Source organism: Heloderma suspectum, chromosome 3 (assembly GCF_057233095.1).
Source record: "Heloderma suspectum isolate Gila_16-S chromosome 3, 16-S_ref, whole genome shotgun sequence".
Lineage (NCBI taxonomy): Eukaryota > Metazoa > Chordata > Lepidosauria > Squamata > Helodermatidae > Heloderma > Heloderma suspectum.
The window spans coordinates 270,988,492-271,111,216 of NC_139460.1; the positions used below are offsets into that span (position 1 = coordinate 270,988,492).

Consider the following 122,725-nt stretch of genomic DNA (forward strand, 5'->3'; position numbering starts at 1 on the left):
ACACTTCCAAACTCCTACTCTCAGCCATGCTAGAGGAAGAAGGGGAGCACAGGAGTCTGGGGACAGGCTAGACTCATTCCTGACACAATAAATCAGGGGAAGGCTAGGCTTGTTCACTTCACAATAAACCAAGGTTTATCATAGTATCCAGTGTTAATTATGTTAATTGTTAATATTCCAAGCTCTGGTGCAGCTCCCATTAATTTCAATAACGCTTGTATAGAAGGGCTGAATACCTGGTGATTTTTGCCCCATATTCAGAAATAAACTAAGACAAGCAAGCTAAACCACATTCTAGGATTAAGGTTGGTAAATTATTCCTCTTAAGACATATCTGTCTCAAATGCAATTGTACAAAAGGAAAATGGCCTAACCCTATGAATGTGAATGGAACCTCAAATTTACCAATTTGCACAGTCCATTTAGCCCAATATTGGTTACTTCTCTGATAGGAAGTGACCCTCTAGAGTCTTAGACAGAGACCTTTTCTAGCCCTAGTAGTAACTGGGATCCTTTAACTAAGGTCTTAATTATACAAGATGCCAACGAGGTGATTACCAACCACGTCTTAAAAAAAATTAAATACTAGGTGCATTGCAGTGGGGTGGGAAGATAATTATTGGCACTGCTGCATGCAGGGAAGAGAAGTTTATAGCCTCCCTCCCCTGTTGTGATTGGGGGGCATGGACAGGAGGACCAATGCAGCAATTAACGTTATGATCAAACCTTCCATTGATGCCAATGGGAGGTTTTTTTCCTAGTGCTAGTGCTAATTGCTGTATGTATGTGTGGGTTGTTTTTTTTAACTGAGTTTTTGGTGCAGGCTTGTAATGTAAAGGCTTACATTTCCCTTCCCTACATGCTGAGATTCCAATTACTAGGAAGAGGGCCTTTTCTGCTGTGGCACCCCACCTGCGGAATGAGCTCCCTAGAGAGGTTTGCCTGGCACCTAAGTTGTATTCCTTTTGGCACCCGGTGAAGACCTTTTTATTTTCCCAGCATTTTAGCACTCTAGTCTTTTAGCTCTGCTTTTTAAAATCTGTATTTTAAATCTCTGCATTGCTGTTATGTTTTATTCTGGTTGTACTTTTGTATTGTAGTTTTGAGCTGTCATATTTTATATTGTTTTATGTTGTACTTTGTGGTTTTAATTTTTGTGAACCACCCAGAGAGCTTTGGCTACTGGGCAGTATAGAAATAAATAAATAAATAAAGTAAGTAAGTAAGTAAGTCACCCCACATTATTTAAAACAACAACAACGTGATTGGTAATCATGTTGTTTGCATCATGTTGTTTGTGTAGGTAGGCCCTGTGGATTTTGGGTAATGAACCTGGGACTGTATACATGTAAAACATATGCCTTGCTCTCATGACCTACGGCCTCAAGTTAGAATTCTATACCTACTATCGCTAAACAGCTCTAAAAATTTCACCTGTCAAGAGCAATGACTATAACATCTTCAACATCTCTGTATGTGTATGTGTGTGCGTCTTTGGTTTCTGTTTGGCTGTAGTGTCTGAATGAGTCAGTGAGTCAGTCTGTCTCTTTCTTGAGTGTGTGCACGTGAGAGGATTTCTATATGTCTATGTGCTGTAAAAGGGGAAGCTTGCGTCTGTATTTTAGTTTTCTACCATGGACAATATATCCTTTTGCTTCCAGGAAACCATGGAAGATTATTTCCACTAAAATATATTTTTCTTTCAGTTCACCAGTTAACTGCCGCACTTTCCCTGCTCTAAAAAAATAGCTCACTGAAAGTGCTCTTTAGACACAGAAGTGAAAGACATTGTCTAAAGAACCCATAAACAACAGTGAGTAAAGAATGTTGTGTGCACACCACAGCTCTAGGTAAAGGCTCTTTTAAGCCCACAATTGGGTGTTATATGTTTATACATGGAAGGTACATGTTTGTGTGAATGAGGACATGCAGCAATACATGGGATAAAAAAGCATAATGCTTTTGGGAATCTTAGCCTAAGGAATCGTCTTCTTATGCTAAGACCAGATAATCAGTTTTAAAGCACAACAAATGTAAAGTTATTACTCATTTGTTGCAGGGTATTCAAGTGTCTTTTCTGAAAATAGCAAGTCTGTTGCTGGTATATCATATTTTTTTCTGGACTTAAATTGAAGTATTTTCATACTAGGAGAAAACAGTAATCTCAGGATGACCATATGTGCATATAAAACACATCTACTGCCTCTTTGGTGTAAGGCTACCACCGCCCATCCAACACAGACACACACACACAACACAATATTATCATTCAAAATGTTCAAGAGGTCCAACTCTTGAGGTTCAAGTGGTTCAGTGAAACATCTTAATAAAAAAGGATTGGGCAATGAGAAGCTGCATCAGAAGCGGGAGGAATATACATTAGAAATGGGAATTATGAACTGTGTTGCAATGTCCACTAACTTCCTATGGGACCTTGGAGAGATCAAACCAGCCCTTTGAAGGTGTCACTCTCCCACGCTTTGTCTTCTTTTAAATATTAACAATAATATTTGAGAACCGATGGAATGAACTATGAAAGTAGCATGCATGGGGGCAGAAATGTATCTAAGAATACAAAACAGGTGATGGAAATGGCCTACTGGTTAGCAGCAGTGCCAGAAAGGATTGGGAAACTACAGACCGCTCCATTTATAATAAGCCACCAATGTGATACTGTTGTAAAAATGGCAAATACCATTTTCATTTGTGTTCATTCTGAGGCTGGAGTACACACAGTCCACAGTAGCTCACTAAGCTCGTTCTGGTTGCCTGCTGATGGTACATACTGCACAGCTGAAAATGTACAGTATGTACAAGAACACAGGAAGGAACAGACAACAAGAATGCAAATGTGCATTAGGGAATGTTAAACAAAATTATACCAAATTCAACAAGGCTATCCTGCAATGCCGACTTAGACCAAGTAATGGGTAACAAATATTTAAAAATAAATGGATAATATGTGCCTGATTTCCAAGGGGTGTGTTGGACAGGTTGAGTAATTATTCATACTTGGCTCTGTAATGATGATAGGATACTATGTATGAGATAAAATAAATGTTAAAGACAGAGTTCTGACTGAAACCCGGGGTGGACTCACCAACCCGCTGACATCGGATCCACCAGCCTCCACTGCTATTATTAGTAAATGTTCATCTACACTTTTCATTAGCATAAGAACATTTCTTTGTCTTTTGCCCTCTTCTCTGGGAGAGGCATAAGTGGCCACCAAAGATCCCAGCCTCAAATCCTGAAGTTCCCCATGCAAGCCCTAAACTCCCCTAACAGTGAGGAATACTGTCGGGACAGCCTATGAAAGGGCCACTGTTCTGCTATACTCTAATCAGGCCTCCACCAGTAGAGTTTCCCCAGTTCAGGATGTTGCAGGCTTCACAAAATACACTGATGGACTAATGAAGGTTCAAAGGACAAAGATAAGAAGTGTTTGGTATGCAAGACCTATGACGAAATGCTGTAGCAACTAGGCATATTTACTTAACAAAAGAGTGAAGTGGGAAAGTGATCAATGTTCTTTGAGCCTTCGCAGTCAGAAAGAAAGCACAAGGTTGAGGCAGGCCACTGATTTTGCAAGCAAGGAGAGAGTTGTTCTCTAAGACTACTTTCTAATCATTTTAAAACCCCATATGATTTTTTTCAGTCGTCCTCAGATGATGTCCCTAATATGAAACACGTGTTGGAGTGTGCCCAGGCCTTGGCCCTGATGGATGCTGGTAGAGGCAAATCTGACTCAGGTTCTCTGTTCACACAACACAACAGCCGACTGTGGGTTTCTTAACTCATGGTGAGGCTGCAGTGCATGCCACTGCCATTTTGAATACGTAACCCCCGCTCAGAAGTTGTCATGTCATGCAAACCCAATCAGTGTGGGTTATGGGAGGGTTAAACAACCTGGCATAACTCATGGTCTGTTTTAGGGTAATGCAAGGGTTGTTTAACCCTCACATAACCCATGCACATCGAGTTCACACAACATAACCTCCAAGAAGGGGTTGCATATTCAAAATGGCACCCATGGGCACCACAGCTCATTATGGGTTAAATAACTTTTCATCCACATCAAAACTCCATTAAGAACCCTAGTCCCCATGGTGTGTCAGGCAAAGACCCATCCCATATATCAATGTATGCTTCCCTTTGCAAACCTCTTGCATTTTGCAAGTCAGTTTTCAAGGCAGAGCCCTCGACACACAGGCTGAACATTTCTGTAAGTAATGTGCACCATGGTCTAGAGTCAATGATACAGAAAAGATTAGGGATGTAGTGAATATTTTCACATGAACATGTTCAGCATGAAAATAATGGGACCTGAATGTTTCCCTGCTCCTTTCCTATAGCTGTGCATTTCCCCTAATCTCCCCCTCCTTGTTCCCCAATAATAAGATGCTCTTTAGACTGCCATATCACAGATGTTACCATTTCCGTGCAACCTATGGAATGATGTGCATATAATTGCCATAATTCAATTGCCACCTCTATGCAATTGCTACCTCTATGAGCAGATGAACCAGATCCAAATATTTATTTTGAAAACTCAAAGACTGCAACTATGTGCTTTGGAAAACCTCCTGTCACAGTGCATCCAAGTCCCATCGCCTGTCATGAGACTTGTTGTGACTCCTTATCTGTCACATAAGATCTGCTGTAGTTTGCTTCCTCTGCTAGAGATAAACACAAGACACAATCTGCTGGGAAGATGTGCTGTGCGATCCCCATGAAATGAATGGGCATAGTGGTATCATGCAAATCTCCCATTCACTTCAGTGGGGCATGAGCAAGAAAACCTTCAGTAAATGATTTGGACCTAATGTCTTCTGGCTTCTTAATTTGTAAGCTGATTGACTCTAAATGATCCATGACATCACTTCCATGATTCTGCACACATCTGTATTGTGAGGAAATACAGCGTGACGCACAGAGAAGCATGCTGGAACTCAGTTCTGCTTTTTATTGTTCCTCAGAAGAGTGCTGGTTGTGTAACACGAGCCCCAGCAAACTCAAAGTAATTGTATCAACATCAGAGGAGCCCTGCTGGATCAAACCGAATGCTTATCTGGTCCACTATCCTGTTGCTCAGTGTGGCCAACCGGATACTTCTAAGAAGCTCACAAGTAAGACAATAGCTAGTGTGGCCACTTAGGAATTGCCAAAAAAAGAGGACAGAAAAGGTCAGTGATTTGCGTATGCTGATTTATAAGCAAATTTAGAAATAAATATTATAATTTAAATAGAAATACAGTAAATCTTACCATAATGTGGAAGATTCTGTGACCTGGTGACCTGTATGCTGTCCAGGTGCTAACTGTGGATGGACAACAGTTCTTACAGTTCTGTATCTTTAAGCCAGAGTTGGATAGGACAGCTCTTCAAACAGAGGACTGTCCACTGTAAGAGAGGACACATGGCCACCCTACATTTGCCTGCTCTTGTTCCCAGCAACTGATATTCAGTGCCATGTTGTCTTCGATACTGGGGGTAGCATATGGCCATTGTGACTAGTAGCCATTTATTTTAGCATGTGTGGGAAAAGGATAGATGCTATCATAATGATACAGTTTTCTTTAACTCCTTTAAATAAACTGAGCAGACATCCTTTATTCCTGTGCAGGGCTGGCCCAAGGTATTTTGCTGCCTGAAAGCCAGTGTGGTGTAGTGGCTAGAGTGTTGGACTGGGAGCCGGGAGATCCGGGTTCTAGTCCCTACTTGGCCATGGAAGCTTACTGGGTGACTTTGGGCCAGTCACAGACTCTCAGCGCAGCCTACCTCACAGGGTTGTTGTTGTGAGGCTAAAATGGAGAGGAGGAGGATTATGTATGCCGCCTTAGGTTCCTTAAAGAGGGGGGAAAGGTGGGATATAAACGTAATTTAAAAAAAAAAATGGCCCCACCTTCCATTCCCAGTACAGAAACCAGCTGGACTGGCACTTGAACCTTACTTCAACACTGGCAACAGGATATGGTCCTACATCACACCTGAGGGAAGCAGGTTAGTTTAGGGGGTGCTTTGTCCTCCAAGAGAGTAGAATGGCTGGGGGGCTGCCCATGCTGCCCCCCAGCATCTGCTGCCTGAGGCATTTGGCTCACCCTGCCTAATGATAGGGCCAGCCCTGTTCCTATGGCTTACCCAATGCTAAGCTAATTTTCCCACTGCACCTTCGTTAACCTTCCCCTTTTCTCAACTCCATGCTTGCTTCCTACATCCCTTTCCTATGGTTAGGAGACTCTCCTGTAATCTTCTTCAGATTTGCCTCTCAGCTGGTCAAGAGAGTCAAGCTACATATGGTGTGGCTGCAAAAGAGATCATGGATTTGTAGAAAGAAAAAGAAAAAAAATATGCTCATTCATATGCATAGATGAGAATTTAGAAATAATTACTATCTTTTAAATAGAAATACATTTCATCTTAGTGGGGAAGACAGTGATCAGGTGATCTGTGTGCCTCCTCAGTCTGCTTTCCGGGTCCAATTGTTGATGGGAAATTTCAAGGCTCCAGCTGTCCCTTCTTAGCTCTCCCATCTTTATCTTTAAACTGGACTTGGATGAATAGCCCAACAAATAGAGAATGCTTTCAAATAGAGGACTGTCCTCTAATAACCATTCAAATTAATAGAGGGGCATCTTCTGTAAAGTAGAAGCCACCCTAACCATGTACAATTTCTAATATGCACTCAGCACTTATTTAATGTTTATCTATCTATTTAAGATAATTTTTACCCCATCCTTTGATCCATAAGGGTTCACAAGGTAGTTTATAAACTAGCTTGAAAACAATAACAGTGCCAACAATATCAATAAATAAGCACAAAATGGAAGAACACAGCAAGGGCCAACAAAAGTCCAACAAGCATTGGGAAAATCAACAAAATAAACCAACAAAAACCCACCTGTCATTGCACCATATGTCTATTTATTCCCAAATCCCTCTGAAACTGTTTTCAGGCAGAGTTAGTATAAGACAAACCTTTCTATGGTGAAAGTGTTACAGTTGTAGTGCTATCACTGAAAAGGCCCTGTTCTATGTAATCATCTTTCTAGGGGTGGGGAATAGAAGGGCCTTTGAGATTAAGCATAATTCCAATTAATTTAAAATAGAATCAGATAGTCTAATTTAATACTTTGCAGCCTCATTAAACAAAGTGGGACTTCCAAGTAAACCTGCATAGGATTGCACTGTAAAGTGATGTTACCTCCATGACTGATGTTTATTTTGGCTGTAATCCGATTTTCCCCATAACTACTGAATTAGAACTTAACAAGAAACTCAATTCTATTCATATGAGTCTGAACAGAGACAATGTTTCCTGACTAACCAAAGGTGTTAATTTATTCAGCAATGCCCAAGTCACTTTTTCAAACTTCCCAATGCGCTCATGGGCTCAAAAAGTTTTCATTGAATTGTCACAGGCTGTACATTTCACATTACCTTGCCTTTTAACACCAACTTCAACATTGCCACTGCTACCATCTTTATTACCCTTCATGCATCTGATGATGTAGGCATCAGTCCATGAGAACTTATGGAATAATGAATTTGTTATCTTTAAAGTGCCACAAGACTCTTTGTTGTTTAATCTAGTTTTGGGGTGATTTTTATATTGGATGTTTTTATTTATTGTATGATGTTTGTTTTCTTCTGTAAAGCTGCTTTGAATTCACTTCGTGGGGGAAAAGGCAGGATTTAATCATTTAAAATAAAATAAAATCCAGCAGGGCTATTGCCTTCTTATGGCTCTGTGAATGGCCCCATCTGGCTTTCTCTCAAACCTGAAAACCATTTCAGGCTCGCTTTATTCAGAGTTGTGATCATAACCAGAAAAGCCCATACCATTACTGAGTAGAGTGTGGTCTGGAAGGATGCCCTGAACAAAACTGTATGAATTTTTATTTATTTTTTTAAAAGAATTGTTAATGAAAACAGCATTTGCAATACTTGTTGCCACAACCTAGTTGATGGCCTGCCAAGATAGCACGTACCGAATGGTGTGAAAATGATGCTGCTGCTGTAGCCAGGGTTTCCTCCCAGAGAATAAACATCAGTATCTTTTCTCACTTCAGGAACAAGAAATATTATTCTTTCCTGGGGCAGCGCTGACTTGCGCAGCTAACACCTTGTAACCTGTGTCTGTGTGCGCACACATGGTGTACTCATGTTCAAATCAGAAGGCCAAGAATCCTTCAGAGAGAGGGTCAGGTCAGGAGAAAGGAGTGAAATGAGGACAAAATTTAGCTGTTGTCCAGTGAAGTTTTAAAAGCTGATGGAGCAGCCAATAACAGCCTCAGTCTTTAAATGCCTGCAGGCGCAGATACGCAGACGCCACAGCTTTGGGAGTGGGGGAAAGCTGAGATCTGGTTATCATTAAAGCTTCCTGAGGAGCACTGTCAAAGAGCTCTTCCCGCCCCATGCCCTTTAACCTACCTCAGAGAAAAATAACCTACTCCAGAGAAAACAAGCCGTCGAGAAGTTCCTACTTCACTTTATCACCATTCCCTCTATTTCCGATGTTCAAGCTGTGAGTGCTGTGGCTTATGGAGCCAAAAACAGCGCCATGCGTGCACAGGAGAGAGGTATCAGCAGGCTTGGGAGAATCTGCTGACTGTCATGGAATGCTGACTGACTCGGGTGGGAGCGGGGGGAAGAAGACAATGGAATGGCTGGAATCCTGCACAAGCAACACTCCACATTGCAACGTTTTCTAGCTGGTCCCCCTCGTTCCTTCTATTTCCAGTGTCCAGGCTGCGAGTGTCCTTGCTTATGTAGCCAAAATGGCACCACCCATGCACAACAGAAAGTTATCAGCAAGCTTCAGAGAAACCCAAGGTTTGCAGAAGTGCAAACAAACCAGTGGAAAGAAACCCTGCGGGGAGGGGTCTCCCAAAACAGCCTGATGAGGACTGAGCATGCTCAGTGGCCACAGACTGCTGACAAAGGGCAGGATGGGAAACTGGGTGGCTGGGAGGGATGAAATAGAGTGGCTGAAATCATGAAGAACAGCACTGCACTCTGCAACATTTTGTTTCAGGTCCCCCTTTCGTGCTCCCATTTACCAGAACCTCTTCCGTCTCTTGGAATCCTCAGCACCGCTTCTCTACCTTTGATGCTTTGCTAAGGCCTTCTCCGCCGCCCACCTCCCATCACACCCTGCCCAAGTCTCTGCCTCCTGCTCCAATGCTAAAATCAAACCACTCACTCTGGGGTCAAAGCTCAGTGGCAGAGCCCCTGCTTTGCATGCAGAAGGTCCCGTGTTGAATACCTGGAATTGCCAGGTAGGGCTGGAAAAACTCCTGCCTGAAACCCTGGAGAATCGCTGCTAGACAGTGCCAACAATTCTGGGCTAGATGGACCCATGATCTGACTCAGTATAAGGCAGCTTCTATGCTCCTATGCTCTCTTTCTCTCCCTCTCCCCTCCACCACCTACTCTTTCATCTTCCATCATGCTTGATGAGTTAACTGCTTTCCTGTCCTCATCTAACCCCTCCACATCCCCCCCCCCGTTTCCTGGTTGCCATCTCCCCTGCAGTTCTCCCTCTTCTCCTCCACATTGGGCTTTTCCACATGAGGGATTTATCATGTGCTCATCATGGTTGTTTATGGGTTCTTTACATGATGTTGTGACTCTCCAGTTTCGCTTCTGTGTCTAACCAGCACTTACAGCGAGGTTTTTTTTAGAGCAGGGAAAATGCGGCATTTAATTGTGAAAGTGAAAGGAAGTGTGATTTCCTCTTGTGTATTTGTGTTATTCCACTACACCACAATGCCACCTAGAAGTTATGTGGCAGAAAGGCAGGAAATAAAATGCTCCTCATGCAGTGCTCGGATCTCAATTCTGTGACGAAACCAAAAGTAAATACAGCAGATTAACAGCCTCATGTAGAAAAGCTCATAGTCAGCCTCTCCCATCCACCCTTTGGCTCCATCCTTACTGTGTTCAAACATGCTACTGTCCCCCCTATTCTCCAAAATACAACCTAATCAATTTTTCCTCTCTAAGTACCACCCCACTTCCCTTCTACCATTAGCCTCCACACTTCTGGATCATGCTGCTTACTCTTGTAGTCTCAACTTTCTGTTCTCCAACTCCACTCTCAACCCCATCCAAAATGGTTCCTGCTTCTTGCATGCTACTGAAACTGCCCTGGCAAGAATCACTGACCACTGTAAAACCTAAAGGCGTCTATTCAGTCCTCATTCTTCTTGACCTTTCTGCCATCTTTCATGCAGTTGATCACTCTCTCCTACTTGATTCTCTTCTCTCTTTCTAGGTTAGGTTTCTCAGGGATCTATTCTTGACCCTTTGCTCTTCTCTAGAACTCAGACCACAAGCTGTTCTTGGGTGACTTCATCAAATCCCACAAGTTTCAGTACCACCAGTACAAAGATGACACCTAGAACTCTCTCTTTAACCCTGGACTGTCTCCCTGGCTCCAGTCTCACTTCTTCAACTGCCTTTCTGATATATCTGCTTGGATGCTTGGTCGCCCTTTCAGACTCAGTATATCCACAACCAAACATTTCATCTTTCCTCCCAAGCTCTCCTCTCCCTCCACGCTTTCCTTATCCATTGACAACGTTATCATTCACACTATTGAACAGGCACACAGCCTTTATTTATTACATTTCAGCCTTATTACAGCCTTGGCTTTATCTTCCACTCCTCTCTCTCTTTTGTTCCCCATATTCAGCCAAGTCTTGTTGCATCTCCCTTTACAACATGGCAAAAATGTGGTCCTTCCTCTCTGTTCCCTTGGCAAAAACACTGTTCCATGCCCTAGACCAGGGGTGGGCATAAAGTTGATCACCAGATGTTTTGTATTTGAACTCCCACCTTCCCTCACCATTGGCCATGCTGGCAGGGGCTTCTGGGAGTTAAAGTCCCAAACATCTGGAGATGTACTGTACATTCTGCTCACCTAGACTATTGCAGTCTTCTCTCCAGCCTTCTCTTGTCTCAGTTTGGTCCTCTCATGTCTGTTCAGCACACTGCTGCCAAAATCATTCACCTCTTTTGTTGCTCTGATCATGTGACATTCCTTCTTAAATCCCTACTCTGGCTTCCTTAGTCCATTCCAAGGGCCAGCCCATGCTCTTTGTCCTTACTGACTTCAAAGCCCTCCATGGCCCTGCTCCCTGTTATCTCTCTGCTTTTTTACCCCATACTCCTATGTCCATGACCGTCACTCCTCCAGTTCCACTGTCCTCAGACATCCAAATGTCTCCTGCTCCCTCAAAAGACCCTGCCCTTTCTCCCCTGTTGCCCCATACACCTAAAACTGCCTCTCCCAGAACATCTGCATCATGCCAGCTGTTCCTTTTTTGAAATCCCTCCATAAAACCCACCTTTTTCGTGAAGCCTTTGGCGTAATGCTCTAGTTCCCACACTGTACTGTAACTTTGGCTTAGCACTGAATCAACGTCCTCTTGCTTCCTTGTACACCACAGATCTTCTTTTCCTCTGCTGTTTCCCCTGTGTTGAATTTTAGATAGTAAACTCCTTGGGGCAGGGACTTCTTGTACTCTGTAAAGTGCTATGCATACTGATGGCACTATAAGAATTACTTGGGACATCAAAACACTTGCGCATACGAAAGCCAAAATGAACACATGAGTTCAGTCATTGTTTGTGCTTTTACATCCTGACCACAAGTCTGGCTTTTAAACCCTTAACACCCAGGTATTGTGGTACTATTATACTTTCCTACACCTGGGGAAACATCCTGGATAGATCCTTTTCACAAATGACTCAGGACGGAGGTGAGAGATAATGGAGTAAAGGATAGTCATAAGTCTGATTCCAAGTTCGACTGTGGGTGCTTGACACTGGTTTTTCTTGCTAATGGTTGACTCACACCAGGTAACATAATCCTCTGGTAAAGAATCATAGTGCAGCATAGAGGGCACAGAGTGTCACCAGACTTCAGTTATTCCTCAGGGACCCTGGAAGTGTTTCTACAGTGAGGTGAGGAGCTCAAGGCTGTCCGGACATGATTCATGCTAGCTGCCTTTGGGGCGGATTTTTGCATCTGCTTATTTACCAGTCAAATAATAAAGTTACGTGCTACCACATCTGATCTTGTCGAGATCAGTTTCACAATTCATATGTACATTTTAATTTTTAAAAAGAGAGAGAAATCTAAGAACCAGCAACTGACTGACATTACAGAACAGCAATCAGCCTTCACTGCAACAGCAGCCAAGACCTTCTTTAGGGGGAAGAGGCTCAGCTCCCTTCATCAATCTTAGTGAGGGGCTCTACCAACCCCTTTCTCCCTCCCCGCTGCCTCCAGGGTCCATGTCTCTAGAAGAATGTCAGTTTGAACATACCTTTCAGCAAGCATACTGCCAGCCAAAAACAGCAATGGTTGTGTTTTCTGCACCAGTGCTTCTTGTCACATTCCATTTCACCTCTGTTTTTCCCACATTGTGCTAGTATTAACTTTGACTTTACCCATGACTATATTTCCCCCCCGTTTGGAATTGTGGGTTTCATCCTCCCCCCCTCCCCCCCATAATAATACTGAGTTTGTGCAATTGCACCCATGCAATGTGCCAGAAAGGTGATGCTGGCAAGCTCAGAGGCCCAAACTACATATGACATGAGAGACGATCTCCTGACTTAAAAAAACAGCAACAATTAAAATAGCTGCTGTGCTCCTCTCTATTGGATTGTAGCAGCAGTGCTGGGGCAGGGGGGATTAACTCTTTCCCCCTTTGCTGTTTCCTCAATCTAAATCAACCTTCTCCAACCTGATGCCCTCTAGATATGTTGGATGGCATGGGCATGCTGACTGGGGATGATGGAATTGTAGTCCAACACATCTGGGGCAGGGGGACCAGGTTGGGAAAGTTTATCTAAATCTGATATATACCTTATCTATGCAAGTACTTTTGTATTCTAGTTTGGTATTATTCTGGCTTGTGGACAAATAAAATGTTCTTCGTTTGAAATGGCCCTCCTGAAACTGGTATAAACTCCACTGTGGATAAAATATAGGGACAATATGGGATGGGATCATGAGGTAATTGGGGTTATGCAAGTTCAAAATCAGCCCCCTACATCCCTTTCTTTTTTTTTTTTTTTAAAAAAAAGGACAATAATTGGCCACAGACACACACAAAGTAGTGTGGTGAGTGTATTTACACAAAATCAGTATTATTTTTTTAAAATAGGGAAATGGCTGTAATAATAAAAGAGGAGTGTAATAATGGCAAGGAAGAAGGACAGCACAATACATTTGTTCAGTCTAATTTTGGAAAGGATGGTTTGTACATCTTTAATAAAGTACTAGCATTCACATTAAAACACACTAACTCCAGGAACTGGAGACCTAACCAGGATAAGATACAGACGGCAACAATTCCTACAGCTGTTTTCAGTGACAGTGATGTACTTTAAATGAAAGAATAGCTCCTCATAGTGGAGCAAACTGCTTCTAAGTGACCCTTCAGAATTCTGAAAATCTTGATTTGAGAATGTCCTTCAGGTGAAGTGGTCTGGAATGATACATTCCAGCAACAAATTCCAGCGGACCATGCCCCCACCTCACCCCACCCCACCCTGGTATGAAAAAGGCAGGTTTGATCCCTTCAATATACTGGGCAGGTATAGCACGTTATGTCAGTACTCGGTAACTTTGCTGGCTCCCAGTCAGTTTCATATCTCAGTTCAGACTGCTGAATTGACCTTTAAGAGACTTCATGGCTTGGGACATCAGTACCTGAAGGATCGCCTCTTCCCACATGGACTTACCCGGGCCCTGAGACCTTCATCTGAGGCCCTTCTCTGAGTGCCCCCCACCAAATGAGGTGACTGTGACTGAAAGGGCTTTTCGGTGGGGACAGAATGCCCTTCTCAGACAGGTCCACCTGGAGCCTACTTTAATGTATTTTCTGGTGCCAGGCTCAGATTCCCCCCCCCCTTCCCAAACCTTTTAAATCATGTTGCAACCTTTAAACATTGTTTTAGCATCTTAATTGGTGCTTTAATGCTGTGTTTTCTCTTATTGTATTGTTGTATCTTTAACCGGTTGTTTTTATGCTCTGAACCATCTAAAGAAATTTTTGTGACAGGGCAGTCTATAAAAAACACAGAAATAAATGATAAATCTCTAGACTGCCTTTATACTCTCTACATTTTTATCTGAGAGCTTTTTACTGATGTCCAAGTAAAATCAATGATGTGTGTTACAGGGGAGCATCAAGCAGAGAGATCTTTTCTTTCTATCTTGTCCTTTGTTTATTGCTGCAAGACCAAAGTAGTGATGCCTTTGCCCCATTGCCAGAGACAGCACATCCTCTTAGGGGGAATTCAGTCAAACAGCAGTCTCTGGAGCACTTTAAAATGTAGATGAACCAAATCCTACACATTTTCTGTTCTGCTGCCAGGTATGCTGCCTGTATAACTTAACAAAAGGTAATAAAGAGGACTTGAAACATTATCCTGCTCCACCTCTGGAGGCTATAAATCAGCATATAATTTTCTAAAGCTACAGGACATATGGCTTAACCTGGCAAGGCTCAAACTCCAAAGGAGGAATAAAAAAAAGTAGCTCGGGTCTCTCAAAAGAGGGCAGGGATAGAAATACGACATTTGTGAAGAATGAAGGGAACGCTGTCCCCTCCCTCCCCATCTTGGAGATTTCTTTGGACAAGACCAGAATGGTGTGAGCCCACTTTCCTAAGTGCAGAATACCACCCAGGATGGTGTCTACCATTGTGGAGGTACTTCCTTGCTTCTTTGCTGAGGTGGCCTTGCACCAGAGTCGCTAACAGCAGGTCCAAATGTCCATGGAGATATTTGGCCATTATTCTCGAAGTCTGTGTTGAGCAAGGCCAGTATTTACATTTAAAGACAGCAAGATAATTTGTTCTTGGTTAAATTATGTGGTATATTATAGCTAGGTCTGTATGCACTATTTTTTAAATTAACATTTTGCACCAAGCTAACCAAGGCTGGTCATTATGACCATATTACCCCAATACTGTATCATCTTCATTAGCTCCCAGTTCATTTCTGGTCCCAATTCAAGGTGTTGTTGTTAACCTACAAAGCCCTTCACGGCTCGGGACACAGTATCTAAAAGACTGCCTCTTCCCATATATTCCTGCCTGTGCCTGGAGATTGTTATCTGAGGCCCTGCTCCAAGTGCCCCCGCACATTGAGATTTGGGGGATGGCCAGATTCTACTAAGGTGGGGGAAAGGGTCCCAATCTACCACTCTATAGTGACAAAGGAAAGGCACATGTGGCATGGCCATTGCCTTTATTGATCAGCATCTGCAGATCTTGAAAGGGAAGATCACATGCGTGGGGTGCCCGATGGTCATCCCAGCAGGGCTCCTGTGCCTTGGACACTGGCTCGATACACAGCGGACTAGCAGGTATTGTGTCCCTTATGGCACCAGCTCCATGGTAGGCACACTTTCTCCTGTTGCTTACCAGGTCTTGTCATGGAGGTTGCAAGAGTAAATAAGTCTGCCTGGAGCAGAGAGGTTCAGAACCCCATGGAGGAACAGCCAGGAGCACCCTGGTCCCTGATTCTGGTTGTGAAGTGGGTCTCTCTCCTGGCCTTCAAGGAACAGGGTGTGGGAGGGATCCTGTACCTGTGGGAGAGAGGCCTGTGGAGAGCAAGGCAAGTCACAGAGGATGAACGCGCAATCACCACTTGCTGCCTGAAGCACATCATCCCTGAACCTGGATTCACAGCAGGCGTTTCGGAGGGAGGGAGGGAGATGAGGGAGTGGTGCCCCCTGAACACTCTGCCAACATTCGTGTCTCAGCTTCTCCCATGCCATGGGGGAGGAGACTGCAGTGACTGAGCGTACGTACCCTTGAGTTTTGCAGTTGAACTCTCTCTGAGCATGTGGTGACTGCTTGTTCTGCTAAATGAAAATCCGAGCAGTGATCTCGCAAGGCAAATGTGCTCATGAATGTATGGCTGACAGCATGTGTTGCTGGTGTATCTGTCATGGTGACGACGTAATGGAGCTTCCACTGAATCCTATAGCCCCTGAGCCAGAAGATCTTCAGCAGGGCTGGCCCTACCATCAGGCAAAGCGAGGCAACTGCCTCAGGCAGCAGATGCTGGGGGCAGCAGCAGGGGCCCTCTGGCTGCTCGTCCTGAGCCCCCTGGCCATTCCCCATTGTTGGGGGACAGAGCTGTGTGTGCCATGCAGCCTGCCCTGTGCCCTTAAGCTAGTCTGCTGTCCCTGTGTCTGTATTAAATATTCAGCTGCCAGTCCACAGTTGGCTTCTGTACCTGGAATGGAAAGGTGCCACCTTGTCCCTTGCCTCAAGTAGCAAAAAGTCTTGAGTTCTGATCTTCAGTATAGGATTGTGCCCTAAGTCTCTCTTCCATTTATCTGTAGAGATACAACGAAAGGCATGGGGCAGGATTCTACCCAGTTGTTCACCAAGAATCAAACCTGTGCCCACGTTCTAGTTTTCTGGCTAATGAGTGCAAAGGTAGCCGGATAAGTAACAATAATGCCATGTGTCTTGCTGTGGATTTGTGTCATGCTGGCTTTTATCTTGTTTTTATTCTGTCAACATTTTTGTAAGTTGCCTTGTGTTACTCCTTTTTAAAAAGACAGGGTATGAATGAATGAGTGAATGAATGAATAAACCCTGATAAGTACTAAGCAATTTTTAATCATATAATATTTAATACAATTAAATATTAAATAATTTTTGACATATTAAGTTACTCTGTGTTTATGTTTTGGCAGCACAGCATTGATTTCTCCTCCCCTGCCTGTATTTCCTTCAGCCTCCAAACCACAACATTTCTGGCTATGGATCTAAAGATAATGCAGATTCTGTACAATTCGAAGAAAAACTAGATTTTGTCATCTATTGCAATTAACCTCAGTTTTCATTCATTTTCCATCATTTATTTTGCTTTACCTAGTCATGGAGATGGGCTAGGAAGTACACAAGCTATGGAAGCCTTGGAATCTTTTTAGTACCATCATTCATTTATATAGAACCATAACAGGTTTGACATGGTCCTACCCCAAGGGCTTTATTATCTATTCACATTTAATGCCAAGGCATTCCACATCATATCTATCTTCACAGTCATGAGGGCTTGCTCTTTAAAATCATCATCATCATCATGAAGAAGAAGAAATGCTGAGATTCTCAAAAAGCTGAATTCTGTCTCCACCAACACTCCATTCTCTGCTTTTCTTGCATGGAATATACACAGCTCTAGTTCTGTCACTGAAAGGTCCTGTGGTCAAGCCAAACCATTTATATTGAAACATTTATGTTCTCATTTCAAGTACTCTGGTGCTGTAAGCCACTTTTCAGCAGTTTCCCTGGCTGTGAAGGATACTCTCCTTGAATGTTCTCTCTCTGCACTCAAGCTGCAATCGTCATAGGCATACTGACACTTGAGTGAATGCTGCTGAACCCAATGGGATTTACCTCCAAGCAGATGAGCGTACGATTGGGGTCTGCATGCCAGCTGTATTTCTGGAGAAGCGGGTGTAGCTCAGGAAATAGGCTAGGGCCTATTATTGCACTGAGGTATTTATAGTGTGTTTCGCTTCCCCTGCGGGCAATAAAAAATTCTTTATCAAGTTGCATGTGCTGACCAGCACAAACTGAAAGGTGAACTCAGTTCATTAGAAGATGGATGGATTTATGAATGAGATGGGAGGTGATTGATCAAGACAGACAGAACTCTTGAAATGCAGTGGTTGCCCTTTGCTGTTTCAGTGCTGCTTCTGATACTCAGTTTTTATAGTTTAAGACCTGTCTCTTAGGGCTCATCCCTTTAACTGGCTTTCATCACATTTTTTTTGCTTATTATTATTTCTTATTATTAGGTTTCTTAAACCCCTTTCTCAAAGAAGACTCAAGGCACCTTACAACAAAATTAAAACATGCAAAATATAAGGCAGATAAAAACAATTATCCCCTAAAATACCACCCACTCACTTTTCAACCAAAGCTTACAATTAAAACAACATAATGATTTAACTTATTGATAGATACGTGTGTGTTTTTTACCCCACCTTATCACATTTAGCCTCAGGATGGTTTATAATACAAATTTAAAACAAAACAAGGAACAGCAACAATCAAAACTTTGCCTGATGTACCTAAAAGATAATAAAGAAGGCCCTCTCTCCAGTAGCCACTTGCCTAACCTCTGAAGGCAAGGTCACCCAAAGAAGGGCCTTTGGACGGGGTCTCAACTGGAGCAGAGTTGAGGGAGCAGATGGCCATTTAGTGTTTGTAATGTTAGCACTAGCATGTTGAATGGAGTCTGAAAACCAGGGCCAGTTTCAGGGGCCCTGGGCAAAGTGCCCTCTCATGCCTGCCCTCTCCACTGGTGAGCTCACCTCCCAGTGGCAGGCAGCCATAGTGCTCTCAGCAGGACCAGGTGGCTAAGTCTATCTGCCATTTTAATTTCCCACAATGGCACAGACTGACATTATGTAGAGGCATTGTGGGAAATTAACATGGCAGTTAGATACAGCCACCTGGTGCAGCTTGGAGCTCCAGGCTGGAAAGAAAAGGGTTCAAAACGCCAGGGCCTGTATCAGTATGGGGCCCTGGGAGTTACCCAAGCATGCCAGGTGCTAAGGCCAGCCCTCTTGAAAATACACTCATAACCAGTGTGTAGCTGTTTTAACATGGGCACAGTTGTTGTTGTTGTTCAGCCGTTCAGTCATGTCCGACTCTTCGTGACCCCATGGACCATAGCATGTCAGGCCTTCCTGTCCTCCGCTCTCTCCCAGAGTGTGCTCAAGTTCAATGGGCACAGTACACTCTCTGAAATCAGCTTCAGTTATCAATCCCACCACTGCATCCTTCCCCAGGTACAGTTTCCGGAGGCTTTTCAAAGGCAGCCCCACATTCACCACATTACAGAAATCTGGCTTGGTCATTACTAAAGCTTGGATAACTGTGGCCAAGCTATCTCTCTCCAAGAAGGAATGCAGCTGGCACATCAGCCAAAATGGACTTTCTATGAACGCCCCGTGGGCATCCGGCAGCCAAATTGAATTTACAAGTAATCCAAAGCTGCAGAACAGGTTGAATATCTCTTCCCAAGGTTGATATGCCATTAACTAACACCACCTCTTTCTTGTCTGGATTGAGTTTCAGTTTATTAGCCTTCATTCAGCTCATAATGGACTCTGGGCATCTGATAAAACAATTCAAGGTTCAGGCACGTTAGCCTGCACAGCTTCTAACCATTGTACTGTCCAAACATCTTTCTAGCCAGGGCGTATGTGTGGGGGCGAGGGGGTAGAATTGTACCCAACTTTCCCTGGGATATATCCTTTACTCCCAATCATGCATTACGGTACTAAGCCAGGAAAACAAGCAGGCCCAGTCTTGAAGAGTCCTAAAAAATAAGTGCGTTAAGAATGGTTTCAGATCTGTGTCTATTTCGCTGCTAAGTCATACATTCAGAAAAATTCCAGAAGCTGGCATGATGAGCACTTTTTGGTTGTGAAATCTATAGCCATCAGTCTATTTGTGTGCATGCATCTTAGGTTATCACTAAAGGGATTACCAAAAGCACTGTGGCCGTCACAGAAATTCTAGCACTCTATTTTCGGGGGGGGGGGAGAGACAATTCACTGCTCTCCTTAGTGACACCCAATAGTTTGTCCTCTGTGCTAAAAACAGATACCCATGCCACCCTGCGGTGCATGGCAAAACTCTGCAGATTGATTTTTATTACATTTCCATCCCACCCATCCCACAAGAGGCTCAAGGCAATGTATGGAGTTCTCCTCCCTCCCCATTTTATCCTCACCACAACCCTGTGAGGTAAGTCAAGTTGAGAGGTAGCAAGTGACTGGCCAAAGGCCATCCAATGAGCTTCATGAATGAGTGGCAATTTGAAACCAGAGACTTCCCAGTGTCCTAGTTTAACACTCTCATCATTACACCACATTGGCTCTCAATTCGGAATTTTGGATGATGCTAAATAGTAAATTCATATACACACTAAGGCTGCCATTCTATAAACACACTTACCAGAGAGTAAGTCCAATTGAAATCTGTAGGATTTACTTCTTAGTAAATATGGCACCCGATTGTGCTGTAAGGCTGCAATTTAATTTCCTTTTGAATGAGCCCATTGAATTCGATGAGACTTACATCTGAATAAACATGCGTATGATTGAACTGATAAATTTCATAACCTCTGGTCATAGCTACTCGGGGTGGGTGGGTGTCAGATGCAAAAGACGACAGGGCTTCTGCACCTTTAATAGTTGCCATGGAAGCTATACCCATTGAAATGTCCTCTTCTAGAGAACTTTCACCTTCTGTCACTCTAGCTACTGCAATCTGTTGGGCTGGATGCTGTTTATCAGAAAATGAAAACTCATCAAAGATGCCAAGAACCATTTGCCAACCCACTTCCTGCAGCATGCCAGAACATTTTAGTATTATGCTGTGTCCCCATGATGAAATAACACCAGGCAACTTGTTTAGCCTTCAAAGCTAAACAGTAACTCCAAAGAAAAATGCTATGTTATTGTCCAGGCATTACTTTGGTGAAGACAGGCACTTCATAAACAAAATTTTTCTTTATCAATTGAATACACACACACTATCTAACTATTATGTGTGTGTATGGGACACATTTATTTATTTATTTATTTATTTATTATTTCTATACCACCCAATAGCCGAAGCTCTCTGGGCGGTTCACAAAAATTAAAACCAAAGAGCACACAATAAAACAATACAAAATATATAAAACATTAAAACCACAGTAAACAATACAACCAAAATAAAACCTAGCAGCAATGCAGGAATTTAAAATACAGATTTAAAACAGCAAAGCTAAAAGTCTAAAAAGCTAAAATGTTAAAATGCCTGGGAAAATAAAAAGGTCTTCACCTGGCACCGGAAAGAATACAATGTAGGTGCCGGGTGAACCTCACTAGGGAGCTCATTCCACAGCCAGGGTGCCACAGCAGAGAAAGCCCTCCTCCTAGTAGCCACCCGCCTCACTTCCTTAGGCAGGGGCTCATGGAGAAGGGCCTTTGAAGGTGATCTTAAGGTCCGGGTAGGCACATATGGGAGGAGGTGATCCTTCAGATAACCTGGCCCCAAGCCGTTAAGGGCTTTGAATGTTAACACCAGCACTTTGAATCGGGCCCGGAAATGGACTGGCAGCCAGTGCAGCTGGAAACGTACCGGCATAATATGAGCTCATTGGCCAGTCCCTGTTAACAGTCTTGCTGCTCTATTTTGGACCAGCTGAAGTTTCCGGGCCGTTTTCAAAGGCAGCCCCACGTATAAAGCATTGCAGTAATCCAAACGAGAAGTTACCAGGGCATGGATAACTGTAGCTAGGCTATCTCTGTCCAGATAAAGTATACGTAGTTGGTATACCAGCCTAAGCTGATAAAAAGTGCTCCATGCCACTGAGTTCACCTGTGCCTCAAGTGACAGTTCTGGATCCAGGAGCACCCCCAAACTATGAACGTGATCCTTTAGGGGGAGTGCAACCCCCTCCAGAACAGGTTGAATATCACCTAGTTGGGCAGACGAACCACCTGCTAACAGTACCTCCATCTTGTCTGGATTGAGCTTCAGCTTATTGGCCCTCATCCAGTCCATTACCATGCAGAGGCCCTGATTCAGAACAGCCACTGCCTCACCTGGGTTTGATGAGAAAGAGAGGTAGAGCTGGGTGTCATCCGCATATTGATGGCACCTCAGCCCACACCTCCGGATAACCTCCCCAGCGGTTTCATGTAGATGTTGAAAAGCATGGGGGATAAAATAGAGCCCTGTGGAACCCCATGGCACAACTGCCATGGCACAGAGCAGTAATCCCCCAGCACCACCTTCTGGGGTCGGCCGTCCAAGTAGGAGCAGAACCATTGCAGTGCAGTGCCTCCAACTCCCAACCCAGACAACCTATCCAGAAAGATACCATGGTCGATGGTATCGAAAGCCGCTGAGAGGTCCAGGAGAATCAACAGGGTTGCACTCCCCCTGTCCCTCTCCAAGCAAAGGTCATCCCACAGGGCGACCAAGGCAGTTTCCATTCCAAAACCAGGCCTGAAGCCTGATTGAAATGGATCTAGATAATCCGTTTCATTCAAAAGTGCCTGGAGCTGTCCTGCAACCACCTGTTCAAGCACCTTGCCCAAGAAGGGGATGTTGGCCACTGGCCTATAATTGTTAACATCCGCTGGGTCCAGGTTAGGCTTTTTCAGAAGTGGTCTGATTACTGCCTCTTTTAAATTGGCAGGCATCACTCCCCCTCTCAAGGAGGAATTTACAACCTCCTGGACCCAGCCGGACATCCCCTCTTTGTTTGATTTAATAAGCCATGAAGGGGAAGGGTCAAGCACACAAGTGGTCGATCGGACTTGGCCAAGCACCTTGTCCACATCCTCAGGCCTCAATAACTGAAACACATGCACAGACATGCTGCTCTTTACATATCTCTCTTCTCTCTCCCACAACCACCAACTGACTAAGGGTCAAACTATACAATATGTAATATGCAGTTGACCCTCGGTTTATCTTTCAGTCATAAGTAAGTGTGTGGAGTCTTGATCCTGATCAGGAACACTGCACATGGGGAGGGGAGGTTTAAACCTTCCACCCCCAGGTACCTCTGTTCCAAAATTCATCCCTCCAGATTTTTTCCTTTTTTTCTTTTGCCCCTGCCCAGGGTGAGGGGGGGATTTAAAAAAATAACAGTGGGGGATGGGGAAGAAGAATCATAGAATCATAGAATAGTAGGGCTGGAAGGGGCCTACAAGGCCATCGAGTCCAACCCCCTGCTCAATGCAGGAATCCAAGTCAGAGCATCCTTGACAAATGGCTGTCCAGCCTCGTCTTGAAGGCCTCCAGTGTGGGAGAGCCCACCACCTCCCCAGGTAATTGGTTCCATTGTCGTATTGCTCTTACAGTCAGGAATTTTTTCCTGATGTTCAGCCGGAATCTGGCTTCCTGTAACTTGAGCCCATTATTCCGTGTCCTGCACTCTGGGATGATCAAGAAGAGATCCTGGCCTTCTTCTCTGTGACAACCTTTCAAGTACTTGAAGAGTGCTATCATATCTCTCCTCAGTCTTCTCTTCTCAAGGCTAAACATGCCCAGTTCTTTCAGTCTCTCTTCATAGGGCTTTGTTTCCAGTCCCCTGATCATCTTTGTTCCCCTCCTCTGAACCCTCTCCAGTTTGTCTGCATCCTTCTTAAAGTGTGGTGCCCAGAACTGGACACAGTACTCCAGATGAGGCCTAACCAGTGCTGAGTAGAGGGGAACTAGTACTTCCAGGGGTTTGGAAGCGATGCTTCTATGAATGCAGCCCAAAAGAGCATTTGCCTTTTTTGCAGCCACATCACATTGTTGGCTCATATTCAGCTTGTGATCAACAACAATTCCAAGATCCTTCTCGCTTGTAGTGTGTTTGAGCCACGTATCCCCCATCTTGTAACTGTGCATTTGGTTTCTTTTTCCTAGGTGCAGAACTTGGCATTTATCCCTATTAAATGTCATTCTGTTGTTTTCTGCCCAGCGCTCCAGTCTATCCAGATCACTTTGTATTTTGTTTCTGTCTTCCAAAGTATTAGCTATCCCTCCCAATTTTGTGTCATCTGCAAATTTGATCATCATTCCCTGCACCTCCTCCTCCAAGTCATTAATAAAAACGTTGAAGAGCACTGGGCCCAGGACTGAGCCCTGCGGTACCCCACTCGTTACCTCTCCCCAGTTTGAGAAGGTCCCATTGATAAGCACTCTTTGAGTCCGATTCTGTAGCCAACTGTGGATCCACCGGATCGTTGTTTCATCTAGCCTACTTTGAGCTAGTTTGCTCATCAGGATATCATGGGGCACTTTGTCGAAAGCTTTGCTGAAGTCGAGGTATATGATGTCTACAGCATTCCCACGGTCTACAAGGGAGGTTACTTGATCTAAAAATGAGATCAGATTTGTCTGGCAGGACTTGTTTTTGACAAATCCATGTTGGCTTCGAGTAATCACGGCATTGTTGTCAAGGTGCTTCCAGATGGATTGCTTTATGATCTGCTCCAGAATTTTCCCAGGGATTGATGTCAGACTGACTGGTCTGTAGTTCCCAGGTTCCTCCTTTTTACCCTTTTTGAAGATAGGGACAACGTTAGCCCTCCTCCAGTCATCTGGTTGAAACCTTCCTAACCAAGTGCAGTTTTCCCACCTGTGGAGGAAAAAACCTCGGAGGGGATCCTTGGGTGGGAAAGCAGCACTCCGCTGTTCCTGATTACAGCCCCCCCCCAACTGTTTTTCATTTAAAAAAACCCTAGAGCACAGCTGCCATTAGAATGTTACACCTCTCTGCCATGTAGCATCTAGTCTGACCCATATTTGCTTCATCCAGAGGGTTACGTGCAGCTGGAAGGTTATAGAAATCCAAATTTTCAAGGGCAGAGGGTAAGATAAATTGGAGAGGTTCCCCAGGACAGTGACAAAGATAAGAAAGGGTTTAAGAATGTAGAATGTATACGCAAATTCTGAGAGGACAAGGTCGTTTTTTGTGAGAAGGAAAGAGAGAGAAGGGAACACAAGTATATCAAGGACCAATATTGAGATGAGGAAGTATTATTATGACATTATAATTCATAACCAGCCTTTGTAGTCCCCATTACTACAGGTAGAACAAAAGGGTATTGATTTATGGGGCAGACTGGTAGTTTTATTACACAGGAAAGCCTGGATGGGAGGTGGAGGGTTAGAGAAGACATGGGTGGATTTGAATAGGAGACAATAAGAGAGCTGTGAACTAGTGGGAAGGTCAGGCTGGGAGAACTCCCTTGTGTAAAAGGCAAAGGAACTGGTCAGAATGGGATATTTCCTCAGCCACTTTTGGGTCCAGGGATGCTGAGCTTAGATAATTTAATTACTACAATAAACTATGGGTGACCAAGCCACCCATAGTTATGGTTGACACCCAACCATTTTCTCATAGGGGCAACATGTCAGGAGGTGATGCCTGTGGAGGGGGCTCAGGAGTGGGGGGTTGTGCAGGGTGGGAGTCTTAAGTGTGGTGGTGGGGGTTCGTATCAGGTGTGGGTGTCTGGAAGTCAGTGTCTGGGGTGGGGGATCAGAGATGGATCCTCATGCTGGGGTTGAGTGTCTACAGAGTGGGGCTCAGATTGGGGTGGGGTTGGAGAGCAGTAGAGGGAGCTTGTGCCTGAGACTGCATGGTGAGTGCTCAGCGGGGTGATACCTGGGGGCAGGGGCGGGGGCAGGGGGTCAGAAGCCAGGCATACCCTACCCCCAAATCATATCAACTATCACCCCTATATTGGAGCACCCACCCCATGCCTCTGAACCCCTACCCAATATATCACCCCCAGAGCCCCACCCCAGACAGCACCCCCCGAGCCCCCACTGTGCAGACCCATAAGCTCCCAATCCAGAGACCTAGGTACGAGCCACCCCAAGCCACCCCTCCAACTGCCCCCAGCCTGGAGCCCCCAACCAAGTGCCCCCCCAGACCCCCACCCCTGGCATGAGCCCCAACCCCAGACACCTGTCCCTGGCATGAGTCCCCACCCAACAGATCCAGGCACAAGCTCCTCCCCAAATCACTATCCCTAGCCTGGAGCCCCCACTTCCAGACCCCCCGCCCCCAGGCACACACACACCCAGCATAAACTAGGCCTTGGAGGGTGAATATATTGTGATTACGGTATTTTTCTGAGTAAACCCATTTTGTGTGGGGTGGGCTGGTGTATCCCCATTTAATTTGCCCCCTTTAACAGAAATCTCAGGTGATGCTGTTCCTTTTTAAAGAAGCCACTGAGGTTAAAGTTCAAATAGTGCTGGGTAACAGCAATCAATAATACTCAGTGGAGCCCTTCCAAAGATGGTGTTTTGGTGGGGTTGTAGAATCATAGAATCATAGAATAGTAGGGTTGGAAGGGGCCTACAAGGCCATCGAGTCCAACCCCCTGCTCATTGCAGGAATCCAAGTCAGAGCATCCCTGACAAATGGCTGTCCAGCCTCGTCTTGAAGGCCTCCAGTGTGGGAGGGCCCACCACCTCCCCAGGTAATTGGTTCCACTGTCGTATTGCTCTGACACTCAGGAAGTTTTTCCTGATGTTCAGCCGGAATCTGGCTTCCTGTAACTTGAGCCCATTATTCCATGTCCTGCACTCTGGGATGATCAAGAAGAGATCCTGGCCTTCTTCTCTGTGACAACCTTTCAAGTACTTGAAGAGCGCTATCCTATCTCCCCTCAGTCTTCTCTTCTCAAGGCTAAACATGCCCAGTTCTGTCAGTCTCTCTTCATAGGGCTTTGTTTCCAGTCCCCTGATCATCTTTGTTGCCCTCCTCTGAACCCTTTTAATCTCCTGTGTGAGCTTAAAAGTCAGATGGCTCACTTGGTGCTTGTTTATTAGGTTCACCTGTTTTCCCACAGTAGCTACAATGGTATTCAGCCACTTATATCAGGCAGCATTATTTGGGGGTAGATGCACACAATGTGGCAGGGATGTTGTCTCTACATTGCTGCTAGCTGATGTGTCTCCATGTTTAGTTGTGTTGCTATGTCACTTCAGTGCTGCAGGCCGGAAAGAATGCGTCCCCATAAGCAACTTCAACAGCAGCAAGCTGTGCAGTGGAGAAGTATTTCATCTTGGGCAAACAGCCACACCTGGTCACTAGGTCACCCAGTGCAAACAAGCAGATGGGCTAGGGTGTAATGACACTCACCTATCTGTACCCAAGCGACTATGACACATTTAAAAGATGCATACATTCTGTTTCTGGCTAAGAAATAATAGACTGCTGTTGGATGGTGCTTTGCATGAAGAGGTGATGGGAGAAGCGACCCGGCAGGTTTTAATCAGTATGATGATTTGATGATACTGGAAAACATATTAGTCACAGACAAGGCTTCTGAAAGGTCTTCGGTTGTCAGTGACAGACATTCTTCTTTGACCACCACTTGTGCCCAACTTCCCTGCCCCCAGCCTTTTAGCCTGCCAGTTTTCATAGCCTCTGTACATTCCAGATGACATGGAAAATGCAGAAACGCTCTAAATGTGGGGAAACCTTCTCTTACATCTCCAGTGTTGATAAGCACCAGGGTCTTCACACCCCTTTGTGCTCTTACTTCCGTGGTGCAATACTTGTGGAGAGGCAGGAGTGAAGCAGAAGAGGGGCACCAAGGACATGCCTTAAAAACTTCCCTAACAAAAACTGTGATATCAGTGGCAAAACATACAGTGTTCCCAATGGGCTCCTGCCCTTCATCAGTTGCCATACATGTGCTGGTCATTTCTCATGATGTACTCTGCATATAAGTTAAATAAGCAGGGTGACAATATGCAGCCTTGTCGTACTCCTTTCCCAATTTTGAACCAATCGGTTGTTCCATCTCTGGTTCTTACTGTTGCTTCTTGACCCTCGTACAGGTTTCTCGGGAGACAGGTCAGGTGGTCTGGTACTCCCATCACTTTAAGAATTTGCCACAGTTTGTTGTGATCCACACAATCAAAGGCTTTAGCATAGTCAATGAAGCAGAAATAGACGTTTTTCTGGAATTCTCTTGCTTTCTCCATGATCCAGCGAATGTTGGCGATTTGATCTCTAGTTCCTCTGCCTCTTCTAAACCCAGCTTGTACTTCTGGTAGTTCTCAGTTCGCATACTGCTGAAGCCTAGGTTGTAGGATTTTGAGCATCACCTTGCTGGCATGTGAAATGAGCGCAATTGTGCGGTAGTTTGAACACTCTTTGGCGTTGCCCTTCTTTGGAATTGGAATGTAAACTGACCTTTTCCAGTCTTGTGGCCACTGTTGAGTGTTCCAGATTTGTTGGCATATTGAATGCAGCACTTTAACAGCATCATCTTTGAGGATTTTAAATAGCTCAGCTGGAATACAGTCATCTCCTCTAGCTTTGTTGTTACTAATGCTTCCTAAGGCCCACTTGACTTCACTCTCTAGGATGTCCGGCTCATGTTCAGTGACCGCACTATCATGGCTATCAGGGACATTCAGATCTTTCCTGTATAGTTCTTCTGTGTATTCTTGCCACCTCTTCTTAATCTCATCTGCTTCTGTTAGGTCCCTGCCTTCTTTGTCCTTTATCATGCCCGTCTTTGCACAAAACGTTCCCTTGAGATCTCCAGTTTTCTTGAAGAGATCTCTAGTCTTTCTCATTCTGTTGTTTTCCTCAATTTCTTTGCATTGTTCGTTTAAGAAGGCCTTCTTGTCTCTCCTTGCTATTCTCTGGAACTCTGCATTCAGTTGGATATATCTTCCCCTTTCTCCCTTGCTTTTCGCTTCCCTTCTTTCTTCAGCTACTTGTAAAGCCTCATCAGACAGCCACTTGGCTTTCTTGCATTTCTTTTTCTTTGGGATGGATTTCATTGCTGCCTCCTGAACAATGTTACGGACCTCCGTCCATAGCTCCTCAGGCACTCTGTCTATCAGGTCTAATCCCTGAAATCTATTCCTCACCTCCACTGTATATTCATAAGGGATATGATTTAGGTCATACCTGAACGGTTTAGGGATTTTCCCGACGTTCTTCAATTTAAGCCGAAATTTTGCAAGAAGCAGCTCATGATCTGAGCCACAGTCAGCTCCAGGTCTTGTTTTTACTGACTGTATGGAGCTTCTCCATCTTTGGCTGCAAAGGACATAATCAATCTGATTTCGATATTGACCATCTGGTGATGTCCATGTGTAGAGTCGCCTCTTGTGCTGTTGGAAAAGAGTGTTTGCTATGATCAGCATGTTCTCTTGGCAAAACTCTATTAGCTTTCGTCCTGCTTCATTTTGTACACCAAGGCCATGCCTGCCTGTTGTCCCGGTGATTTCTTGACTTCCTACTTTAGCATTCCAATCCCCTATGATGAAGAGGACATCCTTTTTTGGTGTTAGTTCTAGAAGGTGTTGTAGGTCTTCATAGAACCGATCAACCTCAGCTTCTTCGGCATCAGTGGTTGGGGCATAGACTTGAATTACTGTGATGTTGAATGGTTTGCCTTGGATTCGTACTGAGATCATTCTATCATTTTTAAGATTGTACCCCAGTACTGCTTTTCCCACCCTTTTGTTGACTATGAGTGCTACTCCATTTCTTCTAAGGGATTCTTGCCCACAATAGTAGATATGATGGTCACCTGAATTAAATTCGCCCATGCCTGTCCATTTTAGTTCGCTGATTCCCAAGATGTCGATGTTCAATCTTGCTATCTCATGTTTGACCACCTCCAGCTTACCTTGATTCATTGATCTGACATTCCAGGTTCCTAAACAATATTGTTCTTTACAGCATCGGATTTTCTTTTCACCACCAGACACATCCACAGCTGAGTGTCCTTTCGGCTTTGGCCCAGCCGCTTCACTCTTTCTGGCGCTACTTGGAAATACCCTCTGCTCTTCCCCAGTAGCATATTGGACACCTTCCGACCTGAGGGGCTCATCTTCCGGCGTCATATCTTTTAGCCTTGTGATACGTTCCATGGGGTTTTCTTGGCAAGAATACTGGAGTGGGTTGCCATTTCCTTCTCCAGTGGACCACATTTTGTCAGAACTCTCTGCCATGACCTGTCCGTCTTGGGTGGCCCTGCACGGCATTGCTTATGGCTTCACTGAGTTACGCAAGCCCCTTCGCCACAACAAGGCAGTGATCCATGAAGGGGTATTTCTTTCTAGGAACAGTTTAATACTAAAATTGAGAGGATAAGATCCTGGGGACAATGATAAAGGTAAGAACAGCTTTCAATATTTTTGAAAGGATAGGATAGGCTTTTTTTAGAAGAAGAAAGAGAGAAAGATGCAGGACTCCATATAGTTCAAAGGCTGCCATGGAGATGATGAAGAATAACTAACTGTTCCCCATTACTGCAGGCAGGATCCGAGGGAATTGATTTAAATGGAAGGCTGGTATTTTTATTACAAGGGGGAAGGGTAGGGTTGAGAGGTGAAGGAATGTGAGCGCGAAAGATGTTATCTTCTCCTACTGTCCATGGCCTGGACCCAAATTACATTAGTTGCACTTTGTTCCCATTGAAGTCAATGGGACTGCAGTTAAACCATGCCTAGTTTGTCCCATTGATTTGAGTGAAACCTAAGTTCAACTAACTTGGTCTGGATCCAACCCTAGGTTTCCAGGGGTGAAATTCAAACTCAAGAAGATTATATGAGTTCCCCATTATCAATCTATCATAATAATCCAGACTAGTACAATGTGCCACAAGGCCAAAGCAAGAACTAGAAATATTGGTAGAGCCAATAACTCAAGCACATGATTTCATTTACAGACTACACATCAAGTCATAAAACATTTAACATGCATACATGTAGCACATTATCAAGGAATCTAGCCTGTCTTTAGAAAATAGGCTAGAAAAAAATTATAAAATCAAAAAAGGAACAGCTGCACCAGTTGAATTCCCAATGCATTTTGACATGGATCTTTATCGAGGGAATTACAAACTCTTAGAGATGTTTCTGGAGAATTCCTTGTCCCTTACTTCTTCCAAAGAACAGAGAAGGAATCCACCAGAAAAGTCTTGGAGGGAGCAATCCTATGGCCGCTAGACAGCGGCTAGACGGCCATAGGATATCTTGTTTTCTGGGAACTGACCTCCCCCCACTTCTGTGCTGCCTCTGAAGCAGCACGAAACAGCCCTGTCCTCCACGCTCTCAAGAGGAGTGTGGAGCAGCCGGAAAGCGGCATGTCTGGGGGGGGGGGGTTCCGGGGCGGGGAGGGCGGAAATGCCTGTACGACACATCCAATGTGTCGTACAGCAGCCTCCTCCCCCGCTCCATCCTCCTGTGGCTACACAGCCACAATCGGCTGTCTAGCCGAAAATGCAGGACAGGAGAAGCGTGGAGGGAACTATCCCCTCCATGCTTCTCCTGCTCTGCATTGGATAGACGGTAGCCTCCGAGTTCGGAGGCAGCCGCCTATCTGGATAGGATTGCACCCTAAGAGTTTGTAATTCTCTTGATAAAAACCCATGTTGAAACACATGGGAAATTCAACAGCTGGTGCAGCTGTTCTTTTTTATTTTTGTTTCCAGCCTTACAGCTGCTTTTTTTTTTTAAAGAAAAAAAAACCTATTTCATAGATGGAGTACACTAGTGAAATTTAATTTTAATATTTGTTTTGTGTTAACACAACTAACACAAGTTCTGTCAGCACAAATAAAATGTTAAATACTAAGACCCCAAAATAGTAATAATTAAGCTGTGCCTACCCTTTAAAATAACAAGCTAATCTGAGCCTGTCCCCCCCCCCCGCCGCCGAATTTCACCCCTGCAAATCTCCAAAGTATTGTAGAGCAGGGGTGGGCGGAAGGTGGCTATCCAGCTGCTTTGGACTTCAACTCCCAGAAGCCCTTGCCAGCATGGCCTAAGGTCAGGAATAGTCCAGAACATATGGAGACCTACTGTCTGCCCACCCCTGTTGTAGAGTTCTTGATAATGGATGGGCTTGAAGAACAGGTGGTACTTACAGAAACTACCAAAGAAAGAGTGAACCTACACCAGAAATTGGCAACTTGTGGCCCTCCAGATGTTTTGGCCTACAACTCCCATCAACTCTAGCCAGCATAGCCAATGGTGAGTATGATGGGAGTTGTAAGCCAAAACATCTACAGGTTACCCACCCCTGACCTAGACCTTACTGAGACTATAGTGGGCAGAGGAAACAGGACAACATGGCACCTGAGTTACAGCGAAGTCCATCACAGAGGAAAATTGATGAACTCATAAGAGCAAAAGAAAAGCCCTGCTGGATCAGACCAAAGGTCCATCTAGTCCAGCATTCTGTTCACACAGTGGCCAACCAGCTGTTGACCAGGAACCCACAAGCAGGACACAAGTGCAACAGCACCCTCCTGCCCACGTTCCCCAGCAACTGGTGTCCATAGGCACACTGGCTCTGGTACTGGAGGTAGCACATAGCCATCAGGTCTAGTAGCCATTGATAGCCTTCTCCAGGAATTTGTCTAACCCCCTTTTAAAGCCATCCAAATTGGTGGCCATCACGACATGTTGTAGTAGCGAATCCCATAGTTGAATTCTTCACATGCGCTGTGTGAAGTACTTCCTTTTATCTGTCCTGAACCTCCCACCAATCAACTCTTCCCCCATTCCCACTTAACCTCACCATGGATGTACAGAAGTTAAGATTAACTACTGGAAAGCAGTCGTTTTAGTCTGTTGCTGCAACAATGACAGAGCTCTGTGACACTTGACGACTGGTTTACGGTGCGCGAGCTTTCATAGTTTGTAACTCACGCTTCTTGGAAATGCAGATGCGTTAGCCTTTATGATGCCAAATGACCCGCTCACTTCCATTTAACAAGTACTCAATATTTCAGTGGAAATGGGTGGGGTGGTGGCACAGGAAGGGGAGCCCATGCCAGTTGGCTAACTAGCCAGTGGTTTCCCAACTTTCATCGCTTCCAGATTGCAGATAGGCTGAATACAACTGGAGTTTCTTGGTCCAGATCTACACATGGGGCAGAATAAGGAGGCAGAGCCCTGAGGAATTACTGTGAAAGGTGCCACTTCAGGTGGGAGGAGGGAATACAACTTGTGCCTGCTTCTTGCGGTACATCACACACCAACTTCCTGAAAAGGCGCAAAGAGAAGTTCTACTCCCTCCCCAGGTAAGTCTCCTACTGGCAGGTGTGCGCTTGTTTTTAAGGTAGCAGGATCTGTCCACCTGAAGAGGGCCAGCCCGTTCTACCGCCGCGCCCCGCCGCGCCCCGCCGCATCGGTAAACCTGGCTCAAGACGCCTAGCTCGCAGCCGCCTTGTGGAGATTAATATTTAACCGGGCAGCTGCGTTCCCGGTGGCCACTCATAGCCCAGAGACAGGCACGCCCATCTGCTGCCCGGCCGCTCCCGGAGGCCTAGAAGTTGGCTCGCGGCAAGGGCCGCATTTTCAAGGCAAGGGGCTTCCACCGCGCGGTTTGCAGCGGCAGCGGCTCGTCTTTCCCTTCTAGCAGAAAGCAGCGGGGGTCGTGGTGCTGGTGGGAGACACTTCTTCTTTGAACCTGGTTGCTCACGGGCCGACCCGCCGGCCGTGCGTAAAATGGCTGCATCAGCTCCTTTGCGCAAGGGGGCCGCGACCGGGGGCTTTGCAAGAAGTGGGGCGGGAGTAAAACTGACCGCAGGTCGAGGCCTGGAGTGGCCCACGTGGAGGCGGCGTGCTCCGAAGGTGCAGCGGCTGCTTCGCAGGCAGCGAAGCCGGCTGGGGGATGCTGGGTTGTGGGACCTTTCTTCCGCCCAAGCGTGCATCGGAACGCGCCCTAACAGCGCGATCCTAGCCATGTGCGCTCAGCAGTAAGTCGCGGTGCGTTCAATGGGGGTTGCTTCCGGCAAAGTGGATATAGGATTGCAGCCTAAAGGCAGGTTCAGCCGGGAATTCGCGGACAAGGGTGCGCTCAGGCCGATCGCGCCTCTCTGGGACTGGGAAAGAAACCACCAGGCTTCTGCCTTCTTCCCGAAGAACGAAGCACCCTGCGGCTCCCGAGTTCTCCGCCTAGCAGCGAGCTCTCAGGTCCGCACGCGGAGCGCGCCGCTCTGGGGCCTCGGACGTCAGAGGGGAAGGATTTGGCGGCGCTCTCCAGCGGGGTTCGACGGGTGATCCCCGACCCCCTCCCACTCCAGGCGCGCGAAGGGGGTCGAGAAGGGCCGTGTCCGACCCTAGAGAGAGCAGCGGCGGCAGGGCAGAACTTCCCACACCTGCTTGGCGGCGGGAGCTGTTGCGCGGCGGGCGCGTTTTCCAGCAGCAGCGCCTGCTTTTACGCAGGGAAGGAAAGAGGGAGGAGAAAGAGTTTCATCATCGCTTCGGAGAGCGGAGCAGACTTATAAAAACGGCACACTCCCGCTCTTTCCAGAGTGGCTCATGGGACGGTCGAGGAGACGAAGGAAAAGGCAAAGCGCAGCACCTGATCGCGGCACTCCTTCGGGCAAGCAGCGCGGGAGCGAACTTGCGCTTCCACTGCCGAGGCTTCGCCTGATTGTGCGGACCAAACAATGGGGATCCAGAGCGACAGCGGCAAAACGCCGAGAATCGGGAACGACCCCGCCGCTATCAACACCTGCTCTGGGAGCGTCTTCTGCAACATTAAGGTAAGCGGCTTCCCAGTGCGGCTGAAAGGGTTCTCCCGACGGCTGCGTGTAGTAATAGGCGCGTTTACGCTTTTATTTATTTAATCCAACAGGGTCGAAATGTTTTGCCTTAAACATGCTCAGGAGGAGGTTCGGCGCTCTCCTATTTCTGCACCTCATAAGTCCGGTGTCAACGAACCGCGTGTTCCGTTTGTGTTTTGATCAGAGCGATCGCCAAACGCATGGAGGTGGCCTAGTGAAGGTTACGATGGTTTAATCTCTTGGGATAAAATCCAACGGAAGGGCTACTTAGAGTAGCCCCATTGGAATAAATGAATTGGTCTTTTCTAGGATTTATGTTGGATTTGACCCTTGACATTTCAGTGAGACCAAACCTACCTAGATTCAAGTCAGCCACCAAGTTTAAAGGGTTTGTGGCTTGGCAGTGTATCACTCCCTGAGCTGGGTGTTTTAATGCTGCAGATCTGTGTGCTTTACCTGGGAGTAAGCCTCACTGAACCCAGTAGGGCTTATTTATGACTAAACATGCATAGGATAAGGCTGTAAAGCTGTAAACAAATGGCACTTACTTCTTAACACGCATTGAATGTTACTCTATCGCGCACTCTGGTTAGGGTTAGCTAGAGGTTATAATGTGACATATTGTCCATTAAATCTTGCATAGTTAAGATCCAAAATGTATAGTGTTGATTGCTAAAGTATTCTCTCCTCATCAACAAACCTGTGGCTTTATTTACTTACACCTGAACACTTTAACCGTGATTCAGTATGGTTAAACTGGAATACCTGAATATAAATAAATGGGAACTGGTTTAAGTCCAAGGGCCATGTCTTAATTAGGTGGTGATCCTTCTGCCAATGAGCCAACTATTGTGCTAGCATTAATAATTGTCTTACCGCTGGAGCTGTTCTGACCTTTGCCGTCTGGAAATCTGGTTTTGCATTTTCTTGGTGTGACTGTTTATCCTCGTAGAGGACATCTGAATGTCTCCCTTACCCTCCCCTGTCAGGGATGCCTCCCTGTTTCTGGTTGAAAGTTGCCTGAGGCACTTCGGGAACAGCTGTGCCGCTTGAACATGTGTGCTTTCTGCTCTTTCGGTGCAAGTAACAATGGCACTCAAAGAAAGTAGCAGTCTTTGCTGGCAGAGAATGGCAGAAGTGCTCAAGGATGCTGCCTTCACAGAGTCCAGGCTGGCTTTGCAATAGATTTCTCTAGCCAGGAGAAACAGAGGGCAGCTGCTAAGCAGCTGGGTGAAGAAGCCTAGAGTCTGAGCTCCTCGCTTAGCAATGAATGGCCACCAAGGAAGTTCAGAACAAAGAAAAGAAACAGCGATGAAATAGAATGAAAGAATAATGGTTGTCCTGATCAGAGGAGAGGGCCATTGATCAAGCTTCATGTTACATTAAATGAATAGTGTGTATGAGCAGTGGGAGTCACTCCAGACTAGGCTCATGGCAGGAGTGGAGGAGTGCTGGGGGGGGGAGTTAATCCTCCCCCCCCCGCATTGGGGCACAAGTAACAGCTTCCCTCCCAGGCTAAGGGCACAATCTTATGCATGTTTAGAGAAACGTGTAAGATTGTACCCTGTCTAAACATGGATAGGATTTAACCTTAAAAGCTGCTGGTGGGGATTTTCATCAGGATTTAAATCCCTCCACCCCACCATAGTTCCAGTTTGCCCCCACCCCACCCCACTGTGACACTTTTTTAAAAAGAAAAATGCAAACCATGCATTTAATATACCATGCAGTTTGGTGTGGCTTCAGTCCAGTGCATACATAATTGGGAGCACGCTCAATTGAGATCCATATCAGTATCAAGTTTATTCATAGTCTGCAGACCTTAACATTCCAAAAGCAAAAATTTGATTCCATACAATAAAGGGAAAGGCAACTCAGAAATACAAGGCAACCCACTAAGAATACCTTTTAGTTATTAAACAAAATTAAGTTAGATTAAGACAAAGTTAAAACAACCAGTACCTCTTCACAGTTCTGCAGAAGCTGCTTATGAATAGCTTGAAATGCAAACTTTGCAACTGAAGTGGTATCCTGGGGCCATGCTCTGAGTGTTGAGAGCATTGCAGCATTAAATCTGGTGGCATGCCTTTTGCGTCCCTACTGGTCAAATCTGAGAGGGCGAGCTCTGGAGAAAAGTAACTGTAACTGGGCAAAGAGGGAAACTGGTACAAGAGAAGGGGGGGGATAAATAAAATGAGTGAGTTTCTTGTTTGTACGAATCAAGAAAGCACTCAGTTTCAAATGTGGAGAGAGAGAAAAGCCTGTTGGAAGGCAAAGCAGCTGCAAGGCAAACCTATTTATGTAGATGTTGGGATGAATACTTGTCCTGATGGCTACTAGTCCTGATGTCTGTGTGCTACCTCCAGTATCAGAGGCTGGATGCCTATGTACACCAGTTGCTGGGGAACATGGGAGGGAGTGTGGTGTTGCACTCATGCCCTGCTTGTGGGCTTCCTACAGAGAGCTGGTTGGCCACTGTGTGAACAGAATGGAGGGCTAGATGGACCAGTGGTTTGATCCAGCAAGGCTCTTCTGATGTTCTTAATAGCTCCATCCAGAAGAATAGAGGGACACAACTCACGTAGGGTGCAATCCTATGCATGTTGAGACAGAAAAGTCCTGGAATGCTGGGAGTTGTAGGACATTTTTCTTTTTACACATGCATAGGATTGCACCCTTAGATAGTGATACCACCGGAGATGGATAGAGGTGAAATTGCTGTAAGCTGCCCTAAGTACCAAGGACAGAGTGGTGTATAAATAAATAAAACTCATCATAGAGAACTGCTCTTGGGAAATTTTGACTGATTGTGAACAATACATTACAAATGCCCAGAGAGAGGCGTGATCCCACATTTCCTTCTTTGAATGGCACAGTAATGAGGTCAGTATCCCCCTGCACTCCCCCCCCCCTCGATTCTCACTTGCACATTCCAGAGCAGATGAAGAGGTGGAAGCCATATGTTTTTACCAGTTGATATGTAACAGCGCTGTTTACAGTCTGGACAGTAGGACCGCAGGGAAGGGTTCATCAGTGTTCCCATAGTAAGCCTGGGTTTTCACAAGGCAGGTCTGGTGATTCTAAGTGCTTTCTCTAACCCTGGGCTTGTAGGAAGGAAAGCCTCAAGATACATTCTTGAGAACAAACGTCCCTCGTCTTGGATTCTTCTAGGTCAAAAGCAAACACGTATGGCTTGTACCTTCCCTTGTAGTCTCAGGGCTGGCTCTACAGCAAGCATTCCTATGTGGCTGCTGAGGATGGCTCTTTGCAGGGAGAAGTGCCAGTCAACAAGTATGGCTTGGGGAGCTATCTTTGACTGAAAGCTGCTCACACAGTCTTCTTATTGCAACAGATAAAGCATGTTTGTTTTGCCCCAATGTTTTTCCAGTGCAGTGTTCTACACAGGATCACTTGTGTTAGTGATGTACACGGTGATCGATCTCTACTGAAGTCTTCACAAAACATTGTTGAACCTGAGCAAAGCATGTTGCACCAGTCTGGCATTAAACCCAAACAAGAAATTATGTAAATAAGCATGTGTCCTGTATTTTTCGGTGCCGGTCTCTTAGGGCACAATCCTATGCATGTTTAGACAGAAAAAAGTCCAACCACTCCCAGCATGCCCTAACCAGCATGGCTAGCTGGGGCATGCTGAGAGTGGTATGACTTTTTTTCTGTCTAAACACACATAGGATTGGGCTTTTACTCAGTCATTCTTCTGCCCACTGACTCACCATATCCTCTGCTGTAACTAGTTTATCTCTTATCTTGGCATTTATTATGATGAGTTTGCTATCATGCCCTTCTGCCAGGAAGCTCATAGTTCTTCTCTCATGCCCCACATGCCCCTATTTTGACCTCACAACAATCTTAATGAGGGAGGTTGGACTGAGAGAAGACTGACCCAAGTTCTCCCTTGTCTTCTCTCATAATACTAGAACTCGGGGTCATCTGATGAAGCTGAATGGTGGGAGATTCAAGACAGATAAAAGCACCGTGCATAGTTAAACTATGACATTCACTACCACAAGATGTAGTGGTGGCCACCAATTTGGATGGCTTTAAAAGAGGATTAAATACATGGAGGATAAGGTAATCAATGGCTACTAGGCATTGTGACTATCGATGTTACCCCTAGTATCGGAGGCAGTATGCCTCTGTATATCAGTTGCTAGGGAACAGGAGCAGCACGGTGTTATTGCACTCATGTACTACCTGTGGCCTGCCCTCAGGAAGTTGCTTGGCCAGTGTGAACAGAATGCTGGACTAGGACAGCCGTCGTTCAAGTCTCAAGTAGTGTCATGGCGATTCTCAGCAGAAATGTTTTGCAACCATGCCCTTTATAATCTGACAGTAGCACCACAGAGGAAGTGCTAGAAATGTGTTCATATATTGGAGGTTATGCGCACATTTGTTAGCACTGCATGTCTATTTGCTTTGTGTTTCCAGTGGGTTTTTCCCATCTTAAGGACAATCTCTGCGGAATGATTGTTTTGTTGTGTCTTGTACATTGAATGGGTTCTAATGGGGGCCTACCTATTCTGATGACTCCTCTGAAATCCATTGCGTGCAAACCAAGGAAATTATGGCTTCAGCCCTGAGCCTGGATGCCCAGGTTTCAGTGGTGGCCAGGAGCGCATTTGCACAGTTAAAGCTTGTGTGCCAGCTGCACCCGTTCCTTGAGATGTCTGACTTAGCCACAGTAACACATGCCTTAGTTACATCCCGTTTGGATTTCTGTAATGCAGTGTACATGAGGCTGCCTCAGAAGAGTGTTGGAAAACTTCAGCTAGTTCAAAGAGCTGCTGCCAGATTGCTGACTGGGGCTGGTTACAGGGAGCATACAACTCCCCTGGTAAAACAGCTTCACTGGCTCCCAGTCTGTTTCCAGGCACAATTCAAAGTGCTGGTCATGTCCTATAAAGCCCTATACGGCTCGGGTACAGGTTATCTGAAAGACCATATTCTTCCCTATGAGGCTACTTGTGCCCTGAGATCTTCAGGGGAAGCCCTTCTCGCCATCCTGCCACCATCACAGGCATGCCTGCTGGGAACACGGGAGGGGGCCTTCTTGGTGGCTGCCCCAAGGCTCTGGAACTCCCTTCCCAGGGAGGCGAGAGTGGCACCCTCCTTGATATGCTTTTGTAGGCATGTAAAAACTTTTTGTTCCAGCAGGCCTTTGGGGATAACTAGTCTGGACCTGTGAAAATATGACGGATGGATACTATTTTTCTTGTCTTTTGATGTTTTGATATTTTTACAATTTTAATATTGATTATATAATTATATTTTTAACTTTTGTACACTTGTATTTATATTTCTATTTATAGGTTTTAATAGTATAAGTTTTATGTTGCCTCCATGCAAGGGCCCAGAACATACCTGTACAGATCTTGCTGGCTGTCTCAGAAACTAAACAAACAGCATCGCTCTTATAAGCACCGTTGGCAGCTTCTAAACATTGCTCTGTTTCCAGTACAAGATATTCCTCCATTAAATGCCCCCCCTCCCCTAAAGCTCTGGTCTGTTGGCTCAAGATAATGGAGCTCCTATTTGCTTTATGGTGTAGTGTTTACAGAGAGCCTTTCTCAAAAGCTACTCCAGGAATAATAAACATAGTCTTTTCAGATAGAGCCCTCTGTGCTGAATATTTCTCTTCTTCCCCCTCCTGGCGCCTTCTCTTTAATCTGTTGTGGGGGAGCTGCACGTATGGCTGAATCACTTCCACATGACTCTTGAGGTGTCAGCTCCGTGGGTTTGCTTAGCTGCAACTGTTGGAGGAGGAGGAGGAGGAGGAGGAGGAAGTTAGTGCCTCTGATATCTTTGTGCTCAGATAACCTCTACCTAGAGTGTGGGAAGCTCACTGTGGAGAATAGGTGGAGAATCGTGGAGAATAGGTGGCACAGAGGAATTTGGGGGCTGCCGGGGAACTGGCAACTGAATACGTCCAAGTTCTGAATTTAGTAGCCAGGTTTGCAGAGGAAATACTCGTCCCAGTGCCCTTGTAGCATGGAAAAAAGGAGAGACATGCTAAACCAAATAGCATGCCTAGAGGAGTAGGTATGCTAGTCTATTGCAGCAAAAACATCCGGGTGAAGCACCTTAAAGATTAACAAATTTGTTAGGGTGTTGGCTTTCATTGACTAGTCCAGCCGTCTGCAACTAGTGCCCTCTAGGTGTTTTGGACTACAGCTCCCAGAATTCCTCATCATTGGCCATGCTGGGTTGGGCTGATAGGAGTTGAAATCCAATACATCTGGGGGGCACCAGGTTGGGAAACACTGGACTAGCCACTGGAGTCCACTCCATCAGGTGCTTGGAGCATTCGCCTCAGTTGACAGGTCTATGCCTGTATGGGTGTAAAGGGGAAGAAAATGGCAAGGAATGGTAATAAAATGCAAAAAGTCCTGTCTGTGACTGTTCAATAAAGCAACCATTGACAGAGGCAGTCATAGGTGAAAACACTATTCTCCTAGCATTGCACATCCTACTTCAGTGCTAATAAATTTTGGAGCATGTAAAGGTGACTTATATAAATCAGAATCTGTTTTGTGTAAATATATTATGCTTTTACTAGGCTTGGGGAGTGCCATGGAGCTGAGCAGGTGCTGAAGGCCTGACCTAGAAATCCTGTTCAGATGCTTTGCTTCCCAGATGTCCTTAGCACCTTGGATTTCATCAGGCAATTCCCCTCCACTTTCAAGTCTGTCTTCATATCCACAAGGAACAGAAACTTGATTTTAAAAGCAGAAAGAAAGGTGACATTGCAGCGAATAGCAGTTTGGGGTGAGTGGGCAGGGGAAAATATGTGACTTCTGTGGCAAGGAGCGACTATGATCTCGGAAGTTAAGCAGGGCCAGCCCTGGTTAGTACTTGGATGGGAGACCGCCTGGGAATCAGGCTTCCTGCACTGAGCAGGGGGTTGGACTCGATGGTCTTGTAGGCCCCTTCCAACCCTATGAGTCTATGATTATCAGTAGGAAAATGGCATAGGGTGAAAAAATCTCTTCCTGGTATCTTTGTCCTGATCTGGACTGGAGCGTCTGCAGCTGCTTGAGTTTCCAAAAAGAGAAGAATTCAAGTTACAAGGCTAGTTTCTCATGTTGCTGGACCCTAAGGATACGGAGTCCTGCAGTGTTGGTATCAAATCCCATGCTGCCTGTACAATGTTGCTTGATTTTGAAATGTTTATTGAGAAGCTACAGAGATGGTGTTGACTTGCACTAGTGTTGTGTAACAGCAGATAGAGATTTGGAAATGGAGACCTAGGGGTAAAAACCTCCTTGGTCCACTGGGCTTTATGAGTGACCTTGGGCTAGTCATTCTCTCCCAACCTAACCTATCTCACAGGGCTGTTGGGAGGGTCAAATGGTAGAAAATCTCATGTACACTACCATGAGCTCCTTGGTGGGGGAAGGCGCAATGTAAATATGACTAATTAAATGCTTCTTTTCACATTTGAAGGGCAGTGTGAGCATGCTGGAGCTTCAAGAATGGAGGAAACAAAAATATTTGAAGTCAAAGACAGCCACACTGGTCCATGAGTAAATAATTCAAAATCCGGGGGAGGGGGGGATCTAAAATCCAAAGTTAGGCGATACCTTTATTAGGACTAAACAAAATACCAAACAGTATTGTTCATGTTTTTGAGTTGTCCAGAACTTTTCATCAGGCTAGATGGTAGAAGAGGCCAGAGCTGGCTGAAGAAACAGAAAAGTTCAAAAATTAGGCTAGATCTTGTGGCCTTGAGTTCTGCAGTATAGGCTCAGTTCCAAAATGGTGATAAAATGGTGATTGCAGACTGATGATGAGTTCTACAGAACTCAAAAGCTTGCACAATGCACGTTGGGGCAAAAAATCCCAACTTCAAGTATAGCCTGATGGGATCTGAGGTAGCAGTGAGCAACCAGGAAAAAGATCTTGGGGTTGCGGTGGACAGCTGAGTGAAGATGTCAACCCAGTGTGCGGCCTCTGTAAAAGAAAAAAGAAAAAAAAAGGGCGAACTCCATGCAACCACACTTGGAATACTGTGTACAGTTCTGGTCACCTCACCTAAAAATTATATTGTAGAGCTGGAAAAAGTACAGAAATGATCAAGGGGCTAGAGCATCTCCCCTATGAGAGACGGTGACAACAGCTGGGATTGTTTAGCTTGGGAAAAAGGAGGGTAAGGGGAGACATGATAGAGGTGTACAAAATGATGCATGGTGTGGAGAATGTGGATAGGGAGACATTTTAAGAGAGGGAGAAAAATACTAGAACCTGGAGTTATCCTATGAAGCTGATAGGTGGTAGATTCAGGACAGATAAAAGGAAGTACTTCACACAGCGCATAGTTAAACTATGGAACTCGATACCATAGAATGTAGTGATGGCCACCAATTTGGATGGCTTTAAAAGGGGGCTGGACAAATCCATGGAGGAAAAGGCTATCAGTGGCTACTAGTCTTGATGCTGTGTGCTACCTCCAGCACCAGAAGCAGTGAGCCTATGTACACCAGTTGCTAGGGAACATGGGTGGGAGGGTGCTGTTGTGCTCATGCCGTGCTTGTGGGTTCCCAGTCAACAGCCGGGTGGCCACTGTGTGAACAGAATGCTGAACTAGATGAACCCTTGGTCTGATCCAGCATGGCTTTTCTTATGTTCTTAATATCTTGTGGCATTTTGTTTGGTTCTAGTAAAAAATATTTGAAGTGTCCACAATAGGGAGGTGAAGAAAGCTAGAAAAGGGCAGCAGTGTTCTCCGGTCTAAGTGACATTATCATGAGCAGTTTCGCCGGCATTGAAATTGGGCAGGACACTCAAAGTCATGTCTCATTCTGTATTTTGATAGCTCAGAAAAAGAAACTTATGGAAGGAAGGCATTGTGTGAGGGGAAGGATCTTCTTTTCAGTTCCTAGAATTTGATTGTACTGAAAGAGGTCATTTAATCCTTGCCGGAAGGTGGGATCAGCCCTGTCCACCCCAGATCAGGCTATGCCACCTTGACCACTAGTATCACAAACAGGAGGGCGTGGGGTCAGGCACCAGAGTAAGGTGTTCGCAGAGCAACAGCGCGAGTTGACTCGAACCAGGGAGCTGCAACTATTGTGGTGCATGTGTGTGAGAGATTAGTTCGGTTCACATTTCAGTTTGAATTTACTAAATTGACACTTCCCAAACCCAAACATGGACCAGCATGGACCAGTATGGATTTTGACCTCAAAATCCATACTTTTCCAAAGTTTGCAGTTCACCCCCCAAAAGCATACAAAAATGCGTGCATTTGAAACAGTCCACACAAAAAATGTGTATAAACAATGCACACAAAATACGTATGAATTTTTGTGTGGACTAAAACAAGAGCTTCGCAGTCCAATGTGGAAACAGGATGAAACAAACATAACACTGTCAAAATGAGAATCTGTGTGAACTGAAGCTTGACAGATTTGCCCACCTCTAACTACAACATATGCTGCAAGGGAGTGCCAACTCACCACCAACCCCACATCAGGAAGTGTCATTAATCCATCTGGCCTTGGGGCAAAATCCTTTTAAAATTCGAAATCTATTTTTTAATGCAATTATATCAGAAACAAAAAGAAAAAAAGGAGGAGCGCAACAGGAAAAAGGGGGGGGGAAACGATAAAAAGCCTATCTATTCACAATAACCTAGAAAAAGTCTAGGAAAAAAACCTCTGGAAAATTGGGGTGGGGGGACTCTTTCCTGTTTCCCACCCCAATTGCTTTTTTATTTCATTTTTTGGGTGGAAATTTGGGAGAGCATTGGGGGAAAATCCTATGAAATATTTTCTCTTTTGGAATGAGTGAAATGCTTTAGGTTTTACTTACTCAAAATGTGTAGTATGTAGAGGTTTTTAATGTAAAATAATCTACAGTATTAGCGAATATAGGTCCTGTGTATGTGGTAGAATTCAACACTCAAATATTTCCATTCTTGTTAAAGTTTTAACTCAATGTCCAATTATGTTGCTAGTCCTTAATATTGTGACTACATGAAACTGTTTCTGTCCAAATATTGCACTTTCTTTTATTTACTGCAACATTTGTGGATTCTGTTTTCGGCTTTTTATTGCCTCCTTCCAGATGGCAAATGTATTTTAGGTAGCGTAGGATGCAGCAGTTTGCTGCGTTCTCTCTCTCTCTCTCTCTCTCTCTCTCTCCCTGCCCCCTCTCTCTAGTATTGGGTATCTTTGCTATTTTGTTTGTATAAAACTAAGGCTGCAATCATATACACCCTTACCTGGAAGAAAGTGCCATTGAACTCAACTGAGCTTACTTCTGAGTAGATACATATAGGATTTCAGATTTAGGCATTTGTCTTTTCAGGCTGCAATCCTATGCATGCTTACTTGGGAGTAAGCTTCACTCAATAGAGTAGTTCATATTTCTAAATAAATATGCATAGGATTGCACTGTAAGTTTCATAAATATGCCAAATGGTACGATTTTATATGCTTAGTTGTAAATGGTCCATTTTATGTTAAAGCAGTAAAATAAGTTTTGGTTTGATAAGTAAGTATTGTACATATTTTAATTTTCCCTTTTTTTTCTGCGGAGGGGTGGTGACATATTTTGTTCATAGCTTCCAAATTTCCAGAAAGTTTACATCGCTCTTTGGAAACAGTGTGCTGGCCTAGGTGGACCTTGGATCATCCAGCAAGGCTGGCCCTAATGCTTCAGTTTTGTTGACCTTTAGATGAGGAAAGCTAGGCTAAAGGCCATGACACTGCAAGTGGGGGAGAATGTTCCTTCAATGGAATATTCTTAGAGAGAGCTGAGGAAACCAGGCTCATGGTAGATCATGGGGGGTGGGGCTGGGTGATGGCAAAAGGTAGTACAAAAAATGAGTTAGAAATGGCTGTCATGGGACTCTGCCTAATGACTCTTTAAGATGACTCCTTAAGCAAGAGGTGTACTAGAACCACTGATAAGCATTGAAAGATGTTAGCATTAGGCATGCAGGAAATCTAGGAAATGGCTGAGGTTGCTAAAGGCTCAAATAGGGGTGGAATATTTTCTCCATTGGGTGGAACTGGTATTCTTGTATTCTAGTTGGGAGGTTTGCAGGAGCAAAAGATTTGGATTGGGATCACAATCGGGACAGGATTGTCAGGGAGCAAAGTGCCGCAGGATGGAATCAGAGAGGAAGATGCACGTCTGCAAGGTTGCCAAATGTTGGACCTCTTGGAGAGGAAAAGGGAAGGCAGATTCACTGGTCAAGAAGAGTTCTGGGGACGGGGTTGGTCACTCACTGCATCTCCAGAACAATAGAAAAACTTGCTTATAACGTCAAAAAAGTGCAAACTGTAATTGGAGTGCCAGCACTGAATGGTGGTTGCTTCTCATTTGGGACTGGCTTGTAAGCAGCCACTTGTTTGGTCACCAATGGCAAGCAAGAATAATCTCCAGACAACCTGGCAGTCACACTTCTGGAAATGGGAAGAAAGACCAAGTGTGCAGTTTGGGAGTCCTCCTGGACTCTGAACTAACTGGGGAAACCCAGTTGTCTGTGGTGTCCAGGAGTGCGTTTTACCGGGTTAGGCTGATATGCCAGCTGCGGCGCTATCTGGAGAGGATAGAGCTTGCCTCAGTTATCCACGCAATAGCCACGTCCAGACTGGACTACTGTAATGCGCTATATGTCAGGCTGCCTTTGAAGACAGTTCAGAAACTCCAGCTTGTGCAGAATGCGGCCACCCGAGTATTGGTGGGGGTGAGGCGATTCAATCATATAACGCCTATATTGCGCCAGCTGCACTGGTTACCAGTGCGTTTCTGAGCCCAATTCAAAGTGCTGGTTTTGACCTTTAAAGCCTTAAACGGTTTGGGACCAAGTTACTTGAAGGACTGCCTACACCCATATCAGCCTGCCCACACTTTTAAGATCAGAAAGAGAGACCCTTCTCATTTACCCACCCAGGAGAGCAGTCAGGTGGGTGAACACACATGAGAGGGCCTTCTCTGCAGTGGCCCCACACCTTTGGAACAAGCTGCCATTGGAGGTCCGCCCTGCTCCGTCATTGCAGACTTTTAAGAAGGCCTTGAAACATATTATTTTACCTTGGCCTTCTATTGATATGACTGCTACTGTTGCTGCTGTTAACATCATTGTTGGTTTTAATTTTTTAAAATGTTTTTAGCATTTTTAATATTTTAACTGTTTTTATGTATTGTTGTAAGCTGCCTTGGGAGGGCTTCTGCCCTGAAAGGCGGCCAAGAAATATTTGAAAGAAAGAACGTTGGTTGTTTTTGAGTTGTTTGATGTGCCTAACATGGGTAGGGGACAGATGCACTTTTATAAAACCTTTCAAGGCTAGTACGTTCTGTGGATTTACTTGCAAGGGTGGAATGTCAAGAAAGGAAGCAGAATCTCCCTTGCCACCGTTAAGTGTCTGCAACTAGGCATGTGCCCGACCGGTGAAGCTGCTTCTGATGTCATTCCTTGGATTATTGTACACATTCTAGTGAGGCTTGGAAGCCAAATCCCTTCAAGGTCTAAAGATGTCAGCCTTTGCTTAGAGCAAATGCCCTGCCATTAAAAGAATGCCGCAAACCACTGTTGCTGCCTTTTTTTACCTGGTTGGTGAAATGCTAGTAGGAAAACAGGGGCGTTGATAACTGGTGACTGACTCAGGATGTGGCATGTGTTTGGTTTGGCAGCAGTGCTAAGAACGAGGGGTAGTTTGGAGGAGAAAAGATCCCTGCAAATGAAACAGATCTGATTACTGAGAACTTCCTACCTTTCCTTTGCCAAGAGGAGCTGGGTACAAAGAAGGAGCAGGAGAGCTACAGGGAGAATGAACGGAAAGTGTGTGGGGGTGTGGCGGAGGGCAGGGGGTTACAGCTTTGAATGAGTGATTTATTTTGTGCTTCTGGAACACCGCCCCTTTAATGTGCAAGTGCACCACAAGCTGTCTGATTTCGGTGTGGGATACCTGTGTTAACAGCTCAATCCTATGTATGTTTGTTTGAAAGTTAGTCACTCTGAGTTCCGTGGCCTTGGGACTGCAGCCTCGTTACAGCCCTATGCATGCTTGGTAAGGGAGTAAGGCTGTTGAACTCGGAGGAGCTTGCTTCTGAGTAAGCATGCATAAGACTCCAGTGTTGAGCTGCAGTCCTAGGTATATTTACCTGAGAGTAAGCTTCCTTAAACTCAGCAGGACTTACTTCTGAGTAAATGTGCATAGATGGCACTGCATGTCTGTTACAGCACACATGAGGCGTGTGGCACCTTAAAGACTAACAGATTTATTGTGGCATAAGCTTTTGTGGACTTGAGTCCATTTCACCAGGTGCAGGTTGACTTTAGACCAGCCTTCCCCAGCCCACCTGGTGCCCTCCAGATGTTTTGGACTACAAATCCCAGCATTCCTGACTATCAACTATGCTGGCTAGGGCTGATGGTGGCTGCAGTCCAAAACATCTGGAGGGCACCAGGTTGGGGAAGGCTACTCCAGACCATGAGAACCTATGCTGCAGTCAACCTGTTAAGCCCTTAAGGTGCCGCAAATGGTCCTGTTCTGTTTAATGGAATTTTGTTTTTTTTGCTGGTGCCTTTCTCAAGCGAGATGTCAAGTGGCATGGACAATTGATCAAAAGGCAGGAAAGTCCCATAGGTAGCTACAGCAAGCAGGTAAGCCTAGCCACTGGACCACTTAGGGGAAACAAGAGCAAATATACCCATTTTATGGAGAATGAGGGCGAGGTAGCTAGATACCTAGATCTCACCAAGGAGCGGTCACTGTAAATAAGATTAGCGTGAACAGAATAGGAGGTGAGAGTTGCTGAGATTGGGAGTGAGGACATGGCGGACTCATGTTGGTATGAGAAAAAAGGTTGCATAAGCACATAAGTCAAGAAAAGTGAAAGGGAACCAAATTCTCAGAAGGAACTGATATCGGGCTCTGGTACTTATCTTCAAGGTGAGCAAACACACAGAAAAACACAAAGTACAAAAGTTCCAGCCGTGGGAATGAAAACATACACATGATGAGGAATCTCAAGTTTGCAAACAAATTGATGGATTGTTGGACAACTAAACCAGCAGGGCCGTTATTAGCCACTGCAGTGATGAAGAAGCAGAAACAGCACTTTCCAAGAGCGCAAGCCCTAACTGAGAGGTAACGAATCTGAGGGAGAGACTTCCATTCCAGCGTTCAAGTAGGTGCTTTCGACTGTGCTTTGGCCTCTCTGGTGTCTCTGCAAGAATTAGGGGAGCAAACCTGAGTCAAATAATCAGCATGATTGCTATTCATCATTCATTTAAAGATATTTATTTATTGATTACCTTTGATCCCATTCCCCCAAGGAGTTCAGGGTGATGTACATAGGTTTCTTTCTTGTAAGAAAAAATCCTCAGAATGACTGTGTGAAGTAGGTCAGCACAGAAGACAGTGACCTGCCCAAAGTGAGTTTCATGGCTGAGTTGAGATTTGAGCTCAATCTGAAGCTCCCCAGTCTGACGTTCTGTCCAGTGGTAAGAATTAAACACACATGTTCATTGGAAACATTTCAAGCCTTAAACATTTCAAGGAACAGAATCAGCTTGTGCACCAATGCTTTGTCAAAGGTTGTTCAGCTCTGCTGCATGAGCAATTTAACCACGTCTTTTGGCTTGGCATGAGCTAGGGCATATGAAATGATGGTTAGAGAACATGGGCTAATTGGGAAAGCAGAACTACAGCACTGTGTCCATTTCTGTTTAACACATTTACAAACTCCCAAACCTGGGAGCATTGGAGCATTGCTGGCTTCACAGACTCAGTGAAAAGAATAAAGGTGGCTTTCTTTCCTCTAGACCAGCCTTCGCAACCTGGTGCTTTCCAGATGTGCTGTAGTCTAACACATCAGGAGGATGCCAGGTTGGAGAAGAGTGCCCTAGTCAGTTACAGTTGCCAGGTTGCACCAGGTTGTCACCAGGAGATTGTTGGCTGTACCATCTTAAACTGAGAGATGAGGCAGCTGTGACTTCTCTTGCCCAGTTTCCCTCATTCTTGTTGCCCCCTTCCCAAGTATTACTAGAACTATTTATTTATTTGATTTATACCCCACCTTTTCACCAAGGAAATGGCACTCAGGGTGGCTAAAGATAATAAGAACCAAAATTTAAAATAAAAAATTAGTTAAAACAACCATAAAACAAATATATTAAAAGTCCAGTTGTAAAAACAAGCAAACAGAATGATTAAAAGAATAAAAACAGCACCCTATCCAACAGACCAGCTTATATGCCAGAGGCCTGCTTGAATAAAAATGTTTTTGCCTGCCGGTGGAAGGACAGCAGAGAGCGGGTCAACCTAGCCTCCCTTGGTTCCAAAGCCTGGGAGCAGCCACTGAAAAGGCCCTATTTCAGTGGAGCAGAAGATGGAGTATTGCAGTTTCACCCAAGGAGATCTGGGTACAAATAGCAGCAAAGCGATGAGACTTCTCGGATGGCCTTGGGGCAGTCAGGGTTGTTTTGGGGAGAAAACAGGAGAGAGAAACTGTACCTGCTTCTGCAGCAGACTTAAAAGAAAAGGTTGTTTAATCCTGTAGCAATCCTATAGAGCAGAGATGGGGAAGCTAGGGCCCTCCCAATGTTGCTGGGCTCCAGCTCCCATCAACCCCAGCCAGCATGGCTAATAGGCAGGAATTATGGGAGCTGTATTCCAACAACATCTGGAAGGTTTTGTTGTTGCCTTTATTGATGTGCTTTGAATCATTGATGATAGATGCATATATTTAAAAGGGTCAGTTTAAATGGATGGTATGGAGGCATGGAAAATGAGAAGAGGAGGATGGGGGCAGCAGAAACTCCAGTCAAGCAGAACTATTCCTGCACCAAGTTTGTGCAGTGATAGCATGTAAGGAACTATTCTCAGTTGTCAGGGTGTGTGTGTGTGTGTGTGTGTGTGTGTGTGTTAGGGAAAGTCTGTAGCTCAGTGGTAGAGCACATGCTTTGCATACAGAAGGTGCTGGGTTCGATCCCTGGCATCTCCAGGTAGGACTGGAAAAACTGCCTGATACCCTGGAGAGCTGCTGCCAGTCAGTGTCGACAATACTGGGCTAGATGGACCAATGGTCTGACTCTGCATAAGGCAGCTTCCTGCGTTCCTATGTGTCATGCTTTAAAAACAAAAACCCCTTCCTTTGACAGCTCACCAAAGCCTACGTATTTCTTTGGAGCATTTGGCATCCCCAGAATGCCACCAGGGCTGGATTGTATAGTTTGTACCATTAACAGTCCAGTTGTACATACATCTTATTAGTATCTCTAGGAATAATCCAGAGAAACAAAAACAAAACTAAACGGTGCACAGATGTCTTTGGTGCATTCTTTCGCAATGGCCCTGTTGCAGACCAGATCCAGCAGAACAGCTTCCTTAAAAATGAGGGCTCTGGAGACTTTCTCTTTTTTCTTACTTTATATCACATAAGCAAGCAAACAAACAAAGCTTAAATTTCTGCGTATATAACTGACTGAGAGAGAAGGCCTAACTTCTACTACCAAAAGCATTGTATGACTTTCAGTTCACATTCCTAAGAAAATATTAACCCTTTAGAGTTTCAACAGGCCCAGTTCATGCTGTCTACCTCAAATAATTTAGGTCGGATCTCTTCAGAACACTGCTAAATCTGAATGGGGAAAAGGATGTGGAGAAGCACTTAACAAAAATGTCCTTAAAAGGCGGGTGTTTTTTCCAGACATTGACTTCATTCAAATTCCTCTCTGTTTGCAAGTGGCTCTCTTTGTATAATAACCATAGCCAGTCAGGCCATAAATCAGTGTGTTCAATTAGGTGCAAACAGTTTGAAGAGCTCTCCAAGCATCTTGGCATCCCCCTTTGATCCCAAGACAGCAGTCTGATATATGAACCAGTCAGCTGTTCATTAGTTACATATGAGGGGGAAAACCCAACCTGTATGCCTTTACTGGCCCTTACATGCTTGAGAATACTGGACATTATATAGTGGTTGAACATCATATAATTTAGTTTTAGTTAACAAATCCTTGTTTGCTGCCCACACCTATCTCTCAATGCATCTTGTTCATTCCTATTCTCCACTTGCTCTGCTTTAAAATCTGGATGATGGGAACTGGACAGGACTAGATATTTGGTGTGAATATATATTAATGTGTGGCAAAGTCTGCCCTTGACTGGGCTTTGAAGTAAGTAATCTTTGTATCACATCAAGCCCTCTGATTCTCCGATTTCAAAGATGACTTCATAGGTAGTGTGTAAAGGATCAAGTCCTGTCTGGTGCCAAATGCCCTTGTTTTGGTTAGCAGAGCTGCATTCATTTTAAATTTTCTGAGTTTCTATAGCCAGAGTGTCTGTAATCAACATTTCTGACTTGGATGTTAAAGTTCCCGCTCTTGCGCTCCTGCTGTGTCACTGCACACTGCAATCGTGTTCCCTTTTGCAGTTCTCCTTCTGCTGTAGTTGTCTCTTCTGGTGATTTAAAACAGGTTTTAAAGTTCTACACAAACTGCTTTTATTAACAGGATATAATTAAAGCAGTATGGTCCAGCAGGTATAAATTAGGAACTCATTGATTCATGGTGCTCATGCAGCCTTTCCTCTGCCTCCTAGAATATATTTTTATGGTTGTGTAGTCACTAAGGCTCTTTTTCTATCCAATCTCTTCCCTGACACAGGAGAGTCCAGAAGGCAGAGCAATGTGGAATGATCTCAAGAGGCCTAGACTCTGCTCCTGTCTTTGTCACCATGATCTGTCTGCTACCTCTACTTGTTCATCTTACCCTTGCCCCTTGCCTGTTCTACCATACGGAACAAAAGTATGTTTTGACTCCCCTGCCCCCTGTCTCTCTCTATATACACAGAGCTGTCAGGCTTTATATTTTGTGACACTTTGGTTGGCCTAATAAAGGTACTGCCCTACTATGGATTCTGGAATCTTTATGGGAAGTTCTGGTGAAAACAGTGGCCACATTAGCACAAAATGCTAAGCCAGAATTCCTCGGAATTGTGGCTTATTGTTCAGAAACAAGAGTGCTGGTGCACGCTGCCCGATTGCTCCCATTTGGCTCCTCCTGCAAGCAGGAGCAGCTAAACTAACCAGGAATTGACAAGGACAGAAAAGCCAAGTGTTCTGTCTGAACCTGGACGCTGGCTCATTGCACCACTAAGAAGCCTGGATCTAGAAACCCTGGTTTCAAACTGTGGCTTATTGGAGGAGTGACAAACAAGGTTTGGATGCAATGCTGAGCTTTCCCACACCGGTAAGTTCCTGTTTAGTTTAGCTGCTCCGGCTTGCAAGAAGAGCCAAGTGGGAGAGGAAATAATTGTGCATATGGCTCAGTGGATGATCCTGGTAATGTACACTATGATGTCTACTGGATTCTAACACCTGCGATGATCTGCCAGTCTCTGGGCCCTGTAGGCAGCCCCCAATCATAAAATAGGCGTTAACGTTTAATACATTCAGATTTCCTTAAAAAAAAAAAAAAGTTATTTCTTTTTTTAAAAACCACTTGTAATTGGAGTTCTTTTAAAAAAAAAAAAAAGTAAAATAAGTTGTATGTATCCTTAATCTTTATCCACCCGCTAAAAGTCATGTTATTCAATGTGAAGAGCAAGTTCTCTTTAACAGAATTTATTTATTTATATAGCACTTCACAGAGTATAAGAACCATTTCCTGCCCTGAAGAGGTCACAGTCTAAACTTCAACACAGGGGAGACAAGTGAGGAAGGTGGGGAGGTGGTGGCAGGGGTCAACCAGGGAAGTACTGTATATGCAATAGTTTTAGTAACATGTGCTTGGCAGAAGCATTTCAATGGGCAGTTGTTTTTCACAAAGTTGTGTTTCAGACACTGCCACTGCCACTGACAAAGACCTTTGCTACTATCTTCTTTTTGGTACTAGATTAAGATATGTTTATTCTCCAAGACTTTTAACTTAGTTTCTGTTTCTGTTTGTCTTTGCTAGTTGCTGTTTCAGTGACCATTTTGATTGCCTGCTGGTGCTACTTATTTGTTACTTACTTACAGTATTTATATACCGCTCCACATCCAAAGACTTCAAAGCGGTGAACAGCAGACAGGATAAAGACTAAAAACACTTGTGTTGTTCTATTGTTTTGTTGTGTTAATTTTTAAGTAGTTTTTGTCATCTTTTAGGTTTTATGCTCTTATTTTGTCCCCTGCATTATAGATTTGTGTGAGCGCGCACATGTGTGTGTAGAAAAGCAACATCTCAATATTTGAAAGGCATCAACATTTGAAATCGACAGTATGTAGTGTAGGGATGTACGAAAGTCACTTACCTTTTAGCGAAATTGATTCGAGGTGGGGGGGGAGGCGCTCCATCCCTCCCCCTGAAATTCTGGCTGGGGGGGGAGGCGCTCCCCCCCTCCCCCCCTGAAATTCTGGCTGGCCAGCTCCGCTCCGCAGGGATTCTGCGGAGCTGCCGGCCAGCTCCGCCAGCGGCCGGACATCCGGCCTCTGGCTAGCAGGGACGCAAATGGCGGCGGCCGTAGCTGCCGCCATTTGCGTCCCTGCAGTCAGCCGTGTTAGGCTACTTAAATGTTTACGTAGCCTATCATGGCTGATTTAAAAGAAAAAAAAACGTGCGTATGCAAATGGCGGCACCCATGAGCGCCGCCATTTCCATTCCTTATTTTGGAACGTCTTAGTCTACGTAAACATTTACGTAGACTAAGACGGCGAAATTAAGGGGAACACAAATAGTGTAGACGCTACGCTATTTGCGTTCCCCTTATTTTCGCCGTCTTAGTCTATGTAAATGTTTATGTAGACTAAGACGTGCCAAAATAAGGAACGCAAATGGCAGCACCCATGGGCGCCGCCATTTGCGTACGCACATTTTTTTCTTTTTCTTTTAAATCAGATGTGATAGGCTACGTAAGCATTTATGTAGCCTATCATGGTGTTTTTTAAAAATCTAGCCGTGATAGGCTACGTAAATCTTTACGTAGCCTATCACGTGTTGTTTTTTTTTTAACTGGAAATGGCGGCAGTGGCAGCCGGTCGGAAGACCGGCTGCCGCAGCCACCGCCGCCAAACCGCCGCCGCCAGGAAGATCCACCCAAGGTAAGTCCTGTCCCGGAGGGTGGTGGGGGGGTGGCAGACCATTCCGCCACCGATTTCAGGGGGCCGAATGCGCTGGCATTCGGCCTCCCCGAGATTCGTGGCGAAATTCTCTGACATCCCTAATGTAGTGTCCTCTCTAAACAAGTGCATTCTTATCTGCAGACTTTTGTATTAAAATGCAAATCAATCATGGGACATACGGCTCAATCCAGCCTAAATTACTTCTCATTTGAATTAGCAGAATTTAAGCCAAAGTCAGGGCTGCCCTTTCCCACTGACTTCAGTAAGACCTAAGTGCAACTAACTTAGTTTGGATCCAGGCTGATATGTAGTGTGAGTTAGACTTTGGCTAGGGAGATAGGAGTTAAAATCACCCCCAAGCTCAGTCCGTGACTATGTGGGCCAGTCATTTTCTCTCAAAATGACTCTCAGAGGGTTGTTGTGATGATACAGTGGGATAGGCCCCATCAATGTATAGGACCTTGAGCTCTTTGGAGTAAGGGTGGAATACAGATGCAATCTATAACACTGTTTTAAAAAAAAGTGGAATTACTGTGGGAAAGTCATTCTCCATACTGCTGATGAGCTGCTTCTTCTTCTTTTTTTAATGTCTTGAAGACTTCAAGTCTGTCTGTATTTTTGCTGTCACCTATCCTGCTCCCCACAGCTTGGTAGATATGTGCCCGCAACATGTGAGCAATTCCCTTCCTACTACTTAAATCTTCAATGTGGAGAAGTTATGGTGCAGATAAAGATAATTACCTCTGGGTTTGATGGTATTTTTTTTCAAGATGATGATGAGAAATCCAGACACGTTCTCTCCTCTCCCCCTCCCACCCCATTTCCTGTGACTAAATCTCTAGAGGGCTGTCTAGAAAGGTGTCTTTTTTTTTTTTAATCCACTAGCACCAATATGCCAACACAAGCTCTTCTCCATCACTCAAGCTCCTTTGTTCCACTGTGGCAACAAAGACTAGCTCATGATGGGGCTTAACTGTACTCTTTTCCTCCCCAAATGAAGCAGCTGCTCTTCAATTTCCCAGTCTTGGCAATGAGGTAGCTCAGCCTTCCCCAACCTGGTGCCCTCCAGTTGTTTTGGGCTTTGACTCCCAGCAGCCAGCATGGCCAGTGGTCAGGACTACTGAGAGTTGTCATCCAAAACATTTGGAGGGCTCCAGCTTTGGGAAGGCTGGCCTAGATCCTTGACTTGTTCATATCAGTGCCATTCTTTTGGAGTCGAAAGAACTAAATCCTGATGTGGTACTGATCAGCTTTGTGTGTTGATCTCTGCATGTATATAGAAAAAGAAAGCCCTGCTTCCACTGAAAATCAGTACCCTTAACTTCAACCTGTAGGCCCGGTTCACACATCACAATAACCCAGAATTTTTTAAAACTCTGGATTATTGTGAATGAGCAAGTGTGCTGGTGCATGCTATCCAATCACTCCTGCTGTGAACAGGAGCATTCCTGGGTTGTTTGCAGACCAGGAACTCTGGCTTCTCTCCCTTCTGACAAGCCAGGGTGGGAACCCACCCAGCAGGAGCAATTGAGCAGCGTGAACTAGCATGCACGCGTGTTCATGACAACCAAGGGTTAACACCCCCCCCCCCGCAATCCCTGGGTGGTTGTTGCATGCAAACTGGGCCATAGTGTTTTCTTTAGCGTTAATGAATTCTGTAATTACTGTACGTGTGAACTTTGGCTAGCAAACCATTGTTACAGCAATGGCACTAGCTGTCATCAGCCAAAGTTTGGCAAGTGTTACAACATGGACTCCATTTCATAACAGATGTTTGAATGTGGTCTGAGAAGGGTAAACAAAGTTGTTGACTGACCGACTGTGATATCTTAGGTAAGCTGTGGGAGAAAGCGGTATACGTGATTAAAGAATACAGCCGATTTAAGTTACTGTGTATACATGACATGCTGTCAGTTTACTGAAAACAGACTCTGCTCCCATTTTTACATGTTGTCATAATATTTTATAGAGCCCAAATAGACAGAACCCAGAACTGTTCCTGTTTTGTCTTTCTTCACAATAATTGTGACTGAAAAGATGGTTTTAAAAAAATTAATTGTATTCCTTCTCCACAGAAATCTTATTTTGTGCGTGGCCCAAATTTAATATTTTGGGGTAAGGATTCTAAAAAAAACATCAATATGGAATTGTTATGCCCGGAAATCCACAGTCAAGCAAAACCTTTATTAGGGCTGATCAAAATGTCATAAAATGAGTGAGCAAGTTCTTGAGTTCTCCAGAATTCTTCATCAAGATGGCTATTAAGCAAAGCAGGGTGGCGGATGGGAAAGACTGTCTTGGTGTTGAAGCCATGAAGTCCGCTTTGGTCCTAGTCTCCTGATGTAATATAGGAAAATTTGGCAGACTTCACTGGATTGTGTTCTTCTGTACAGGTTCCCAGCTACCCCTAGCGATGCCAGAACAAAGAAACACACAATTACTGATTTCCCATTTTTGAAAATAATGGGAGCAGTTATCCAGAGGTCTTCAGCTTATGGCTTAGATCAGCCTCCCCCAATGTGGTGCCCTCCAGATGTTTTGGTCTACAACTCCCATAAGCCCCTGCTAGCATGACCAATGGTCAGGAATGCTTGGAGTTGTAGCCAAAACATCTGGAGGGCACCAGGTTGGACTACGCAAATGCAGCTGGAGGGTACTATCCATTTATAGCTGTCTTGTTTTTTTAAAGTATATCAGGATTTTTTTCACTCAGAAGTAAAAAGGGTACTTTTTATACGCTGCTTTTAGTGACAGATATAACAGAATGTGGCTAATGAATGACATGTGTAAATATTGTCCAGCTGGCCCTGCCTGGGTTGACCAGAGCCCCACTGACTGCTGTGGCTGTTTGGTTTACTAGAAAACAGTGTCTTATTTTCCATATAAATTTCCATAGATCTTACAAGACATATTTAAAAGGAAGGTAGGAAAAGAAGCTGCTGCTATACGCTAATCAACATCTGAAGCTGTGTTGGAGTCCTCTGTGACTTTTACTGCCATGCTGTAAAAAGGACTGGCTGCCCTTATTACATGGAGCAAGGTGTATTGGGAATGCTGGTTGGAGAACAGGATTTGCTCTTTTCTACTTGCACAACCAACTGTGATCTTACCTGGCTGTCCGTTGGCCTGTGTTTGGCAATTACCCCATCCATTATATGAATAAATACATATTCATTATTTAGAGTTACCCCATATAACTAGGTGGCTCTTTTCCTATGGACTTGGTACTCTTGAAAAGGCCATTGGATTACAGAGAAAGTGAGGTTGCTCCCTTTCTGTCTTTCATCACTGGTGACCTGTAGTATTACTCAAGGATCAGGCTTTTAGTCCTGGCTCTTAAAAGGGTCTTTGCAGCTGTTGCCAATACAAAAGAGAGAGCCACTGGTAGCAGTACCATTAGAGCAGGGGTGGGTAACTTTTTTTGGCCCAAGGGAGAAATTGGCCCCAAGCAAGCACTGGGTGGGGGGGGGCCATGCCAGCACTGGATGGGGCCACCCTGTTGATGGCACTTGGCCTCCAACACCATTGCTCAGACTCCATACGCACACACTTTCACAGACACACGCACAAATTAGCCTTTTTTTGAAAACCTAAATGTGGGAAGGATTATTTTTTAGGAGGGTTTATTTCGGCATTGGGGGGGGGGGAGGTTAACCCTGGAGGAAGTGTGGGATAAAAACGTAATAAAATAATTAAAAAAAATATTGCCTTCTTACTGAACAGTTCTAGGGCTCCTGTTCAAAATTACTTAATGGGAATTAGTTGCTGTTTAATGTACTTCAGCGACAGTGTTATATTCACAATTCATGCAGTTAAAGCTGTGCAGATTAGGGCATTTCCACATCACTTTTGAACTGAGGTTTCTAACCTGCATTTGCGATTATGAATATGGAACCAGAAGATAGTACTTAACGCCACACAGAATGTAGTGGTATGATCTTATGTGAAATGACATCAGAAAGCAAATCTTTGAATAACACACTTCTCTGCATTAGATGGAAGCATGCGCTTTCCTTGCACCTAACACCCAGTACTCCCAGTGTAAGGGTGCTTCCAGACAATGCTTCCATTGTACAGTCGCCCTGCCTCAGTCTTGGAATTTTACAAGGGGCCCAGATGACTACTTCAATTTTAACTCTCCCATATTTTCACACTGCTGCTTCCATCTTTATCGCACTGGGAAAAAATCAATGAAGGAGGAAAAGACAGAATAGCTGTCCAATCTCTTTTCATTGATAAAGCTGGGAGCCCTCTTACTGGAAGCACTATGGGGTGCCACCTGTCCCCCAAACTAGGGTCTATAAGATCTGTGAGTGGAGAGGGGAAATTGTATGTGTAAACTTCTCCCATTTTAAAAGTAAATCGTGGCTTGGAAGGGAGTTAAGCAGCTTATATAAACAGCCTGCAGTCATGATCATTCAGTTATCCTTAAAGTAAACATCGAGGTGATTAACAGGTGACTCAAGAAAGCACAGATGTATTTGCTGGATGGCAGCTGCATGTCTCAGGGTTTGTTTGTTTTTAGCTTTTTACAACATGCCTGAATATGTCTGAAGTTTCCCTGATGTCAAGAAGACATGACTTGGCTTGAGGGGGACTAGCTGTCCGAGGGTCACTTAACTACAATGAGGAGAAGCCCACCTTAGCGTTGCCATAGTGTTTCGTCCTTTAATAGGTGATAGATTTCCTGGTCTGCCTCATTTGCAGTGTTGCAGCCAAGAATCAGTCCATTTGCACAAACAGCATAATTGCTGCGCTGGTTAGTGTATAGATCCCAGTTTCAGCATCTCCTGTAATCCTCTGGCATGTATTTCTGACCAGTTCAGGTCAGGAAAACCACAAAAGGTGCTCTGCAGTTTATGTTGCTGATGGAGAGAAATGGGTTCATTGGAAATGTACCAATCTGTATCAGTAGAAGCTGATGTCTTGGCTTCTTTGCACTTTCTGCAGAGGAACCTGCCAACTTGCTTAGCTGAAATAGGGGGTAAGAGGGATGGCAGAGCCAACACATACTTCTGGTGCCAACCCTACAAGCTCTTCCCCTTCACAGAAGGCCTGCCAAGGAGGTTATTTGTTGGTGTTTTCTATTCCACTGTTTTCTGACACTGGCTAGCCTGATTTGTTGTTGTTGTTCAGTCGTTCAGTCGTGTCCGACTCTTCGTGTCTCCTGAGAAACCTGTACGAGGGTCAAGAAGCAACAGTAAGAACCGGACATGGAACAACCGAGTGGTTCAAAATTGGGAAAGGAGTACGACAAGGCTGCATATTGTCACCCTGCTTATTTAACTTATATGCAGAGTACATCATGAGAAATGCCGGGTTGGATGAATCAGAGGTCGGAATTAAGATTGCTGGGAGAATTATCAACAACCTCCGATATGCAGACGATACCACCCTAATGGCAGAAAGCGAAGAGGATCTAAAGAGCCTCTTGTTGAGGGTGAAAGAGGAGAGTGCAAAAGCTGGTTTGAAACTCAACATTAAAAAAACTAAGATCATGGCATCTGATAGCCCCCCGATAACAGAGAGCCAGTGTGGTGTAGTGGTTAGAGTATTGGACTGGGACTGGAGAGAGCTTGGTTCAAGTCCCCACTTGGCCATGAAATGCACTGGGTGACTTTGAGCCAGTCACTGACTCCCAGCCTAACCTACCCCACAGAGTTGCTGTGAGGATAAAATGGACAGGAGGAGGATCCTGTATGCCATCTTGGGTTCCTTGGAGGAAAGGGCAGGATAGAAATGTTTAACAACAACAACAACAACAAGCCTCTGTGCTACATCCTCCCATTCTTGAGTTCACCTTTTCTAGATTTTCTCTAGAAGAGCAGGTCACCAGATCCCCTCCCCCCCACCCCCCAAAATCTGGTTTACACTTCCTGACATAGCTTGCATTATCTTCACATCGTTATTCCCTCCTAAGGGAAGTATGTGTGTCATTCTATAGTGTAGGATGAGATAGTTACTGTTTTTTATCCCACTTTGCCATCATGAGGACATACAAAAGGGTTTACACCCTTGCCTGGGAGTAAGTGTCATTGAACTTAATAGAATTTACTTCTGAGTAGACATTTATCGGTTTGCAGTGTAAAAGATTGTTTATTGCCTATATTTTATCGTTTTCGCAATCTTAAAAGCATGACAGCTAAAATGGCAGCAAATAGAAACCAAATCCAGACCAGCCAAGCACACCATAACACTTGACAAATCATTTAACATCAGCTCTCAAGCCTTCCCATTAGCTTATGGGTAATAATAATAAAAAGGATTTATATATATGGTTAATATCCAGTGTTGCCCCTCTGCTTATGCCCCTGATATAGCGCTAGCATAAGTGACCACTAGCGCAACACGAACAGTGTATGCTGGCATGACAAGTTTCCCCAGGAAACTTATCCACCAGCATATTGGTGTTGCACTAGACACTACTTGCACTAATGCTATGTCAGTTGTGTAAGTGGAGAGGCAGCGTTGGATACTGCCCTATGCAAGATATAGATGTAATAAATAAATCTGAACACTCAAGAAAACTATAAATACTATATCTTGTCCTTCTTCCATGGAAGGAAAGGGCAGTGTACATGGCATTCTCAGGAAGTAGCTCATCTAGGCACAGAGCAGCTTAGCTTCAGCTATTTTTTGCGAATTGTTGTGATCCACCCATAAAAAAAATGTAATGTACTGTAATGTAATAATAATGTGCCTTCAGACCATGTCCTGGGACTGATGCCACATTTAATGCCACATATAGTTGTGTCCTTAGAGCTAGGTTGGGTACAAACAGTGGAAAGAAAGGGCTTATAAGAGTTACTAAGATCATGTATGCACATACTTGATGTCAGTAACTCTTCTAAGCTCTTTCTTAGGCAGCTTCCTGCCCACTCCTGTAGCCTTTTCACTCCGCCAAGTGGTTTTCTCCCAGCTGAGCTCACTTCTGCTATTGAAGCTTGGCTAAGGAGAAGAATATCTGGGGGACAGGGCAAAACAACAGGGAGATAAACTGTGAGCAGTGGATTTAGCATATATCCCCACACTGTGGGCCCATTTTGCATTAGAAATCACACACACTCACACTCTATAAGTGATTGGGGCAGAACCAGGTCTGCTGCCATCATGTGTTGTTCAAGCCAGAATTATGGAGGCATGTGCTTGGGCATGGCTGGACCAAAGAGATGCAATCTTAAACAATGGAATGTTTAGATCTCACCATTTCTTACATATACATTCATTCAAATGACCAACTCGTGGCCCAGTCCCATGAGCCTCCGGCTGCTCATTGATGCAGAGCAAGGTTGGCTACAAAGATATTAATCCTTTCAGAAAGTGGCCTGCTCACAGAGGTTTTAGTGTTCAAGTCAGGTGTTTTTTAAAAAAATAGTTTTAGACCTTACAGAAGACTAAGAAAAAGTCAAAAACAGACAGGAGGCAACTTGAATTGCATTTTAGGCATCTATAATATAATTAATAGTGTTCTGCTTAATAAAATCCAGTCATCATGACTTGACTAACACCAGTAAAAAGGTGGCAACTTTTCTCCTTCTCCTTAAACACTTATTAAAAAAGACAAATATCTATTTGGTGAAGGACAGATGATTTTAGCATTCAGAAAGAAAATAAAGTGCTAAGTGGGAAGATACGCTCTTGCAGCAACAGTTTGGATTCCAAGGACAAAACCAAGGCTCTGATCTGGACGTCGTTATGAAACTCTAGTGCCTGTTATTTTGGCCTAGGCCCAGATCTTTAAAATGCTTTGATTTCCTTCTTTTTATCCATTAGTCAGCTTCCCAACATGTCTTCTTCCTGCAGACCTTTGCTGTATTATCTTAGAGACTGAGCCTGTTTTGTACTACCGCTTACACCTCTTCATGTTTGTCTTTGGGGTGTCGCAAACATTAGCTTTCCTTCAAATTGACATTAAAATGCTCAGTTCCCTCTGTGCTGTGTGTGTGTGTGTGTGTGCGTGTGTGTGTGTGTGCGCGCGCGTGTATTAAATCTCACAGAACAAGTTCCATTTCCACAAAAAGTATAGATGAAAACAGTCAGTGTGCCTCAGGATGTGTAGAGCTTCCTTTCTGTGACATAAACTGCAGTCCTATGCTCATTTACCTGGGAGTAATTCCCACTGAATTTAATAGAGCTTGCTTCTGAATAGACATATATAGGATTGTGTTTTTAACCTTCTCTTGGACTGTATGCTGAAAAAGGCTGTCTACTTTGTCTTCTACCTTTTAGCCATATACCAAAAAAGCCACTGTATCATTTAACAGGTGTGATGCTAGCGCTGAATTTAGTAGTATCTGGTCTGAGTTTCTGAAACTCTTTGAATTGTAAATCTCTCTACTTCTGTTTACTGCTTGCCTCATCTTCATTCCTCTCCTGTTCCGTTCCACTCTTCTCTCCCTTTTTCTGTCATATTTGCTGAATGTTAAATGGGTTAAGGGTATGGGAGGGGAAGGGGGGAAGGAATGTTCCAATGGTGGCTATGGTTGAGGAAGTGCTTTTTTATTGTCATTGCATAAACAAAAATGTCATGCTGATTTTTAAAAGAAATTAGGAAGTTCAATTTAGTACAACATTCCAAAACAGTATTATCAACTTTGGTGTTGGAACAGAGACAGTGAACTCTGGGAATCCCCGCTCTGTGTTATGCGTAATTTTTGAAAGCAAGTACCTTTCACTAGGGCCCCTCTAACAAAGACAAATAGACAGCAATGGAAAGTTGAGGGATGGAATGCCAATGAGTAGAAAGGCCATGATCTTTATGGGGTAGCTCCTAATCTATGGTCATTATGCTTATTTGCATTCCATGTCTCAAGTTCTCCTTGTTGTTTTTAGTACATTTTGTATCCCACCTTTCTTCCACCACAGAACTCCTTATGGTATAGATAGATGGAGTTCCCAGGCAGTCTCCTATCCAGAACTGACCAGACACAGACCTCTTAGCTTCAGCAAGCTAAGCGCATTATTATAGCAAGTCCAGCATTATGTGTTCTCAGATCATGTCCTGGCACCATTCTCTGTTGTTGCTGATCATCTTACCATTTTGACCATTGGCTATTCTATGGTACTGCCCTACTTCTGATAGAAATGGATGGATTGATACTAGATAATTAATTAGCTCTTGGGCCAAAGTATTTGGCTCAAGGCTTTTCACTGGCTTTTGGAATGAAAGGGGGGCAAAAATGCCCCCTGAAGATTGGAGTAATTTTCAGGAGCTTGGTGAATACTAACAATTCTTGATCAGGATGGCTTGTCATTACCTATAAGGCGGACAAGGGTTTTATCTTTTTTTGACAGAAAAATCCTTTGCCATTGCTTCAAATAGGGGCAGGGCAGAGCAGCCCAGTGGCATTCCTTTCTTTTTTTGTAGGGATTGCCCCACTGGGAACAAAGCTGCATCATGATGTAGTGTTATTTCCAAGGATGTTCTGGCGGGCAGGGGTGGGGACTAGATAGATTAATGTACTCTTGATTAATGAAAAATGTCCTAGCAAACTTGTAAATGTAATGCAAATGTATTTCTAGCCTATAATATGCTTCCTCTCCTACAGTATTCAGAAACTAATAATCAGTACACATTTGTCATATCATCTGATCATAATACCTGGTATCATCATTAAGCAGCTGCACAAACATTTAGTTACTAAAGGAATAACAAATACTGCTCCCCGGAGTCTGTGGTTTTCTTTTTCCTAGTAGTTGGCTTTCAGTTAAGAAAAAAGATTTTACTACTTTGTTTACTAAATGCCCTGAGTCTCACAGTTGGTTTTCCTTAGGGAAGATTCCAGAACTGAGTGAAAGAAAAGTTGTGGCCTTGGCCATTAGATCATGTAAGATCTAAAGCTGCCCAGCCACAAGCATCTTGCACTGTTGCAGCTGGTTTGCCAGGCAAAGCTGAAAGCCAAGATCTATTTTATTTTATTTATTTTATTTTATTTATTACATTTATATCCCGCCTTTTTTCCTCCTTAAGGAACCAAAGGCGGCGTACATAACCCTCCTCCTCCTCCATGTTATCCTCACAACAACAACCCTGTGAGGTGGGTTGGAGTGAGAGTCTGTGACTGGCCCGAAGTCACCCAGTGAGCTTTCATGGCCGAGTGGGGACTAGAACCCGGATCTCCCGACTCCCAATCCAACGCTCTAGCCACTACACCACACTGGCTCCCTTTGCTGACTACAGCTAGGTCTGTTTGGAGGAGAAAAGACACCATAGGCAGGTTTGCTCCATAAAATCCCAGTGCCACTGAAAGATTGCTGTTGTGGATGGAATGGTTTAAATTAGACATGAAGACCCTTGTCATAGGGAGGTTCACGATGTCAAGTGGAACAACTCTTCAGGTCTCCCTGGGGATAACATTTCATAGAATCATAGAATAGTAGGGTTGGAAGGGGCCTACAAGGCCATCGAGTCCAATCCCCTGCTCAATGCAGGAATCCAAGTCAGAGCATCCCTGACAGATGGCTGTCCAGCCTTGTCTTGAATGCCTCCAGTGTGGGAGAGCCCACTACCTCCCTAGGTAACTGGTCCCATTGTTGTATTGCTCTAACTGTCAGGAAGTTTTTCCTGATGTTCAGCTGGAATCTCGCTTCCTGTAACTTGAGCCCATTATCTCGAGAAGAGATCCTGGCCTTTCTCTCTGTGACAACCTTTCAAATACTTGAAGAGCGCTATCATATCTCCCCTCAGTCTTCTCTTCTCAAGGCTAAACATGCCCAGTTCTTTCAGTCTGTCTTCATAGGGCTTTGTTTCCAGTCCCCTGATCATCTTTGTTGCCCTCCTCTGAACTCTCTCCAGCTTGTCTGCATCCTTCTTAGAGTGCAGTGCCCAAAACTGGACACAGTACTCCAGATGAGGCCTAACCAGTGCTGAGTAAAGGGGAACTAGTACTTCCTGGGATTTGGAAGCTATGCTTCTGTTAATGCAGCCCCAAATAGCATTTGCCTTTTTTGCAGCCACATCACATTGTTGGCTCATATTCAGCTTGTGATCGACAACAATTCCAAGATCCTTCTTGCTTGTAGTGTTGTTGAGCCACGTATCCCCCATCTTGTAACTGTGCATTTGGTTTCTTTTTCCTAGGTGCAGAACTTGGCATTTATCCCTATTAAATGTCATTCTGTTGTTTTCTGCCCTGCGCTCCAGTCTATCAAGATCACTTTGAATTTCGTTACTAAATAGACAGCATTTTGTTTACCACAAGAGTGACATTTTAAATGTTAAAGTAGAGGATGTAGAAGAAACTGATCCATTTTTCTTCCACCTTTTAAATACTATGTATTTTATTGGTTTATTACAGGAGAATGTGTGTTGTGACATAGGTATACCCCTCCATCTCTCCATCCCTCCTGCCATGCTCCTCGAATAATGTTTTAATAATGAATAACCAGTATCACTTCTGGTTGGCACATGCATTCCTGGAGCATGGGGGCGGGGGGGGGGGAGAGACTAGATCAGCCTTCACCTAACCTGGTGTTCTCCAGTTGTCTTGGGCCAACTCCCACCAGCCCCAACTAGCATGGCCAGTGATCAGGAATGCTGGGAATTGTGGTCCAAAACATCTGGAGGATGCCACATTGGAGAATGCTGGTCTAGAGTCTGTCAGTTAGCCTTGTAAGGGTTATCTGTTCTCCAAAACAACTTAAAAAGGGATCTCAGATGTCTGAAATGGTGCTGTCGCTATCTTGCAGAGCCTGCCACTTCATTGAGCCACATATTGATGAAAGAGGAATTATCAGATTTCCACACTTCCAAGATTTTCTGTTTTGCCACTAATGCTCTTCTGGACATTTGTAAATATTATTGTCCAGATGAGACACGTGCTGACAAATAGCAAGTGTCAGGCTATTTGAGAAAACAGCTTGATCACTCTGTAGGTGAAATACAAGTCATGTCTGCATCTACTTCTCCCTCTGGTCTGATGTAGCAGAAAGCAAGAAGAGGGACTCAGAGTTCTTCATACCCCAAAAAGATGAAACAGTGTAACAAGGAACAGCCAAGCCGTATACAGAATCTAGCACAGTGCTTGCACTAGCGACCATTACAGCCTGCCATTTGGATAGTATCGCTTGGTTGCATGCTGACATGGAGCTGATGCACAACCAACCCACAGTGCAGATAATGCGGATCAGTCATACACTAGTGGAGAGCTGATGTACAGCTGGGCTACAGGCTTATGGCCTGCGGGGGGGGGGGGGGTTTGCTTTCATGGTGCAAATGGGGGGGGGGGGCTTTTACTGCTCTACCATTGCTTCAGGAAGGTTTTGTTTCCCAGTTCCGCTCTCTCATCCCTTTTTTCTGTCCTCCTCTTTTGTGTTTTCCTGTGTTTTCTTCTTCTACTCTTTTTTCCTTCCTCTTTGCCCCCACTTGTTTTTGCCTTCACTTTCTCTCCCTCAGCACAGCACACCTTCCTGCTTTGCCCTCTCAGGAAGGTTCCCCTTGTGCTTAAAGAACCATGGTAGAAAAAGCTGTGTCTTTTTCAGCAGGTGACACTTTATTTACATCGTTTTAACCCCCTCCTTGACGTGAATCTCTTGCCTCCCCCCCACCCCCAGTTGCCATTTATTCTACTGCACCCCATTGTTTTTTTGTCCCTCCAGCTCTCCATCACCATCCATCATGGGTTATTTAAAAAACAAACTATTTGGCATGTTTATGTAGGGCAAGGGCTAGCCAGTAGATCTCATCTTATTACACTTTCAAATAACAGCAGGTAGACCATGCTTTAATCTTAAACGTATTAAGAAGCCACATCTTGACTGAGCAAGGTGTTTTGTCACCAGCCCATGTCACTCCTTTGAATAGCGAACTCAGCTGCTAAGTGTTGACAGGATGGTAGCCAAAATGAGGCAACTAGGAAACAAAAGGGAGGTATCAGCAATGCATGGAAGAATTCCAGGGTTTACAGAATTACAAAAAAAAAATCTTTGTGTGTGGGGGGGGAAGCAGGGGGGCAACCCCCCCACAAAACCCCCGCAAACTAGCACATTGAGAACTCAGCATGCGCAGTACCCACAGAATATTGAAGGTGGGGGTGGTAGAGAAGGCAAATGGAATGGAATAGAGTATTCCAGAAAAGGGCATGGCTGGCTGGAATACCACGTTGCAACATTTTGTTGCCAGACCCACTTGCTCAGTCTAATGCCAAATTCCATCCTTGTTTGTTTTCACAAACTCCTATTTCGTGCTAAAAGCAGACATTGAAGACATGATCCATGTGTCAAACAGTAGCTGAACTAATCTTAATAATTGGCAAGACACCTTTTTGTCAGCCAGAAGGTAACACCTTCAGCTGTCACAATGTATGTTCTGTCTAAGGCTCCCTCACTTGTGTAAACCTGTCAGTCAGTCACATTTAAATTACAAAAGCAAGAGACTCCCCCATTCTTTCTATAATGCCTGTCACAATATTTGGATCTTTTCTGAATGCCATGACTCCTAGTAGTGTGTAAAGCTGGGAATCTCAGCTCTAATAACCACATTCCTGGATTCATAGAAACCTTGTGTTTCATTTTTAATAGGGTTGAGCCTTTGCATTAAAGAGAGAAGGTTGAAAATGTTACCTAAGTGAACCGGAAGCCTGCAAATAGGTCACAGGATTCTAACCAAGAAGTTTGGTTTTCAAATAATCAAGTCCAGCCAGCCAGCCAGCCAGCCAGCCTTCCTTCCTTCCTTCCTTCCTTTTTTTTTTGGGGGGGGGGTGAGTTTGGTTTTTATTTGCACACCGTGTTTGTAATATCTTAGGTACATCTCAGGATCTCCAGTGCAAGAATGCTCCACCCTAATATTGGGGCTTGCTTGGCCATACCCCTAATTCTTTATCATTTTGCGGACAGGTGTTTGTGGCCTGCCATGGCCTGTTGCAGTTGGCTCAGCTTCTCTACAGTGCCTACTTCAAGAGCAGCCTGACGACCATCGAGAAACGCTTTGGCCTCTCCAGTTTGTCCTCTGGCTTTATCTCCAGTTTACATGAGGTAGGTAACTCCATCAGGCATGCTCATTCAAGATGTGGCTGGAGGCAGTAGTCTTCTGACCTCATTTTCTGTATTTCCCTGAACCTGTCAGGTATCCATGGTTACACAGCCATTGTTGATTAAGTAGTGGATGTGGGCCCAGGCTGGGGTATGTATGTATGTATATATTTATTTATTTATGGCACTTATATACCACTGAATGTAATAAAATCCCTCAACAGTTCACAATAAATAGTAAAATACATTTAAATATAACATTAAAAACACTTCTAACTACAGTAAAAAACAATTCAAGGAGCAGTAAAATGGAGTGGCATGGTTAATTTACTTACAGCCCAGGGAAAGCCTGGGTGAACAAGTGTGTTTTGAGGAAGCATTTAAAAGAAGTCACATTTTCTGCCTTGTGCACTGCACAAGGTAGGGTTTTCCAGAGGGTGAGTGCCATTGCAGAGAAGGCCTGCCATTGGGATACTTCTTAGCGACCTTCCGTTCATTTTGGAGTAACCAATAAAGCTTCCTCTGATGATCTCACAGGTCGCCAGGGTATGTTTAAGGGAACGCAGTCTGCTAGGTATCCTAGACCCAAGTTTTTAGGGCTTTGTATGACAATACCATAACCGTGTATATGGCTTGGTAGCTAATTGGCAGCCAGTGCAATTCTTTTAACACAGGTATTATGTGAGCATAGTTAGGTGTCCCAGTGAGCACTCTAGCTACAGCATTCTGTACTAGCTGCAGCTTCTGAACCACACAAAAGGGCAGCCCCACATAGAACGCATTGCAGTAATCTAATCATGAGTTTACCAGTGCATTGATCACCGTGGCTAGGCTATCCCTGTCCAGGAATGGGTGTAGTTGGTGTACCAACTGAAATTGGTAATGGGTGCTCTAGGCCACTGAGGTTACCTGGGCGCCAGTGACAAAGATGGCTCCAGCAGCACCCCCAAACTACGGATCAGCTCCTTCAGAGGGAGTGCAACCCCATCCAGAGCAGGCAAACACCCCAATTCCCAGACCTGGGAACTGCCAACTCATAGAGTCTCTGGTTTATCAGGATTCAGCTTCACTTTATTGGCCCTCCTCCAGGCCATAACTGCATCCAGGCACCTGTTCAGAACATGCACAGCCTCTCCCAATTCAGATGTCACATAGAAATAGAGCTGGGTGTTGTCAGCATACTGATGACAACTTGCTCCAAATCTCCTGATGACCACTCCCAACAGCTTCATATAGATATTAAATAACATTAGGAACAGGATGGTGCCCTGTGGCACCCCACAGCTCAGCTGCCATGGGGCTGAGGTACAGTCATCCAATGCTATTCTCTGGAACCAACCCTGCAAGTATGAGCTGAACCACTGTAGAACAGTGCCTCCAACTCATGGAGGCGGCCTAGGAGGATACCATGGTCAATGGCATCAAAAGCCGCTGAGAGGTCAAGAAGAAGTAGCAGGGTCCCATTCTTCTTGTCCCTCTCCCTATTCTATGAGAGAGAAACAGTGGCTAGCTTTATGATATAGAAGAACACTAGTATCATAACACTATATCCTATATTGTGAGGTTTTGCCCCCTTTATATGTTTGTATCTATGCCATAAAGTAGCATTTCCCCAACCTGTTGCCCTCCAGATGTTTTGGTTGCAACTCCCATCAGCTCCTGATTATTGGCCATGGTGACTGAGGCTGATGGCAGTTGTCGTTGAAAACGTCTGGAAGAGCACCCATTAGGGAAGGCTGCAAGCAATGCCACAGTCAATAGAGCAAGCATGCCCTTGACAGCCAACAAGAACCATACAAGATGTTATGCTAAATGTGCAACTGCTGCCAAATCAGCCATCATGGGGTTGTACCCAATGTTAGTCCTACTTAAAGTAGACCCATTGTAATGAATAGGACTTAAGTTAGACTAACGTTGGATACAACCCATCGGTTTAGCTCCCCGCCCCTCCGTAGCATTTAGTAGCACTTCACAACAGTCTGCGTTTCCTTGCTCCACATCATTGGCTCTTCCTGCTGGTGGAGGAGTGTGTGTGTGTGTGTGTCTGTCTGTGTGCAACATTGTGACATCATATGCAAGTAAGTTCTACTGAACATTATGGAGGGGGAGCCAAAAGCATGGTTGTTGTTTTTGTCCTGCATTTAGTCAAGTGCATTTAGTCCCTGAGGAACTGTGCAAATGTTGCCTACAGAAGAGCATGTGGCTATGTATTATTTATGTGTTTGAAGTATTTTTATCCCAATCCTCAGCCAAAAAGGCTCCTGCAATGTATGGGCAGTTTTATCCCCCACATTGTACAGGCAGCTCTGTGTGGGCTCAGAAACGGGATGGTAGTTAAAATTCCTGATACCCACTTAGGCCTAATTTATACTGCTATGGTCCATGGGGTCATGAAGAGTCGGACACAACTTAACGACTGAATAACAACAAAATGTGAGTTGGAGAGAGGCAATTTTAAGAAAAGCAATATGTGGATACTGCTTTGGAGGGGCACTTATGGACAATTCTTCCTGTAACAAGAATCTGCAGCTAGGATTCTTCCGGAGCAGGGGACAGTGGAAAAGAATAGTTTTTGGGTCCTGTGGCCTCCTGTTGTCTAACTGTTCCCCTGAGAAAGAGGAGAGTCAAGCCTACCTTTCTGTGCCTCACTGCACATGGACTCCTGTTACACCCATGGATTTAATAGATACACACATTCCGCCAGGCCCTCAGAAGTGTTGCCGCATCTAATGTGTAATGCTCTATTACACATTAATGCTATATTTAAAAGAAGGTGCAACCCCCCAATTTGTTATGGAGGTGTGAGTCAGACCATTACAGCATCCCCTGCATCTTCCAAGGCTTAAGACTGGAGCTTAACACATGTTGATAGTCTTTATTATAGTAGTGCCTTTTGTAGTACCCCCATAATTAAGCTTCTGTCAGTGTTTCCCATGAGAAATCCCTCTTCCTCGGGGAATGTAGTCATCATCTCTCTGGGTTGGAAGCTAGCCAGTTTTGCTGCCTGGCTGGTGATTTTGCTCTGCTTCGTTGGAGCCCCATTTTGGAGTTCCAAAGACCCTCCAACTCCAGTTGTTTCCAGTTCCCTTTCTCAAATATCTTCTATAGCAGCCTTTCCCAACCTGGTGCCCTCCAGATGTTTTGGACTACCACTCCCAGAATTCCTGACCACTGGCCATGCTGGGTGGGGCTAATGGGAATAGTAGCCCAAAACATCTGGAGGACACCAGGTTGGGGAAGGCTGTTCTGTAGCCTGTGTTTTCCCTGGGCAGAATTCTCTATATTGCATCCCCCCCCCCCCGAGAAGGCTACCACCACCACCACCCATTTCCTCATCACTAAGCTCGGTAGCTTAAGGTCTATTTAGAAAGTCTCAAATACATTACACACTATGCATCCTCCTTACGGAGGGAGCACCTTCAGCCAGGTTGAAAAGCTGCTCTCAGCGGCTCTGCATCCCTTCATCTCTTCCAGAACATCCAAGCACAGGGTCCTCTCCCTGAAACACAGACAAGGTGGAAGAGTTGGGCAGTTTTAGAGGCAAGAGTACAAAAGCAGATGTGTTCTGAAGCAGGCGTGCCCTGTCCAATTTCAATAACCTGCATAGGGCCAGTGAAAGCCAGTGTTACAGTTGAGACCTGTCTACCAGTTTGGAGACTATGGAAACCTAGTCAGCAAGATGTAAACAGGATGTCCAAAGGGACTGGATGTCCTGTCCACCAGGGCCTATTCCTGTTTCAAATACACTAGAACATGGAAAACCATATTTTCACCAGCGTAGCTGTGAATAGAATCCCCCTGCCCCCCAATCTACCCACCCACCAATGGTAGGCTGTTGCTGACAGTGGATTTCCCCATGTGGTCTTGTTTTGCAGTAGCTGCTGCTGTAATAACATTCTGGCTTCACTCAAGCGGTGTTCAAGTTGGAACTTGGCCCCTCATGACTCAGAACCAGGACAGCTTTGATTTTAAGCCTGATTTTTTTGGCAAAGCACCTGGAGTCTGGCAAGAGGTGCTATCACATTCGAGGAGGGGAAAACATGAATGAGAGGTGTTTTAATTAGCAAGGCCACTGCTTCCTTTGTACAGGGCATGCTATCAGCATGTTAATAGCACATGCACCACACTTTGGAGGAAACATAAAATGTTTGGGGGGCATGTTGAAGTAAGTATGTGCCTTGGGTCCTGGCATAAACATAAAGGGGAGCAGAATCAGCGTCCAAGGGCCAGTGTTGTCATCCGGGTGAGCAGTGTTGTCTCACATAGCTCCTCAGGGAAAAGGATTTGCCAAAGCCTCACATTAACGGAGACCAGAAGAGCAGTTAAACTACATTAGCGCAACTGTCCATCTGTTTACATTTGCTTCCCACTCTGTTCCCTAAGGGCTGTTCTAGAGAGAGAATTCCCAGCGGTTCCCAGTTGCCTGTCTCCAGCCCCAACCACTTCCAGATATGTTTCTGTTGCTTTGACTGCAGTGCAGTCAGGCTCATTGATCTGGATTCTCTAGGGTCAACTCTGGAGCCATTTTATAAGGAGCTATTGTAGAATCTACTTTTGAGACCTCTAACACTGAGGTGGATTATTTTGGAGCTGGAGGGGCCACAGCTTTGCCTGAAGAAGGTTCAGTCCTTGGCACCACCAGGTAAGGTTGGGAAAGAACCCTGTCTGAAACCCTGGAGAGCTGCTGCCAGCCAGTCTCCTTGTTGTGATGATGTGGTGCTACTACCTCAAGCTGAGGCAGTTGTGTGAGGTGAGCCTGATTTTTAGCATGCCCCTGCAAACTCCTGGCTCCCTCTGATTGATAGGAAAGGCAGTGTTGTGGCTTCCCAGTGTGGGTGGCTTGCTTGTGTGAAGGTGATGAAAATGGACTTATATAGTGCAATCTTAAATCTGTGCACTCAGAAGTGAATCAGGAACAAGGGAAGCTGCCTTCTACTTCATGGGGTTATTTAGTAATGATGTCTCCTGTTAGAAAGCCAGTTAGCAGAGAAAAAGCAGAAGGAAAAATAGAATGAGCATTTACCAGTCCCACGTGCACACAAGGCTTCACTGAAGAAGACCACACTCTTCTTCAGTGAAGGAAAGAAAACAGTTTTACTCACAAATATTCTTGCATATGCAATGCAGGTAGAGAGTCGAGTTTCAAAAGACTTTGTTCAGTCCACTTTGTGTTTTGTTCCCCTGCAGGAGCAAGAGAGCAAAATGCATGTGCTCCCAGCAGTGGTGAAAGGTCAGAGAGAGAGAAAGAGAGAGAGAGAGAGAGAGAGAAGGGAGGGGGAGAGAAAAGGGAGGAACAAAAGGAAGAAACCACAGGAAACCACACTGTAGGCTATAGAGATCCTAAAGCTAGCTGTGGTGTAAATTCCCATGAATTACCTAACTGCGACACTTGCAGATGGGGTTGCAATATTCCCAACACTACTGAGTCAGACCGTTTGGTCCATCTAGCCCAGTACTGTTGGCACTGACCAGCAGTGGCTCTTCAGGGTTTCAGGCAGGAGTCTTTTCCAGCCTTGCGTAAGGATGCCGGGGATTGAACCTAGGACCTTCTGCAGGCAAAGTATGTGCTCTGCCACTGAGCTATGGCCCCATTCAGCTTCCATTCTACTCCATGGATTGCAGCCTTAATGTGTCACAACTGACATCTGCCTTCTACCAGGATGTGGCTTTTACATAGTGATGGTTCTGTCCTTTCAAAATGGAAGACTCTGTGTCTGCCTTTCCAAACATGGCTGCCGGAACATCTCTAACAAACAGTAGAAAACTTCTAATGTGAACGTGTCAGAAAGTCATCAAACAAACTCTGATGCCCTGAAATGCTCTAACAAAGGCCTGAAGCGTATTGCCCTATTCACAGTGGGGAACACAGGAACTTCGTAAGTACTTTTTATGCAAAAAAGATGTATTTTACTTGGGAAGCCTCTTCTTCATAGTGTCTGCTTTGTGGTGTCCTCCTCTGGGCATTTCACTGTGGTAATCTTCATTCCAACCCAGACATAGTTACCTTTGCCATCCTGTCCAATTACATTTGCTTTTCCTTCAAGGCATTTTTCTTATTTTTTATATGGGCTCCCCTGCCTGACTCTTTCTGGGATTATAAAGTTTTTCTCATTTATTTCTTAGAGCGATTCCAAAAGCCACAAAACCAGACAGGGGAGGGAGCCCGTGTAAATATATAAGAAAGGAAACTTGGGCACAATTAGCGTAGCTTAAAATGTGACGTTTGTCTTAGAGTCTGAACCAAGGCAGTGTAATTGTAACTTTATGTAACCCACACAATTATGTCTAATAACTACATCTCATGCAATATGTAGAGGTTTTGAGACAACGAACAGGGGAATTGGTTCATGCCAAACCTTTAAATCTACACAGATTCTAACATCTCAGACTCTTTAACAGACACCAAGAGAAATATGATTTGAATCACATGTCCACATGCTTGCACAATACTGACCATTCAAGAATGTTCAATTTAAATGTATTTTGAATGTGTTGAAATATGAATGGGGCAAATCCTTACTTGCTGTAAGAGAGCATCCTCAAATGAACTGCATTGGCCTGCATTATTCGGAAGTGTATTTGGCATACAAGCATGCTAGATCCTTTCACGATTTTAATATTTGTTTTGAGCCATTATTTGTACATGGAGGTTGAAGAAAATCTATCCTGGGGTCTGGAATGGGGAGGCAGTCTGGGTGGCAAAATATTCCAGGCTTGATAACAAGGGGATCAGGGGCCAAATCTAAGATTTCACTTCTGATGATTTTGTGAAAACTGTATTTAAAATGAAGTTTGCAGTTCCAGAGAGGTTGCTGGAGTGGACATTTAAACAAAAGAACCTGATTGCATTCAGCTACAGGGCCACACAGTTGTTCTATCACTAATATTTTATGTTTCATGTTCCACAAAATGAAATAACTTTAGGATTTCTGGTCTCTTCCATTTCTACAAGAAACTAATGCTAATGGGGAATTTTTCCCCTATTGTAAATATTTCTGGGTGTCATCCTTGCAACTTTGTCTACTGTGTCTGATGCTCTCATTTTCTGTTAACACATAAAGTCCATCATTAATAATTTCTCTGGAGCATTTTAAAGACAGGAGGTGAAACTTGGGGGGAAAATGTCTTTGATTACGGGAATGGATACCCTTGGATGATAGAACATCACACTATGACTGATTTGGTTTTCCCCATCTTTTTGTTAGTGGCTTGTCCTGACTCCCATGCACAGCTTAAGCACTTTTCAATAATGGGCAAATTGTGGGCTCTTAATTCTAACCTTTGGAAACTTTCCTATCTGTATCATGAGTTTAAAAGAATCATGCCACCTTGCTTGATTTTTGGTTTTTAATGAACATAGCGCTTGGTTTCACCCAGGGGAGAGTTAACATCATAAGAGCCCTGCTGGATCAGACCAAAGGCTTATCTAGTCCAGTATTCTGTTCCCACAGTGGCTAACCACATGCAGCAATGGGAAGCCCACAAGCTCAACACATGCATGTTTACCTCTTGAATGCTACAGTTTTCAAGCAGTGATTTGCATACGTGAATGTGTCTTCACAGATCTGATTATTTGATCACAGATAGAACTTTCAGATCACCTCAAACTCAGTGCTTTTCCCTGGAATCCTAGTTCGCACATTGTGCTGTGAATCATCAAATGCTGAGTAATCTGGTGGTATGTGAAGTGGCCCTTACTCTTTGCAATAATCTGTCCTCACTTATCATCCAGTTAATATTTCCCTCACTCTTTCTAAATGCTCCAATGTGTATCTTTCTCTTTCTTCCATTCTGTATTTTGACTCTTGACTTCACTTCAAGCCCTCAATTGATCTTGGGTGGAGGAGGATGCTGAGAAGTTATTGACTTAGCACAGAAGACAAAACTCTCCCTTTATACACAGTGCCTTGTGAGCTATTCCTGTTTTTCATCATCCTGATTATTTGCCATAGCCTGAAGAGGCCTCGCTATCCAGGCCAAGCAAAACAAGCAAAGATCTTGGATCGTAGGGGACCAAGCTACACATCCCCAGCTCTGCCATGACCATCCCATATAACAGCCTCCCCCAACATGGTGCCCTCCAGATGTTTTGGACTACATCTTCCATAACCCCTGGCCCATGTTGGCAGGGGCTGATGAGAGATGTAGTCCAAAACATCTGGAGGGCACCCCATTGGGGGAGACCGCCAAATAAGAGTGTTCTAGTCTCCAGCAAGAATGTGGGAGATCTCTTGTGGCTTGTTGGCCCCCAAGCCAAATTCAGCCATAGCACTCTGCTTAAATGAAAAGGGAGAGGGAAGACATTTTGCAGCTACAATGGTGCTGGTCTCAGATGTGTGGGTGAGTGTCTATCATACTGGGAAAGAGTGTGAGCCGCTGCTGAGTTTTCATACATTTGCTTTTCTTTTCTTTCTTTTTTTAAAAAAGGTACTAAGCACAGCATATACACAATGTAGGTAAGAGCTTGTCCAGACTGAACTAAACTACAAAGTAAATGCAGAGACATAGAGCTTCAACCTTGTCCTGTGTGGTCACTAGAGTGGCCATTTCTGAATTGCCAATTATTTATTTTATTTATTTATTACATTTCTATACCGCCCCACAGCCAAAGCTCTCTGGGAGGTTTACAGAAGTTAAAACATTAAGGGAGCAATCCTATGGGGACAGGTGGCTGCCTTCAAACTCAGAGGCGACTGCCTATCCAATGCACGGTGGGTGGATCGTCTTATCCATACTCCAGCCACCCTGTATTTGTGGCTAGATGGCCGATTTCGGCTGTCTAGCTGCGGGGCATCGGAGTGCGGGGTGGGGAGGCTGGACGACACGTAGGAAGTGTCATACCGGCATTTCCGCACTCCCCGCCCCTGGGAATGCCCCCTTTTGTCCTGTTCCACGCTACTCTTACGAGCATGGGGACAATCTGTGCTGCCTATGAGGTGGCAGGGGAGGGGGTGGGGAGGGGGTTTCTGGAAACCAACCAATCCTGTGGCTGTATAGCCGCTGTCTAGCAGCCATAGGATTGTGCCCTAAAATACAATATACAAAGTTTTAAAGTCATTTACATAAAAGCACACAGACAATGTACAGAAACAACATATAACGAAAACAACTTTGAACTGTCGGTCATAACTAAAGACACATCCAGGACCGATTAAAACTCATCATGTGCTGCCAAATGCCTGGGGAAAGAGATCGGTCTTAACCTAGCACAAAAAAGATAATGATGTTGGCACCAGGCGGACCTCACTGGGGAGCTTGTTCAAGTTTATATATGTTGATTTGTATGTATATGTGCAAATTTAGAAACTATTATTATAATTTAAATAGCAGTGTAGTATATCTCGCCATAGTGACCTGTGTGCCTGCTCAGTCTGCTGTCCAGGTGCTCTTGATGGGGAACTTCAAGGCCTAGTTCTTCCTTCTGATGGCTCTATCTTTAAACTGGACTTAGACCGGGCAGCCCTTCAGACAGAGGATGCCTTCAAAATAGAGGACAGTCCCCTGGCAGCCTTTCAAAGAGAGGACTGTCTTCTGTAAAACAGAACACATGGCCACCCTAGCCACTGGTCACCGACTGGTATCTTCCTCCTTCAGGTTTGTTTTGGCTCTTATTTGTGTACTCTTTATCTCCACAGATCGGCAACGTCGCCCTCATCCTCTTTGTGAGTTACTTTGGCAGTCGTGTTCACCGGCCTAGGATAATTGGCCTGGGAGGCCTGCTGTTGGCCCTGGGGGCCTTCATGCTGACACTTCCCCACTTCCTCTCCGCCCCATATGAATACTCTGCAGCACGCATCAGTACGTAACTTTTCAAAACTCTCCTCTGCCCCAGCCATTCTCCAGAGGCTCGGGGACTTTGCAAAACTACGTTGTGCTCTGTTTGCTTTGATTTTTAACCTGCCTTCAATCTAGGCAGATCCCCAAGGGGGCTTACATTTAAAAAAAATCAAAATATAAATCCACTGGAACTGTTTCTGCCCGTTCCAACACATTGACATATGTGAACTCCTGCTCTTGGCAGTTCTTCATGTTTCTTGTTCGATGTGCTCTCCTGTGAGGGAGGTATGTTATTCTCCCTGGTAAATAAGTCTGAAAATGCAGTTGCACATTAAAGTCGCTTGGCTCTTAGCCACCCTGACTTCCCCATGAGGCATGCTGTCGTCTCTGTGCAATGACTTGCCTGTCATGGGTGTGCCAAGCTCGGACAGTGCCAGGGGAACCTGAGGTAATGCATGTTTTGGTTCATGTCTGGTGTCAATGGATGCCATTCTGTACTGAATTGCTTCTTTGGAATTGTCGGTATCCTCTGACGTCACCCAAATGTGCAGGACTCCTATCTGATGATGGAGCAGTGAAGATAGTGCTCTGCTCAGTATGTGGCTTCCCCCTTGCCCCAAATCCTGTAGTCTAAAAAGGGAAGGGTGGTGCACCCACTAATCGTCATGTAATTGGCTTTGCCTCCAAGCGTTTCCTCCATTTCCTTTCATACCAGGCAGCAATACTATGCCCTGAAAATGGCCCAATAGGCTGGTTGGTACCAGCTGATGTTGGGTGACATTTGTAAATTCAACCTGTCAGTATGTTCTTCACAAAGAAAGATGTGCAGAGGAAGGGCAGGGAGAATTCATCCAGGAAGGGTTGGCAGGTACATATGGCTCCTTCATTACCTTCTAATCATAACAGTATAATCATGTAATAACTCTTTATTTTGCTGTCATGATATTTATCTATAATGTATCCAGAAAGTCAACTGACAAACATTGTTCCCACTTGCCCTCCAAAATGGCTGGCAGGGGGCTTGAAATCAAGGCATCAAAAGTAATTTGCAAGCTCAGGAACAGCATCTGAGTTTCCTGAAACTTACCCCAGAGCTTCTTCTCTACTAGGATTGCATGCAGGGATTTTGTTGTTGTTGTTTAATTCTGCAGCAGTGTCTTCACAGAACCATGCTGGAATTATGTTCATGAAAGAAAACCTACAGAAAATGTCATGTACTTGAAAAGCTATGTGGATTTTGAAGGAAAGATTTAGTGAGTTAAGATCCAGCAGGAGTTTAAAATCCAACTCATGGATCATTCCTTTAGAATCCATATGGACTTTCAGTTCTAGCCTCACATTTTCCACAAGTTGTCCTCCATCAGAATCTCTCCCTTTAGACTGGAATAGGTTCATATACTACTGGCTACAGTGGGCTGTCGCTGGATATGTGTCAGAGGGAAAGACCTTCATCCAAGTGATAATGCCTACAATCTCTAAAAACCTGGATTTAGGTTTACTCATACTTAGAGTAGTCCCACTGAAATCAGTGGGTCTACTGTAAGTGTGACTAAGTCTGGATCCAACCTATGGGAAATAAAGTTAACTGGAAGTTCTAGTTAGTCTAAGCAAAGATTATTGGAAACTGATTGCATATATTCTGACTACATAGATAAGGTTCACTTTATAACAGTGAAGGCAGTAGATACTGCATGTGTTCCTCTGTGTTTGGGGGGATGAATTTTCTCATTTTTATAAAAAGCAAAGAGCTGTGTAATGGTCCATCAGACAGAAATTCAAAATTCACAGCTGAGCAGTAGCTTTATTAGGACAACTGACCAAAATGTCACAAAATAGTGTGCAAGCTTTTGAGTTCTCCAGGACTCTTATCAGGCTAGGTGATACAAAAAGTTTGCCCCCTGACACACTCTTCTAAGTAGATTTGTCTGTTGTTCCAAATTCAGATGACCCCATGTGGAGATTGATTTTTATCTCCACATTTTTAGCCAAAGGCATCTGTTACCCCACCCTGTGCACCAGGGCAGGAAATTCCAAAGCACTCTTATTTTCCAGTGTCTTCCTCCCTGATCTACTTGGCATCTTGTTAGTAAGTGAGAGGAGCCTTGAATAGGAGTGTTGACGTAAACCAAAATGAAGTTTGTTGGTTTGGTATTTCTCTTCTCATTTATCCCAAACTAGTTTCACTTATGAAAATTGTGTTTTGGCATGAGATACATCTCTAATATGGCCTCTGTGGCAATTGAATCTAAAATGAGTTAAGGCCCTTGCATTCTGGAATAACATCCCAAGCTCATGGAATCATGCTGTTGTGCCGAATATGTTCAGGAATGTTTGTGGTGGTGTGTTGTTGTATACAGGAAGTGATGTTCTGTCAACTGAAACCCCTAAATTACCTGGTCAACATTTTTGTTTCAGTTATGTTAATGTTGGATCAAAAATACCACAAACCTACAGGGTCACTCATTAAGTGCTGTGAGTTGATGGAAATATTGGAACAGTTGTGAAAATAAGCAAATAACAAGGTACAAGATGTGTGTGAGAGCTGATCTGTGACACGGATGCTGCGTTGGTTTTGATTTTGCATTGGATGTGGGTTCCTAGCCTCCTTTTGGATATTTAAGTATTGTTTTGTTCACTCACAGAGGAACTGCAAGTACTTTGATAGATTGGAATTGGTTTCATGGTTCTCTCATGAACATCTTGTTCACCACTAAAGCTAATGCGTAATTGAAAGCACATAAGAAGCCTGGACAAACCACTATTATGTCTCCTTCAATAATTATCCAGTTGGCTTTTGTTGTGCAAGGAAAAAAACCCAAATAACAACTCCTAGGTTCCAAATACAATGATACACCTTTGTTCAAAGCCCTTTCTGAACATATCGCATAAGTAAGATGGTAATACCTTGAAAGAAAAAGGTGATGACAGGTGATAATTAAATTGAGGAAGTTTACAGTTCTGGCAAGTCTCCAACATTCCTGAATGAGGGATCAAGGAAGCTTAAGGATGTAGTTTGCTATTCGTGTTTAGCTCAGCCTTGTTAGTGAATTTGTTAGACGTGCAAGTACAATTGCTATTGCCACAAATTCCTGACCTCTGGGAAGTGACTAAGATCCAAAGCACCACACAAGATGTCTTGTGTGTTCATGGGGGCTTTCCAGCTTCCCCCTTCCTACAGCTGCCTCTTTTACCCTTCAAAAAGCCCCCCAAGGTTGGAGGGGGCTCCATGAGGGTCTCCTACTGGAAGGAAAACTCAACCCCTTCCATGTATGTGGGTGGGTGTGGGGCTTCTTTGGATCTCAGCCATGGTTCTGATGCCCACATGTCCGCTATTGTTAAAATGTTATCTGGGCCTTGAATATATGCAGAAACACTAGTAGACTATCTAGCCTTTCCTACCTGTGCTGCTCTCAATTTGCTCACAACGTACCAGGGCTTCCACAGTGAGTCATGGGAAAGACCGAAGTTAGACCTGCAGTGAAAGTGAACTCGCATGGGTAATATACCTGCAAGATGACTCTCAAGTTGGATGTTTTCCCATTTGTACATGTGTTTGATCATTTTCTTTTGCAAGGAAAAATCATGCCAGTAGCAATGAATTTGATGTGATAGTCTAGTGGTCCATGAGTGTTCAGTGTGTTTTTCTAGAATTATTGCATTGTTTCATTCCAGATAACCGGAGCAGCAGCACCAGAACTGAACTCTGCAATAGCCAATTTACCTGTCCAAATGCCACCGTGAACGTCCAGGCAGAGGCCAGCACCATGTGGGGAATAATGGTAGTTGCTCAGCTGTTAGCAGGAATCGGGACAGTCCCCATACAGCCTTTTGGGATCTCCTATGTGGATGATTTTGCTGAGCCAAACAACTCTCCGTTATACATAGGTATGTGCTTTCCCTGGAAAGGTGTGTTACTTTAATCTACTTAAGGGAAGTTCCTTACCCACTGGGTTTGCATTGCCTTAATATCAGTGAGCTTCCGTCAGTCCTAGCATGTTTATGTTAAGTTTTAATCTTTCTTTCTCTTTCCTTTTTTGTGGTCCTGGTAGATATTGGCTTTCCAAAGAGACAAAAAGAGCATTCAGGGCGCAGTTCTTTGCATGTTTAGACAGAAAAATGTCCTACAATTCTCATGGCTAGCTAGGGCATGCTGGAACTTGTAAGATTTTTTTCTATCTAAACATGCATAGAACAGGGCAGATGGTCATACAGACTTGTGGGCACCAAGTACTGTGGATATCTCAATATTTTTTGATAATGAGTGTACCGTCTGTCTTTTTAGAGTTATGAAAAACGAATCTAATTAGCAGATAGCACTTCTTTCTGATGCAGAAGGGGGAAACGTAATAAGCAGGATGATTAGCTAGCTAATGAAACCAGCATGCTCAGTCTTCACTGCACTTGCGTATATTAGAGGACAATGCAATGTAGTAACACTTCACAATCTTGGTCATTGGAATGGCTGTTGTTTGGTCAACTTGTCATGGGAATTGGTCCTCATTCTTCTATTCTCTCCTATTGAATCTGCATGTGTGCAACTGACAAGACAGAATGTCAAGGAACTTGTAATTATGCCATTCCAAATTTTGCCTAGTATATGACCCTCCAAAATTATCCCCTACCCATTCACTTTTCATTTCTATACAAACATAACATAAAATTGTGTGACCAAAGCATTACATTTCCAGTAAGTGCATAATTTTTGTATTTATGCTAATCCCAGAATATCACTGAATTCTATAGTCCTTAACTGTCACTGCATGTCTGCACTGCCCAATTTCATAAGTTTGAAATGAGTAGTAGATAGGACATTGTTACAAATGGATTACTCTAGACTTCCCCTGTGAGGAAAGGTTACAACATCTGGGGCTTTTTAGTTTAGAAAAAAGATGAGTAATGGCGGATGTGATAAAGGTGTATAAAATTATGCATGGTATGGAGAAAGTGAATAGAACTGGGGTTATGCAATGAAGCTAGTGGGAGATTCAGGATAGATAAAGGGAAGCACTTCACACAGCACATATGTAATCTGTGGAATTTGCTACCACAAGATGTAGCAATGGCCACCGACTTGGACAGCTTTAAAGGGGGTTTAGACAAATTCATGGAGAATAAGGCTATCAGTGGCTGCTAATCATGATGGCTATATATTATCTTCTGGGGAGCAGAACTTGGGCCTGTTGTGGGCTGCATATCGGCAGCTGGTTGGCCACTGTGCAAAGAGAATGCTGGACTAGAGCAGTCTGATCCATCACAGCTCTCCATATGGGTTTTTTTTAATTATTTCAACAAGTTTGTTGGAATCTTTTTGAATGGAATGGAACAGCTCCTCTTTAGTAAATAAAATGTGTAACATCTTAGTGCAGCAGCAGTATTAATTATCCGATTTGTTTTAAACACTGTTTATCTCTCTGGTAACAAAACAAGCTTTAGGAACAAAAAGCATTATATCAGAATTGAAGAAACTTAATGCGCACATAAAAAATAATCCCCCCCCTCTCTTTCAGCATTGTTATTTGCCATTGCGGTGTTTGGCCCAGCCTTTGGTTACTTGCTTGGCTCTGCAGCACTGCGGATATTTGTGGACTTTGGGAGGGTTGATATGAGTGAGTATCTGTTCTAGTTTAAGGAAGCCATAGTCTCTTATATGTTCACATGTCAATAGTCTGAGCCCCTTGATATGTCTGAGACATGCAAATAGAGTGACAGCCATGCAGACCATATATGTTACTGGTTCCCTTTTCCACTTGAGGACAGATTCTTGGTATGTTGCAATGTTGCTCAGTTGCTGCGACTTTCTGTGATTCCCCATACCTGAAACAAGAAGCCACATATTCCTTGCTAAAGATAGATGCCCTTAAGCAGCAAAACGCTTGCAGATATATTTGTTAGAATATTATTGCCATCATCAGAAAGTGGTGGTTTAATCGAGCAAGTGGTCGCGCTATTAAGCGCACTGGGTATGGCAGTGTGTAACGGTCATTCAGGTCTCTAGTATGCTTTTGAATGGGGAACATGTACCCAGTATTAGTCCTACCCAAAGCAGACCCATTGAAATACATGGAATGTAAGTTAGTCATGACTAACTTAAATCCCATTCGTCTCAATGGGTCCACTCTAAGTAGGACTAACATTGGATACAGCCCATTAGGGGCATTTGTGCATAACAGTAGGCAAGCAATGCACAAGAGTGATTCAGTTCTACTTGGCCCAGAATGCATATTTGTGTTTGCTGATAAGCATCCTGAACACATGATGCCATAATGCATGAAGATGGAATTATCTGCAGAAATAGAGAGACAGGTTTTCATTATAGTCCTAGCCTCTTTGGAGGCAAAGATCTTCCTGCCATGCTGTTCTGTGGCAGAGCACTGTAGTGAAATGCAGGTGATCTGGCCAGATTTCTTCAGACACGCCATCCTCTCCATCTTTTCTGTTGCCCCCCTTCCCCCGCCATCTATATCACGATACTATTTCTTGCTGCATATCTGTCGTCTGGCCTGGGGTGTTAGACACAGTCAGATTACAATATTAGGTGCTGCTGGATCACAGATTAACTCTATAGTGATGTAGAATTTGGGCTTCGAACATGGCTGCCTTAGGACTGATCACTATTTCTACCTGTTCTCTCCAGTACACACATGAATGTGCAGTGCATGCAATGTTCTTTCTAGCAGCCAGAGACGTTTTCTAAACCATATCTCCATTCTAAAGAACTCCCCTGCATTTTGTCCTGGCAATCTGGGATCACAGAATGGTAGTTATCATCTGGTGCAAGACAACTGAGCTGAGAACAGGAAGGGGCAGTAAGTTTTTTCTCTGGGTAGACAAGCAGTGTTAAGTACCTCCATGTGGTCGCCCCTTGATGATGTCACCAAGTCCTGTGTGGGCTGGTCACGTCCAGGGAAGCTGTGCCATTGTTTTGGCGGGGTGTGGGCTCTCTTCGCCTGCACACTTTTTAATCCTGTAGGGCAGGAAGTCTGGACTGAGGCTGCAAGTGGCTGGAGATGGCTGTTTATTCCTTCCCACCCATTAACAATGGGGAGACACGCTCTCTATGCCAACCCCAGTCAAGTGCTGAGTACTTTGAGCAAGGCCTCCTGCCTGGAGGATGTCCGCTCTCAAAGCAGAATGACTTGGCGTCTCTTCTCTAGGGTCCCTGGGGAGCATCGACTCCAAAAGCCAGCCTCATTAAAACCGTTGCTTCACCAAGATCAGTGGCTGAGCTTGTGCCTGACTGTCAGCCAGCAGAGCTCAGCTCAGCCCAGGAACAATGGGAGAGGAGATTCTTTCCAGGAAGAGGGCAACTAATATTTCCAGCTCCTCTGCCTGCACAGATTGCTGGTTAAGCAGTTTCAGAAGGCACTGGGCGTCTAAAAGGAAAGAGCGCTGAAATAGATTGGTTTCCTTAATTAATGTTGTAATAGTAAAAATGAATTGGGCAGGAACATAGGGAGCTGCCTTAGACTGAGGCAGACCATTGCTCACTCCACACTCTAGCCACGTGTTGCTGACAGTGCATGGCAGTGGCTTTTCCGGATTTCAGGCAGGAGTTTTTCCAGTCCTACCAGGAGATGCCAGAGATTGAACCTGGGACCTTCTTCATGCAAAGCAGGTGCTCTGCCACTGAGTCATGGTCTTTCCTGCATGTTCCAGTTGCCTCCCTTACCCCCATGCTTTGGCTGTAGCCTGCTTAAGATTTACACTCCAAATACCTTCCACAGCACAATGCTGTTAGGTTACCACTGTGTCTGCATCACCAAATGCTTATGCTCCGCCTCATAGAGACGTTTTCTTCCTCTACTTTTGCCAGGCATTTTCCTCCTCAATTCTTCTAAAGGTTATCTGAAATGCCAACCATTTTCCCCCGAAGTCATCTTAGAGAATATGCCCTGCTGTCAACAGAGAGACATGCTCTCACCACCTACCACAGCTACTGATTTTAGGGCAAGTCTTCCCTAAGTTCTAAGTATCTCCTTCATCCCAATTAGTGAAATGACAGAATGCCATCTCATAATACTAGATTATGGAACCATCCAATGAAGCTGAATGGTGGGAGACTCAGGACAGATGAAAGGAAGTACTTCTTCACACAGCGTATAGTTAAACTATGGAATTCACTTCCACAGGATGTAGTGATGGCCACCAACGTGGACAGTTTTAAAGGGAGATTAGACCAATTATTGGAGAATAAGGCTATCGGGGTTATATATTATCTCCTGTATATTTCCAAATACCAGTGGCTGGGGAACATGGCCAGGAGAGTGCTACTGTGCTCATGTCCTGCTTCTGGGTTTCCCGTGGGCACCAGTTGGCCATTGTGGGAAGAGGATGCTGGACTAGACAGGCCTTTGCTCTGATTCAGCACAGCTCTTCTTATGTTTCTGTTGGTGTGCCGGATACCTAGGTCTATGGTAGCTTCAAAAAGGGCTCTTTCCCCACCCTGGAGACCAATGCAGTAACAACAACAAAAAGATTATAGGTTCGGTGCACTAATATTGCTGCTACTTGTAGGAAACCCCAAGCAGGTGAGGGTGTGCTCTTGAAAACTTGATAGTCTACATCAATTGGATGGACCCCAAGCCTGGAAATATGCAAACCACCTAAATTACAGGAAGTAGATTCACTAGCCTTTTATCTTGCTTTCCCCCCCACCCTGTCTTTCAGAGGATGTGAACTTGGCCCCAGGAGACCAGCGGTGGATTGGAGCGTGGTGGTTGGGGCTCCTCATTTCCTCTGGCTGCTTGCTCCTCACTTCCATTCCCTATTTCTTCTTCCCGCGATATATGCTGAAAGGGAGGGTAAGTCTCAGGTGCTGGAGGGGAGGGTAAGCCTTCCAAACTGCAACTGCTGAGCCAAGGGACAGCATGCCTCTTCTGAAGTGATTGGCTAGCCCATGCAAGGAAGAAATTCCACTGACCCTCAATTGTTGTTGCACAAAGGGAAAGTGCTCTTTGCTATTCTTTTGCCAACTGCGAAGAGGGCAGTTGCTGTTCTGGATTAGGCCTTTCCCTTTTCTTACTTTTATTTAACCCAGTCCCCCGCCCCCCATTGACTTGCCTCCTAGGTTGCAGGTTGCCCGAGCAAAAAGTCTTTCTAGGTCCCCCCGCCCACACACACACACACATCACATGAGTTTTGTGGCTTATTGATGTTCTTCTCTGTAGTGGGACGCTTGGATGCTACCATAATCATTATGAAGAAAAGCCTTCCTGTGCTTCTAGGAGTGGGTGGGTTTGCGTCCTGCATGACTTCCTGTTTGGGGGCTGTAAGCAACAATGGCATTTCCACTGGGCAAAGCCTCTTGCAGTTGAAAGGAACACCTTGAACAGGAGTGGGCAACTTTGGGAGGTCTGGGGATCATGTTTACCCCCCAGACCCTCCCCACCGCCACCCGTGGGCCGCAATCTGCCGAGCAACCTGAATAAAGCTTCTTCTTCTTTGAACAAAACAATGGCATCCTGAGAACCAGAAAGGCAAATTTAGCTTGTTTGCAAGCCACGTTTGACTCTTTTATGGCTCCTCAGCTGCTACAGAGCCCTAGAAAGGTCAAATCGAGCTTGTAGACAAGCTAGATCTTACCTTTCTGTTTCTTGGTAGTGCCACAGTTTTGTTAAAAAAAATTTAAAAGCTGGGGGTACACTAGGGGTGGCTAGGGCTGCATAGGGCCTGTGGGCCACATGTTGCCCACCTCGATCTGTAATTTTAAATGCCTCTCTCACCAACCATATATGTAGGCTGTGTGTAGAGGAGTAAAATTTCTGGAAATTTTGAAGCTATGCGGTGGGGGAGGTTTTTCCCGTTTTTTTCAGGAAAAACCTGAAACTTGGGGAGAAATGGCAAAATACGCAGTACTGGGGGCGGGGTTTAGCACCCTTTACAGATCTAAAGTCACTTTGTTACTTCTGGAACATACAATGTATTGTGTATAACTTGATTTGCTTATAACAGTATCCTTAAAATTAAAAACATTTAAAAGTAAGCTCAGTAAATTTACTAGTACTAGTGTACAAAGCCCTAAACCATTTGGGACCAGGATACCTGATAGAGCGCCTTCTCCCTTACCAACCTGCCTGGTCACTGAGGTCATTGGAGGGCAAGCCCCATGGTTCTACATGGACCTAGGGCCTGATTGCAGTCCACCAGGAGAAGAGCCTTCAGTGTGGCTGCCCTCTTTCTTTGGAACTCCCTGCCCCGGAGGTCAGGCAGGTGCCCCAGCACTGTGTTGCTTCCGGCGCCTCCTGAAAACAGCGCTGTTCTGGGAAGCATTCCTTAAATGACTAGCCACGGTTTTTATTGGCATTCTGTTTTTAATCATTTTAATATGGTGTTTTAATGTTTAATCTTTTGTACTATGGTACTTCTTGTGTTCACCGCTCCAGAATCCATTTGGATAGGGAGCGGTATACAAATGTTGTAAATAAATAAATGTGTAAGTATTATCTGAACAAGCTATACTTCAAAATGGAATATACTGAACATGATAATTTTATGAGCAAACTAAGTTATACGTGGACAAGAATTGGCATCATTCCTGTGCAGCAGGGCCTAGAAGGCTGTTCTGCGCTATTATGCGGTTAAAGAATGAGCAACAACTTGAAATGAAAAGGATGTTCCTTCGGATGCCATGTGACCCTCCCCCCCTCACCCGGTCCAATAAATCGGTTAACTAACAAAGATGTGAAAAATATTGTCAGCATCCCTACATATTGTCGCATGCTCAATATAGTCTTGAATCCCCTCCCCATCTGAAATAACATGCAATGGGGGGAATATATCAAAGGATATGAAATGACATGCTTCAGTCTTTTTTTAATAACATTTTAAAATCAGCATGATGTCATATTCAAGCTTTTACCCTGTGTTCCCTTTTTTTCTGTTACTATTTTTCATGTTGACAGAATGTTCCACCCAGAGAGAAGTTACTAACTTCTTTCAGTATCCTCCTCTGTAGCTGTCACAGGGGCAAAAGTAGAGGGTTGTGGTACTAAAGGGGGCTCAAAAGAGCCCCTAAAACATTTCAGTGGCCTGGTTTGCACGATCATGGTGGCTGGAATGAGCCACCAAACACGCCAGTCAGATTTCCCTAATTATCCACAGCAGCACAGCTTGCCGTGTTTTCTGAACCTGGGCAGCATGATTTGTTGGGGGGGGGCAGAAACCCTCAAATAACCCATGGCATGCACCTGGCACTCTCGATCGCTGCAGCAAGCCTCTGTGATCATGTTAACCAGGGCAGTGACACAAAGGGCATCGCTACACCAGCCTAAAATCCTGCATTTAAAATTGGGTTTTCTGCTTCCCTTTTAAATGCAGGATCACGACGACTCTCTTTTTCACCTGCTTCCTTTCCCCCTCCCCTTCCCCCCTCCTTCTCCCCGTATCTGAGTCTTCCATTATCTTTCATTGATCTCGCTTTTCTTCTTGCCGCTTTTCCTCTTTTCACAGAGGGAACTGAAGCGGAACACAATGGGGTAATTTGATAGCTCATTATCTGCGATCTGTTTAAAAATGGAACAAGGGGCATTTAGTGCAGAAGACGCCTTGAGTGATCATGGTGTCATTTAAAGAGCCCGCAAACTTCCGTGAAGGAGCAATCTCAATTGCAGGATAAAAGCTCAGTGTGAAGGAGCCCAAAGGAGCAAAGTTTGCCTTAGCTTCCATTCATACTACTAAATCGCTTGGGTAAAGTTGCGACAACAACCTCTGCATGAGCAGTAGCCAAATCAAACAAAGCTATTCAAACAGATGGGATGCTGCTGCACATCTGGCAAGGTTTATTTACCAGATATAGCCTTTTGTTTCTTGCCTCAGTCCTTTTGTCTGGCTGGGGAAGAGCACATGCCTCACACTATGAACCTGTTGACTGGATTGAGTGAAGCACAAGAGAAAGTCTGAGTGTGTTTTTGTGCTGGACTTGCATCCTGGAATCTGCATCCTGTTTCTTGCTTGCTCTGTGTGCTCAGGGGCTACAGGTTATAGAATAGTTCCTGGGACACCCTTTCACTTGGACAAAATTCAGGGCCCTCTCTGCTTGCTCCCCTCCACCACTACCACCCTGCATGCAAAAAATATTCTCTCTGTTTCTCCTTCAGCAGGTGGCATCTGAGGTGGACATCATGAAGAAGATTGAGAAAGCGAAGGCAGAGGAAGGATCTCTGGTGGATTTTATTAAAAGTAAAGTGTTTTCATTCTACCTTTCAGCTTGTTCTGTGTGGGAGCCATGCTGCAAAAAAAAAAATTACTTCTATTTGGAGAAATCCAGATTCCCTCAGTATCCACAGTTGTACCTGTCCTGGGTTTCTCCTGTTATCTTTGCTAATTCAGCATGGTCTTGTTGTCTGGATATTCTTCTGAAAGGCTTTTGAACTGCAAGCCTGCTATTCGTGTCTGAAGCACATCAGTTGAGCCACATCTAGCCATGCTGCAGTTTAAATGCATCTCATAACTTGTTTTCCAGAATAACCCTGCTGGATCAGACCAAAGGCCTATTTAGTCCATGATCCTGTTTCTCACAGTGGCCAATCCTGTGCCTCTTGGGAAGCCACAAGCAGAAGTTATTGCTCTTAACTCTCTCCCACTGTTGTTCCCCAGCAATTGGTAATTCAGAGACAGAATGCTATATGCTATCTGGAGGTATCATATAGCAATCATGACTAGTAGCTACTGATGATGATCTGTTTTCGCAACAGAAAGGGGCTGTTCACACAACATGCTGACCCACACTCAGTGGTTGAGTGTGGGTTGCTCGTTGAACCGTGGGTTAGCATATTGTCTGAACCCAGGATATTTTCCACAGGGTGGCTTGTTAACCATGCAGTATGGCTTATTTTTCTCAAACAAGCCACCTTGAGAACCCATGGTTTGTTGTTGGGTTGTTCAGGGTAGTTAACAAGGCACACGGCACGGTTAACAAGACACTCTGCAGAAAATATCCTGGGTTCAGACAACACGCTAACCCATGGTTCAACAAACAACCCACAGTTCAACAACAACCCACTGAGTGTGGGTTAGAGTGTTTGTGTGAGCAGCCCCATTCTGTAAACACAAAGCCACTACAGTCTGCTTTCTTCCTAAAATGTATGCAGGGTAATGTTTGCTTTGCTGGTTCCCTGCTGGTTCCCTTGGTAACATCTTGGTACCAACGAGAGAATTGTTCAGGACGTTTTCTTTTCATCCTGCACCAAATTTGGGTTTAACTTTGCTGCAACAGGTAAAAAGCAGGGTAAATAGTAGTGCTGTGCCAAACACGCAGCTGCCCTTATGCAACCTCTTCATTTTCCTTTGAAAAAGGCAGTCGTTTTTCTGCCTCTTCCACAGGGATGTTGAGAATTTTGGATAAATTTCTCCATGTGCAAGGCTTCAGTGCTCACCTTACTGCAAGGAGGTGACTGAGGGGTTTGTGTGTGCTCTTTATTTTACCATTTTTATCCTGTTCTGTCTTTACAGCCTTTCTGGCTGCTTGTGCTTTCTGAAAACACAGAAAAGATGGCAAAACAGCTTTTAAACTGAAAGCCAACAGGTTCTGGGAAGCACCCCTAGGGGATGAAGATGAAAAATGTTACCGATTGCCCAAATGTAGAAGGGGAGGAAATAGGCCATGAGCATATGGTGAAACATTATAGTTAGTCAAAGAGGTGCCAGAGACATCTGGGGAGGGACACCATGTATAGGTGTTTCTATGCAAATGTTAGAAGCCTCCTGGCCAAAATGGAAGAGTTGGAGTGCCTGGTTTTAAAGGAGAACCTAGATATAGTGGGCATTATAGAAACCTGGTGGAATGGAGAGAGCCAGTGAGATACAGTCATCTCTGGAATTAAACTCTATAGGAAGGACAGGGAAGAATGGACTGGAGGAGGTGTTGCTCTGTACATCAAAGAGGGTGTAGTGCTGAGCAGACTAGAAAACCTGAAAGGGGCAGAATCTTCCACAGAAACACTATGGGTGACAATACCGGGCTCTAAAACTAATTTAATACTAGGAACATCCTCCAGACCAAAATGCACAGGGTGATCCTGAAATGGAAAATGAAATCTGGGAGGCCTCCAAATGAGGAAGTGTTGTAACAATGGGTGACTTCAGTTACCCTTCATTGACTGGATAAATGCATGTTCTAGTCATGACAAAGAGGTTACATTTCTCAATGCCCTAAACAACTGTGCCCTAGAACCATTGGTCATGGAACTCACCAAAAGGGGACGATCCTGAATTTAATCCTAAATGGTGTTTCCGAGGACCTGATCCAGCATTGTTCTTATGTTCTTAACAGCCCCGTAGAGCACAGGTCCCCCACATGGCACCCGCAGGCACCTCCAACAGCACCTATGAAGTTCTCTTCCCCTTGCCTCCTTCAAAAACATTGCTTCTAAAAAACCCTGGGAAATGTTCAGCTAGTCTTCTTTCTCTCCCTTTCTAGCCTCTAGCCTTGCTCTTTCTCTCCCCACTACCCTTTTGCCTCACTATTTCCCCCCTCCCTCCCAGCCTGTAGCCTCACTATTTCTCCTCAGCCTCTTTAGCTCACAGTTTCTCCCCTTCTTAGCTTCTAGCCTTGCTCTTTCTCTACCCCCTTTACCTTGCTATTTCCCCCTCCCTCCCAGCCTCTAGCCTCCCTATTTTTCTCCCCCACCCCTATTTAGCTCATTTTTGACTAGCCAGGCCCCCAGGGCAGCCATCATGTGACTAGCCACATCCTCTGTGGGAGCCATTTTGTGGTGGTGCCCACAGCAGTTTCTCAAATTCCCAAATGAGCCCACAGGTCCAAAAAGGTTGGGAACCCCTGCCCCAGCAAACTTAACCAGGACTTCTTCCTTTGGGGCTTTCCAGTGCTGCTGCCTGCTGAGTGCTGAAAGCTGAGCGAGGCATTTTTGGTTTGCTTTTGTTGTTGTTCTGAAGAAGAATTCCTCAGTCAGCTTTCAGGCCTTCAGAAGCACTGGAAAGCCCCATGGGAGGAAGTCTAGAAAGCTCAATTAGCCAAAGAGGCTGCAAGGCCAGAACAGGATAAAAATGGTAAAATAGAGAGCACACACACCGCCACCATCCTCAGCCACCTCCTTACAGTAATGTAAGCACTGAAGCCCTGCAAAATGAGAAATTTCTCCAAAATTCTCACCCTTTCCCACAATTTTCAGGTGCAATTTCTTTTTGCACCCCCACCCCAACCGAAGGGTCGAAAATAAATAGATCGAAAAGAGATTGATAGATTCGGCACAGTGCTAGTAAATACAGGTGGCCATACAGACAGGGATAACCTACCATGACATTGGTAACCTGGTTGCTTGTATCCTTCTGGCACGGAGTGAGGTGAATTTGTGCTCGATTCCTGCTTTCTCCAATTTTTTGATGGGGTGTAGATGTATGGTAAGGAAAAAAAGCCTCCTTTCAGCACTGGATAGGGGGTTGCTTGAACATCTGTATCATCCTACCAAGTAGCAAGGAGGATTTTACTGCACATGAGGTGCAGATGTATAATGTGTAGTGAAATGATAATCTGTATCTGCCTTGTCAACCAACTTCAGTGGTTGGATGCATACTGTAGTAAGATTACCAAGTGGTAATGGGTTGTCTGCAGTGGTGCATCTAGGTAATTTTAGATCCTGGACTTTGTGTGCTTTAGGCAGCCATGTGAATTGCTTCAGTTATTTTGAAGTGTACAGCTAAGATTTGTCTGTCCACCCCATGGCCATTCCATGTTCTTCAACTGCTTCTACATTTTTGATATGTTAGAGTGAGTAGAAAACCAAACAGACCAAAAAACCCTGTTTGTTAACCCTGATAAGAAAGAAAGACTCTGTGCATGTGCACTTTGGCATTGTGTTGTTGTTTATTTGTTCAGTCGCTTCCGACTCTTTGTGACTTCATGGAACAGCCCACGCCAGAGCTTCCTGTCGGCCGTCGCCACCCCCAGCTCCTCCAAGGTCGAGTCCGTCACCTCCAGAATATCATCCATCCATCTTGCCCTTGGTCAGCCCCTCTTCCCTTTGCCTTCCACTTTCCCTAGCATCAGCATCTTCTCCAGGGTATCCTGTCTTCTCATTATGTGGCCAAAGTACTTCAGTTTTGCCTTTAATATCCTTCCCTCAAGTGAGCAGTCTGGCTTTATTTCCTGGAGTATGGACTGGTTTGATCTTCTTGCAGTCCAAGGCACTCTCAGAATTTTCCTCCAGCACCACAGTTCAAAAGCATCTATCTTCCTTCACTCAGCCTTCCTTATGGTCCAGCGCTCACAGCCATAGGTTACTACGGGGAATACCATTGCTTGAACTATGCGGACCTTTGTTGTCAGTGTGATGTCTCTGCTCTTCACTATTTTATCAAGATTTGTCATTGCTCTCCTCCCAAGAAGTCAATGTCTTCTGATTTCCTGGCTGCAGTCAGCATCTGCAGTAATCTTTGTGCCTAGAAAGACAAAGTCTGTCACTGCCTCCACGTTTTCTCCCTCTATTTGCCAGTTATCAATCAAGCTGGTTGCCATAATCTTGGTTTTTTTGAGGTTTAACTGCAACCCAGCTTTTGCACTCTCTTCTTTCACCTTCGTCATAAGATTCCTCAGCTCTCCTCGCTTTCAGCCATCAAAGTGGTATCATCTGCATATCTGAGATTGTTAATGTTTCTTCCAGCGATTTTAACTCCAGCCTCGGATTCATCAAGCCCAGCACATCGCATGATGTGTTCTGCGTACAGGTTGAATAGGTAGGGTGAGAGTATACAACCCTGCCGTACTCCTTTCCCAATCTTAAACCAGTCCGTTGTTCCATGGTCTGTTCCTATTGCTACTTGTTCGTTATACAGATTCCTGAGGAGGCAGACAAGATGACTTGGTATCCCCATACCACCAAGAACTTGCCACAATTTGTTATGATCCACACAGTCAAAGGCTTTAGAATAGTCAATAAAACAGAAATAGATGTTTTTCTGAAACTCCCTGGCTTTCTCCATTATCCAGCAGATATCATAGCACCATCATGATTACAGAAATAAATTGTAGTTCCTTCTTCTGCTAAACATGTTTATTTGGGAATGAACACCTATTTGTTGTAGAAAAGGATAATATATTTGTTGTTGTTGTTAATAGCATCTGTACAAATGTGCATGCCTGGCCAGTTGGCCTCTGACTATAACATGATTTTAAAAATAAGAAGAAAGGTTGCTGCAGTGAGCAGAGTCAGTCCTGGCTGGACTCAGCATTCCTATACTAACCCAGGTGCTGATGTTAGGCCCATTTACTGCTGCCTCCATCATCTACTGTTCTCTAGGTGGTCATTGGGGAGGGGGCTGGGGGGCCCTGGATGTAGGCCTCGAAATCCAGCCCTGGCTGTACCACTGTTTGTCTGTAACCACCTGCAGAAGTATAGGAACATAAGCAGAGCCATGCTAGATCAGACCAAGGGTCTATCTATTCCAGCGTTCTGGTCACACAGTGGTCAACCAGGAACAGATAGATTAGATTGTGACCCTTCCTTTAAGGCAGGGGTGGGGAACCTGTGGATCTCCAGTTGTTGTTGGAGTCCAGTTCCCATCAGCCTCAGCCAGAATGGCCAGTGTTTGGGGATGCTAGGGTGCCAGATCAGCAACATCTCAAGGATCACTGTTTCCCATGCCTGCCTTAAGGTGGGCACATCATTCTCTAGAAGGAGAGGACTGGTGGTAAAAAAAAATATTATTCCTTGCTTATGCCATTAAGAGCTCCGTCAGCCACTACATGACACAACGTTCAGGTGTTGTTTGATGCCATTCAGCTAGCCTGGCTATTGTGGGTATTCTCAAAACCAGCTTTATGAGCCAGTAGAGATGCCAAACTGTTACAAACCCTCTGAATGTGGGCCTGTTCTCACAGCCACTTTGGCATACAGGAGTCATAGAAAAATCCTGTGTATACCAGCTCCTGACTGATGGCTAGCTATGCATGTGCATTTGCTGCCATGAGCAGCATTCAGCTTTTGCCACGGCATTGCAAACAGTTAAAAAGCACCATTTGCAATGGCAAAGCAAAAGTTCAGTCCTGTGTAGGCTGGTGCATGTACATGAGGGACTGGTGACAGGCTGGGAGCTGGTAAGTGCAGAATTTCCCATCTCTCTTATGGTGATTGTATAAACAGGCCCTGAATTCCTGCACAGCCATGACTTTTCACAATCATAGAATCATAGAATAGTAGGGTTGGAAGGGGCCTACAAGACTACCGAGTCCAACCCCCTGCTCAATGAAGGTATCAAAGTCAGAGCATCCCTGACACATGGCTGTCCAGCTTCATCTTGAATGCCTCCAGTGTGGGAGAGCCCACTACCTCCCTAGGCAACTGGTCCCATTGTCGTATTGCTCTAACTGTCAGGAAGTTTTTCCTGATGTTCAGCCAGAATCTGGCTTCTGTAAAGTCACTCTGGAAACTTCATCTTGTATTGGGCATCTGTGCCTGTAATGTATATTGAAGGGCGGAGGGGCAATCTCATTGGTTACTCCACACATTTGGCACTCCCCTCTCCTTCAGAACTTACCAAAGTCTATTTTCCAGAGGTGCTGTGAGAAATTGGTGCTTGGGAAGACCTTTGATGAATAAGCATAGAGAAGGGTGCTAAGAGGGATCCCTAGGGGAGGGGATATTGCTGAGTGGTGAAGGATGTGCTTTGCCTTGTGAAGAATCCCAGATTCAATCCCTGGGACTTCACCTCTGAAGACAGAATACTCCTGAGTGCCAGATACTGGGCACATGTCTCGGCCATGCCCTGATTGTAAATTGTGAGTTGTAGTCTTTGAGTGATGATGATATTTTTGTTTGCTTTTTTTTTTAAGTTATTTTGCTTTTTTTGCTTTGCTTTTTTTGCACATTGTAAATAACTCCTCCATAAGCACTTAGCAGAAAGCAAAATAAAAACTTACATCAATCTAGCAAAGCATCAATGGCTTTCTTCACTCGGAGCTTTTATCCTGCACCTGAGATTGCTCCTTCACGGAAGTTTGTGGGCTCTTTATATGACGCCGTGACCCTCCAGGGCATCTCCTGCACTAAATGCCCTTTGTTCCATTTTTAAATAGATCGCAGATAATGAGCTATCAAATTAATCTCGTTGTGTTCCGCTTGAGTTTCCTCCGTGAAAAGAGGAAAAGCGGCAAGAAGAGTGAGATTGATGAAAGATAATGAAAGATTCAGATATGGGGAGAAGGAGGGGGAATGGAATGGGGGGAAAGGAAGCATGTGAAAAAGGGAGTCGTTGTGATCCTGCATAAAACAGAAGCAGAAAGCCCCATTTTAAATGCAGGATTTTAGGCTGGTGTAGAGATGCCCAGTGACTTTGAAACAGATGCCAAGCTAGCCTTCCTTAAGAATCTGCCCCAAGGAGGACAGAATTGCATGGGCCTTCCTTATGTAACCATCATTCTTAGCAGGATCCTGTGATAATTTATCAGAAAGGTTTTGTGTGTTTGTTTTTTAAAGTATGCTGTCTATTGTTCATGCTACTGATGAGGCACTTTCTCTGCCTGCCGTGTTCCCTAACCCTCCTGTTTCTTGCTTTCAGAGTTCCCCCGAGGCTTCCTAAGGCTGCTCCTCAATCCACTCTTCATGTTGTTGGTCATGGCCCAGTGCAGCTTCTCCTCCGTCATTGCTGGCCTCTCCACCTTCCTCAACAAGTTCCTGGAGAAGCAGTTTGGTGTCAGCCCTTCCTATGCAAACTTGCTCATTGGTGAGGGAGTTGCAATGGCTTTGTACTAAACAGGCCCGGCCTACCCTCAGCTAGATGGCTGAAACCTTCTCAGAACCAAGTTATGGCCAGGTAGACAGGGCACTGGGCTACATTCCTCAAGGCTATGGATTTAGTTAATCATGGTAACATACCAGACATCTGTCTGTGGTCCACATGGCTGTGACTGGAGATCTGATGGGGGCAGGGAGAGGGGTTGGAGAGAAGTCCAAAAGCAGATAGGCTTCCACTGGCTACGTCTGTCCTACTTGTGCTGTAGGTGGAAGGCACAGATGTCCCTTAACCACGGTAGACTGATGCCACTGAAAATGATTCAGACAGCCAGGGCAAAATTTGATTTGACAAATCTTTAAAAGTTTGTGGGTGTTGGGAGCCATGCTTCCCCCTGCTCTTAAGTCGAAAATGGTCTCATTGAGGAAGTTGCTGTGATTACATCCACAGCGCTGTCGTTTGACAAAAGCTGTGTGGGCAGCTGTCAAGCACTGGTGGTGGAGGACGTTGGTTTCTTTTATATGCTGTCTTACCAGATAAAAAGGTCATTGAGGTGTTGCACAACTTTTTAAACCTGAAAACAATAAAAGCAGGAATATTTTTTTAAAAAAACAGCAATGAATTGGTGTAAAACAGTAAACACAGTAATGAGTGGGTTGTGAATCGGCCCCAAATACTCCCCTTTTCCCCTCTCATGGGTTTTTTTTCCCCAGGTGTTGGTGGTGGTTTCTTGTTTGTTTTTTCAAAAGATGCAGTGATACTGCTGCTGCCCAGCTTACAGACCAGCACAGCTGGGCTAAGTCATCCTCTGCTTAAGGAGACCCTTTGACCCAAACAGGATAACCAAGCATCCCTCAGTGCCCTCCAGCATGGCAGGTAGAGGGAGGAGGGGAGGGCCAGGCCCATGGCTCTCTGTGCTGCTGCCACCACCATTGTGGGATAGGGGAGGCCAGGGCCAGGACTCTCTGGCTCTGTGGCAGCCGTTGCTTGGGATCTCACTGGTGGGGGGGTGCACACACTGCTTCCCCTGTCTTCTGTGCTCACTGTGTCACTGGGGGTGAGGCTGTGCTGCAGGGATCTGGGACCACCTTCTCCTAGCATGGAGAACTGGCTTCCCTCTGGAGACTTGCTGGCATCATTGCATGGAGCTATCTATACATAGGTCTCGTGCAGATTCCTACGAGAAAGACACTTCCGTGCAGGAACTTGGTCAGGTGTGGAGCAGCCCCCAAGGCAGTAGCCAAGGTCCTTAGTGGCTGACCCTGCTTTATGCAAACCCAACAAAGGTGGACCTCGCCACGCAGAAGAGTACCCAGTCCCTCTGTGCCAGTTAAAAGGCTGACTTCATTCTGTGCTAAAAATTTTGCTCTCTGTGGCAGTGTCTCCCACTGTTGATTATGGATGCCTCTTTTTCTCCCCCACATTGCAGGAGCTGTGAACCTGCCTGCAGCTGCTCTAGGAATGCTTTTTGGAGGCCTCATCATGAAACGTTTTGGTTTCTCCCTCAAAGCCATTCCACGGTTCGCCATTGTTGTCCTCCTTGTCTCCACACTCTGCTGCCTCCCTCTTTTCTTTATGGGCTGCTCCACACAGAAACTGGCTGACATTCATCCGGCCAGGTAATAATGCTCTGTTCTCCATAAATGCTCTGCAGAAAACCTGGAGTCATCAGCTCTAAAATCATGGACTCAGAGATTTCTCCCTTCACATTTTTCTTCCCCTCCAACAATCCATTTCCCTCTTCTTTTGATTCAGGTTCTCCCTCTGTCCTGCTCTTCTCCAAACCTGCCTTTCAGAGTTTTTTCTTATTTAAGGAGTCCAGTATTCTTCTGACAGAGGGAACTTGTGCCCATATTATTCCTCTCCTTGTTTGTGGAACTGACAGGGTCTGTTACAGGTTGTGGAGTTAATGTTAGTGAATTATATTGAGTGTGGGGCTGTCCTGAGAAACAAGGTCCCCTTTGTTTATGCAGTTCCCAGTTGCCTCCTATAGCGCTGAGCCATTGGCCGCTACATTATTGTTTGGGATGGACTTTTCTTTAGCAGGGCAGATAATCACACAGTGCATAATTGTAAGTTGTGAGTCCTGACACAAATGGTATTGATGGTTAGATAGCTTTAAAGGGGGATTAGACAAATTGGTGGAGCTTAGGGCTATGGCCAAGTAGATGGCCAAGTAGAATCTCCCAATGGCCAAGTAGAACCTCCTGGTTCAGAGGTATGCTGTGGGTGAATACAGGTTGCTGGGGGACAACAGCGTGGGAGGGCCATTGCCTTCAAGCCTGGTTTGTGGGCATCCTGGAGGCATCTGATGTGTCACTGTAGGAAACAGGATGTTGGACCAAATAGACCAGCCTTCCCCAACCTGGTGCCCTCCAGATGTGTTGGACTACAACTCCCAGCAACATATCTGGAAGGCACCAGGTTGGGGAAGGCTGAGTTAGACCTTTGGTCTGATCCATCAGGGCTGCTCTTATGTTCTTATATTGTAGACCCTCCAGATGTGTTGGACTAACTCCCATTGGCCCCAGCCAGCATGATGGTCAGGAATGCTGGAAGTTGTAGTCCAAAACACCCAGAGGGCACCAGGTTGTGGAAGGCTATTGTAGATACACCGATATTTGCAAAAGGTCCGAATTACTACTTCTGAAGGGTTTTCAGGCATGAAAGCAACATCTTGGTCTCTGCTCAGTCGGCCATTCAAGAACATGATCTCAAGAGCCTAGAGGAGCTGGGATATGATGGAGGCCTTACTCATTCACAAAATTGTGAGCTGATTCCCAGAAGAACTCCAGGCAAAATCCCAAATTTTATAAAATGCTCCTTGTGATATTTTAAAGAGACAAAAACTATGTGTTAGAGAACATGATTTGCACTTATGAAGAGACTGGTTCTGGCTTCATTCCTTGACACTTATCATTAAAAAGGACCTCAGTGGCCAGGGTTAGGAAAAATCTCTGAGGAGTTGGAGTCTAGAGCTCCTTTGGGTCAAAGAAGACCATTTGGCTTATATGGCAGCTCTCAATATCTTTCATATCGAATGTGAGCTGGGCCTTGGAATGTACTTTGTACTTGGAATATTTTCAGTTTTAATTTCGGTTTTCTTTGGACTGGCATTTTCCTTTGTTCCACTTTGGGTGTTCTGGGTTCCCATCAAAAGGCTTACCTCAGGTAGATTACTCCGGGCATCACATGGTTTTTCCACCCAAAATATTTGAGTGTGTTGTTTGCATGTACATGTGAGTAATAATTATGACCCAAGTTCACTGGTAAACCTCAAGGGATACCTTGGGAGGGTAAGATAGGCAATAGGCCAGGCATCAGGATGGCAGGAACCAACAATAACAGACTGGGAAACTGAGGTTAATCACCCAGTGTAGTCAAGAAAGTATCTTTCACCCCATCCTATCTAATTTCACTCTGTTTTGTCTCTCTCATTTTTTTCTGGTGGTACATCAAGTTCCACAGCTCAGGATCTGTGCAACGAAGCGTGCTCCTGCTCAGAGTACCTCTTCCACCCAGTCTGTGGAGACAATGGTGTGGAATACCGTTCTCCCTGCCATGCTGGCTGTACTGGTTTCACCTCTAATACTTCCATGCCCAAGGTCATGGTAAGTGGGATCAATGGAAAGTTTGGGGGGCTGGTAAGGGGAGCTGGATTTTTTAATGGCCACTCATTTTTCTCCATGGGCTCAAATTTAAATAGTTGTGTAGAGGGGCTGGGAGAATGGGCGAGTTTATGCCACATCAGCTCACTTGTCCATCTCACTTAGTACTGTCTATTCTGACCAGACGTGGCTCTCTAGGGTCTCGAAAAGATACATTTTATATCTTCGGCTACCTGATCTCTTTAACTGGAGCTGCCAGAGATTGAACCTGGGGTCCTCTACTTGCAAAGGATGTGCTGTGGTTCCTTCCTGTGCATGTTTGATTCCCTGAGATGAATTTGACTCTCTCCTCTCCTGCTCCATCTAGATCTATACAAACTGTACCTGTATCAAGAGTGCACGGTCCTCAGCAAAGACCGGATCCTGCCCAGTTAGTTGTGCCCATCTGCTGCTGCCTGTTATATTCCTCATTTCGTGTGCTGCGTTGATTGCCTGCCTGTGTCACAACCCTCTCTACATGATGGTGTTACGGTACGATGGGTCTCAGGCCGCGGTGCAGAGCCACTTTCAGCTGGGTGGGTGGGGTGGAAAGCAAAAGAGGGCGAACCAGAGGCAAAGGGGGAGAGGCCAGAATGCCAGCATGTTATGGCTTAAAGCTCTTACTGCCTATAACTAAACTTTAGGAGAGGGATTTCAACCTTTTCGAATGGGGGGCGATGGTGGGGGGACTGCACAAAAGCTGGGAAACCACCGAACTATCAATGACTGGGGGAAAGGGGGAGGGACCAGGGGGAGGGGGCGTGATCAGCTTGGGAACCCTGAAGGGCTGGATTAGGACCCCAGGCCTGAGGTTCTGCACCCCTGGTCTGCGGCCAGATGGCATGGCATGGCAATACGAAGCTGCCTCTGCAAGGCTCATCTGTAATTTAGAGGATCTGCAGGCTTTTATACTTATTCTCATGTATTATCCAATTTTCTCATCATAAAATGGTGACTCATACTCACGAAAAGAAATAAATACAAAAGAACCATAAACAGGAACCAACCACCTGTAAGTAGCACCACCAAGATAGAAGGAAAATAAGTGAAATCCCAAATACCTGTCTTAAGATGTTTTAGGGTATTTTAAGAATAAGGACAGCTGTGCTTCGCCTGGCCCCACTGGGAAGAGAATTTTGCTTATGGAGTGCCACCACTGAAAAGGATACTCTTTTAAGATACATGTACAGGCCCTTTTCAGCTTTAAACTTTACCTCTTTGTGTAACAAATCTGAAAAATATAGTCAAGCTTCTTACCTTTTCCCCAGAGCAATAATCTTTGAACCTTTGAGCTCAATGTCTTATGCCTTTGACATGCTGTATTTTTCTCCTATACAGGGTGGTGAGCTATGATGAAAAGTCATTTGCCATTGGAATTCAGTTCTTGTTGATGAGGTTGCTAGGTGAGTGCCCACCTGAGGCTGCAGTCCTAACCACACTTACAAGGGAGTAAGCCCCAGTGAACTTTTCAGTAAGCATGCATAGGATTGTACCAATTAGCATCCCTATTCAAATGAACTACAGATTCATTTCAGTTCAGAAATCTGTAGTTCATGCATTGCATCTGGGTAAACAGGGATGAAATTGGGGGTTGTGGGAGGGGAAGCAAATGCTTGCATTAGCTATGTTTTGTCCTCTTCCCAATCAGAGACCCTTGGGAAAATAGGCACGTGTAACCTGTGGCGCTCCAGATGTTTCTGGACTAATTCTCATAATCCCTAAACATTGGCCATGTTGACTGGGGTCAGTGGAGTCCAAAAGCACCTAGAGGACCACAGGTTCTCCACCCCTAGACTAAACAAGCCTGTGGTCCTCCAGATTCCATTTCTCATTAGCCCCAGACAGCATGGCCACTGGTCAAGAATGATGGGAGAGAAGAGTCCAGCAACATCTGCAAAGCCACTGGTTCCCCACTCTGGTTTAGTATGGCGGTGGGACTGGGCAAAGGATTGAGGTGGGCCTAGTGAAGGCATCATTTTGTGAGTGAGGGGCAGGAGCAGGCGAAAAAAGAGTGAGGGGGAATTACGTGTTCAAGGTCAAAGGGCAGGGTCCAAGAAGGCCCATGTAGTGACTGCCACCCATTTGGATGGCTTTGAAAGGGGATTGGACAAATTTATGGAGGATAAGGCTATCAGTGGCTACTAGTCCTGATGGCTATAGGCTACCTCCAGTATTGGAGGCAGTATGCCTATGTGCACCAGTTGCTGGGGAACTTGGGCCAGTGTTGCACTCATGTCCTGCTTGTGGGTTTCCCATGGGCAGCTGATTGGCCACTGTGTGAACAGAATGCTGGACTAGATGGACCTTGGTCTGATCCAGCAGGGCTTATGCTTATGCTCTTACCCAGCATGGGAACTAGATACCTGAGAGAACCAAAAGGAGTCTGTTGCCCTCTGTGGAGGTCAATAGGCCTGAGTGGAATTGGTAGAGATGACACTTAGCTTTACTTAGGATGCTGTTGTTGAGAAGGCTGGCATAAACTTGTGCAGCTTCCACAAGGCACTCTCCTCCTGATAGAGGTCACTCAGCTGTGGAGCTGTTCCCTTAAACTCGGTAGTGTCTCAGGGCACCAGAACTTTGCTACTTCTGTTTCCATAACACCCTCTTCCCTCCCAAGGAGACTGATTTGACCTTAATTTCTGCTGCCTCAATTTGTTAAATTCAGTGGCGTCTCCAAAATGTGCAGTTACTTGACTTTAATATGAACTTGTCTGTTTTGTTATGATCAGGTGCATTACAAATGAAATACCATTTACCCCTAAAATTCTTCTCCTGGTCAGATCATAATTGGAGCTAGTGCACCTCACTCTCAGGCACCTTGAACAGCAGCTTCCCAGATGCCAGGAACCATGGGAAATGTAATTTTTCCAGCTCACCTGAATCCTTGTTATCTTCATCAGATACTCTGGGAAAACTACATTTCCTAGAATCCCTAGTACTTGGAAGACTGCCATTGCAGCATTCAAGGCCCCAGGGAGGGAGGGAAGGAGGCCTCAGAGCGAAGCCCCAGCAAGACCACCATGCTGCCGGAAGGAAATGGGGAGGTGGAAGGGAAGCGTTCAGGTTCCTTCATACTCCTGGTGATGTCATTGGGATTTTGCAGTTAGGTTCAGAAAAAAATGAGCTATTTTCCTATTTGGGGGGAAGAAAATAGTGTGGCTTGCTAAAGCCAATTCCAAATTGAGCTGAAGAAAGCTAAAAATTGTTTACTGTGCAGGCTTCTATAGCAAAAGTGTAGCATGAACATGTTTTAAATGGATTACGAATACCCTTTCATTAAACAAATTGTTGTCCCTAAATTTGAATTGATGTTTGCATCAGCCGAGAGAGCCAACTTGTCCATTGTTGCTTTTTGTATCTGAAACTTATCCAGAATCTGGGCCTGAGCCCTGACTCAGACAAGGGCTTGATGTCCACTTTCCCTGGAAAGGCAGTTCCACATCAGACCTGGCCCTGTAAGGCTTTAGTGTAGCATGAGCTAAGTGCAGCTGTGGCGGGGTGTGCCTCGTGGTGTGAAGCCTTTGTGTCTTCCTCACCCTTTCCCCCTTCCTTCTTTTGAAGCCTGGTTGCCAGCTCCTGCCTTCTTTGGCTTCCTGATTGACTCCTCATGCATCTGGTGGAGGAAAGAGTGCAACAAGAGCAGCGGATCCTGCACTTACTATGACAATAACTTCCTTCGCAGCAGGTAACCAAACTGTGCAGAGTCTGTTGAGTTGTTGTTGTTCAGTCGTTCAGTCGTGTCCGACTCTTCGTGACCCCATGGACCATAGCACGCCAGGCCTTCCTGTCCTGCGCTCTCTCCCGGAGCGTGCTCAAGTTCATATTCATTGCATCCGTGATGCTATCTAGCCATCTCATCCTCTGCCGTCCCCTTCTCCTTTTGCCTTCAGTCTTTCCCAGCATCAGGGTCTTTTCCAGGGAGTTTTCTCTTCGCATTAGGTGGCCAAAATATTGGAGCTTCAGCTTCATTATCTGTCCTTCCAATGAGCACTCAGGGCTGATTTCCTTTAGGATGGACTGATTTGACCTCCTTGCAGTCCAGGGCACTCGTAAGAGTCTTCTCCAGCACCACAGTTCGAAAGCATCAATTCTTCGGCGCTCAGCCTTCCTTATAGTCCAGCTCTCACAGCCATACATTACTACTGGGAAAACCATAGCTTTGATTAGACGGACCTTTGTCGGCAAGGTGATGTCTCTGCTTCTTACTATGCTGTCTAGGTTTGCCATAGCTTTCCTCCCAAGGAGCAAGCGTCTTTTAATTTCATGGCTACAGTCACCGTCTGCGGTGATCTTGGAGCCCAAGAAAGTAAAATCTGTCACTGCTTCCATTTCTTCCCCTTCTATATGCCAGGAAGTGATAGGGCCAGATGCCATGATCTTAGTTTTTTTAATGTTGAGTTTCAAACCAGCTTTTGCACTCTCCTCTTTCACCCTCAACAAGAGGCTCTTGAGATCCTCTTCGCTTTCTGCCATTAGGGTGGTATCGTCTGCATATCGGAGGTTGTTGATAATTCTCCCGGCAATCTTAATTCCGACCTCTGATTCATCCAACCCGGCATTTCTCATGATGTACTCTGCATATAAGTTAAATAAGCAGGGTGACAATATGCAGCCTTGTCGTACTCCTTTCCCAATTTTGAACCACTCGGTTGTTCCATGTCTGGTTCTTACTGTTGCTTCTTGACCCTCGTACAGGTTTCTCAGGAGACAGGTAAGGTGGTCTGGTACTCCCATCACTTTAAGAATTTGCCACAGTTTGTTGTGATCCACACAATCAAAGGCTTTAGCGTAGTCAATGAAGCAGAAATAGACGTTTTTCTGGAATTCTCTTGCTTTCTCCATGATGCAGCGAATGTTGGCGATTTGATCTCTAGTTCCTCTGCCTCTTCGAAACCCAGCTTGTACTTCCGGTAGTTCTCGGTTCGCATACTGCTGAAGCCTAGCTTGTAGGATTTTGAGCATCACCTTGCTGGCATGTGAAATGAGTGCAATGGTGCGGTAGTTTGAACACTCTTTGGCGTTGCCCTTCTTTGGAATTGGAATGTAAACTGACTTTTTCCAGTCTTGTGGCCACTGTTGAGTGTTCCAGATTTGTTGGCATATTGAATGCAGCACTTTAACAGCATCATCTTTTAGGATTTTAAATAGCTCGGCTGGAATACTGTCATCTCCGCTAGCTTTGTTGTTACTAATGCTTCCTAAGGCCCACTTGACTTCACTCTCTAGGATGTCCGGCTCAAGTTCAGTGACCGCATTATCATGGCTATCAGGGACATTCAGATCTTTCCTGTATAGTTCTTCTGTGTATTCTTGCCACCTCTTCTTAATCTCCTCTGCTTCTGTTAGGTCCCTGCCTTCTTTGTCCTTTATCATGCCCGTCTTTGCACAAAACGTTCCCTTGAGATCTCCAATTTTCTTGAAGAGATCTCTAGTCTTTCCCATTCTGTTGTTTTCCTCGATTTCTTTGCATTGTTAGGCTGGGGCTTTTCTCACCTGGGATAGCTGTGGGTTCTTGCAAATCATATTATTCATACCACTAGTTATTGGTCATGTTCTTATCCCACTCCTCTTCCAAGGAGCTCAGGTGTGCATACACATTTATCCCATCTTTTCTCAACAACCCTGCAAGGTAGGTTAGTTTGTGTGAGAGTAACTTACCCGGGCATCTTCTGTGTCGGGAGTTCTGTGTTGAGCACACGTCTGCTCCACTGAAAGCATTTCTTTTCACCTTCAACAGTGCAAAACAGAACTAAAATTAGTCATTGTTAGGGCTTGAGGGATCAGCAGAACTCTCTGCTCATAATGTGGCTTTGTTTTTACGTTGTCTTCCTTAGACCCCATTGATGTGGTTTTCCCAGTAGGTGGCTGTTTGTCAGACATAGCTGGATGCTGCTTGAATCTGCATGTATTCCCCGCCCCCGCCTCTCCCCCCCCTTGTGATCTGACCCTTGCTCTCCTAACCCACCTGTGCATCATGCTGAGCCTTAAGTCTATGATTTTTAGAAAAAACCTGAGTGTGATTGAATTACTGTTCATAGAGCGTTCTGTGTGAGACCCAGTTATTGGAGCTCCTGGAGCCGTGTGCATGAATTTGTCTCTTGGAATCCTCTTGCAACTACTTGGGAATTTTTTGAGAAAACACTTTTGGAAGAACTTTGCTGTGACTCTGATCTAGGTCCAGACTGGAATGCCAAGAATTCCCCCAGAGCCCATGCCCTAGGAACCCTTGCAGCCCTTCCTTTTCCTTAAGGAGAGGGGCTCGGAGAGGATCCACCAACCTTGCCTTCACCCAGAGGGTGCTGCAGAGGCCTTTATCTCGTGTTGATGGGTGGTCACCTACCCAAAGACTGAGCTTGTATCTTGGAGGGACGTCGTCAGGTGACAAGAAAGTTCTGCCTGTTGTAGTGGTTAATCAGCCGTGGCAATCCTCCCCTAGAGGAGAAGTGAGCTGTAAAAGTGGAGAAAGGCCCCTTTTATTGAGGCAAGGAAGGCAGACTCCAAAATGTAAACTGGAGGGGAGAAGGGATCTCTTTCTGTGATCCTCAGACTCCCAGGCCTTCATCGTGGGAGGGCTCTGCATTTGCAAGCCTGCCTAAGAAAAAAAATAAAGCACCCAACCCAAAATGGATAGCTTGATGTGAATGTGGAGAGAGCAGCAGAGGTGGAATGCACCTCACCTGGCCATCCCCAGCCAGCTTTCCCCTAACATGTGCCCCAAGGCCAAGAGAAATCCCACACTGGCCTGGCTCTCGTTAGCAGGAAGGGCTCAAGAATGCATATTTGGGCTGCCATCATACAGGCACGTTTCCAGTACTAGCCCAGCACCACAGCCTCCTCTCCTTGCCCCAAGTGGGATGCAGCGGGGGGGGGGGGCTTTCCTCCTATCGAGCCTATCCAAGAAGGCAGGGTGCCAGCAGAGTCGTTGTGGCCTCTCGGTCTGTAACCAGCGATTCAGGAAGCCCAGGGAACGGCCCCTTGGCTCCACAGCCCATGTTCTCCAGGGGCTGCTCTGTTGACGCCCCATGCGGTCAACCATATTCTTTTCCTTATGAACTGTTTTTATAGTTGGGCCACCAGTTGAGCCTGTTGCTTGTTTTACTGGTGCTGATGGTGCAGAAGCTTATTCAGTTTTCAGTATCTGTCTAGGGAATTGAGAGAGGAGGCTCTTTGTGTATGCTTTGAGGCTGACTCCTAGCAAAAGGAAACTTAAGGCGCACGGCTAGAAACTGGGAGGAAGCTCAGTGCAGCCTGAGCCGGGCTGAGGATTCTTGGTCGTATCAGCCGGCAGCTACGTTCCAGTCAATAAACAGTTGTGTATCAATCATCTTGTCTCTTCTACTGTTTCATGACCTCAAGGGAATACTAAACCTCCCCGTCTGGTAACTATATTGGAGTCTGCTTTCCTGTCCCCCAAGGAGGGGCTTTTCCCTATTTTCACTGGCCTCCTTCCCTAGCAAAGAACAGAAATTCACACCAAAATCCAGAATTTCCCTTTTTGTACAATCCTTAAGGCAGCCTCCCCCAGCCTGGTGCCCTCCTGACGTGTTGGAGTACAGCCTCTCTCATCCCCAGCCATTGGCCATGCTGGCTGGGGTAGATGGGAGATGTAATCCAACACATTGCTTTAAGAAAGGGAACACAGGAGGCTGCCTTATACTGAGTCACACCACTGGTCTGTCCAGCCCAGTACTGTCGACACTGGCTGGCAGCAGCTCTCCAGGGTTTCAGGCAGGAGTTTTCCCAGACCTACCTAGAGATGCTGGGGACTGAACCTGGGACCTTCTGAATGCAAAGCATGTGCTCTACCACTGAGCCACGGCCCCTCCCTTAACAGTACTCAGACTCTCCTAGAATGTAAGAGCTTTTCTACATTTATTGTTTAGGAAGAGTCTTACTGAACAACAACATGATTCTTTACTCGTGGTTGTTATGGGTTCTTTATTTATTATTTATTTAAAACATTTGTATCCTGCCCTATATCATTAGGATCTCAGGGTGGCACACTGATAAAATCAGTTTAAACAGTATAAAGCAATAAATAATTTGAACAGCTAAAAACTTATTAAATCATTAAAAAAGCTAATACCAATTAAAATCTAAAACAATAAAACAGTTAAAACAGTGTGCTACTTTAGGGAATGCATTTATCCCTCAAAGACTTTAGTAAAAAGCCATATTTTTTCTTGGTGCCAAAATGAAACCAGCATCTGCGCCAATCGGGCCTCCAAGGGGAGGGCATTCTACAACTGGGGTGCTACAGCAGAGAAGATCCTCTCCCTCATCCCACCATAGTGTATGTCTCATTTAGACAACATTGTGATCCTCCAGTTTCACTTCTGTTTTTTCAGAGCAATTTCCCAGGTTTTTTTAGAGCAGGGAAAATGGTGTATTATTTCTGAAAGTGAGAGAGAGGGTATTTTCCTACTTGTGTACTTGCGCTGTTCTGCTATAGCAGAGCACCACCTAGATGCTATATAGCAGAAAACTAGGAAAGGAAAACCTCTTTATGTAGAGCTCGGATCTCAATTTGGGGATGAAACCAAAAGTAGATACAGTGCGATTAACAGCCTTGTGTAGAAAAGCTCTAAGTCTCCAGACAGACAGTCCACTAGACATATTACCAGCCTGATTGCATCCCAGAAAATGTGGGTTTGTGTCTGGCTGCTATTCCAAAACAAATGGACTGTATCTTTCAGCTCAAGATCTGTTCAACTGAAGTTTCACCATATCTCTCCCCCACCTTTCTTTTTTCTTTCTTTCTCTTGGCAGGTACTTAGGCCTCCAAGTGGGCTACAAAATTGTTGGCATTCTGCTATTAACCCTAATCAGCTGGAAGCTGACAAAGAACAAGGAATACAATGTGCAAGACAAAGCTGCTGGCCTTGTGTAGCTCCGTGCTGCAACAGGACCCATCTCAAGTGCCATTTTGTACCAGGCCTGTAATTTACTTAACAGTACTCCGCCTCTGTGGCTTTTTTCTTTAAAACAATAAGGGAACCATTTCGTATTAGCAGCTGAACCTTAAACTCCTGCATTATCAGCTTCTGCTGTGTGTAGTCCAGCTAAATGGACATGCCTGTGTTGGTAAGTGGAGAAAAGGCAGGACTCCTGGGGACCAAGCATCCGATCAGTGTTAAAAGAGTCAGTGGAGCCAGCGAATCTCTCTAGTGAAAGTTCTCCATGAAAACTTCTGCAGGGCCAGGAAAAGGGCACCCAGCAAGCTATAAGCAAGAGAGGCGCCGTCGTGACTGTGCTTCCGTATTCTGTAGCCACATCCTGACATGCCCAAGAAATGGACATTTCTTTTGTTCTTCTAAGCTGTTGCATCAGGCAGTCAGAAGAAAGGCAACTGGATCTCCTGAGAAACGTCAAAGCAATGGGAACGGCCAGTGACACCTGTTACAGATAAGAGAACCGTGTGGATAGCTTAGATGTTGGTGAGGAGGGAGCAGTGCACTTGGCCAGTAGATCTTCGTACAGAGTCCATCGAGGGTGTTGTGTTATGCCAGGATTGAGCAAGGCATGGAACCAGGGGAGGAGGGTGGGGGGCAGGATTATAACTCAGTTCAGCCTTCACTTCACTGTCATGCCTTTCCTTATCCCCTGTTACACAACTCAGTGGACCTAAAGTCCAGTCAGTGTATAAATTTAGTTGTGATATATTGAGTTTTTAAATAAAAGCAACTTTTTCCAATTTGTTCATGCTTTTTACTGATCTTCTTTGAAGGAGCCAACTCAGCAATATTCTCCTAGTCTCTGGGCATTCCTGTTGCTATAGTGATGCCACGTCTCATCCTGGGATTTATTGAATGGATCTGATCAAAATTTGCGTTCAAGTGAATCTTCTCTGAATAAGATACTTTTGTTCCAAAGTAGAGAGAATGCTTCCTGGCTCTGAAAGTACCTCCATTTCTATTTCTTTCTTTTTTAATTGAAAATATATTGAGTTTGATTATTTTGGTTCCCAAAAGGAGAGCGAAAAAAGAGAGACTCCACTAAGTTTGTTTTTATGAAACAACCATATTCAAAGATGCTCTGATTTATAGCAGCCTCCCCAATCTGATGCCTTCCAGTTGTGTTGGATTACAACTCCTAGCATCTCCCAGCCAGTCATACTGGCTGGGGGATGCTGAGAGTTGTAGTCCAACACATCTGGAGGTTGGGGGAAGCTGGTTTATGATAATTTGTTGTTGTTGTTGTTGTTCAGTCGTTCAGTCGTGTCCGACTCTTCGTGACCCCATGGACCATAGCACGCCAGGCCTTCCTGTCCTGCGCTCTCTCCCGGAGCGTGCTCAAGTTCATATTCATTGCATCCGTGATGCTATCTAGCCATCTCATCCTCTGCCGTCCCCTTCTCCTTTTGCCTTCAGTCTTTCCCAGCATCAGGGTCTTTTCCAGGGAGTTTTCTCTTCGCATTAGGTGGCCAAAATATTGGAGCTTCAGCTTCATTATCTGTCCTTCCAAAGAGCAGTCAGGGTTGATTTCCTTTAGGATGGACTGATTTGACCTCCTTGCAGTCCAGGGGACTCGTAAGAGTCTTCTCCAGCACCACAGTTCGAAAGCATCAATTCTTCGGCGCTCAGCCTTCCTTATAGTCCAGCTCTCACAGCCATACATTACTACTGGGAAAACCATAGCTTTGATTAGACGGACCTTTGTCGGCAAGGTGATGTCTCTGCTTCTTACTATGCTGTCTAGGTTTGCCATAGCTTTCCTCCCAAGGAGCAAGCGTCTTTTAATTTCATGGCTACAGTCACCGTCTGCGGTGATCTTGGAGCCCAAGAAAGTAAAATCTGTCACTGCTTCCATTTCTTCCCCTTCTATATGCCAGGAAGTGATAGGGCCAGATGCCATGATCTTAGTTTTTTTAATGTTGAGTTTCAAACCAGCTTTTGCACTCTCCTCTTTCACCCTCTACAAGAGGCTCTTGAGATCCTCTTCGCTTTCTGCCATTAGGGTGGTATCGTCTGCATATCGGAGGTTGTTGATAATTCTCCCGGCAATCTTAATTCCGATCTCTGATTCATCCAACCCGGCATTTCTCATGATGTACTCTGCATATAAGTTAAATAAGCAGGGTGACAATATGCAGCCTTGTCGTACTCCTTTCCCAATTTTGAACCACTCGGTTGTTCCATGTCTGGTTCTTACTGTTGCTTCTTGACCCTCGTACAGGTTTCTCAGGAGACAGGTAAGGTGGTCTGGTACTCCCATCACTTTAAGAATTTGCCACAGTTTGTTGTGATCCACACAATCAAAGGCTTTAGCGTAGTCAATGAAGCAGAAATAGACGTTTTTCTGGAATTCTCTTGCTTTCTCCATGATGCAGCGAATGTTGGCGATTTGATCTCTAGTTCCTCTGCCTCTTCGAAACCCAGCTTGTACTTCCGGTAGTTCTCGGTTTGCATACTGCTGAAGCCTAGCTTGTAGGATTTTGAGCATCACCTTGCTGGCATGTGAAATGAGCGCAATGGTGCGGTAGTTTGAACACTCTTTGGCGTTGCCCTTCTTTGGAATTGGAATGTAAACTGACCTTTTCCAGTCTTGTGGCCACTGTTGAGTGTTCCAGATTTGTTGGCATATTGAATGCAGCACTTTAACAGCATCATCTTTTAGGATTTTAAATAGCTCGGCTGGAATACTGTCATCTCCGCTAGCTTTGTTGTTAGTAATGCTTCCTAAGGCCCACTTGACTTCACTCTCGAGGATGTCCGGCTCAAGTTCAGTGACCGCACTATCATGGCTATCAGGGACATTCAAATCTTTCCTGTATAGTTCTTCTGTGTATTCTTGCCACCTCTTCTTAATCTCATCTGCTTCTGTTAGGTCCCTGCCTTCTTTGTCCTTTATCATGCCCGTCTTTGCACAAAACGTTCCCTTGAGATCTCCAATTTTCTTGAAGAGATCTCTAGTCTTTCCCATTCTGTTGTTTTCCTCGATTTCTTTGCATTGTTCATTTAAGAAGGCCTTCTTGTCTCTCCTTGCTATTCTCTGGAACTCTGCATTCAGTTGGGTATATCTTCCCCTTTCTCCCTTGCTTTTCGCTTCCCTTCTTTCGTGAACTACTTGTAAAGCCTCATCAGACAGCCACTTGGCTTTCTTGCATTTCTTTTTCTTTGGGACGGATTTCGTTGCTGCCTCCTGAACAATGTTACGGACCTCCGTCCATAGTTCCTCAGGCACTCTGTCTATCAGGTCTAATCCCTGAAATCTATTCCTCACCTCCACTGTATATTCATCAGGGATATGATTTAGATCATACCTGAAAGGTTTAGTGGCTTTCCCTACGTTCTTCAATTTAAGCCGAAATTTTGCAAGAAGCAGCTCATGATCTGAGCCACAGTCAGCTCCAGGTCTTGTTTTTACTGACTGTATGGAGCTTCTCCATCTTTGGCTGCAAAGGACATAATCAATCTGATTTCGATATTGACCATCTGGTGACGTCCATGTGTAGAGTCGCCTCTTGTGCTGTTGGAAAAGAGTGTTTGCTATGATCAGCATGTTCTCTTGGCAAAACTCTATTAGCTTTTGTCCTGCTTCATTTTGTACACCAAGGCCATGCCTGCCTGTTATCCCGGTGATTTCTTGACTTCCTACTTTAGCATTCCAATCCCCTATGATGAAGAGGACATCTTTTTTTGGTGTTAGTTCTAGAAGGTGTTGTAGGTCTTCATAGAACCGATCAACCTCAGCTTCTTCGGCCTCAGTGGTTGGGGCATAGACTTGAATTACTGTGATGTTGAATGGTTTGCCTTGGATTCGTACTGAGATCATTCTATCATTTTTAAGATTGTACCCCAGTACTGCTTTTCCCACCCTTTTGTTGACTATGAGTGCTACTCCATTTCTTCTAAGGGATTCTTGCCCACAATAGTAGATATGATGGTCACCTGAATTAAATTCGCCCATGCCTGTCCATTTGAGTTCGCTGACTCCCAAGATGTCGATGTTCAATCTTGCCATCTCATGTTTGACCACCTCCAGCTTACCTTGATTCATTGATCTGACATTCCAGGTTCCTAAACAATATTGTTCTTTACAGCATCGGATTTTCTTTTCACCGCCAGACACATCCACAGCTGAGTGTCCTTTCGGGTTTGGCCCAGCCGCTTCACTCTTTCTGGCGCTACTTGGAAATACCCTCTGCTCTTCCCCAGTAGCATATTGGACACCTTCCGACCTGAGGGGCTCATCTTCCGGTGTCATCTCTTTTAGCCTTGTGATACGTTCCATGGGGTTTTCTTGGCAAGAATACTGGAGTGGGTTGCCATTTCCTTCTCCAGTGGACCACATTTTGTCAGAACTCTCTGCCATGACCTGTCCGTCTTGGGTGGCCCTGCACGGCATAGCTTATGGCTTCACTGAGTTACGCAAGCCCCTTCGCCACAACAAGGCAGTGATCCATGAAGGGGTATGATAATTTAGGCGTACTGAAATTTGGCTATCATAAATCAACATGCCACTAGGTGGCAGTATTGTCTTTTTTAGGTTGTAGGCCTCTATCCTGTATGTGGTTCAGGAGTAGGCAACCTGGTGCCGCCACCCCAAGACTTATGGGGACTACAGTTCCCATAAGCCCTAGCCAGCATGGTGAATGGTCAGGGATTATGGGGATTGTAGTCTAAAATATCTGGAGGATACCAGGTTGCCTACCCCTGGTATAAATGCTCAAGCAAAGATTGAAAGGTGCAAGGCATTGCAGTGGAATGGTTTTACTTGAAAAGAAGGAAAACAAAATGACAGGAAAACAAGCCTTGAGGGGTGATTTACCCAGTGGGGAACTGCTTTCTACATATGTTCATAGAAGCATAGCCTTGGAGGGAGGCCTTTGTAGGCCATCTATTCCAACTCCCTGGATTTTGGAGGCAGAATATTTGCTGGGGAATATGAGCAGGCAGGTGCTATTGCACTCATATCCTACTTCTGGGTTTCCCTTAGGCAGCTGGTTGGCCACTGTGTGAACAGAATGCTGGACGAGATGGACCCCTGTTGGTCGGATCCAGCATGCCTCCTCTTAGGTTGATCTTCAGATTGTGAAGGACCGAGAACCAAAATTATGGAAGTGCTAGCGGCAAAGCATGGCAACAGTTCTCCTTTGTAAATTGATTAGCTTCTGAGAATTTGGTTCAACAACAAAAAGAATTCCAGACTGATTTTGACAAACAGGAAATGGGAGTGTTGTATGTCAGGAAGAATGCTGCAGTTTCTGCACCCAGTATGGACCAAACCTTGATGCTGAACACGTAGTACCAGGGCAGGGTGACGAAGGATAAATTGCCATGCTTCCTATTGAAATAAACATATACCATTTCCATCGTTCGGCTTCTCTTGTTTTCTCCATTTCCACACCTGTGCCATACAGATGGTGTATATCTGTATTATCCTCACCCCACGCTGAGCTCTATTCCCTTGAAGCAATGATGCTCAGAGCAATAAATGGAATTTTGGAAGGACCCAGCCTGAATGTATATAACAGAGACTGTAGGTGACTCCCTCTAGTGCCTGGTTCTCTGCATAGATTCTATACCCATATATTGCTATATTGCAGGAGTCCCCAGTGTGGCACCCATGGGCGTCATGGTGCCCCCAGGTCCCCAATGTGGTGCCTGTGGGCACCCAAAAATATTTTCCCATTTTTAAAATATACATACATGGATTTTTTATTAAATATATACAACTTTCTAGCAGTTATACATGGGCTGCAACAAAAGTGGACCAAATATCCAAATAAGAATCCATTTGAAGGTGGTGTCTATATGTCACCCGTTCAAATATTGAAAGTGTTGTAAGGTCCTCAGTCCATTGCATTATAAGAGGTGAGCGTTTATCCTTCCAATGTTGTAACAGCTGTCTTTTAGCTGTCAAAAGTGTGCAGAGAATGCATTTACGCAGACCATTTGTTATTTCCATAAAGGAGGTAAATAACTGAAAAGAGCGTGTGCATCAGTGAATATTAAAGGCTGTTCCAGTACAACATTTTTCTGTGTAATAACCTTGTAAAAAGAAGCAAGTATTGGACATTGCCAAAACATATGTTTAAAAGAAGCATTAGCTGTATTGCACCACCAGCAATTAGCTGAATTGTACAATCAATTACTAAAGAGACATTGCAGTGTCCAGTAGACACAAAGCAAAGGTTTTTGTTAAACAAGACACAGTCTAAGATCCATAGGCATGAAAGGTAGATGCCTCAGTGGTGACCCACTGATCAGGCATTTCGTGGTGGTGCCCACAGCAGTATCTCAAATTCCCAAATGCGCCCACAGGTCCAAAAAGCTTGGGGACCCCTGCCGTATCACTGTAGCATTGTATCACTGACTGACATTTACGAATATGTAAAGTTGCTGAGTTGCACCACTGGTCCATTTAGCCTAGTGCTACCTACTCTACTGTGGTGTTGCTCCAACACTTGAAGCAGCACCACAGTAGAGTAGGTAGGACTAGGCTATGTGCACCTTCTGTGTAGAAGAAGGTGTACATAGGTGCACACCTTCACTAGGCTATGTACACCTGTGTACACACTGTATACCTATGTACACCTAGGCTATGTACACCATGTATGTACACCTTCAATCCCTGATCAAAATAGTATGCAAAAGATTGCATTGTATTATATGGCACATCCAACCCACTCCTGGAAGTGTCTCCTTCCTCCATGGGAAGATTCACTGCTTTGGGCCACCTGAACAGATCTTACTGGAGAACCCATGCCTGGTGTCCCCAACCTGGTGTCCTCCAGATGTGTTGGACTACAACTCCCACTATCCCCTGGCAGCTGATGCATGCTATTAGGGTCAAGCCCTTTATCTACCAATCCAGTACTGACAAAAGGGAGAATGTTGAGAATGGACAGAGATCCAGGGCAATCAGTTTCCAGACATCTTTTCAAAGGATCTGCCAGAGGTCTGTTGTCTGTCCTCAGGATCTGCTGAATAACATTTTGATACCTAACATGGACAATCCAACCCCTCCCTCACCACCCCCACAGTAGAATATTAGGCTAGTCCAATACATTGTGATGAACAAATGCAGTACTGAAGTAATTTGTAGCAGTAATTTGCTACAAATTACTTTGTACAGCAAGTAATTTGTTTAGACTGCAATCCCTCACCTTAAGACATCAAAAACCAGTTTCATGGAACCCCAAATAATATTTTATAGATCCGAGCATAAGGCAAGAGTGGAAAACCTTTGCCCTGTGCGTCACGTATGTCCTGAGGGCCATATGCGGCCCTCGATCTAATTTTGGACGGGGCGGGGGGTAACCCAGAGGGAGAGAAAGAGGATGGGAGAAGGGAGAACCAAAAAGACAGAGCGATAGGAGAGGCTGGGGCTGGGGCCCTTTGCTACTGATCAGTTCAGACCTCTGTCAAGTAGGGGAGAAATGGTGGGCGATGGAGGATGACACCCAAAATGGCAGAGTTTTGGGTGTCCACCACCACCACGGAAGAATGGCAAAAGCCCTCAGTAAGTGACCAGTTCAGACCTCTGACAAGAGTGATCTGTCTCTCCCCCAGCAGCCTTCTGGGTGAGGAGAAAGAGAGAGAGAGTGGGAAGGTGGTGTCAGAGCGGGGTGAGGGTTGACAGAAAAGAGAGAGAGAAAAGGAGTGGCTCCATCCACTGCCAGAATGTGCCCCCTGACAGATTACCCCCAAGGAAATTTGCCTTTGACAGAAAAAAAAAGTTCCCCACCCCACACAATACATTGCACCTTAATGGCACCCAAAGTCTGCTGCTCAAGGCAGTTTCCTCATGTCACCTCATGATAGGGCTGGCCCTTTCTATGATCCACAAAGGAATCCTCTCCTTGTATGTACTGCCTCCATCACCAGTTGCCTCCATCACCCACCACCAGAACCTCCATGATGCACCTGTTGTTCTTGACTCACATGTGGGGGACTCTATATCCTGGATGTATTTCCCATCCCAATGAACATTTCAGGGAGAAGAACCAATAAGCACAATGATTTGCAGCTAAAGACTGATCTCAACGGAGGCGTCTGTAATGTCAGAACAAGAGGCCACCTCAGCAAGGATATAGAAGGCACTTCTGCACTTCATTAACTTTGATAACTGGGACATCAACAGTAGGGCCATTTCTCTCTCTCTGATAAACCCTGAGCCATGAAGGCTGGTGGCTCCAATGTCAGTGGGGTGGTGAATCCGCTCCAGATTTCAGTCAGAACTCTTTCAGTCAGCGATCCAAAGTGCTGCATTTTGGGTAGCTCCTTTAGAGTCCTGACTGAAACCCAGAGCAGATTCATCACCCCGCTGACACTGGAGCCACCAGCCTCCTCTGATCATGAGGTAACAGAAATAAACTGTCAGCACAGCAAAGGCCTATATTGGCCAAGATTCTTGGGGTGAAAACTTCCATTCCATTCACATACTGAGGGAGCAGCGTTGGGCGCTGTATTGCAGCCAGGCAGTACTTCCCCCTTGGCAAATGCTAAAAGCCTTAGACAGTAGACCAAGATCCCTGAGTGAGCATCCCAGGGACCATAGGACAGCTTGGAAAACCCCTCCAAAGTTGGACTCAGTGCCCTGACCTCAGAAGGGGGAGTCAGAGGTTCACCCCCTCCCCCACCCCCTCACAGCTGGTGCAGAAAGAACTGTGCCAGCTGCCCTCTGAGGTCAGAAAACCAACCTCAGAGGAAGAGGAAAGGGCCATTCCGGTGGGCGGGGAGAGAAGACCAGCGAGGCCAGGATACGAGTTATCCTGAGCCACCTCCAGCCTCTTTCTCTCCCTCTCTGAGGCATCCTTGCTAGATGGGCAAAAAACCCAGTCTACTGAAAATCACCCAAGACGGAGGACAGGGAAGATTGCCTATGCCGCTCCTCCCGCCCTGTTGGTTTCAGTCCGGCACAGCATAGGAAACTCAGATGCCTCCATGTTCAGGGGCTTCTGAATGGCTTTGTATTTATTGCACCCAAAAGCATTTGTTTTCTTTCATGGAGGAGAGATGGGACAGTAATGAGATCTGCAGTGAAGTTGGCCCCTAGGTGACAACCTGATCTGTTTGAACTCTTTGTATACATTCAGTGAAACAGTTTGTCACACAATGGTGTACATCAGGGATGGGGAATCTCTAGCTTGTGGGCCAGATTCGGCCTCCGAGGCCATTTGGCCTGCCAAGGCCCTGGTGGAGGCTCCTCCCCAAAACCCCACCCTTCAGAGAAAGGGGAGGGGAGAGCCAGGCTGGCTCCATTGGGAGCTGCCATCTCAAGGTGCTGGTATGTGCTTTCTCTTACATAGAAGGGTTTATTCTGTTTAGGCGTCAGGCCACAGCCAAGAGGCAGCTGATGCGACTGAAGACAGACTACAAAGGAGGCAAGGAAAGGGAAAGGAGTTTGTGTGGCTGCTCCGTGAGACAAGCAGTTGCTCAGACAGAGGGTCAAGCGAACTGTGACATTGTTTGCATGCAATCAATGTGGATGGTTTTTAAAGATTGTAAATAGGCATGGGGGAGACTTATCAGCATAGAGGCTGCAGGAAGTGGGGAGGAAGAGTTTTAACTCTTCCCCCGCTGGTGTGGTGATGACAAAATTCTCCCTGGTCTGGAGCTGCTATTTGCAGCAGGAGGGAAGCCTGCGGGAGTGCCACAGCTGGGGAGAGAGAGTTAAACTCTCGCACCCATCCCTGCAGTCCCAACGCTGATTAATTCCATTCAGAAAATTAATGGCACATCTATTTCATCCCTTGGCTGTGAGGGTTTTGAAGGCTGGTGTGTCCCTACTTGCCTGTGGAGGACAGCCAACAGTGTCCAGGCTGTGGGGTCAGCTGACCTAGAGATCACCCTTCATCCACAGAGCCTAATCTGCTTGGTTTGGAGTGCTGGTGGCACAGGAGGTAAGGTGCTGAGGGCTGGTTGCTGAAGGTCCTGGTTAGGAGTCTTAAACCTACCCCTATGGAACCTTACAGTAGGAAAATGGTCAACTGTGGGAAAGCATTTGGCACTCCAGGAATCAGGGAATGTTCTGTTAACTTTGGCTGGCTTGTTGTTCATTTGATTTAACTTGGTTTGTCTTATAGCTATCTACCCACATAGATCAGGTTGGATCCAGGATCTGCCTTCCATGGATGGAACAACTCCACTCATGCAAGGTGCCTCTGCCCAATTTGCAGGCATCCTGCCTCCCCTACACACACACACACACACACCATAACTCACCCCCATTCAGCAGGGTCCTCCAACCTGATGTGTAGCATTTTCAGAGGGCTATTCTAAATTCACTTCCACCAGGCCAGTTGCATGTACCTTAGATCTAGATCCAGACCACCATCTTCCTAGGCCATGCACCTGATTTAAGTAAGTTGCTGTTTAGAACTGGGGTGGGCAGGAGGTAGGTCTCCATATGTTTTGGCAGCATGGCCATTGGTCAGGAACCCTGGGAGTTGAAGTCCAAAACATCTTTCCACCCCTGGCCCAGAGAAGCTCATGTGCCACAGTTAATATCTAAGGTGACAGCATCCTTATAAACAAAATGGGAGAGCCTGGGATTAGATGTCCTTTGAGTTTCTTTCCACCCCACATCTCTGACTTTTATGATTGGACTCCCCTTTCAAGCTCCAGTAGATGCCATTGCTTTTAACATCCCAAAGGTGGGGTTTTGCTTCCTCAGTGTCACAAGAGCTTTCCTAGGCATATAGTTATAACCAGTCAATCACACCAGCTCAGTTAACCTTGTTTGCATTTACTCATCTCCGTATGATTTTTGCCAGCTGTTTCTTTCCCCCCATGAGCACCCTCTATTATTATGGCTTTTTGCTGCAGTGCAATAGAAATAAAATTACAGGGGGAATTGAGCATCAGCTGGCAGCTTATTTCCAAGGACTATTCCTTTCCAGGTGCATTTGGCTGGCTGGTGGTTTTTTAAGCCTTTAGGATGGCAAATTTCACAAACCTATTATTCAGAGCTTGCCTGATGAATCCAAATTATTTAGGCCAGGGGTGGTGAACCTGTGACTCTCCAGATATCAGACTGCAACTCCCATCATTCCTGGGCATTGGCTATGCTGGCTGGGGTTGATGGGAGTTGGAGTCTCAACAACATCTGGAGGGCCACGGGTTCCCCAGCCCTAGTATAAAGCCAATATCAGTTTCTATTGTAGGTATTATCTGGGATTGTGAGGTCCGGACTCTGAAAGGGCTCCCGTACCTTTAAAGGTTTCATAAAACAGGGAAATTCCTTCAGTTACAACTTTTTCAATCATTGCTGTATTGATGGGAGGAAGGTACAACTGGTCAAAATTCTTTCCTCATCTCTGAAAGATACAGCAGACTTTCAAGTCCAGATCTGGCAAACCTACTTATCCTCAGAAGAGGTGTGAAAGGCAAAATGGAGAAGGATGAGAAAAGATGAACATGCATAGGGAAATAGGGCCATGATAAAAAAAGGAAAAGAGGGATATGGCAGGACCAACAGGGAGCTGAGTGGACAATGAAAATGCAAGAATTTAATTTTCTGTACCCAGCAACAAGGGGTAATGTGGAAACATGATATTCCTGCAACAGAAACACTTGTGTTGACTCCTGAACCTGTGCAACAAATGAATGAAAATTCTGCATTTATTGCACTAAAACAAGCATCCCAAAAAGTCTACATTGCTATGCTTTGGTGTTAAACAGCAAATCAGTCTTTAATAGTTGATACGTTTGTGAATTCTAAATAATTTATTTAGATCTCCGCTCACCATGACCCAAGCAACTGCCCTGTTTCAACATAAATATACTTTTGAAAACCCAAGAACTTACTAAGCAAGCCCTAGTTGTCCTCCCTGCCACCTTTTTTTTTTAATCTTCCTCATGATTGAACTGACATCAGCTTACTAAATCTGTGTGATTTAGCAGTTCATGTTTAACAAGGCCATTTTGTACAGCAATTAAGGTCTTGCTAGACCTGCATCTGAGAGATGTAGCAGACCAGAGTTAGCCAAATGCATCTTAGAGAGCAATCTTATGGCCCCTAGACAGCATCTAGGGGGCCATAGGATAGTTCGGATTCCTGGTTCCAAGGTCAGAGACAACGCTCTGACCTCAGGCCCAGGAGTCCTAGTTCCCTGCCCCCTTGCCCTCCCCCTCACAGCCAGCATGGAGAGAACCATGTCGGCTGCCTCTCCGAGGTTGCAAAGGCAACCTCAGAGAAGAAGAAAAGGAGTGTGCCGGTGGGTGGGGTGGGGGGACTGGGGAGGCCAGTTTATGAGGAATCCTCCAGCCTCCCCAGCTTCCTTCCTTCCCACTCCCCAGCGCTTCAGCTAGATGAGCGAAAATGCCTGCCTAGCAAAAACAGGGTGGGAGGAGTGTGGAGGTGAATGTTGCTTCCACGCTTCTCCCACCGTGCTGTCACCCTCTGAGTTTGGGCATCCTGATAGGGCTGCACCCTTAATTAACTTGCAAAAGTGCTGAGGTCACGTACTGAGCTCATGGTTTTGGCAGTA

General features: G+C 45.0%; 1 protein-coding gene across 1 annotated transcript; it reads left to right on the top strand.

Moving 5' to 3' along the window:
- The first annotated feature begins 33,874 nt into the window (after positions 1-33,874).
- SLCO2A1 (solute carrier organic anion transporter family member 2A1) lies at positions 33,875-115,605 on the top strand. Its single transcript, XM_084842014.1, has 15 exons — positions 33,875-34,111; positions 68,045-68,182; positions 77,815-77,977; positions 81,629-81,841; positions 83,464-83,562; positions 86,624-86,757; positions 90,055-90,133; positions 97,466-97,630; positions 99,069-99,258; positions 101,100-101,250; positions 101,615-101,778; positions 102,625-102,689; positions 104,848-104,971; positions 110,056-111,472; positions 114,712-115,605. Exons 1-14 carry the CDS (start codon positions 34,016-34,018, stop codon positions 110,174-110,176), a joined length of 1,902 nt encoding a protein of 633 aa, XP_084698140.1. The 5' UTR covers positions 33,875-34,015; the 3' UTR covers positions 110,177-111,472; positions 114,712-115,605.
- Positions 115,606-122,725: the final 7,120 nt, after the last annotated feature.

What these genes read in the sequence shown, in the direction of transcription:
- SLCO2A1 (XM_084842014.1), top strand. Translation starts at nt 34,016, where the DNA reads ATGGGGATCCAGAGCGACAGCGGCAAAACGCCGAGAATCGGGAACGAC. An exon ending in GCGTCTTCTGCAACATTAAG is followed by an intron (nt 34,112 to 68,044) that starts GTAAGCGGCTTC and finishes TTTTGCGGACAG; the next exon opens with GTGTTTGTGGCCTGCCATGG. An exon ending in CTTTGGGAGGGTTGATATGA is followed by an intron (nt 83,563 to 86,623) that starts GTGAGTATCTGT and finishes CCTGTCTTTCAG; the next exon opens with AGGATGTGAACTTGGCCCCA.